We start from the raw sequence: 126612 nt of genomic DNA on the forward strand, positions 1-126612 counted from the left end.
AAGTTCTACAAACCATGAGCAAATTTCTCAGCCCCATCTATGCCTCAGTTTCCACGTGTATGTATGGGAGAAATAATAGAATTTAACACAGATGGTTACTATGGTGATGATGATAAGAGTTTGGCTCATGGGAACTCTGCATTGTTCATTTTTGTCACTATTGTTTCTGGGTTACAGACGGAAAAGCTGATGCCCAGAGAGATTCGTCAACTTGCCGGACATCGCATAGCTAATGAGCAATAGAATGGACAGGAGAGGAGCGGGGAGGCTGGGAGGGGCTTTATGAACATGGAGAAGCCACTCTGGGGCCCACGTGGTCAGCTTCTGCTCTGCTTGGTCGGTGCCTGGGGTCATGCCAGGTATTAAATGCTTAATATCACCCTGCTACTCCTGTTTATATAATGTTGTTTTGTGGCTTTAATATTTACATAAATGGTATCATACTAAGAGTTTACTTCTGAAAGTATATTTTCTTTTCTTATTTTTTTTGATTGTGCTGGGTCTTAGTTGCAGCATGTGTGATCTATTTCCCTGATCAGGGATTGAACCTGGCCCCTGCATGGGAAGCAGGGAGTCTTAGCCACTGGACCATTAGGGAAGTCCCTGAGAGTTTCTTTTCTCATTCAACAGTATATTTTTAAGACCTCTTTGAAAAGTGAAAATGTTAGTTGCTCAGTCGTGTCCAACTCTTTGTGACCCCATGGTGTGTATAGCCTACCAGACTCCTCTGTTCATGGAATTCTCCAGGCAAGAATACTAGAGTGGGTAGCCATTCTCTTCTTCAAGGGATTGTCAATGACCCAGGGATCGAACCTGGGTTTCCTGCATTACAGGCTAGCCCTTTACTATCTGAGCCACCAGGGAAGCCCTAAGACCTCTTTCAGTTCAGTTCAGTTCAGTTCAGTCGCTCAGTCGTGTCCGAATCTTTCTGACCCCATGAATCGCAGCACGCCAGGCCTCCCTGTCCATCACCAACTCCAGGAGCTCACTCAAACTCAGGTCCATCGAGTCGGTGATGCCATCCAGCCATCTCATCCTCTGTCATCCCCTTCTCCTCTTGCCCCCAATCCCTCCCAGCATCAGAGTCTTTTCCAATGAGTCAACTCTTCGCATGAGGTGGCCAAAGTACTGGAGTTTCAGCTTTAGCATCATTCTTTCCAAAGAAATCCCAGGGCTGATCTCCTTCAGAATGGACTGGTTGGATCTCCTTGCAGGCCAAGGCACTCTCAAGAGTCTTCTCCAACACCACAGTTCAAAAGCATCAGTTCTTCGGTGCTCAGCTTTCTTCACAGTCCAACTCTCACATCCATACATAACCACTGGAAAAACCATAGCCTTGACTAGATGGACCTTTGTTGGCAAAGTAATGTCTCTGCTTTTCAATATGCTATCTAGGTTGGTCATAACTTTCCTTCCAAGGAGCAAGCATCTTTTAATTTCATGGCTGCAATCACCATCTGCAGTGATTTTGGAGCCCCCCAGAATGAAGTCTGACACTGTTTCCACTGTTTCCCATCTAGTTCCCATGAAGTGATGGGACCAGACGCCTTGATCTTCATTTTCTGAATGTTGAGCTTTAAGCCAACTTTTTCACTCTCCTCTTTCACTTTCATCAAGAGGCTTTTTAGTTCCTCTTCACTTTCTGCCATAAGCATGGTGTCATCTGCATATCTGAGGTTATTAATATTTCTCCCAGCAATCTTGATTCCAGCTTGTGCTTCTTCCAGCCCAGTGTTTCTCATGATGTACTCTGCATAGAAGTTAAATAAGCAGGGTGACAATATGCAGCCTTGATGTACTCCTTTTCCTATTTGGAACCAGTCTGTTGTTCCATGTCCAGTTCTAACTGTTGCTTCCTGGCCTGCATGTAGGTTCTCAAGAGGCAGGTCAGGTGGTCTGGTATACCCATCTCTTTCAAAATTTCCCACAGTTTATTGTGATCCACACAGTCAAAGGCTTTGGCATAGTCAATAAAGCAGAAGTAGATGTTTTTCTGGAACTCTCTTGCTTTTTCCATGATCCAGTGGATGTTGGCAATTTGATCTCTGGTTCCTCTGCCTTTTCTAAAACCAGCTTGAACATCAGGGAGTTCACGGGTCACGTATTGCTGAAGCCTGGCTTGGAGAATTTCGAGCATTACTTTACTAGCGTGTGGGATGAGTGCAATTGTGCGGTAGTTTGAATGTTCTTTGGCGTTGCCTTTCTTTGGGATTGGAATAAAAACTGGCTATTCATTTTTATTGCTCACTGGTATTCCTTTATGGGGATATGTCACAGTTTATTATACTCACTCACCCGCTGACTCCTATTCTGTCGGTTCCACCTTTGGCCTACTATGTGTGAAGCTGCCACACCTACTCTTACCTGTGTGGGAGCTGCTCTAGGGTGCATATCTGGAAGGGGGATTGCTGGTCACAGGTTGCATGCCTTTCAAATGCCAAACAGCAGTATACGAAAGTTCTGTTTCCCACTTCCTCACCAACAATAATACCACCGTCACATATGGCGGTAAGTATGTGCCAAGCACCTTTTTCAACAGTTAACCTTTAGTGACTCAAGTAACCTTACTAAGAAACTTTAAGTTAAAGATAGTTATCCGCATTTGACAGAGAAATGGAGGCACAGAGAGGGGACGTAACTAGCCTCAAATCACCCAGCTAGAAATAGCAGAGCATGGTACAAACCCAGATGAGCTGGTCTCAGAGCCTGGGCTGTTAACCACTCTTCTATGACTTGGTGCCTTTGATTTCCAAACTGTTGCCAGTCCACAGCTGGGAAATGTCTCTGGCGTTTCACCTGCGCTGCCTGCTTTGGAGGGCTCTTGAGGATGTTGCCATCCATTTGTTGGCTAGTCAGGCATCCTCTTTGGAAAAATGCCTCTCTATAGACTTGGCTGCCCCTGAAATTCTGATCTTCAAATCAAATTTTCCTGGAAACCAGCACTCCAGGCAGGGCCTGGCACAGAACAGATGCTTGGTAAAAATGTACCAACTGGCAGGGTCTCTCACCTGCCCTTCCTCCCAGAAGCTTGATGCTAAAACCTTCTGCTTGGATTACTGGCTGCTCACCTGCGTTTTGGGCAGCTCCCCGTCCCCAGAGCCATTTCCTCCTCTGTGATCCGACTCTGCCTCCCTGACTGCATCTCCCGCAACTCCCCCTCTGCTTGTTTCTCATGAATCCCACGGGCCATCGTCCTAACCTTCCTATCAGCTGGCTTTGCTCCCACCTCAGGGCCTTTCCATGTGCTAGCCCCTCTGCCTAGAATACTCTCCCAGTGGTGCTTCCATCTCATCCTTGTAGCCTTGGCTCAAATGCTGCCTCCTCAGAAAGGCTTTCCTGACTCCTTGTGTAGAGGAGACAGAAGCACAAAGGGATTAAGCACAAGTGTAACAATTACACAGCTGGAGTATTGGTACGATTTTAAAATCATGTTATCTTGCTATGTGCCTTTATTTCCAATTTTTTCCTAAAATGGTAATGTATTCCCTACATGAGTTTTTTAAACCAAATTTAAAATGAATTAAGAGTCAATTTCAAAAGAATTTCTGGGGCTCTACTTCCCAATTCTCCTGGCTCAATACTTTAGCAGGGTTGAAATAAGATCCTTGCATTTTACAACCTCCAGGATTTCCTTTTTCCCCAACCCTACTCCCCTCCCTTTCCACTTAACTATTATCTGCCCTTGGCTCTGAATCATGAACCTGAAAGGAAAGCCTCAGATCCCAAAGTCCATCTGCTAAACAACCTCCCCTCCCTTGCGGATGTTTCTGATCTGCAAATTGGGGATAATAAAAGCACTTATTCACAGAATAGTTGTGAGGATTCAGCGTCTTGGTGCTTAAAAAAGTATCTAGCAGAAGGAAGGTTACTACTGTGTAGAAATCACACTATGAAATGAGTTTGGAATCAGACAAACCCTGGATTAAAGCCTGGCATGCTGTGTGACCTCAGACAACTCACTTGATGTCTCTGAGCTTCGTTCTCCCCATCTGTGAAATAAAGATTTAAAAATCCATCAGTTCAGTTCCGTCGCTCATTCGTGTCCAACTCTTTATAGTAAGTCCATTAGAACGCCTTTTGCTGGAAAGAAGTCAATAAAACTCAAACTGGCTTAACCAGAACAGGCTATCCTGCCTCCCCTCACTGGGCGTCCAGCTCAGATCAGCTGTAGGACAGAGGTAGTTCTAGCGACCTAATGGTATCACCAAGGGCCCACGTTCTTTAGGTCTCTGTACTCTGCTGTCCACAATGTTGGTTCTCCTTGTCATCGCAGAATGACTGCCAAGAGCTCTCAGAACCGCAGGCGTTCTCTTTCATGTCCAGTAGGAAAACAGGGTCACTTCCAGACCCTCTCCTGAAAGACTGAGGAAGAACTTCCTAAGAAGCCTCTGGCAATTATCTCCTCACTTCCCCTTGGCCAGACCTAGGTCACGTGGTGGTAATGGTGGTTTAGTAGCTAAGTTGAGTCCAACTCTTGCAACCTCACGGGCTATAGCTCTTCTGTCCATGGGATTCTCCAGGCAAGGATCCTGGAGTGGGTTGCCATTTCCTCCTCCAGGGGATCTTCCTGACCCAGGGATCGAACCCACATCTCCTGTGTCTCCTGCACTGGCAGGTGGATTCTTGACCCCTGTGCCAGCTGGGAAGCCCCATCCTATGTCATTACTGCATGGCAAAAAGTTAATGCCCAGTCTGTGCTGATAACGCTTTTGGGGTGGTCTTTTCCCCTCCTCAGTAGATGTGGTCCAAGTGAGGGAGACTCCATTTTGACTCCAAGAGTGGATGCATCATCCTCACCTGGAGTTTTGCACCCCTCCAGCCAACGTGATTGGTTCAGGGAAAGCATGTGATCCAAAGTGAACCAATGACAGGCAGCTCGAGAACTTTGCCAGTGTTGCCAGGGAGAAGGGTGCTCTCCTCTCCCTGGGATCACGAGCTGGGAGGACAGAAGCTGAAGACGTCTTGGTCACCTCATGGGAAGAGCCTGCCTCAGAATGAAGCCAACAGAAGGAAAAGCAGAGATGGAGGATGAAGGGAGGCAGAGACATGTTGACATCATCGAGCTCCTGAATACAGCTGTGCCTGGACCCATGATAGCCCTGGACTTTTCCTTATGTGGCATTAAAAGAGAATTTAAAAATTCTCTTTTAAACTAGTTTGAGGCTCTGTTACTTGCAGGGATGAGTGTGGAGTCCAGCCCAGTCCAGCTGACGTGGGGAGTGAGAAAAGGAGATAGTCCTCTGAGGCCAGGACCATACCGGCCTGAATTATCTTAGTCTCCTGAGAACTATTCTGTGTTTACAGTAAACAGACATATCCTCACACACAGAGGAGTACGTTTCACACAAATGGAATCACTGTATATTTTCAGTTCAAACACCGCTTCCTTCAAGAGGCCTTCCATGGCCATGCCCCCTAAGTAGTCCTGTCTCCTTCTCACTCTCTTGCATCATAGTAATTTTCATTACCTAAATGAACTTATTCTTTGCTTGTGAACTCTATCTCTTCTTCCAGAGTTTCTTCTCTACAAGGGCAGGGATTTTTCTCTGCTGTGTTCCTAGTGCTTTGAACAAAGGGGTGAAGTATTTGATACTTGTTGAATAAATATCATTCTATAGTTGGCTTGTTTGTTTTCACTGAGTGCAAGCATCTCTCCAGGGTAATAGATATGGATCAGTCTTGATCTTTGAGATGAACCCATGAAATTCTGTTGATTGGGTGGGGGCCATGTTTGTTTCCCGATCCTGTTGAATGACTGTAAGTGAAATAAATGGCCAGATGAACCAGAGGATGCATGAGTCAGAACTTCCTCCCCTGCAACAGAATCAGGCAGGGGGAAGGCGAACTGACCCAGCTTTTACCAGGCTGATTCACGGGGAGAGGAGCTGAGTAAGCAAGGTTAACTTTGTGTTCTCGCAAAAATCTCCCAGGCAAAAAACAGTCTTCAGACACAAAAGGTGAGGACAAGCAAATAACGCATTGATTGCCTCTGCAGTGGAGGGTGGAGCTGTTCATTAAGACCCACACCCCCAAATGGAATTAACTTGAAAAAATTTTTTTCTGGTTACAAAAGTAGTATTGGCTTATTAATATTAAAATTTTTTCCCCAAGCAATACAGGAAAGCATGAAGAAGGGTGTGGGAAACAGTTACAATTTCAGAGCCATTTTTAAACTATCTCCTAGATTTTTTTCAGTGCCTAGAAATATGTTTGGACCCTAAAGTTCGTTTGCGCTATTTTTATTTTTTTATTAAGCAGTAACAGCGAAGGCTTTTTGAGTACTGGCAGTGCTCCTGCTAGTTGCATTCTGTGTTTGACTTCATTTTATCCTCACAATGGTTCTGTGTGATAAGGACTATTATGATGACAAGCACTCACATAAGCACTAACTCTGGGAGACAGTGAGGGACAGGGAGGCCTGGAGAGCTTCCGCCCATGGGGTTACAAAGAGTTGGACACAACTTAGCAACTGAACAGCAACAACCTTACAAATGGGGAAACTGAGACCTAGAGAGGTTGAGTGAGTTAGCCAAAGTCACACAGCTATAGGTAGTCAAGCTGAGATTCAGACACAGATAGCCTGGCTTCAAGGCCCATAATCTTAACCAAGGCAGCATACAGGCCCTTTCCTAACTTAATATCCATAGCTGTGAGTCATCACTTAAAGCACCTGCATTTACTCTTCTATTAATGGATAATTGGGATGTTTCTACCTTTCTCCTGCTAGGAAACAGAGACGAATTTCCCTTTTGGTCTTTAAATGAGGTTAAAAACAAAACCAAAAAAGTTTGTGGTTAGATGTTACCACAACCAGTATTTCCAACCCAGGAGAACCAGCGAAGAGCAGAGCAGCATTACTTGCGACTAGTTGCTCCATTAGGTATACATATATCATCTGGGGTGTATGTGTGCGTGTGTGTGTGTGTGAGATACGTTTATTTAAGAAGCATATACTTGGCATGGTTCTAAGACTTCATAAATATCAGTCCATTTCATCTAAAAATAATACTCTAGTCTAAAAATATACAGTATAATACAGTATGTTGAGGGAAACTGAGGCACAGGGAGGGTAACTTGCCCAAGGTGATAGATGTAATAAGTGGCAGTGCTGGGGTCTAGACCCTGGAAATTTGGCTCCAGCATCTAGTTTCTTAACTCCTATTCTTAGTAGCCTCTGGTTCTACCCACTAGCCCAAATGAGCCAACCAGCCCTGGGATCCTCAAAGCAAGCCTGCATTTAGGCAGGAACCACAGGCAGCAAAGTGAATTTTTTGTTGTTGTTGTCTTTTAAATTGCATCCAGCTCAGAGTTCTTAGGTCCTAAGTCCCCACAGGCTCTGCTGTGTTCCACGCTCAGGTCCCAAAGTGAAGTCTGGACAGCAGCCTGTCTGTGTCCATATCTGGAGGCTCTGGGGAGACTCCATGTCTGGGCTCATTTAGGCTGCTGGCAGAATTCAGTTCCTTGCGGTTGTAGGAATGAGGTCCTAATTTCCTTGCTTATTGGTTGTGGAGGTTATTTTCTCTGCAGCCAGATGTCTCCTATATTCCTTGCCCCATGGTCTCTTCAAACTGTTATTTAATGTGGCTAGCTTAACTGTCCCATAGATTTGTCTTGAATAAGAATCAAAGGGACAGGGAAACCCCTTAGAAGCAGGTGCGTGGTTGGGACCTGTCTTTTGTTTCAGTGCTGGTTGGGGGCCCCATGCTGATGTGAGGTGTCTCTCTCTGGAAGGAGCTGGATCGTGTCTGGTGGGTCAAGAAAGCGGAGACTTGGGACTTCCTTGTGGTCCAGTAGTTAAGACTCCACACTCTCAATGCAAGGGGCTGGGGTACGATCCCTCGCTGGGGAACTAGATCCTACATATCACAACTAAAGAGTTCTCATGTCGCAACAACAGCAAAAGAATTGAAGATCCCACATGCTGCGACTAAGACCTGGCACGGCCAAATAAATGAATGCATAAACAAAATGTTTCTTATAAAAAGAAGGGGAAGACTTCCCCAAACCAGCCCACTGAGCCTGACCCATCACACTCCTTGGGGATGTATGAGGGGAGGCTTAAAGACTACTTGGAAAAAAAGAAAGATTAAAGAGAGTTTTCTTGGAGAGAAGTTTTCGTGCTACTGTGTGCCTAACACATAGTAGGTGCTTAATCCACATGTAATGACTTATACTGGCACTATTCTCGGCACCGGAGCTTCTGAGAATCCAAAGGAGACGATAGATAATAAGGAAGCAAACTTTTAAAAGAAACAATATTATGTCCAGTGAAAGAAGCCAGACACAAAAATGACACATATATGATTCTACTTGTATGAAACATTCAGGATAGTTAAACCATAGAGACAGCAAGTAGATTAGTTTCTACTGCTAGGGGATAGGGGGAGGAAAGAATGACTGTTAACAGGCACAGGGTTCCTTGTTGGGGTGATGGAAACAATTAGGAATCAGGCCTTAGTGATGGTAGTACAACATAATAAATATATTAAAAGCCACTGAATTGTATGCTTTTGAATGCTAAAGTTTATGTTATATGAATTACATCTTAACACTATTTTAAAAATATTTTAAAAAGAGAAAAAGAGGATAATTTCACATGGTGATATGCGCATTGAAAGATAAAGTAAAATGTGCAGCAGATAGTAGCTGATTGGGGCAACTGGGCAAAGTGGTTCCTGAAGGCCCCCTGAGGAAGTGACATTTGTTTTTGTTTTGGCCATGCCACATGGCATGCAGGATCTTAGTTTTTGGGACAGGGATTGAATCCCAGCCTCCTGCATTGGAAATGTGGAGTGTTAACCACTGGATTGCCGGGGAAGTCCCCAAAATAACTTTTGTGATGAAACCTGAATTATGACTAAGAGGCTCTATATAAATATTAACAAGTAGGTATTAATAGATGAAGGCTCAGCAAGTGCAAAGATCCTGAGTTTGGGGGATGACCTTGGCACATTCAAAGAACTGAAGTCCATAGAGTTGGGGTGCAGAGGAAAAGACACAAGAGATCAGAGACCTCTGCAGGGGCAGAAAGCAGACCAAACTAGGCACTGTAGCTAACTAAGAAGATTTGGGGTTTAGCTCACAGTACGATGGGGAGCCAGGGATAGTTTTGAGCAAAAGAGAAACATGATCAGACAAATGCTTAACACGGACCACTTAGGGAACTTCCCTGGACTCCATGCTCCCAATACAGAGGACCTAGGTTTGATTTCCTGGTCAGGGAACTAGATCCCACAGGCCGAAACTAAGAGTTTGCACGCAGCAACTAAAGAGTCTTAGTGCCACAACTAAGACCTGGCACAGCCAAATAAATTAAAAAAAAAAATTTTTAAAAAAGGACCACTTGGACTGCCACATACAGTAAATAACAGGTGAGTGAAAGCAGAGGCATAAACTGTAAGCGAAGCCCTTTGACACCGCGCTGTGACTGGGAACATTTAGTAACTGCCAGTCATCTTTCATAAACTAGAAACATGCCAACTTGCCATATTTATTTAAAAACAGGAAGTCAAGGCCATGGTTATTTGATATTTCCGTCTGTGACGCTGCCTCACCTCCCCATTCTATGAGTCATCAAGCTCTGACATTGCTTCCTCCCCAACCCGTCTCCCGCTCACCTTTGTATCCTTTTCGCTGTCCCCGCTTTGAGACCTGGTCTCAGACGGAAACACTGGTTTCCAGGCTGCCCCCAAGCAGACCTTTTTTCCCTTTCTCCTTTTAAAAAGATCCTACTTTTTTTTTTTTTTTTTCTCATTTCATGCCATATATCATTTGCAGGCAAAAGTTATTAAAATAATAATAAGTTAGGAAGATGGGGGGGCATACCCAAGGTACACAATGCAGAGACAATCATTACCAAAACAGCACTGTCGTGTTTAATGCGCCTATCCTTTTTTATTTTTAGACTTTATTTGATCATGGTTATACATGCACCTGAATGGAAGTATCAAATTTCCTAAAAAACAGAAGTCCTCACTTCATTTCTCCCTCCCATTTTCCTTTCCCCAAAGGCAACGACTCTGACTACTTCTGGTTAAATTTTTAAATATTCAATTTCATCTCTCTAAATAACATGTTCCTACTGATTGCCACTTCTAAACTGTGCAGTTTTCAGAGTAATCTGCTTGAAACTTCCCTCGTAGTATAATCCACTGGCTAAGACTCTGAGCTCTGAATGCACGGGACCTGGGTTCGATCCCTGGTCGAGGAACTAGATGCCACATGCCACATCTAAGACCTAGGGCAGTCAAAGAAAGAAAGAAATATATATATTTTTTAAATAATCTGCTTTCCCACTCTTGGACATGAGGGCTCTGTTCTCCTTCCTCCTCTAAAGTTGGCCCATATGTTTACACCCTTCCCACTCCCCCATCCTCTCAGGATAGGGGTATGGTAATTTCGGTGGGACCAATGGTTACTATTTACATAACTGTGACTATGTATACTATCATGTGAATTGAATCGCCAGTCTATGTCTGACGCAGGATGCAGCATGCTTGGGGCTGGTGCATGGGGATGACCCAGAAAGATGTTATGGGGAGGGAGGTGGGAGGGGGGTTCATGTACGGGAATGCATGTAAGAATTAAAGATTTTAAAATTTAAAAAATAAAAAAATAAAAAAAATAAAAAATTAAAATTAAAAAAAAAAAAACTGTGACTATGTAGATACCATTCATCATTGGTAAACTATGATGTCCTTTAGCTTCCCCACCCCGCTCTGCCCCCCGAAGTGTTCTGTGTTTTTTTTTTAAGTTGATTATCATCTTGTTCTCCACTCCCACCCCAAGCTGACTTCATTTTCTCAGTATTTCTTATCAATTCAACTCCAAGTTCTTTGCCAATGGTCCAAGCATCCTCCCAGCTCCTTCCAATACATCAGAAATTCTACGTGTTCACCTTTGTAAAGAAATCTCCCTGGAGCCTTCAGACTTGCAGAGTCTGGACCAGTTACCCTCTCTGGGGCACATGTCATCCTCAGATGTCCCTTCATCATCATCTGAGAATTACGTCTGTTTCTCCCACGTGCTGGGTTTGTTTCCTGGGTTCTGTGTCTTGTTCTTCCTCGTCTGACCACACACACACACCTATGCAAGCATACACACACCCTTTTTGGTGTAGCACAGCCTCCAGTAACTCCCTGAGAAAGGGCGTGTGGGAAGTAGAAAATTTTCACCTTCCCATAACTGAAAGTGATTTTATTTGTTCTGCTCCCGTGATGATTGTTTGGCTGGGTAGAGAATTCTAGGTTGGAAGTCATTTTCACTCAGATTTTTGAAGGCATCAATCCACTGCCTTCTTATGTCTGGAATTTTGAGGAGAAGTCCAAAAGCATTCTGCTTTTGTTACTTTAAACGTGACCCGTTTCCCCTTCTCTTTGCAAGTCCGTTCTTGGTATTTCGAAATTTCACAGTGATGTTCCTTGATGTGGACCTATTTTTATTCAGTGTGCTAGGCACTCAGTAAACATTTTCAATTGGGAAACCCATGTCCTTTCATTCTGGAGAATTTTTGTGAATTATTTTATTGATGATTTCTCTCCTTGTTTCTCTTCTTTCTTAATAAAAATGACTATGTTTCTGATGTGGAATTTTTTTAGACTGGCCCCCTAAACAATTTCTCGTTTTTCTCCTATTGTCTATCTTTGTCTTTTTGTTCTACTTTCTGAGACAAACCCTCACATTTATCTTCTGTTCCTGTTGTTAATTTTTTAATATCTCTGCTTTTCGTTTCCAAGAAGCCCTCAAAATATCCCCACTTTTAATGGCATTTTTTTCTTGCTTCAGGGTAACTCTCTGAAAAGTTGTTTTGCAGTTTTTGTTAGGGTTTTTTTTTCCCCCCCTTCCTGTATTGTCTCTATTTCCTCTAGTTACTTTTCTCTGTTTGCTATGGTCTCAAATTTTCATTTAAGAGGGTGTTCTCAGGTGTCTGATATTTCTTGATTTTCTGATCATATTTAAGACTAGGGGACCAAGAAGCTGATCATTGTACATGTTGGGAAGTGGGCTGTTGACATTGAACTGGGCCATTTGTTGGGATTCTCCTGATATTAAAACATATTTAGGTGATGACAGAAACTAACACAATATTCTAAAGCAGCTATGATCCAATAAAAGCAAATAAATAAAAATGTATTTAGGTGATTCCTCTGAGTCTAGCCAGATTTTTCTGGAGAAGACTCTTCCAGTGTCCTACCTGGAGTGGAAGGGCCTGGGGAAGACCGGTGCATATGATTTGCCTGGCCCCTGATCTGAGCCATGGGGCCGGCCCTGCTGATGTGGTGAAGGACTGGGAAGGGTATCTTCAGCATGCAGGTCCCAAAAGACGCCTCCCAAAGATTCCATGTTAAATTCCTGGAACCTGTGAATGTTACCTCATTGTGAAAAAGGGTCTTTGCAACTATGATTAAGTTGACTTTAAAAAAAAAAAAAAACATAGACCATATATATATTTTTAATGTGGACCATTTTTAAAGTATTTACTGAATTTGTCACAATATTACTTCTGTTTTATGTTTTGTTTATTGGCCTCAAGGCATGTAGGCTCTTAGCTCCCAGTTTTTCACTATAGCATCTGTGGGCTAGTACTGTAACCTTGGGCTTTTTGCTTAGTTGAGTCTGACTCTTTGTGATCCTATAGACTACACCTTGCTAGGCTCCTCTGTCTATGGAATTTCCTAGGCAAGAAAATTGCTGTGGATTGCCATTTCCTCCCCTAGGAGATCTCCTGGATCCAGGGATCTGTCCTGGGTCTATCCACGTCTCCTTCATTGCAAGCGGATTCTTTACTGCTGAGTCACCGGCCCTGACCAGGGATCAAACTGGTAACCCCAGATTGGAAGATGAAGTCTTAACCACTGGACCACCAGGGAAGTGATAGTTGTGGTGTACACGGGTGGGCCCCATGTGCCATCACAAATGTCCTTCAAAGAGACAGGCAGATGGAGATGAGGAGCTTGGAGGAGAAAACAGAGTGAAGACGGAGCAGAAAGGGATAGGGCCACAAGCCGAGGAGTGCTGACAGGCACCAAAAGCTGGGAGAGGCGAGGGCTGGACTCTCTCCCAGAGCCTCTGGGAGAGGATGGCCCTGCCAACACTTTGATTTCAGCCTTTTGGCCTCCAGAACTGTAAGAGGATATACTTCTATTGTTTGAAGCCACACAGTTCATGGTAATTTGTTACAGCACTCCCAGGAAATTAAGACACAAGATTTCACTTAATCCTCTTGCTTTCAATATAGTACCTCTGCCCTAAAATGTGCTGGGGTCCCCACCCCCAGACCCTCTGTTTTACTGCCCCCAAAGAAGAAACTGCCAGGCTTTTGCTGAAGCAGGTGCCCAGTCACCTAGAGTTGGGTAGGGGCTAGGAGGATCTGCAAATTTGACTGCTTCTTAAACAGACTTCTGGGCGATTTCTTTGATTTCCCAGCCTCCACCCTGAGGCCCACTCCCCTGCCCATTCAATTTTACTTTCAGAGTTACCTGGTGCCACCAACTCATGACCCTTTGGGAGGAATTTCTAGGGGTAAATCAGGTTGGCCTTGACTTTTCCCAATGCTGCCTGACGATTGGGTTTTCTCAATTCTGCTGATTAATCTACGTACTTTCTCTTCTCCAAAATGTTCTCACTCTTGTCTCCTCTTCTGTTCTCCAGTCCTTAAGGGTCAAAACAAACAAACCAACCCTTTATTGTCAAGCTAGAGGAGTCAAGGGGTATAGCAAAAGTAGGAATCCAGCGGCTTCCCTGGTGGTGCAGGGGCTAAAACTCCAAGTTCCCAGTGCAGGGGCCCAAGTTCCATCCCTGGTTAGGAGAGTAGATCCTGCATGCTGCAGCTGAAGATCTCACACGCCAAAACATCCTGCGTGCAGCAAGTAAGAAAGACCTAGTGCCGCCAAAAAAAAAAAAAAAGCAGAAGTCTGCGCTTAGTTGGCCCTTTTTCCCCAAGTCTCAGTGGGTTAACGTCCAGATGCTGCTCTGAACACCTGCTGAAATCCCACTTCCTCCTTCCTTAGAGATCCAAGCCTGACTCATCTCTCTGTTCCCCATGCCAAGAGTGGGGCCTGCCACATGGTAAGCACAGGGATTTTTTTTTTAAAAAACAGGATCATCCCCAGCATTTGTTACCAAGTGTGATTATCGTAAGAAATTCTGGAAGGGGATGTCTAAGTTTCCCCAGGTACAGAAGTGGAGAACTAAGATTGGGAAAACAAAGAAGTCAGTATAGGTATGTTGTCTGTCAATTACAGCTCAGTTAAAAAAAAATACATATGTATTTTTTAAAGTCTATAGGGAGAACATCAACAGTCTTAATTTTAGGACTCTGAAATCAACATGGTTGTAAACTTCACAGACACAGAAAACAAATATGTGGTTACCGATGGGGGAAGGAAGGAGGGATAAATTAGGAAATAAACAGATACACGCCACTGAATATAAATAGATAAGCAACAAGGATTTACTCTATAGCACAGGAAACTGCCCCAGGTGGCACTAATAGTAAAGAACCTGCCTGCCAATGCAGGAGACCTGGGTTTGATCCCTGGATTGGGAAGATCCCCTGGAGAAGGGTATGGCAACCCCCTCCAGTATTCTTGCCTGGAGAATCCCAAGGACCAGAGGAGGCTGGCGGGCTACAGTCCATAGTGTCACAAAGAGTCCGACACAACTGAAGTGACTTACCATGCATGCACAGGGAACTATATTGAATATCCTATAATTACCTATCAATTCAGTTCAGTCGCTCAGTCGTGTCTGATGCTTTGCAACCCCATGGACTGCAGCACACCAGGCTTCCCAGTCCATCACCAAGTCCTGGAGCTTGCTCAAACTCATGTCCATTGAGTCAGTGATGCCATCCAACCATCTCATCCTCTGTCGTCCCCTTTGCCTGTCTTCAGTCTTTCCCAACATCGGGGTCTTTTCAAATGAGTCAGTTCTTCACATCAGGTGGCCAAAGTATTGGAGCTTCAGCTTCAGCATCAGTCCTTCCAATGAATATTTAGGACTGATTTCCTTTAGGATGGACTGGTTTGATCTTCTTGAAGTCCAAGGGACTCTCAAGAATCTTCTCCAACACCACAGTTCAAAAGCATCAATTCTTCGGTGCTCAGCTTTCTTTATAGTCCAACTCTCACATCCATACATGGCTACTGGAAAAACCATTCCTTTGACTAGACAGACCTTTGTTGACAAAGAAATGTCTCTGATTTTTAATATGCTGTCTAGGTTGGTCATAGCTCTTCTTCCAAGGAGCAAGCGTGTTTTAATTTCATGGCTGCAGTCACCATCTGCAGTGATTTTGGAGCCCAAAAAAACTGTCTCCACTGTTTCCCCATTTATTTGCCATGAAGTGATAAGACCAGATGCATGATCTTAGATTTCTGAATGTTCAGTTTTAAACTAACTTTTTCACTCTCCTGTTTCACTTTCATCAAGAGGCTCTATAGTTCTTTACTTTCTGCTCTAAGGGTGGTATCATCTGCATATCTGAGGTTATTGATATTTCTCCGGGCAGTCTTGATTCCAGCTTGTGCTTCATCCAGCCCAGCATTTTGCATGATGTACTCTGCAGTTAAGTTAAGCGTGGTGACAATATACAGCCTTGATGTACTCCTTTCCCAATTTGGAACCAGTCTGTTGTTCCATATCCGGTTCTGTTGCTTCTTGACCTGCATACAGATTTCTCAGGAGGCAGGTCAGGTGGTCTGGTATTCCCATCTCTTTAAGAATTTTCCACAGTTTGCTGTGATCCACACAGTCAAAGGCTTTGGCGTAGTCAATAAAGCAGAAGCAGATGTTTTTCTGGGATTCTCTTGCTTTTTCTATGATCCAATGGATGTTGGCAATTTGATCTCTGATTCCTCTGCCTTTTCTAAATCCAGCTTGAATATCTGGAAGTTCTCGGTTCACATACTGTTGAAGCCTGACTTGGAGAGTTTTGAGCATTACTTTACTAGCGTGTGGGATAAGAGCAATTGTGCGGTAGTTTGAGCATTCTTTGGCATTGCCTTTCTTTGGAATTGGAATGAAAACTGACCTTTTCCAGTCCTGTAGCCACTGCTGAGTTCTCCAAATTTGCTGGCATATTGAGTGCAGCACTTTCACAGCATCATCTTCTAATAACCTATAATGAAGAATAATCTGAAAAAATACATATAACTGAATCACTTTGCTGTATACCTGAAACTAACACAATACTGTGTATCAAGGACACTTCAAATATGATTGTATACGTGTTCAGAGTCCCATTTATAAGTTGCATTTTAAAAGTATATAATTTTTATTAAACTAGGAAGAAAGGTATTTGGGGCATTGTCTATTATACAGAATGTTAATGTTTATGAAAGGTATTCTTTCATTTCTTATGTATTGAAAACCTTCTTAGATCTAAAAACCTAATTAAATGTATATAGAATTTAAATAATATGAATTACTATAGGCACATCAATATTTTTACTCTGAAAGCAAAAAATAAATTTTATTGTTTCTCTCTGTACTTCACAAAAATTATTCATGAATTAGGCAATGAACTAAATCTCTGTGAAGCCATAAAAGCAGAACATGTTTAGTATATACTACTGGGTATAATAAAATTAGAAATGAATAATGAAAGTTACTCAGTAAGGACAAAATTCTAAAATACCTCCTTGAGTAAGTCTTGTCTCAAAGAAGAAACCACAAAGAGAATCATGGGTCAAAACTCATGTGATATCCTCAAAGCAGGTTTTCAAAACAGAGTAAACTCCTGGACATTTATATCATCCAAGAATAAATACGTAAACACACACACACAGAGTCTCCCTTGGTATCCTTAGGGGGACTGGCTCTAGGATCCTCACGAATACCAAAATCCATAGATTCTCAAGTCCCTTGCGTAGCATGATATCGCATCTGCACATAACCAAGGACACCCTTGGCATACCTTAAATCATCTCTAGATTACTTTAATACCTAGCACAATATATTAAATAAACAGTAGGTACATACTTTCCAGTGCACAACAAATTCAAGTTTTGCTTTTGCAACTTTCTGGAATCTTTCTTTTCGATATTTTTGAGCTGCAGTTGGTTGAATCCGAGGAGGCAGAACCCAAGATATGAAGGTGGGCTGGCTCTGGGTGCCTGTGTGTATTCTAGTGGGTCACCACTGTGGGCAGCTTAATCCCACTGGAGGATTCTGGGACACTAGAATATAACCTCAGATTTGTCTTACCCGAGGGGCAAAGGAGTGAGGGTGTTTATCCTCCAACTCTTTCCATTCACTGGTTGAGGGCTGCTCTGGGACCATCAGCTGCCCGGCACAGCTGGATTGAGTTGTGTCGAGAGGAAGCCATTAGGCTGCAGAAGGCCTCTCCAAGATGTTACGAGCAGGCACCGGCAGAGTCTGAGAAGAGTTGGGGAGAGCCAAGCAGAAATTCAGGTTCCCAGGCTCCAGCCCAAGATCCAGTGGTCCATGACAGAACTGGAATCTGTACCTTTTCACCACATCTTAAGCATACCTGTTGCACCTGACTTTACTGAATTCTACAAGCTCAGTGTTTTCATTTGTGCCTGGTAACTCTAGTGCTTACTAAATGCTAAGTGGCCAGGGCCAGATTAAAACACTGATGTCAGCAGGCTTTAAGAAATTATCCACAACTCTCTCCCCAGTGTGTAAATGAATGTGAAATAATACCAAATAGTTAAAAAAAAAAAAATTACAGGGAAAGCCAACACAGAACTTAATTTTCCATGGCATGGTAGGCAGAATAATACTTCCCAAAGATGTCCGCTTGCTAATTCCTGGCCCCCTGTGAATGTATTATGTCACATGACAAGGGGCAATTAAGGTGGTTAAATCTGTTAACCTGGAGATGGGGAGATCCTTCCAGATTATCTGGGTGGACTCAATGTAAACACAAAAGGAGAGCGGGCAGCAGAGCCAGAGTCAGAGATGAAGTGGCGACCGCGGCATCGTGGGGCATCTTTTTGTTTGTTCTTTGGCTGCATCTCATGGCATGAAGGATCTTAATTCCCCGACCTGGGATGGAATCTGCACCCCCTGAGTTGGAAGCACAGACTACTGGACAGCCAGGGAAATCCCCCCCTGACACTTCTAACCCACAGAGTTATAATAAATCTGTGCTGTTTGCAGAAACTTCCTTACAGTAAATCCCTTAATGAATATTTCCTATTTTTTCTGCTTCTCTGATTGAAACTCAGCTGATAACCATTTGGTGGTAATCACTTTGATTTCCTTTCTTTGACCAAAAAAAAAAACCTTTTCCCTGGTACCTCAGTTTCGTTGACAGCATCAGCATTTTCTAAACTCTGGGAACAGAGTGATGAGTGCGACTTCAGGTTTCCACATGTGTGAAATTGGGTAGCATGAGTGTACTTCATGGGGTTATTGACTGGATTAAATAAATCACTGAGCATAACGCACTGGGAATAATGCCTGGTACAGAGTAGGTGTTCAAGAAATGTTAGGAGAGCTAGAGGTCAGAAGAAAGACGGGAGAGACTACAAACAATAAATGCCGGAGAAGGTGTGGGGAAAAGGGACCCCTCTTACACTGTCGGTGGGGGTGCAGACTAGTAGAGCCACTCTGGAGAACAGTGCAGAGATTCCTTACAAAACTGGAAATAGAATTGCCTTATCACCCAGCAATCCCACTGCTGGGCATACACACCAAGGAAACCAGAACTGAAAGAGACACGTGTACCCCAAAGTTCACCACAGCACTGTTTACAATACCTAGGACGCAGAAGCAACCAAGAAGTCCATCGGCGGACAAATGGATGAGAAAGTTGTGGTACATATACGCAATGGAATATTACTCAGCCATTAAAAAGAACGCATTTGAGTCAGTTCTAAGGAGGTGGATGATACTGGAGCCTATTATACAGAGTGAAGTAAGCCAGAAAGAAAAACACCACTACTGTATATTGACACATATATATGGAATTTAGAAGGATGGTCACGATGACCCTATATGTGAGACAGCAAAAGAGACACAGATATAAAGAACAGACTTTTGGACTCTGGGAGAAGGTGAGGGTGAGATGATTTGACAGAACAGCATTGAAACATGAATATTACCATATGTAAAACAGATGACCAGTTCAAGTTCGATGCATGAAACAGGGCCCCCAAAGCTGGTGCTCTGGGACAACTCAGAGGGATGGGATGGGGAGGGAGGTGGGAGGGGGGTTTGGAATGGGGAGACACATGTGCCCCCATGGCTGATTCATGTCAATGTATGGCAAAAACCACCACAATATTGTAGAGTAATTAGCCTCCAATTAAAATTAATTTATTAATTAAAGAGATAGTCCAGGGAGTACACACACACACACACACACACACACACACACACAAACTCAGGAAGAAAGGAAGGAAGGGAGGGAGGGAAGAAGGGGGAAAAATACCTGATGGCTATGAGTGTCTCAGAAACACGTTTAAGACTAGACCAGGGTGGGACTTCCCTTGCGGTCCAATGTTTAAGACTCAGTACCTCCAGTGGGGTGGGCAGAGGTTTGGTCCTTGCTAGGGGAACTAGGATCCCACATACCATGATGCATGGCTGGAAAAAAATAAAAATAAAAACTAGACCGGGGTTGACAGCCCACAGCAGACCAGATTCCAGACTGCCAGCTGTTTTTATATGGTCTGTGACTTAAGAATGGTTTCTATATTTTTAAAATATACTTTTAAATAATTTAATCAGTTAATTAATTTGGTGGTGCTGGATCTTCCTTGCTTTGTGGACTCCTCTCTAGTTGTGGCGGGCAGGGATTCCTCTCTAGTTGCAGTTCCCAGACTTACTGCGGCGGCTTCTCTTGCTGAGGATCACAGGCTCTAGAGTATTCAGCCTGCAGTAGTTACAGCACACGGGCCCAGGAGTTGCGGCTCCCAGGTTCAAGAGTGCGGGGTTAGTAGTTGCCATATGCAAGCTCAGTTGCTCTGGGGTATGTGGGATCATGCCAGATAAGGGATCGTGTCTCCTGCATTGGCAGGCAGATTCTTTACCTCTCAGCTACCAGAGAAGCCTGCTTTCTACATTTTTAAATGGTAGGAAAAAATAGTAAGAATAGTTCATGACATGTGAAAGTCACAAGAAATTCAAATTTCAGTATCTATAGAGTTTTGCTGGAACATAGCCATGCCTATTTAAACTGGAGATCGCTGCTTTCCCACTGTGATGGCAGGGTTGAGTTGTTGCCACAAAGCAGAATGCCCACAAAGCTTAAAACATTTACTGTCTGGTTCTTTAGCCAAAAAAGTTTGCTGACCCCTGCTTTAGACTGGTCAGGGAGGGCCTCCCTGAGGAGGTGACATTTGAGCTGAGACCTAAATAGCCAAGAAAGAGGAAGATTAGGGGTAAGAGGGCACAGAGAACCAAGGCAAGAGTTTTCTCCCCGATCTTACAACATTCCAAAGAGGGGCTCTGTCCAAAACTAGGACCTTGCAGCTCTGAGGGTGTTGGGCGGGTCTCAGGGTTATGAAACCAACAGTTGGAGTGGAAAGCCAGGGCTGCCTGACCCCAGAGCCTGCCCTCGCTCTGCTAACATGGGACAGGAAACCAGAATTACGTGCTGAAAGGCTTTATTTACCTTCCTGAGGGCAGTGACCGGAGATTTTAGATTCATTCCCAGGAACTGTGAGAAGCACCTGGGATTGGCCCACAGTCCTGAGAACGGCCTCCCAGTTGGCAGTAGGTCCGTGACTGGCACGAAGCCTGGATCTGGCCCTGATAGCAGGGCCTGTGGCAAGAGCAGTGGGTGGCATGGTGACTATTGGGTTGGCCCAAAAGTTCATTCAGGCTTTTCCGTAAGATGTTACAGGAAAAAACAAAAACAGGCAGCCCTCGATGAGTTCAGAGCCCTGTGTTCATTGTGACGGGCCCACAGCCTGCAGCCTGATGCAAAGAAACCTACCTCCAGCCCTCGGGAGCCCAAATCCCACCAGGTGGGGTTTTCTGGGGCTAGAAGAAAAGTGACAGCCTTGAGGTCTCAGCTAATAAATGTGACTCAGAGAGATCACCGGCTCAATGGACATGAGGTTGAGCAGGTTGGCTCCGGGAGTTGGTGATGGACAGGGAAGCCTGGCGTGCTGCAGCCCATGGGGCTGCAAAGAGTCGGACAGGACTCAGCGACTGAAATGAGCTGAGCTGAACTGATCTGAATCCCAGCTCAGTATTTGCTAGCTGTGTGACTTTAGGCAATTAGCTTGATGTCTCTGTGCTTTGCTGATAATACATGCCTGAAAGAAAAGAAAGGAATCGAGGAAACGATAGTCCAGCACCACACCCACAGGAAGGACAGCAAACGTCGGCTGATCATGAGCCCATTCTCTCAGTCAGCTCAGACAACAAGCGTCAAGAGAGCTTAAATCCTTTCGGCAGAGAATTTGAGCCAGATAGATAGATCTTTTCTCCACCCAGTTCAAGTGCCAAAAACTTGACATCATCCTTGACTCCTTTCTTTCTCCGAAGTCCATCCGCAAATCCTGCCTTCAATACCCACCCACAGCCCAATCATTCCTGCCATACCCACGGTATCACCTTAGTTTAAAGCGCCACCAGCTCTCGCCCAGATTATTGCAAAGGCCTCCTGGTTGAGATCGTCCACCCTTCCCCCCCTTCCCCGCCCCTGACTCTCCACAGCACTCCTCTTTTCAAATCCCTTCTGACAAACTTTATTTTTGGAGTATGGTTGATTTACAATGTTGTGTTAGTTTCAGGTGTACAGCAAAGTGAATCAATTCTACGTGTACATGTATCCACTCTTCTTTTCAAATCATCTATTTATTTGGCTGTGTTGGGCTCAGTAGTTGCAGCGTGGGCTTAGTTGCTCTGAGGCATGTGGAATCTTACTTCCCCAATCAGGGACTGAACCTGCATCCTCTGTACAAGGCGGATTCTTAACCACTAGACTACTAGGAAAGTCGCTCCACTCTTTTTTTTTTAAGATTCTTCTGGTGGCTCAGAGGTTAAAGCGTCTGCCTCTAATGCGGGAGACCCGGGTTCAATCCCTGGGTCGGGAAGATCCCCTGGAGAAGGAAATGGTAACCCACTCCAGTATTCTTGCCTAGAGAATCCCATGGACAGAGAAGCCTGGTAAGCTATAGTCCACAGGGTCACAAAGAGTTGGACATGACTGAGCGACTTCACTTTCACTCTTCACTTTTCCTCTACAGGCTGTTATCGAATATCTATGCAGCTAGTTCTTACTAGTTATCTATTTTACAAATAGTTGTGTATATATGTCAATTCCAATCTCCTAATTTATCCCTCCCCTACTTATCCCCTGGTAACCGTAAGTTTGTTTTCATCACCTGTGACTCTACTTCTGTCTTGTAAATAACTTCATTTGTATCTTTTTTTAAAGATTCCACATATAAGTGATATTACGTTTGGTTTTCTCTCTCTGACTTCACTCACTATGACAATCTGTGTTGCTGCAAATGGCATCACTTTGTGCTTTTATAGCTGAGTAACCCTGATGCTCAGAAAGATTGAAGGCGGGAGAAGAAGGGGACGACAGAGGATGAGATGGTTGGATGGCATCACCGACTCAATAGACATGAGTTTGAGTAAACTCCGGAAGCTGGTGATGGGCAGGAAGGCCTTGTGTGGTACAGTCTATGGGGTCGCAAAGAGTCAGACACGACTGAGCGACTGAACTGAACTGAATACTCCATTGTGTATATATATGTACCATGTCTTCTTTATCCATTCCTCCACTGATGGACATTTAGTTTGTTTCTATGTCCTGGTTATTGTAAATAATAAGTGAACATCGGGTGCATGCATCTTTTCGGAACTGTGGTTTTCTCTGGGTATATGACCAGGAATGGCTGTGTCATACAGTAGTTCTATTTTTAGTATAGTGGGTGTACCAATTTACATTCCCATGAAGAGAGTAAGAGGGTTCCCTTTTCTCCGCACTGTCTCCAACATTTATTGTTTGTAGATTTTTTGATGATGGCCATTTTTATAGCACATGGTAACGCCTCACTGTAGTTTTGATTTGCTTTTCTCTAATCTTTAATTCATTCCAATCCCCAAAAAAGGAAATGCCAAAGAATGCTCAAACTACCACACAATTGCACTCATCTCACACACTATTGAAGTAATGCTCAAAATTCTCTAAGCCAGGCTTCAGCAATACGTGAACCGTGAACTTCCAGATGTTCAAGCTGGTTTTAGAAAAGGCAGAGGAACCAGAGATCAAATTGCCAACATCCACTGGATCATGGAAAAAGCAAGAGAGTTCCAGAAAAACATCTATTTCTGCTTTATTGACTATGCCAAAGTCTTTGACTGTGTGGATCACAATAAACTGTGGAAAATTCTGAGAGAGATGGGAATACAGACCACCTGACCTGCCTCATGAGAAACCTATATGCAGGTCAGGAAGCAACAGTTAGAACTGGACATGGAACAACAGACTGGTTCCAAATGGGAAAAGGAGTACGTCAAAGCTGTATATTGTCACCCTGCTTATTTAACTTATACACAGAGTACATCATGAGAAACACTGGACTGGAAGAAGAAGCACAAGCTGGAATTAAGATTGCCAGGAGAAATATCAATAAGCTCAGATATGCAGATGACACCACCCTTATGACAGAAAGTGAAGAGGAACTAAAAAGCCTCTTGATGAAAGTGAAAGAGGAGAATGAAACAGTTGGCTTAAAGCTCAACATTCAGAAAACGAAGATCATGGCATCCGGTCCCATCACTTCATGGGAAATAGATGGGGAAACAGTGGAAATAGTGTCAGACTTTATTTTGGGGGGCTCCAAAATCACTGCAGATGGTGACTGCAGCCATGAAATTAAAAGATGCTTACTCCTTGAAAGGAAAGTTATGACCAACCTAGATAGCATATTGAAAAGCAGAGACATTACTTTGCCGACTAAGGTCCATCTAGTCAAGGCTATGGTTTTTCCAGTGGTCATGTATGGATGTGAGAGTTGGACTGTGAAGAAAGCTGAGCACCGAAGAATTGATGCTTTTGAACTGTGGTGTTGGAGAAGACTCTTGAGAGTCCCTTGGACTGCAAGGAGATCCAACCAGTCCATCCTAAAGGAGATCAGTCCTGGGTGTTCATTGGAAGGACTGATGCTGAAGCTGAAACTCCAATACTTTGGCCACCTCATGTGAAGAGTTGACTCATTGGAAAAGACCCTGATGCTGGGAGAGATTGGGGGCAGGAGGAGAAGGGGATGACAGAGGATGAGATGGCTGGATGGCATCACTGACTCGATGGACATGAGTTTGGGTAAACTCCAGGAGTGGATGATGGACAGGGAGGCCTGGTGTGCTACGATTCATGGGGTCACAAAGAGTCGGAGAGGACTGAGCAACTGAACTGAACTGAACCTTTAATGATGTTGAACATGCACTTTTTGGTCATCCGTATGTTTTCTTTTGGCCATCTTTATGTCCTGAATATTTATTAGAAGGACTAATGATGAAGCTGAAGCTCCAATGCTTTGGCCACCTGATGCGAAGAACCGACTCTTTGGAAAACACCCATATGCTGGGAAAGACTGAAGCAGGAAAAGGGGGCGACAGAGGATGAAATGGTTGGATAGCATCACTGACTTAATGGACATGAGTTTGAACAAACTCTGGGAGATGGTGAAGGACAGGGAAGCCTGGCATGCTGCAGTCCATTGGGTTGCAGAGTCAGACATGACAAATAGACTGAACAACAACGTCTCCGTTAGAACTTCTGCCCATTTTTTGATTTGGTTATGTGTTTTGCTTTTTTTTTTAAAATATTAAGCTGCATAAGCCATTTGTATATTTTGGAGATTAATCCCTGGTTGGTTGCTTCATTTGCAAATATTTTCTCCTATTCTGAGAATGAAATTAGAACACTCTTTAACACCATACCCAAAAATAAACTCAAAATGGATTATTTGTTCATTTTTAAATTAAATTAAATTACTTTTGGCTACGCCAATACATGTGGGATCTTAGTTCCCTGAGCAGGGATCAAACTCTCGGCCCCTGCATTGGAAGTGCAGAGTCATAACCACTGGAGGATCAGGGAAGTCTCAAGGTCATCTTTCTCTCTAGTTGCTACTTTATGCCAGGTACTAGTCTAGGTACTTAAAAGAGAACAAAACTTTGCCATTCAGAAGTTTATGTTCTCATGGAGAGAAGAACAATAACTGAACATTTAAGTAAAACATATAATATGTTCAGGGTTATGGAGGAGAAGAATGCAGAGAAGGGAAGAGCACTTGGATTTTAGACAGGTTGGTCAGGGAAGGCATATTGGACAAGAGAAAGGTAAACAGAAAGTGGGAAAGGTGGGTGTCAAGAAGCAAGTAGGAGCTGAGTATTCTTTCTTAAAAGGCTTTATTGATTTGGCTGCACCAGGTCTCAGCTGCAGCATGTGGGACGCAGCTCTCTCACCAGGGCTGGAACCCCAGCTGCCCGCGGTGAGAGCGCAGTCTTAGCCACTGGGCCCCCAGGGAAGTCCCAGGGCTGAGGATTCTTGACCAAGGGCCTGGCCAGTGCAGAGGTACAATTGATCCTGGTGTGTTTCAGGTGCCCCCAAGGAAGTCACTGTGACCACAGCGGAAAATGTGAGTAGGAGGGAGGGGACTGACCTCACAAGGCAGAGGGGGCAGGGTTGAGTCCTGGAGCTTCTCCACCTTTTTTTTCCCTCTGACTGAGACTGGAAGCCAGGGTACCTGGCTTAAGCAGGGCAGTGACTGAAGTTTAAAAGGTTCACTGGGGCCTCTGTTGTGTGTGTTTAGTTCCTCCGCTGTGGGAAAAGCTTAAGGAAGAATAGCAGAGTCAGAAAAAGGGTTTAAACAGCTATCACAGCTGCCGAGCTACGATGGTTTCCACCAGGGAGGGAAGTAGCCGCAGAGCTGGCATCAAAGCCAAAGGCCTCACAAGAAGGTACCAGCTCTCCAGGTGGGGGCCTTCCTACCCCTCCAACTTCACTTTGTTCTTTCCTGTTTCCCCAACCCCACAGATCACTGCTAACTGTGGTTTCCCAAGGACAAAAGAACAGAAAAAAAAAAAAAAAAACAAAACCAAGGGGGGCCTTGGAAATAAACTTTATTCTCCTTTCATTCTGCCTGGTGTCTGGAAATTCTTTAATAACCCACACAGACCAGGACACTAACCACGCGCCTGCATGCTCAGTCCTGTCTGACCCTTCGCGACCCTCATGGACTGTAGCTCACCAGCCTCCTCTGTCCATGGGATTCTCCAGGCAAGAATATTGCCCTTTCCTTCTCCAGGTGATATTCCCCACCCAGTGATCAAACCTGTGTCTCTTGTGTCTCCTGCATTGGCAGGCGGATTCTTTATCACTGAGCCACCTGGAACCACGTATAGGCGTCTGATTATTTGTTGAGACAATGAACAAATGAATGGAGGATTCATTCTTAAGATCATCATCCTCTATTTTAAAGATAGGAATACAGTCAGAACTCAATATATGTTTACAGATAGAATACTGCACAATTCTGCAAAACCCAGGTGGCTAGTCCTCTTTTGGGCTGGGGAAAACTGAGACTGGGGGGGTATACCCGTGGGGTCCCTCTGCTAAGCTTACTCTAGAAGCTTCCGTCCCACTTTAACTATGGTCAATTCCTGGACACCGGGAGGAAAGGGCGCGCTTTCAGGATGAGTCACAGTCAACTCAGGAGTTTCCCCAAAACGTCCCAACCCTGTGGAAGGGAACAGCCGGAACTTCGCAGGGCCAGAGGGGCCAAAAGAAGTGCGGCCACACACCCTGAAAGTTCCCCGGGGTCCTCCCACGCGCATCCTCCCACCCTCCGGCCATAGAGACGAAGGGACAGAAATGCCGGCCTCGCGCAGCCGAGACTCCGCCCCGCTGCCGGTCGGCCCGCCCGCGCCTCCAGCGGAAGCCGGAAGCAAAAGCGGGCCCTGCTAGCCCCGCGCTCGGTGGTCTCGGAGGCTCCGCGGGATTGGGGAGAAGATGGCGGAAGAGGAGTGAGTGGGCTTTTTTTCCTGGGCGGCTGAGGCGGCAGGGCTGGGCCCGGTCGGGTGACAGCGAGCCCTTCAGGCCGCCCTCCGGCCCCAGAAGGCGGAGCTCCTCGCGCCGGTTGGCCGGGACTGACCGTGCTGGCGCCTGCGAGCCGGGGGAGGGGCGGGCCTGGGCCGCGCAGCCCCCTTGAGGTTGGACCCTCTGGCTAGGTATCGGCCGTTGGTCGTAGATCTCGGAAGCTGCCTTGCGGAAACCGCAGCCCAGATTTCACTTTCCCATTTTTCGGTCATCTGCTGATTACGCAGCGCTCCGCCGCCTCCAGAAAGTCCTCCCCCCCCTCCCCCTTACGTAGCCAGTCCCCTCCTCCGTTGTAACGATCATGTTTTCTTGTTTCCTTCAATGAAATCCATTTATTCATTAAACTGGTGGCCATCTACTGTCGATCAGGCCCTGGTCACATGGTAGAGAGGGAGACCGACCCGGAGCCCTTCTCAAGGAGCTTTCGTTCTAGTGGAAAGAGAAGACCGTAAATAGACAAGATAATTTCAGTGTTCTGAAGGAAGCGGAATGGTACTGGGGTGGAGGAGGCTTCTCAGGAGCAGGTGACGTGCCGGATGAAGCCTTAGAGGCCAAAAGGAGGAATAGGAGAGGGAAGACAGGTGCAAGAAAGAGCTTAGTGCCTTTTGACACTAAGGACAGAAAAAAAGGAAGGCTGGAGTGTAGAGAGCAAGGGAGCTGGCCGTGTAAGATAAAGGGAGTGAGGTGTCTCCGTCCTTCAGTTGCCTCAGGAAGGACCACTCTTAGTCTTTTCTGCATACCTGCCCGGCACAGTCTGCTGCATGTTATAGAAGCCCGTCTTCGTGGAAGGAGTGTATGAAAATTAACAAGGAACCAAACCAACAGTTGAAATTTTACTCCCTCGCCTGACAACTTTTCTATATGTCTTTTAGCCTAGGGTCATTTCGTTCAGTTAGCTTACTTACTGACCATCTTGGCTGTCACAGACACTAAACTGGGCCTCAGCAGCACAAAGGAAAAGAGGTGGTATGGCTCAGTGATTTCAAGTTTGGATTCAAATTTGGCTTGATTCTGCCACCGACTTACTGAGATACTAGCCACATTAAGCCAGCAGGCGTAACAAAAGGGTCTCTGAGCCTGTTATTCACAGGTAAAAAAGAGAAAGTAGCAGTGTCCACCTCAGGCTTGTTATGCGTGTTAAATGCAGGTTTGTATGTTACCTGGTCCCCAGAATGAGGCTGTACTCAAAAAACATCAGTTGTTACAATCACAGCTGCAATGGTTATTATGTCATTATCACACTAGTTTACAATCCCAACACAATGTGAGGAGATAGCTGTGAGGAACATAGTGGTGGGGTGGAGTGGGGGTGTTACAGAGGGGATTATTTTGGGGCCATTGAACTGAGGTTGTAAAGCAGGGTAGGGCATTCAGACTTAATCAACAATTGAGTAAAATCTGTGGCTTCTTGCACATTCGATCTAAGGAAAAGAATGTAAACTGGAGAAGTAAAGGTGGTTAGTAAATGATGTTCGAACTTGGAATGTGATGAGACTCCAGTTTGCCTCCCTTTGTGCTGTGCTCAGTCCTTAAATCCCCGTTAAGGCAGCATTTGGTTCTACACTGGCCCTGACTCCCCCTTGTCCCTGACCTCTAAGTGGTTGTGTTCAGTGCACCTGAGGCCACCTGTACCCTCGTGCAGCAGCAGGCAGGAATCTTCCTAACCAGTTTCTCTCCAAGGCTTGCCTCTTGGTTGCAAGCCTTGTGAATGCCGTAGAGCTCCAGGCCAAAGTTCTCTTTCTGGTTTGTGTATGTGTTGATAACTCAGGGCCCTCTTTCCTTTGTCTAATTCAGCTGCTTTTTATGTTCTCCAACAGGTTCCCCAACACAACTCATGAAGGTTTCAATGTCACCCTGCACACCACCCTGGTGGTCACTACGAAACTGGTGCTCCCGACCCCTGCCAAGCCCATCCTCCCGGTGCAGACAGGGGAGCAAGCTCAGCAGGAAGAGCAGTCAAGCGGCATGACCATTTTCTTCAGCCTCCTCGTCCTAGGTGAATGCAGGTCTTCGGGGAATGTTCTCGGAAACACCATCCCCTGGCATTTTGAGCGTCTGTGTGTGCTATCTGTATGGTCAAACCCGGGTCAGCTACTGTTGACTTTGTCAAGTCTGCCTCTCATTTGACTTTCAGTTCATACACGGAGGGTCACTGATCAGTTCATGATGCTATAACTGTTTCGTCTCATAGTCCTCTTTCTTTATAAAATCATTGAGCTTAGTCATTCTGAAGAACGTCTTTATCATAGATGTCCTTTGAAACAAAGACAGAGAATTCTTGATCTGGAAAGAACCTTGAACATCTTCTAGTTCAGTGTATTTCAGATTCTGCTCATGAGTCTCTGTGTGTGTCTGTGTGACGGTGTGGCTGGGGGTCGGGGGTCACACGGCAAAGCATCTGACTTTCTGACCAGAGCTGCGTTTTGTCTCTTGTGTCCATTCAGCTTCCATGTAAACGTTCACTTAGTTAAGAGTTTTGCTGTGAGTGGAAGACCAGACCCCCTCGTGTTCGCACACTATTTTCTTTAACCTCTGTTGTTCCCGATAACTGTGGTCATGGCTTTTGCCATGTCTGTGTACCGCCTGTGCCGCTGTTTGCTGCTACTGCTAAGTCGCTACAGTCGTGTCCGACTGTGCGACCCCGGAGATGTCAGCCCACCAGACTCCCCTGCCCCTGGGATTCTCCAGGCAAGAACACTGGAGTGGGTTGCCATTTCCTTCTCCAATACAGGAAAGTGGAAAGTGAAAGTGAAATCGCTCTGTCGTGTCCGACTCTTTGCAACCCCATGGACTGTAGTCCACCAGGCTCCTCCATTCATGGGATTTTCCAGGCAAGAGTACTGGAGTGGGGTGCCATTGCCTTCTCTGTGCCGCTGTTTACTCACGTGATATTTTTCTTTAAAGAGATTCACTCTCTCAAACTTAAGATCTCATTTTATTCAACCTCCTTATTTCACAGGTGAAGAAATTTAGGCCCATAGAGTTTAAGTTAATTGACAGATCTGTTTTAGGGGAGACTAGAGGCTAATTTTCAGGTTGCCAGACATCGGTCAGGAAGTTTAGATAAAAGGCAATTTGTTAGCTGCCTTGCAGACACTATGGACAGTAGACAAGTGTCTTAGACCAGAAAACCCAGTTAAAACTGCACAACCACTTTGGATCAGCTAAGAAAGAAATAACTTCGAGTAGGATTCTCCAAACTTGTTTGTAAAGTGAAGTTGGCACGTTTACATTTTATGCTCCTCTTTAATTATATTGAGTCATATTTCTAGTTAGATCTTTTCAGAAGAATGGAAGGTACAAAAAATATAAGAGTGCAGAGTATTTCTCTGATGGCAATTAGGATTGTTTTTGGTTTATTTTTTCGCAGAAAAGTGTAACTTCTTTCACATTTATATTTAGACTGTTAAGTAATTTTACTACATAATTTTATTTAATTTAAAATCTCAGAACTCATCCTTGTCTTTTATAGGTTTTTAAAAACTCTTCTTTTTTGCCATGCAGTGTGGTTTGTGGGATCTTAATTCCTGACCAAGGATCAAACCCAAGCCCTTGGCATCACTGCAGAGTCTTCTCCACTGGATTGCCAGGGAATTCCCATATAGTTTTAAAAAAGCTTTTTCCCAAAAAAGTACACAAACCACAAGTGCACGGTGTCCGTTTAGATTGGATATGCCCAAGTAATTTTTTACTCTGTTAAGGTGATTCTGCTTCTCAGGGATTACTTCAACAATCAAGGACTCTTGTTTTCTTTTTTCCCCCTTTTGTTATAGTACTTGAATACTAAGAAGAAAAGCAGTTGTTTTCTTGACCAAGAAGTCTTTAGTACCGAATCCTTAATCCTGAGGGAGTATTGTTCGTCTGTTTACACTGTTGTCAGCATGATATGTTAGGGGATATAAAAGGCAAGCCTTGGGAAAAAAAAGTTCCGTTTTGTGATCACCTTTTTCACTGGAGAGTGAGAAATAAGACGTTCAAAGTAACTTTCAGGGTGTGGAGCATCTCGGATTAGCTTGTGCCAGCGATCACAAAGCAGGTTTTTATGATGTGCTTTTTAATCCAGATAAAATGCTGCCCAGTGTTTGTACATCTTTGAGGCCAAAAAGGGCTGAGCTGTATTTAGCAGTGCTGCGTATTTCTCTTGCATTGTCTTCTCTACAAACCCATCATAAGCCTCTGACATTGGTCAGGTGGTTTCTGTTTCCCCTAATCAGTTGACGATTTGGTATCTTCACTTTGCACGGGTAGATTAGCATGTGTTAGCGGAATGGAATGCTTTCTATGTAAATTTGAAGGGAGGTTTTCCCTCTCTTGTATATCAGCAAATTATTACGTATCTTGTATATTTATTCCTGATTATATGTCCACACAATGTAAATCTGATAAGGAAAAAAAATGTCTATTAATAGATAACTAGCCAGATCACTTAATGCATAGACTAGTGAATTGAGGGAAACAGTCCGTCAGTTATTCTAGACTTCAGGAGTTCTAACCTGGAACAGATTTACCGCTTTTGTTTACTATTGTAGTCAAATCAAATGAGATTGTGACTTGTGTGTGCAAAGGATGCCAAAATTCTAATTTTGACTTCAAGAAGTTTGAGGTCAGTTGACCTACCCTTGTCCTTTGCTGATCTTTGACTCCACAGTGACAGTGGTGAGTCACTGTTACTGATGTACACTAGAGTTAACTATTAGCATCATTCGACACATTTTATGGGCCATAAAATTTAATGGAGTTGTTAAAATTGACATGTCTTATGTTTCAATGTATTTTCCATAATTAAAACTTCAGGCATGAAAAATTGGAAATACAGGAATTTGTGGTGCTCATACCATCCATATCACACAGAAGGTTTTGTCCCTCCTTGCTCTGTATTTTCTCAAGTGTACTTGAAAATGTGTGCTCGGATGTGTATGTATACATATGTACATTCATAAGCACACAGGCAGCGATAGGCACATACTGTCCGGAGTTTGTTTTAACGTAAGAGGAGTCCTATAGCTCGGCTTTTCTTCTCACAGAATGGCTTGGAGATCTTTCCATGTTAGTGCTTTTTGCATATAACTTTCCTTGTTTTTTTTTTTTTAAGACAAAAATCTGTGTGTGTGTAGTAAAATAGACATCAAGTTTACCATTTCGAAGTATATGATTTAGTGGCATTCATTACATTCACAGTAATGTAATCTGAATCTGGGCAGCCATCACCATGATCTAGTTCTGGAACATTTTCGGCACCCCTGAAGGAAACCCAGTTCCTGTTAAAAGCAGCCACTCCCCATTCTGCCTCCCCGCAGTCTCTGGTAAACACTGTTCTGCTGTCTCTAGGAATTTGCCTGCTAAGGGTATTTCATACAAATGGGACCATGCAGTGTGGGCCTTTTATGTCTGGCTTCTTTCATGTAACACAATGTCTTCAGGGTTCATCCGTGTTGTGGCGTGTGTCAGAATCCCCTTCCTTTCTATGACTGAATAATCGTCCTCGTGTTTATCCATTCATCAGCTGATGGGCATTTGGATTGTTTCCACCTTTTGGCTATTGTGAATAGTGCTGCTATGAACACTTTTGTTCAAGTTCTTATGTGGGCATATTAAAACCCATTTCTCTTGGATATATGTACTTAGGAATGGGATTGCTGGGTTGAGTGGTTACTCTGTGAGGAGCTTTCTCGGAAACTGCTGAACTTTCCCGCCGTAGCTGCGGGCTCTGGTTGCTCTCTATCCTTGTTACCATCCTAAAGGCTGTGAAGTTGTGTCTCATTGTAGTTTTGATTTGCATTTTTCTAATGATTAACGAAGATGAGTACCTTTTCATGTGCTTATTGACCATTTGCATATCTTCTTTAGAGAAATGTCTAAAATATCTTTTGCCCATTTTAAAAAAGTGTGTTGTCTTTTTGTTCTTCTTTATATACTGTGGACACTAGACCCTTATCAGACATATGACCAACAAATATTTTCTGACATTCTGTGGGTTGTCTTTGCAGATCTCCTCTTTATCTCTGAAGACCATTCTGCGGCATTGCTCGTCCTTACATGCCGCTCTCTCTGCTGATAGACAGCTTCTCTTTCGCTCTTGTTTTGGGGTGGGGGTGCTGCACCAGGTCTTAGTTGCTGCATGCTGCAGGACCTCCGTTCCCCGACCAGGGATGGAGCCCAGCCCCCTGCATTGCATGTGCAGAGTCTCCATCATTGGACCACCAAGGGAGTCCCTCTTTTCCTCTGTAGCTTCAGATAGTTATCTGATTTACGAGCAGAAGCTTTTAAATTTTGTCATCCAGATTGGTGCAAAGAAAGAGCAGCAACTGATTCAACTCCTTAGATCTATATATTTCTGTCTACTTATGTGCTCGTGTGTCTACATTTTTATACAGTAGGCATTCTCACTGGTTCCATGTTGAGCTTATGCATTGGAACTTCTTTCTTGCTCTTAGTATTTAATGGAGGACTTTTCTAACTAGGCTAAATATTTATAATGAAATCACACCACAGATTGATAGTTTAAAGCACAGAATGAAAGGAGGACACAATTTCCATATTTACAGCTGTTTCCTTTCTCTGGCCACCTGGTGCTTTCTGGTGGGACTAAAGATAACCTAATTTGTCAGCGTGGGCTCTGAGGGTGGCCCGTTCACAGTCATGCAGATTGTTTGAACATTTCCTTTTACAAAAAAAGGCAACTCATTTATTTTTAATACTATAATACTCTGATGAGATGGCATACCACCCAGGTGCCTAGTAAAAGAAAATGCACAGTAATACTTGGGCCTTGAAATTACATTCAGGAGTTATTTATGTGAAAGTGTGCTTTTTTTGGTCTGAAAAACCTATTCCTTTCTAACAATTTTACATCTTTTTGGATCTTTTCTTTCATGACAACACCCCTGTGAGGAAAGTCAGACATTATTCTCATTTTCCTGGTTGAGGATGAAGGCCTCCAGTAGTGGGTGGTGGGTGCCAAGGATTAAGGGGACAGGGTTGGACTTGAGCTTGGGCCAGTGACACCCAGCGGTGGTGTGACCTCGCTCAGCCTCAGCTTTCTTATCTTTAATCAAAGGAGGCAGAGGTGATGCCAGCTCATTCAGAGGGGGTGTTGATGGTCAGCTGAGAGAGCACTTGGGAAGTGCTCAGGGCCTCCCCTGGCTCATGGGGAGCCCTCAACCGGTGGAAGTCCCAGTACCCAGCTGGGAAGCAGGCACCCCATCTCTAGGTCTCTGTGTTCTTATCACCAGATTAGGATTAACTTTGTCCTGTTTGTAAAACACCCTGACTTCCTTCTGTGTTGAAAGAGGACACGTCACAAGGCTGCAAAATACTTGCTGTCAACATATATTCTGTTGTAGCTGTCTTTGCATAAAACTGATTGAGTTCATTGACTTCTTCCTCACTGTTGAGGATCATTTCTCAGAATAAGGGAAATTTGAATAATTTTAAATGGTTGTATGAGATTTAATCACTCAGAAGAAAGATAGGTGTCTGTTGCTCTTTCAACAACTGGAAAGCAGCAGCTAGTTCAAGCGTGTAAAGAAATAATGTAAAATGTAGTGAAGTACCTCCAGATTCAGAAACAAGAAGTTGAAAAGACAGCTGAAGTTTACTGTGTCACTGCCAGTTGTCCGTTTCCCTGGCGGCCTCCCAGAAATAACTGCTGCCTTGGGCTTGGTGTTTCCATTCAAAGTTGGGTTGTTTTAACAGTGTCTTATTTTTTCCCACAGCTATCTGCATCATATTGGTGCATTTACTGATCCGATACAGATTACATTTCTTGCCAGAGAGTGTTGCTGTGGTCTCATTAGGTAAGTGCTTAATGGCGATCCTATACTTAAAGCAGTAACAGTACCATTTTTTGAGTGCCTCCCAAGTGCTCCTAAGCACACGAGATGTGGTTTACACCTGAGCTCATTTCATCTTCTCTGCCAACTGCCGTGAGGGTGTTGTGATTCTGTTTTACACATGAGTATACCGGGGGCTCAGAGAGTAGTGATGACCTCCTAAAAGTCACATGGAAGCCCCACTATATGCTCAAGAGCCCTTTCTACTTCTGAAACCAGGGCACATCCAAGGCTCTCATCAGTTTATTATGTTGTGGTTACTTTATTTCTAGTTTCCAGTAGCCTGCTGCTGATATCTGTGTCTTATCACCACTGCTTTATAAGTTAATTTTATGTATATATTTCTACATGACAGGCTTCCCAGTTGGCACAGTGATAAAGAATCTGCCTGCCAGTGCAGCAGACACCAGAGACATGGGTTCAATCCCTGGATTGGGAAGATCCCCTGGAGTAGGAAATAGCAACCCACTCTAGTATTCTTGCCTGGGAAATTCCATGGACAGAGGAGCCTGGCGGGTTACAGGCCGTGGGGTCCCAAAGAGGTGGACACGACTGAGCATCTGAATACACCTGCACACACAGTTGTATGCGCTTTATAAGCTTTCTTTGCCTTGTAGATCTGGTTTAGTATATTCAGAAATTCTTTCCCGATGCAGCATTGCTTTAGGTTAGGTTTGGAAATAAACATGCACACTGTTCACTCTAAGGCCTGCTGCTAGGCTGTGCTGTCACTCCACTGAGGCGAGTAAGTGACACGTAATTCATAGAATCACTGAATTTTACAGCCAGAAGAGATCCTCACTTTAAGGTTTAACGTTAGTCGCATCTAAAGTCGTCAGAGGGCATTCCCTTCTACCTCACTTACATTTCCCTCTTTTGTTTCCTGTGGCAACTTGTTGAAAGGTAATTAGCCTCAATTTAGAGTGTGTGAATCAGTGTAATAACAGTTGAGCTCACATGTGAGTTCATTGAAGTGTTTAAGAAGGAAGAAGGAAGAAGGAGCGGCCTCACTCTTCAGTAAGTGTTAAAGTCAAGATGTGGGTGGGGAGGCTTCAGTTCAGTTCAGTCGCTCAGTTGTGTCCCACTCTTTGCGACCCCATGAATCGCAGCACACCAGGCCTCCCTGTCCATCACCATCTCCCGGAGTTCACTCAAACTCACGTCCATCGAGTCGGTGATGCCATCCAGCCATCTCATCCTCTGTTGTCCCCTTCTCCTTCTGCCCCCAATCCCTCCCAGCATCAGAGTCTTTTCCAATGAGTCAACTCTTCGCGTGAGATGGCCAAAGTACTGGAGTTTCCGCTTTAGCATCATTCCTTCCAAAGAACACCCAGGGCTGATCTCCTTTAGAATGGACTGGTTGGATCTCAGGCTTACAGGATAGTAAATAGGGTTTCACTAAGGTTAGCTAAAGGTTAGTAGTCAGCTTACTACGTTGTCATTACTTTCACTCATTTCCACTTGCCTACTGATGATATTTAATACTGCCTTATCACCTTTAGTTCTCTATAAGTTAATTTTCCTTGCCTTAGATCTGGTTTAGAATCCACCTGCAATGTGGGAGACCTGGGTTCAATCCCTGGGTTGGGAAGATCCCTGGAGGAGGGCATGGTGACCCACTCCAGTATTCTTACCTGGAGAATCCCCATGGACAGAGGAGCCTGGCAGGCTACAGCCCATGGGGTTGCAAAGAGTTGGACAGGACTGAGCGACTAAGCATAGCACAGCACAGGTTAACTTTAGAAATGAATGATCAAGGACTCCCTGATGGTCCAGTGGTTAAAGATTTTGCCTTCCAGTAAAGGGATGCGAGTTTGTTCCCTGGTCAGGGAGCTGAGGAGCCCACATGCCTTGAGGCCAAAAAACCAAAACGAAACAGAAGCAATATTGTAACAAATTCAGTAAAGACTTTAAAAATGGCCCACATCACGAATATCTCTAAATAAACTGAATGACCAGACTCTGTCCATTCTTCCCCTGCCAGCAGTCCCACAACTCTGGTTCAGCCCTTCCGTTGTCTTCCCTGGACTTCATGGTACCTTCAGTGCCAGGTTCTGGGCTGTGAGCTTTCACAGTGTCATCTCATTTAAGCCCCATAGCCCCAGGTGATGTCATATTTTAAGGAAGAGGTACCACTAGAAAGTTTTGATCTTCAGTAAAGAGTTAGAAACAGGTTTTACTCAGAGAGTTCCTGTTCTGTATTGAACAGGCTCTTTATATGCACATCCTGGCAGATTCTAACTTAGCTAACAAGAGCCTTCGAGCTCTAAGAAGAGGAAGATCATTCATTAACATTCCTTTCCTGATATTGGGCATGTTGAAAATAACCTATTTAGCTAATACCTGTTATTCTTGGGCATCCAGTAAAGACTTAAAAAACCACTCAAGGAAGTTACAGTTTTGTGGTCAGTTTACATAGTTTCTTACGAATAAGAACCATAGTCGCCGTGTATCTGGCATGGTGCACGTGGCAGTTAAAGTGGTGGTTCGTATGGTTTGGTTTGGGATGTCAGGGTCCTGACTTTTGAATGTTTGAGTGACCGGGGATTGTTGAGCACCGGCACTTGTAAGAGGACTTCGAGAGGTGGTGTTAGGGGCCTGCCGAGAGCCACCCCCCTGCCCTGGAAACAGAGTCCTCGTTTTGAGCCTAGTGTCTTGCCACAGTACACTTAAGGAAGGTAGGCCCCTCCGAGTCAAGATTGGGCTTTGCCATCATGAAAATTGTGTTATCTTCTACCAGTGATTGTCTGAGAGGGGTGGAGGCAGTGGACAGTGTGAGACCCAGTTCTGGCCAGTGAGATCGAAGGGAAATAGGCCGGGGTGATGAGTTTTGGAAAACTTTTTTCTCTCTGGTAAAAAGAAATTTCTCCTTCCTTCGATACTGCTGTATGAAGATATGATGTCTGGAGCACTGGCAGCCATCTTGCAGTCATCGTGGCTCAAAGACAAAGCCAGAATGCTAGGGCTTGCCAAGGGGACAGATGGAAAACCTGGATTCTCAACTGCACTGTTGTTCTGTTGAATTGATAGCCCTGAAACCACCTATCTCAGAGCTGCCTGTTATATGAGATAATAAACATCTGTTGTTTAAGCCATTTTTAGTCAGGTGTTCTTTTACTTGCAGAGGAAAACATCTTAACTGATACAGGACTCTTTCCATTCTGTGGACAATATCAATTCAAAAAGGGTCAAAGAACACAAATTGGCGGGGGTGTGGTTGCACACCCATTGGCTCAGGGCACGAGCAGAGCTACAGGCAGTGCCAGCATCAGACTCCACTGGATCAAGTCTCCTGGACTTTCTCCGTTTCTCAACAGTGCTTCCCTTGTTTAGGCTTCCCCGTCAGGCTCTCTCCAGCTTCAGGCTCACTCTCCTTGCAGTGGCAGTCACAGTGGGCGAGGTGCCCTGCTCTCCTCCCAGGTCCCACCAGAAGCTGTAAGAGGAGCTCACCAGATGGCCACCCAGAACCGGCCATGAAGTGGAGTGATGGTGGGGGCCAGCCAAGGCTGTTCGGCGGCGGAGTTTACGTCTCCACTGATGCTGCACAGATAACTGTAGCTAGAAGAGCCAGGTCTCAGGTGGAAAGCCCATCTTTCTTACTTTCAGTACTGGTGTTCTAACTCAGGTGATTGGGATGCTCAAAGCGCTTCTGGGGATCCTGCTGGGGTCCAGAAAGTAGTTTTTGTTATATTAGAGGACATTTGGATAGAATTTAGGGATGCTGACAAAGCTTTCAAAATAGTCCTGTAATTCATAAAGCTATGTAGATGAGAGGAAAATTGTTTTCTACTGGAGCAAAGTGTAACAAAAGAATTTCCAATTTTTGTGCCAAAACAGCTGCCAAAGAAAATGAGGTTTTCATTCTCTCAGGGATACGTTTTCCTAGCCTACTTCTTCTAACCAGAAGTTACTTTTTAGTCCATAGTCATTTAGAGATATTGTTGACCTTTTGTGTTAAGCATTCAGAGCTGAAACTGTTGGTATGGACAAGGACTGTCCAGAGACCTCTGGTGGTCCAGTGGCTAAGACTCTGGGCTCCCAATGCAAGGGGCCTGGATCCAGTCCCTGGTCAGGGCACTGGATCCCACGTGCCGCAACTAAGACCTGGTGCAGGCAAAGAAATAGATTTTAAAATATTAAAGAAGAAAAAAAAGAGAAAAGGACTATCTATATTCTAAACAGCACATTTCTACTCTTCTATTTTGTTATATTTTCAAGTGAATCCTGAGACTTTCATTCTTTATAAAAACATAATATCAGCATAAAGTTCTGAAGATATTTCCTTGACCCTTGTTCACAGCTTTCAGATACTTTCTATATTGAGGGGATTCTGTAGTTTGGGCCTTTTTAAGTAAATTTTTTGGGGCACATTTAAATAGCTATACCAAAAAAGAAAAATCCTTTTTTTTTTTTTTTTTTTGACAACCAGCTCCTCTTATCATGCCTCTTTCTCTCCAAACTATGGTTGGAAGTACACATATCCAGCAGATGACTTGACTTGGTTTGAGTTGATACCATTTTTTGTGTTCCTTACTTTTTCCTGTTCTTTCCACATATTAGTAAAGTTCACATATTTACTTTTATATTTGGGACTGAAATTGATAAAGAGTGAAAATAAATAATTATCCTGTCCACTGTTCTGATAACTATAGCAGAAACAGGAGTAGATTTTTTTTCTTAGTTATACTTTACTGTAGAGTGAGGAAAGGCCAGAAAAGGTTTAAGAGTGGAAATTTGACTACATGTTCCAGGGTTTAGCCTAAATACTGCTGCTGCTGCTAAGTCGCTTCAGTCATGTCTGACTCTGTGCAACCCCATAGACGGCAGCCCACCAGGCTCCGCCATCCCTGCGATTCTCCAGGCAAGAATACTGGAGTCGGTTGCCATTTCCTTCTCCAATGCATGAAAGTGAAAAGGGAAAGTAAAATCGCTCAGTCGCATCCGGCTCATTACAATCCCGTGGACTGCAGCCCACCAGGCTCCTCCATCCTTGGGATTTTCCAGGCAAGAGTACTGGAGTGGGGTGCCATTCCTTTCTCCGAGCCTAAATGCTACTGACACACAAATCAGGTTTTAACTTGTAACTGATTTGATTGAATCATTGAGTAAATAGAAATACACAAATGTGCTTCCTTGTCACAGTCTTCTTAACTTTATGCTTTTAGTTATGTTAGCTCCTTTAGTTATGTTAAGACTGTAATTTTTTAAGAGTAGGGCTCTTTTTGTCTATGGAAGATTTCAGTGGAAGTTGAAAAAATATCACTCAGTTCCTGCGTTGTTGACCCTGAGTAATTCTGAAAATAGCATATACAGTGATTGTAGTTCTAATTTTACTTAAGGTTTTTTTGCGGGGGGAGGGGGAGGATAAACAGTCTTTATTTCACCAGCAAATAAATTCAGGTCATCTCAGGTTTAGTAACCAAACGGATCATAAAAAAAACATGTTTGCCCTCAGATTTTTTAAATTGTAAAATTTGAAAAAAAGGGGATTGTAGACATATATATATATACACATAGGCCTTAGAAATTTATATAAGTACAAATGTATAAATAGATAGCTTTGTTGTTTAGTCACTAAGTCTTGTCTAACTGTTTGAGACCCCATGGAGTATTGCCCGCTAGACTCCTCTGTCCATGGGCTTTCCCAGGCAAGAATATTGGAGTGGGTTGCTATTTCCTTTTCCATCTAACTTTACTTAAGTTCTAAAAAAAGTTTTGTTTTTTTAAAGAAAACTTAAAGCAAGAATCCCGACTGTAACTGTTATCAGCTTTAATGGGAGTTTGACGGTGATGCAGCTTGAACTGTCCCGTGGGTAAACTCTGCCTGAACCTTAGATACTTTGATTTATGTTAGAGAAAGAACAGGCGTTCATTTGTTGGCATTAAAGTAGCTGTCTTAGAGGTAAGAGGCCAAAATTGGTTGTCAAATTGACAAAATGATCGCATTAGAGTCTCAAGATTTTCCAGGCTGTTGCATTCCAAGAAGACTTTTAACCTCTATGTTTCTGGAAACATGGATCAGAGGTGACAGTTTATTCTTGGAGCGCCTTGTTGCTCTTTCACTGCCATTAGCGCAGTGGAATACTTGCCCTTCTGCCTGGACTCCTGCTCCTAGTTTCCTGACCATCTTTTCTTGGCTCAGCATTTTTTCCGTCTTGAAGTTACATTTTACACTTAAATCTTTCAGATATGTCAGAATAGTGAAGTAGTCTCAACTTTAGAAGAGAAAGGTGGCTAAAGGATTGCATTTTGCAACTTGCTTTTCTGGGCTGACTTCTAGACATTTCCTCTTTGATCACATACATGCTCTCAGTGGGTTAGAGAGGAATAATGTTCCACTGAAGAAGTGCCTTTAAATATATGTGTGCACAGGGCTTCCCTGGTGGCTCAGTGGTAAAAAAAAAAACCCCACCTGCCAGTGCAGGAGACATGAGTTCCATCCCTGGTCTGGGAAGAGCCCCCAGAGGCAGCTAAGCCCCTGTGCCCCAGCTACTGAGCGGGTACTCTAGAGCCCGGGAGCCATGACTGCCGAGCCCACTTGCCACAACCCCTGAAGCCTGCGTGCCCTAGAGCCCGTGCCCTGCGACAGGAGAAGCCACCGCAATGCAAAGCCTGCGCCCCGCAACTGGAGAGTAGCCCTCGCTTGTTACAACTAGGAGAGCAAATCTAGGCGCAGCAACAAAGACTCAGCACAGCCAAAAACAAACAAGACCTGTATCAACAGCACTTCCCCAGAAACCAGACAGACGGCCCTGAGGCCCCGACTCTCCTCTCTCTGGCGAGTCTCTGTCTTTCAGAATACTATCTTTGGAGTAGCTATTTTAGTATAGGTGGCAGCATCAAGGACAGGAATTTCAAAATTAACCTTATTATAAGATAAGTAGTTCTATGATTATAGCTGACAAAATGTGCTAACAGTATTTTAAAAAATCGTTTGTGGTTAAAAACATATTGCCTCAGTAATTGTATTAGTTTCCACTCGTTTATGTAGTGGCCAGACCTGTCTCTTCATGGTGATCAGCCTCAGTCACCCCTGCCAGTGTGGGAGGTTCCCAGGCCTGCTGGTCTGTAGGCACAAAGAGCCCAAACTGATGAGGCAGTTTCTGAGGTTAACTCTTACTGTGTGAACCCTGGTAGCCACGTGCCCTTCTGGGAGCCAGGTCCTTTCAACACACCGAGCCTAAAGTTTCAGGCTAAGGGAAGTAGAAACCCTCCAAGTGGGAATCTCCACTCCGAAGGGAGTCCCTGAGAGTGGTGTCGGGTGGTGCTCCCGCTGTGCGCTGGACCCACGCTTGCCTGCTGGGTTTGTAACCCCCTGTAGTGGCTTAAGAAGCACAGTACATCTTAGAGGAGGGCTCCATTCCTCACAGACGTCATCTCCAAGCTGGTGCCTCAGGTTCATCTTGAAGAGGCCGCTGGCCACTCCAGCTGGTAGCTTTGGGATAGGACCGTGTGACGTCCACGGCCGCAGCCCACTTCTGCACCTCCTTTGTCACAGAGCGAGTCTCTTGGTTTGACGTGTGGTTGTGCAGTACCCCAGTACTTGTGCCTTGTGGACCCACACGAGTTTGGTCTTTAATGTCATCTTAAAGTGGGTTGTTCCTGGGCCTGTCTGGCCTCATAACTCAGTAGATGTGGCATCCCAGCTTGTGAAGGATGGTTCTGGCTGTGTGGGCACTTGATGCCCCATACTTAGGGGCTCTGTCTCTGCCACGGCCCAAGAACATGCCAGGAGCTGTTGGGGTTCTTTCCCCTTGGGGGTTTTCCGAGGGGTGTATGGTTCTCTTCTGCATGTGGCGTGACCTTGCTCTAGAACCCCAGGGATCTCTGCTGAGAGACCCTCCCCTGGGGGCTTGCCAGCCTTCCTTTCTAGCAGATACTTCGGTCCCTTGGAGTCAGCCGGATGGTATGGCGGAAGCGGCAGAGCTGCTGGAGCTGCGGCCGGTGGTTGTTGCCTCACTCAAAACCATCGGCCCCTTAAACACCAGTGAATGGGTGGGAGTAGTTTTCTCAAGTGTGGGGTGTGTTGCCTCCAAAACCTGGGGGAGGCCTCCCAAGCACTGTGCTTCTTTATTAGAGTAGAAGTTACTGACCTTGTCCTTTACTTGGAGGCAGCGTCTTGGTGTGCTCCAGGCCACTTGATCCCCGAAAACTTCCCAGATGGGCAGGCCCCCAAAAGTCTCCATCCTCTGAAGTATCTGTGTCTTACCAAGACAGCTCCTTGCCACGTTGTGCTTATCAGATTAGCATGAGGTCAGTAGTGGGCCAGTGTGTTGTCCTGAACACCTGAATGGTCTGTGTCCATGGGGGCTGTATTATGACAGGAAGCAGGAGTTAGCCTAAGGCCTCGTTTGGGGGCATCTGTGTAATCTTGAAGTAGCCTGGGAACTCTGTATTCCAGCAGGGTGGTGGGGCCACTTCTGGAAGGTTCTGGAAGGTCCACAGGAACCTGCAGGTTAAAGGTGCTTGTGAGCATCTCCAGGCTCCCCAACCCACACGTCTGACCCCACTTCTCTCGTATCGGAGCCCTGCTCCGAGAAGGTGTGGGAGGTGTGTCTTCCTGAGTCCACCTTTCTCTGAAGGTCTGCCACTCTTGCGGTTCAGACTTGCCCGGTCTTCAGCTCTGGAGACCGTCCGACTGCAGGAGATGAGGGTCGATGTCAGTGCCCTTTGACTCTCACCCTTTGCTTGAGGTTGGTGATTGTTTCAGCCTTTCGTGTTCTCTTTTCAAAGAGCATCAGTGGCACTCAGCAACAACCGCAATTCCTCTTTTTGTCTTTGTTTTTTGGCTGCTCTGCAGCGTGTGGGATCTCAGATCCCCATCCAGGGATGAAACCTGTGCCCCCTGCATTGGAAGTGTGGAGTCTTAACCACTGGACCACCGGGGAAGTCCCACTGCTTTTCTTACAGTTATTGTTTCAGCCATAACCTCTTTAACACTAGAGATGTGACATGAGCCCCTGCCTCCTGCAGCAGCCATGACCCAGTCCACCACAAGTGAGAGTCTCAGCAGTGGCCCTGCCACCCTCGGTGAGGGGCGAGCAGGGTTCTGCCTCCAGTGTTGGGGCCCTTTGCTGGGCAGCTGTGGAGGGGTCCAACTCCAGAATCCCGTTCTTTGAGTGTGCTTCCCGCGACCGCCCCACTCCAAGAACTGGTGGTCTCAGGTGGCTCCCTAAATGCAGAATCTGAGATGGGCTTGGGGACAGGTCATGCATTGCGGGGTGCTCTTTAGGAGTAAGTCTGTAAGGAGGGAGTCAACCAGGGAGCGCGCCAGACGGTGGGTGTGACCTCAGCGTAGCCCTCGCCTGGCCTCGGTACACGGCTCTGGGGCAAGTCTGCCCGGGAGCCTCTGTCTTTCCTTCAGGCAAAGGGGTGGGATTTCTCTGCCCCCATCAGGTGGTCAGTGGCTGTGAGTGAGTGTGGGGCGGGCACAGCTTCCAAGATGAGGTGCCTCGCGGCAGCTAAGGGCAGTTGTCTGGACAAGGGGACAGCTGTGAGCCCTTAGGAGCCGCACAGCTGGGCCCAGTGCAGGGGACTGGGCTGGCCCCATGGCCCGGGGTTTACCATGGTAAGCTCTTTACGACATTTAAAACGCCTGGACGCTTGACCCAGCAACCCCTTTTTCAGGGGTTTTGCCTGTGGATACCCTTACACATGGGAAGCGATGTGTTTGCTCAGATGGGAATGGCAGTGAGAGCGAAGCCTGGAAGACGCCTGTGTGTCCATTCCGAGGGGCGGATCACTGGATGGCACAGTGGAAGGCGCTGCAGCCACTGAAAACGCAGAAAGCCTGAGGAAGCTCTGTGTGTTGATATGAGTAGTCTCTAAGAGGTAGTGGTAAGTTAAAAAAGTTGATACCGTACTACCATTTAACTTAAAATTTGTGTCACACGTGAATGCCTGTGCACGTATATGATTTGGTTTGATTTTTAAATTCTGTTTCTTTCTGGCTGTGCTGGGTCTCTCTTGCTGCACAGGCGTTTCTCTCCTTGTGGCAAGTGCGGCACTGTCCTCTAGTTGCGGGGCTTGGGCTTCTCACTGCCGTGGCCTCTTGTTCCGGAACACGGGCTCCAGGGCACGCGGGCTTCAGTAGTTGCGGCACGTGGGCCCAGTCGTTGCATCTCCTGGACACAGAGCACAGGCCCAGTGGGTGTGACGCACAGGCTCAGTTGCTCCATGTGTGTGGGATCTTCCTGGATCAGGGATCAAACCTGTGCCTCCTGCATTGGCAGGTGGATATTTTTTTTAACCACTGAGCAACTAGGGAAGCCTCTCGCATGTATATGGTTTTAAATGTACAGACACTCAGCAGAAATGTATAGTATAACCAAGAAACTGGTAACATTGGTGGCCTCCAAAAAGGAGAAAAGAAGCCAGGATAGGACAGAGACTTGTTTTCACTGCAGACTCTCTTGGAGCTTTCAAGTTTTAAAACAAGTCTAGACCTGCTTTTTACTAGCTGGGTGGTGCTGGTCCTTGGCCTTTGGTTTCCTTTTCTGTAAAATGCATGTGACAGTGCCTTTACTTCATAGGACTGATGATACTAAACAGGGCAAGGCGTAGAAATCGCTTAGTCTAATGCCTACGTGCTAAGTAGTCAGTAACTGTTACGTGCTGTTATTAATATTATTATCATTTATGTTATTATGGTCTATTACCTTGTAGGGTAATGGTGAGAATGAGCTGAAGTAATATACATTGTACACTGTAGGACAGTGCCTAACACCGCAGTGTGTGTGTGTTTCTTTTTAACACAATGCAAATAAATACGTGTGTGTGCATATATATACATACATACATTCCTGCTTTTTTAAGGGAACTGGGATCATGTCCTACATCCTGTTTCGTAACCTGATTGTTGTACTTCATATATTTTAAGCATTTTCCGATAATGCTCATATTCAAGAGTACTTGTGGTCTACAGTGGTGATGGCAGAGCAGCAGTGCACCCTGGGAGAGAGAAGGAGGGGTGTTAGTCTGTGGCAGCAGGGCAGGTGGGCTGCCGTGGTGCGGTCTACCCGTGTCTCAGCCTCAGGAGGTGGTAGAATGCACCTGGGAGCCAGCGTCCACTGTTACTCGCTGGCCCTGAGCTGTCAGAAAAGCTGGGTGAACTCTCTGAGCCTTCCTGCCTGAAGCATTCTCTCGAGGATGAAAAATGACTTAAAGTGGAGACTTCCATGGTGGTCCAGTGGCTAAGACTCTGCACTCACTGTGCAGGGGCCTGGGTTCGATCCCTGGCCAGGGGGCTAGATCCTGTATGCCACAGCCAAGATTGAAGATCCTGCATGCTGCTTCTAAGGCCTGGTGTAGCCAAATAATTTTTTTTTTTTTTAAGGATAATTTAAAGCAACAAAACCTGGGAGAAGGGGCTCAACAAATAATTATGAATTGTTCCTGATCCTTTGAATTAATCTAGTGGTATCCATAATCAGGTGTATGTATGAAGATTCATTGGGGCAAAAGGAGATATTAGAACTTACGTTTCTATTTAACTTGAATCTCTTTCACAGTCTCTACTTTTGGTGTTATTTTATTTATTTATTTTTGGCTGCACTGCACAGCTTGTGAGATCTTAGTTTCCCAGACCAGGGGTTGAACCTGGGCCCTCGGCAGTGAAAGCGCAGAGTCCTAACCACTGGGCTGCCACGGAATTCCTGTGTTATTTTAAAATACAGTGATGAAGTAGCACTTTTTTAGTAATCTTCCTTCCTTATTCTCAGTTGTGTCCGACTCTTTGCAACCCCCATGGACTGTAGCCTACCAGGCTCCTCCCTCCATGGGATTCTCCAGGCAAGAGAACTGGAGTGAGTTGCCATTTCCTTCTCCAGGGGATCTTCCCGACCCAGGGATTGAACCCAGGTCTCCCGCATTCCAGGCAGACGCTTTAACCTCTGAGCCACCAGGGAAGCCCTTTTTAGTAATAATAAAAATTTGTAACTTGGAGATGCATGCTCAAATTCTTTTTACTGATAGGGATGTACAAAATTGCAGCTAGGGTTTATTTCTAGTGTGTCTGGTTGTGTGATATAAATTAATTTCTTCTGTATACTAGATTGATTTGACCTAACTTTGAACCTCAATCTCAAAAGGTAAAGGAGGAGTTGGCCAATTTGATGCTACACTGTAGTTAAATCCTAGGACACTTCAAAGGATTACTCGTGTAATAGTATTAGTAGTAATAATAACATCATACTATATTTTACAAAGCTTCCAGTTCCTCATAAATAGTAATACAGAAACAAGCTTAGGCATTGGAATAATCACTGATTCTCAGATGTGCTTGCTTCATGTGTAATTACAAAAGCATTTGTTGTAAGTATTAAAGTTTGGCATACATTTACAAGGGAAAAAGAAAGTTGAGGTTTTAATAGCAACAACAACAACAAAAAACACTAGTTTTGAAAATCAAGTCTGAAATCATGGAAAAAGGATCAGTTTCCCTTGTAATCAGGAACAGTTGCTGGGTGCAGAATGCGCTGTAAATGCAAAATGAAGCCTTAAAAGTACAGTTTCTCACCTGTCTTATTGGCAGAAGAGTCCAATGATTTTCCAGGGCTGGTGAGGATGCTTTGGAGCAGGGGTTTAAATTCTTATAACCACTTTGGAGGATAGTTTGGCAACAGTTTCAGAGATAAAAATGCTCATGCCATTCGTTGTCTCTGGATCTGCCCTAGGGAAATAAATACTCACAAAGAGCCGTGTATATGCACGCTCACTGCAGCTGTTAATGGTCAGCAGCTGGAGATAGCCATCATGGGAGGAAACTTTCAAAAAATACAGGGGGAGGGATAAATTAGAAGATTGGGATTAACACACACTACTATAAATGAAGTGAATAGCCAACAAGGACCTGCCGTATAGCCTAGGAAACTATACTCAGTATTTTATAATAACCTGTAAGGGAAAAGAATCTGAAAAACAATATATATGTGTATAACTGAATCATGTGCTATACACCTGAAAATAACGACATTGTATATCAACTCTGCTTCCATAAAATTAAAAAAAATTTAAAGTAGAATTTACATACCATAAATTTCAAAGTGTACAGTTCAGTGCTTTTAAGTATATCCACAGGGTTGCACAACCTCACTACTATCTTCCTTCATTCCAAAACATTTTTATCCCCTCAAAAAGATACTCTCTGAGGCTTCCCTGGTGCCTCAGTGGTGAAGAGTCTGCCTGCCAGTGCAGGAGGCACGGGTTCAATCCCTGATCTGAAGAGATCCCACATGCCCCAGAGCAGCTAAGCCCGTGCCCCACTGCTGTTGAGCCTGCGCTCTGGAGCTCGGGAGACACAGGTGCTGAGCCCCTACTCCACAGTAGGAGAAGCCACTGCAGTGAGAGGCCCATGCAGCAGCAAACACCCAACCCAGCCGACAAGAAATACGTTTATTAAAAAAAAACTCCCTACACATCAGCAGCCACTCCTCATCTTCCCCTTGCCTTGTCCCCTGGCAACCGCTAACCTCCCTCCTATCTCTACATTTGTCTGTTCTAGACATTTCATATGAATTGGAACCGTGGGAATTATAGGTATTAGAATCTGGCTTTTGGGGGGTGGGGAAGGGGTAATCATTTTATGAGAGATAGTTCACCATACAAGTTACTCATCAAATGTAACCTGTATTTAAATGTAACCTTTAAACCCTATAAAAGTTCAGGGATTTAGCATAATATATTCACAGAGTTGTGCAACCATTACAGCAATTTTAGGACATTGCTTCATCCCCAAAAGAAATCCCATACCCTTTAGCTGTCATCCCTAATACTGTCCAGGAAAACATTTCTGTCTCTGTAGATATGCCTGTTCTGAATATTTCATATAAGGTGTCTCTTGTGTCTGGCTTCTTTTGCTTGGCATGTTTTCAGGACTCATCCACATCGCAGCATGCATCGGTGGTTTATTCCTCTGTGTCGCCAGATAACATTCCATTTGTGGATGTACTACATCTTGTGTATCCACTCATCAGTTGGTGGACATTTGGGTGGTTCCCCGCTTTGGGCTAAGAATGCTGTTAGGAACATCCAAGTTTTCTGTTCTCTAGGGTGGAATTGCTGGGTCATATGGTAACTTTGACTCTTTGAGGAATTGCCAAACTTGTCTATAGCAATTGTGCCGTTTTTACATGCCCACCATCGATATATCAATATTAAGTGTCCCAATTTCTCTACATCCTTGCCGACACTTGTTATTTTTCCATTTTTTAAACAATGCTAGCCATCCTAGTCGGTATGAACTGACGAATCACTGTGGTTTTCATTTGCATCTCCCTGATGACTAACGATGTGAGGTGTCTTTCCTTGTGCTTATTGGCCATTTGTGTACCTTCTTTGGAGAAGTGTCTATTCAGCCTCTGGCATGTTTATGCTATGCTGTAGAGCTGTTAAAAAGGAATGAGGCAGATCTGTGTGTAGTAACCCCTGATCCTAACACTTAGCAAAATAGCAAATAACAGAAAGATACAGTACATTTTATATAAATACTCACAGGTGTGCCTTGTGTGTACAGATACACACACACTGTAGAGCTGTGTGGTTAATATAAATATGTAAGAGGGTGGAGAAAGGGTCTGCTGGAATATTCCCCAGACTTATCAAGACAGTTGGTTACCTTGGAACGGGAGACAGAGAGCTAGACGGGGTGGGATTTCTTTCTTTTTTCTTATTTATAATGTCTTACAAAGGATTCATAAACTATCTGGTTAATAAAAAAAATTTGTGTGTAAACTCCTTAAAATATATACACAATTTAAAAAGATAAGAAAAAGGAAGCAACTGGGGAACTCTGAGAAAGATTAGAATAGGTGCTTTCATACCACGTGGCAAGTGAGTACCTGATTGGAAGTGGAGGTGATAGTTGCTCGGTCGTGTCCTCCGACTCTTTGTGACTCCATGGACTGTAGCCCGCCCGGCCCCTCTGTCCAGGATTCTCCAGGCGAGAACACTGGAGGGGGTTGCCGTCCCCTCCTCCAGGGGATCTTTCCGACCCAGGGACTGAGCCCAGGTTCCCTGCATCACAGGCAGATTCTTTCCTGTCTGAGCCACCAGGGAAGCCCCTAGGAATGTATGGTTACTGTCCTGAAAATGTCATTGATCATTATTCCCTTTATAGCGCAAATCGATCAGATTTTCTCTTACTCCATTTGATCAAAAGTTTTATTGTTGTTTTATTAATATATAACAATGTGCGAATAGTACAGAGATTTATAAACTTAAAATGAACTTATTTCTTCTCTTCGCCTCAGACCCCTCCTTCCCCATGACAGTTAGCATTTGTGCAGCTTCTTCTCCTAATAAAACTGTGTTCTTATATTTTCTCCTCACCCCCACCCAATAAGGTACGTTTCTTCAGCTCTCTGTTGTTGATGGAGAGAAGCTTCTTCCTCTAGGAAAAAGAAAAGTCTTTCTTATTTATTTTTTGGCCACAAGGCATATGGGATCTTAGTTCCCTGTCCACGGATCCACCTTGCATTGGAAGCGTGGAGTCCTAACCACTGGGCCACAAGGGAGGTCTTTAAGTGTCTGAGACGGTGGTCTTCAGCCTTACTTTGTATCCCCTGTACCAGAGATGGTGGTATGGCAGGTCCCAAATTCTACTCAGATGTCTTTACTTTATAAAAATTTCCCCTGCTGATTCTATTCTGATGTGCCTAAGGGGTCAAGAATCATTTATCTAGTGAGGGACAGAGCAGTCATAAGTTGTACCTGTGACGCTTCTTCGAGAATTGGTTTTGGTGGGTTCTTTATGAGAGAGCAGTGAGCCTGTCAGCTTTGTGGAGACATGCCCGAACTTAGATGGTCTGTTTTATTCCAGGAATTTCACAGAACCTTTCCTTTAGGTTATTTTCAGCATCAGGACTCTATCTCTAACCAAGTACTCTACATGGCACTGCCATCTGAGCCTGAGAACGTGATCTTTAATTCCTTTGTGAAAATGATAGGAGTAAGCAGTAACAGGGCAAATTTAGCTTTCTGCCATTTTACATTGAAAATGAGTGGATAAAGCAAAAATGAGCAGTGTTAAGTCTTCCATGCCAGGCAAACTACCCTTTGCTTTTGTTTTATAAAGCTTTTTTTGCCTCTCTCCGCCCTCTCCTCCCCACCCCCAGATTTTTGTAGACTTTGTTATGGGAGGTTTGCCTGAGATGCAGGTGGGAAACTCATATGATTCGTAAAACGCCACACTATTCATAAAACTCCATTCTTATGTTTTCAGACACAAAACTTGCAGAAATTCATAAAAGCCACTGAGAGATGTAATAGTAATCAGTTTCTTTAGAATAATAAGCTCAAGAAGTCTTTCTTATAGCTTTAGTTTTTTGTTAATCTTTACATTTTCTCTTCTAGGTATTCTCATGGGAGCAGTTATAAAAATTATAGAGTTTAAAAAACTGGCAAATTGGAAGGTAGGTTTACCCAACTGTTCTTTTTTTTAACATAAGTACAATTTTGATTGGTTCTTAGTTTTAGTGACAGTGAAGGTTATGGTGGCCTTCTTATCATTACTTGACTGTCTATGAAGTTTATATTGTCCCACTGATTTTAGTAGGTTAGGGTTGATATCTTTACATCTGAGTTTTCTGAAAAAGCATAAATCTCTGTTTTGAGTTAAGAAGCATTCAATGCCATGTTTTGTTATTTGTGTGCATTTTCACAATCTTAAGATTACCTTGCTGTATGCTCGTCACTCAATCATGTCTGACTCTTTGTGACCCCATGGACTATAGCCCGCAAGGCTTCTCTGTCCATAGAATTCTCCAGGCAAGAATACTGGAATGGGTGACCATTCCCTTCTCCAGAGGATCTTCCCAGCCCAGGGGTCGAACCCAGGCCTCTTGCATGGCAGGCGGGTTCTTTACTGTCTGAGCGCCAGCTGAACCGCCATCTGAGCTTCCAGCAGAGCTGCCAGCAAAGCCCTTGCCGTATAGAGCCCTCTAACCAGCGTTAAATGCTGAACAGTGTTTGTTTCTCCTGATTCTATTCTAACGACTGCAGCTAAGGAGACTTAGCTGTCCAGCGCTGTAGACCTTAGAGAATGCTCTGCTCACCAGCTCCTGTCATCCTCATGACGGCCGTGGAGTTGGATGGACCTCACATTATCTCCATCTTCACAGGTGAAGAAGGTGACCTCCGGGGGTCGGGACGTGTCCGGCGTCGCAGAGCTGGAGAGCAGTGCAGCCGGCCCTTGCGTCCAGGCCCCCTGGTCTGCGTGCTCTGTGTTTTCTCCTCCACACCACGCTGCCATCACTCTGTGGATGTTCATACCCTTCCCTTCCCTCGGGGTCATTAGCACATGACCATCGTCTGTGGGCCATGGACTGACTGAAACTTGAGTAGGAAGCTTAGCAAAACTGGTTTTGTGAAGGGAAAGAAGGTCCATTTCAAAATATTTAAAGAATTGTATGATAAAAATATACATTTGAGCCCCCCCTACCTTGAGCCAGCTCCTAGGTGTGAAGATAAATTTACTTGTGGAACTATAGAGTATAAAATTTGCAAAATGAGCCTCATAATCTGAGGGAAAATGCAGTTTGAAACTGTTATAAATAATAGTATCCTGTAATAATCTATAATGGAAAAGAATGTGAAAAATAATATATATACATATATATGTAAAATTGAGTCAATTTACATCAGAATCAAACACAATATTGTACATCAACTATACTTCAATAAGAAAGAGAAAGGCTACATTTATAAAATAATAATAGTATTCAGGACATATTGTATGTGTTAAACGAATTCCCAGTATATGTATTGAGTTCGGAATATTTCTAGAACTCCCCTCCGCCTGGGAAGGGACTGGGCAGGCCCTGCTGGAGCGCATTGTGTATAAAGCTTGGCCTTCCTGCAGCTGGTTCACTTTAACCTCCTCACAGTGGCGCGTTCTCGGGCAGGGAGCACAGACCGTACACCCTTTCTCTGCTCTTAACCCTGGATAGAGCCTGATGTGTAATACCACCCCCGACACATTTTGTTTGATTTAAAATCAGTTGATCAAAATTGGAATCAATTTAAAACCAGTTTTAAAAAATCATTAGTTTTCTTTTAAATATTATTAATCTATATAAAATTCTAGAAATTTCATGTAAAAATGTGAATTTCTGGCGTCTCTGGAGGAAGCGGAAACTCTTTCAGTCCCGGGCCCACCCTCTCCCCGCTGAGTGCAACTGCTCCCTAGGGACTGTGCGGTAGCCCAGGGAAGTCTGTGAGGGAGTGGGCCTGCTCTGAGCAGGACGAGGAGAAGAGTTATCTTTGAATTTTCTATGCTTCAGAGTTATTAAATATATTTTTCAGTGGGGGTTGGTTTTCAAGTTAAAGAATAGTAATGCATTTAATAGTATAGACAAGTGAACCACATTCAGGCAGCCAGTGCTTGACCTCAGAAAAGGGTGAGGTTGTTAGGCTAAGGCAGTAGGGCAGGCTCTCCAGAGGAGCCGGTGCTTGTGGAAAGCCACAGTAGGAAGCAGGGCCTGTTTGGAAACCTGGTGCCGGGGGGGGGGGGGGGGGGGGGGGGGGGGGGAGGGAAGAACAGTGATGGAGCGGTGTTTTCTTCCCATGTGGTTCTGTTTCCAAACTCTCCTGCTGGCGGGCCTTCTACCTTTGTTGTCATATGCTTAATATATTTCTTTTTAGGAACATAGCATAGTTGTCTGTGATAAGCAGAGAAAAGGCAGGGCTGTTTTAAACATGAGTGGGGTTTACCCTCCCTCTGAGTGAATTGTTTTAGGGCTTTTACCTTTTCCCTGGAGGAATTCCAATTTGTGGACTTGATTTTGAGAATGTTCTTTTTGAATTGAAATGTTTTCTATATTAAAATTAATTTACTTTCCTTAGTAGAATGAAGAGCCTACTGCTGTACATTTGGAAGCAGTTCATTCCGCTGTTTATTTTTCTGGGCACCTTTAAAAATCATTTGTTCTACATTTTTACACATAGGTTTTCTTTTGAGGTCTTTGTTTGTTTGTTTTGTCACTGCTTTTGTTTGCTTTTATCATCAGGTGGCGATTTAAACTTTGTATGTTTCCACTGGGCCAGGTTCCAAGAGAAGAATGACTTTGGCTCTTCACTGATGGATTTATTTCTTAATCCCATGCCTCTGAAAATACCCATTTTATGTTTACAGGAGGAAGAAATGTTTCGTCCAAATATGTTTTTCCTCCTCTTGCTTCCACCTATTATATTTGAGTCAGGATATTCGTTGCACAAGGTAAGACTTGGGCACGCATTAGTGCTTTTGGTCTGGGTGACTCCCTGTGTTTCCTTAGAAGCTTGGGTGTTAATTTAGCAGCGGTGGCTCTGTGTGAACAGCCTGGGATATGAGGTGGAAGCTGGACCATCATGCCTGACTTGTGAAGAGGAGCAGACACGATCAGTGGGCTGCTTTCGTGGTTTCAGGCAGTGTGGCTTACTAGTGCTTTCCTTAGAGGGGTCCTTTGCTTAGAGGTGACCAAAGTGATCTTTTTAGAAATATGTGTTTATTTGGCTGCGCCAGCCCTTAGTTGCTGCACGCGGGATTGTCATTGTGGCACATGGGTCTCTCGTGACGGTGCACGGGCTTCTTTCTAGTTGACGCTCAGTAGTTGCAGCACAAAGACTTAGTTACCCTGAGGTCTATGGGATCTTGGCTCCCCGAGCAGGGATCGAACCCACATCCCCTGCATTGGAAGGTGTATTTCTATACACTGGACCACCAGAAAAGTCTCCCAAAGTGATTTTAATGCACGTGGCTGTTATACTGACTCCTCTTGGAGGTAGAATGACCCATGTTAAAAAGTCAGACTGTGTCCTGCGATGATAGGACGGGTGCCCCGGGCCTGCTGATTCTCTCCCACTCCTGTTTCTCCCTCTCTCCCTCCTTGGGCCCACCCACCCTTCAGACACCCGACTTAAGCCCCCCGACTTAAGCCCCGTCCCCGTTCCTTCCCAGCCCCTCCCTGGCCCTGCTTCTCCTCTCCAGAGGAGAGCGCTACCTTCCCCCGAGGCTTCCAGCTCCTTCTGGCCCATCGCTGACTCCCACAGTTACTCTGCCCATTCTTGGCTCCTGACCCTGCAGCGCAGCGTCTGGCCCTGCCCGGTTCTCTGCTTTGGTCTGACATTTCTGGTCTCTGTCCTCGAGCTTCCGTGGGGCTCTTTCTGCCTGGGCAGGAGCTTCTCACTTTGTGTACCCTAGGCTTTTCTTTGTGAGTTCTTTTAAAATATTCGTGTATTTAAGTTTTGAAATAAGAAGGTGATTCAACTTAAAATACTAGTGTACAACAGTTATTTTGTAAATGTGATTTTTAAAAAATTTGAGGGTTGGAAGGACTTGAGGTTTGGCCTGTCCTTGGAGAGGGGAAGAGCCTGGATTTTGGACCCAGAGACCCGTGTCTAGTCATGTGCTGCCCTCTATGGGTTCCTTTTGAGTAGTGCCTGTGTGCTAAGTTGCTTCAGTCGTATCCGACTGCGACTCTGTGGACTGTAGCCCGCCAGGCTCCTCTGTCCATGGGATTCTCCAGGCAAGAATACTGGAGTGGGTTGTCATCCTGGAGATATCCAGGAGATAATCCTAACCCAGAGATCAAGCCCACGGCTCCTGCGGCTCCTGCACTGCCGGTGGATTCTTTGCTGCTGAGCCACAGGGGATGCCCCGTTTTGAGTAGAGTAGAAATTTTAAAATAACAAACAAAAAGATCCCCAAAACCCTACCTCCTAGGTTGCTTTGAGATTTACATTAGATGAAAGAATGTCAGCAACTCACCACTCACCACATTAAATAATTGGTAGTGCTTCTTGTATTATCTGTTATAACCTGACTGACTATTTGGAGAAGGAAATGGCAACCCAGTCCCGTATTCTTCCCTGGGAAATCCTATAGACAGAGGAGCCTGGCGAGCTTCAATCCAGGAAATCAAAAAGAATCAGAGCCTCTAGGCAATGTTATTATCAATAAGAATTTAATAGGGGATACATTTATGCATACAGCTGTTTCCCTTCGTTCAGCAGAGACTAACACAACATTGTAAAGCAATTATACTCCAATTAAAAATAAAAATTAAATAATGTTTATAACATAATAAACTTGAGAATTAAATTTGTCATGAGAGTTTTGGTAAAAACATACAAATTAAATCTTTAGTTTTCCTCCTGAATAGTAAAGCAGAATTAAGATGTTCAGTACAGATTTTTTTAGTTACCATTTTACTGTGTATTAACCAAAAGAAAAAAAATCCTATATCTTATAAAACTGACGTCAGATAATTGTTAGAAAAACAAGCAAGAAAGATTTGAAGGTCAGTGTCTTTTACTGTTTAATTTTGTGGACAAATCTTGGAAGAACTGAGAGCAGAATGTGAGAATACTTCACAACAGTAGTGAAGAAAGCAGTGTGCATATTATGTTCTTTTTAGTGTGCTGCTCGGTGTGTGGGATTTTAGTTTCCTGACCAGGGATTGAACCTGAGCCCTCGGCAGTGAGACATGGAGTCCTAACCGCTGAACTGGAACTCCCGAAAATGATTGTTTGATTTAAAAACATGACACTGGTTATTATATTAGCACATGTAAAGTTTTTATCTTCTAATTTTTTTGGAGTAGAGGGAAATAAACTTACTCAGAATTTGAGGAAAATAGTTTCTTGAGAGAAAAATTCTTTGAAGCTGACTTTCCAGCAGAAAATGTGACAGTTTATGTGAAAGGGACTAATGTGAGTTGAAAGTGAATTTAGAGACTTCTGTCCACTGCCTGCACTTTTCCCTAAAGAACAGGAAGCTGACTTTGTTTTATTTTAATATTGCTGTATTTGCCGGTGTGAATTTGGGTTTGGACTAAAAATCTCCATACAGTTATCATCGGTTGATATGCATTAGGTAGGCAGCTATTTAGTATCATATAAAGAATAGAACATTAATTATATCAGAAAGAAGCAGATGAATTTGCCTTATGTAGCAAAGGGAAGTTTTTATAGTGGGGTAAATTGAATTTTGTTAAATTTTCAATATCCAGATTAATATTAGCCAACTACATAAGTTATAGCAGAATTAGATCCTTGTAAACAGACAAAAGTGTTAGTCGCTCAGTCATGTCTGACTTTTTGCAGCCACATGGACAGTAACCCACCAGGCTTCTCTGTCCCCATGGACCATAGCATGCCAGGCTCCTCTGTCCATGGAATTCTCCAGGCAAGAATACTGGATTGGGTACCCATTCCCTTCTCCAGAGGATCTTCCTGACCCAGGGATCGAACCTGGGTCTCCTGCCTTGCAGGTGGATTCTTTACCATCTGAGCCACCAGGGAAGCACCAGGAAAAGACCCTGATGCTGGGAAAGATTAAGGACAAGAGGAGAAGGGGGTGACACAAGATGAAATGGTTGGATGACATCATCGACTCAATGGACATGAATTTGAGCAAACTCCGGAAGATAGTGAAGGACAGGGAAGCCTGGGTGCTGCAGTCCATGGGGTCGCAGAGTTAGACATGACTTAGCAACTAAACACGCACAAACAGACCAAGAGTTAGTGTAATCTGCTCTTTAAAAAAAGACAAAAAACAAACAGCTCTTTGCAAAGAAAAACTCATAGGTGAAAGTCTTTTGTTTAGGAAAGAGCCCAATCATTGTGTTTGCCTTAAGTTATTTTAAAGTTCTTTGTGTGCTAAAGATTGATATGCCAAAGTAATTGAATGTCATATCGTGGGCAGCCAAATCAAAATTGCAAAAAATGAAGCAAAGATACTTCCTGAAGGAGATAGGCTTAGTGGGCTCTCCGTGTGGCGTGAGGACAGTCTGTTGAAGTTAGATTTAAAGTATCAGTCCAGCCGTTAGCACTCGGTGCTGTCACTGCCAAGGACCAGGCTCAGTCCCCCGCCAGAGAACTAAGAGCCCACAAGCTGAATGATGTGGCCAGAAAAAAAGTATCAGTTCCTTTTGTCTGTGGCTTGACAATTTCTGACTAAAAAAAAAAAAAAGAAGGGATTCCTTGCTCAGGCCCACAGTCAAAGGCCATCAAGATTCCCTGGCCTTGTCCCTAAGTAGAGTCCACAGGATTCTAATAAACAGCTTGTTTTTCTTAACTTTAATGGATATGTGAAAGATGTTACTACTGCTTGGACTCAGTTATCTTGTCTTAAATGCTGTAAAGTATAGATGGGAATATATTCGTCATATTTATTTCACTCTATTTCACTAATGCTGCTGCTGCTGCTGCTAAGTCGCTTCAGTCGTGTCCGACTCTGTGCGACCCCATAGACAGCAGCTCACCAGGCTCCCCTGTCCCTGGGATTCTCCAGGCAAAAATACTGGAGTGGGCTGCCATTTCCTTCTCCAGTGCATGAAAGTGAAAAGTGAAAGTGAAGTCGCTCAGTCGTGTCCAACTCTCAGCGACCCCGTGGACTGCAGCCCACCCGGCTCCTCCGTCCGTGGGATTTTCCAGGCAAGAGTGCTGGAGTGGGGTGCCAGTGCCTTCTGCGATTTCACTAATAGAATGGAATAAAATTGCTTAAAAGACGTGGACAGCAGAAAGGAGTTTCTGATAGTATAACCTGTTATCTTGATATTCTTTATAGTAATGTATCTCTTCTTAATTAATTGAAAAAATTATCGTTATATAGACTTTGGACTTTGATCAGACATGAAACACAGTTAATTCCTTCAGTACCTGTTCACTGGGCATCATCCATCTGATAGGCATATGCCAGTGACTGTGTCGTACCGGAGCGGATGTGGTCGTTGTCCCCCGCCCCCCGAGCCTGCAGCCTAGTGGGCAGGACAGATAGTAGTCAGGTAATGACGTAAGTAAATGTCACATTTCAGTCGCATCAAGTGCTACCAGGAGAAGAGGCATTGTGCATCGAGAACATAGGCTGCGATCTGACTTGGCAGAGGGATCAGAGAAGGCTTCCCTCAGGGAAAGTAAAAAATGTCCTGAAGTCTTTGGATGATGAAAGTTCACTAGGCAGAGGGGAAGGGTGGTCCAAGCCCAGAGAGTATGACGATGTATTTGAAGAACAAAAAGCTCCCAGTGAGGAGACTTCCTGGTGGCCCAGGGGCTCAGATCCTGAGCTCCCAGCTCAGGGGGCCCAGGTTCCGTACCTTGGTCAGAGAACTAGATCCCACATGCTGCAACTAAAGATCCTGCGTGCCTCAACGGAGATCTAAGATCCCGTGTGTGGCAGCTAAGACCTGGCACAGCCAGATCGAAAAAATTAGGAAAAAAAAGGTACCAGTGTGACTGGAAACCCAGAGAACACAGGGGAAGTTGGAGACTCTGAAGGGGTCGAACCATCCAGGCTTTGTTTACGTTTTATGTGTGTTTTCAGTGGAAATGGGGGTCAGAATGAAGGCAGCACTGTCAGATTTATCCTTTGCAAAGATCGTTCTGGAAGCCTTTGAAGAGCAGAGGGCAAGGCCAGGGATGGTTGAGACTTATTATAGACAGAAGCTGTGCAGTAGTCCAGGGGAGAGATGATGGTCGCTGGCAGGGGCAGTGGAGACAAGCAGAGAGACGTGAGTGACGTGGGGAAGGCAGATGCCGCGGGACTGACTGCACTGCAGGTGGGGGTGAGGGAGGGAGCCCAGGTTTCCAGCTTGCCCACCCCTCGAGGTGACGGTGCCCTTTACAGAGATTCAAGCATATAAGGAGGGCCAGTTGTGGGGTCCATGACTTCACTGAGCCTTTCTAATCATTTCTCTCATCTCTGCTCTTTCAAACAGGGTAATTTCTTTCAAAATATTGGTTCCATCACCCTATTTGCTGTTTTTGGAACAGCAATTTCCGCTTTTGTAGTAGGTGGAGGAATTTACTTTCTGGGTCAGGTAAGGAAAATATCTTTGAAAAACCTTGAAAACCTTACATTCTTAGAGCTCATGCAGGGAAGTGGGGTAGGGACACCTGATGGGGCCTGGGTTTCCAGTCGCAGTAAATGCTCTCCTGCCAAGAAATCCAGAGTCAAACTGGCACAGTAAAGGCATGCTCAAGTGGTTTCTCAGCGTCCTCGGGAAGCTTTGCTGTCTGGGATTGAGTGAATCTTCTCCATAATCCCCCAAAGTATTTGATTATATTTGCAAACCAATATTGTCTTAATTGGAATACCTAAAAATAAAACAGAATATATACCATCAAGGTCTTCAAATTATAACAATATCAATTATGTTATCAGACTGAAGCAAAGTTAAATTTCTGTTTCTTTAATAAAAATTTGCATTTTAAAAATCAAAAATGGTTGTGAATGTGTTCACTCCATTCCAAACTGTCCTGTAGAATTATTTTCCCTGGATGCTCCACCATTCCTAAAGCAGTTCTCAGTGTCATCAGTTGAGTGCTTTGTATCTTGAGTTCAGATTAATTTGAACTAATTCTGACCTGCCTAGGAAGGTAGTGTCTGTGACTTTGCCTTGTTCACATCTATGGCACGTCCCAGTTCTTTCCAGCACGGTCAGCTGTAGAAAGTTCATCGGCCCCAGTTCTGCGAATGCAGCTTGAGGCTCAGGCCTTGGGCTGACTGCAGATTTCTTCTATGTGTGTCAGATGTGTTTGCTTCTTTTGATGGCTCCGTCTGATTCTCACCTTTACCGCTGCCTCGATGGCACCAGAATAAATCTGTCTGTCACGCAGCCTTCATTGCTCAGCTTCCAGCATCAGAGGGGAATAAACTTTAGAGAAGAAAACTAGTTAATTTTGCTTGACAAATGTAGCATTCTCTGTCATACTTTTGACGTATGATGATCAGATGCATGCCTAAACTAAAATTTAGGAGTTTTCTGTATTTTTCAAGTGGTTTGGGGACGGAAGATTAATGTCCTTATTAGTCTGTAATAAAATACTAATGGACATTTTAATCTTCTTGGCTGTTCTCCAGGGGTTTTTTTTGTGTGTGTCTGTGTGTTTGTGTGTTTTATTTTACAGGCTGATGTAATCTCTAAACTCAACATGACAGACAGGTAAACCTTTCATCCTGTAACACCCGTGTGGCTATACTTTTTTACTGGGGAAAGTTTTCTCCGTATTGATTCCTGACTTCTCTATTGTGTCTCATGGTTTGGCTGATGATTTCTGCTGTAGAATCTATTCTGAATTAATGTGTATCTCCAAAATGAATCAAATCTATCTTGAAGAATTTTGAAGATCTCCAGTCAGAGAGTTGCTGATGGGAATGATTTAGTTTCCGCTTTCAAGGGAATAACTCTTGGGTCGTTAACTGGCCCCCTCACACACACACACACACACACACACACACACACACACACTGCAGGCTACACATTTGTCCTTTTATTATTAAAGATCGCCTGCAGCTCATTTCTAAAGCTTTTCAGTGGTCATAATGGAAACTTGTCTCCTTGACAGGTTGGGGATGGAGTCAGGGGTGAGGTGTCAGCCTTTACTCTGGGATTCCCACTAAGGGAGCGGGGAGGGGGTGGTGGAAGCCAACAGGGCCGGGGCCTCTTGTGGGCACACTCCCCGGGCTGAAGCTACTCCGTTGGACACTCAGAGCTGCTGCCTAGGAGCCCAATCCAGGAATTTCCATAATCGGCTTAGCAGGAGGCAACCTAGGCAGTTGTCTCTTGGAAGGTACCAGATCTAGTGCTAAAAAAGTACACACACAGAGTGTGACCTGGTTTCCCCTCGCTGAGACAGCCAGTGAGTCTGCAGCCCATCTCTGTTTCTCTGCCAAGAACACTGGTTTCTGTCCTCTGGCCTGGCTGGGGCGCTTGGAAGTCGGACCCAGTGCTCAGCCCTGGGGTCCCTTTCACTGGACCGGCGGGAGCTTACAGCCTTTACTGCAGCACCTTGGAGCCCTTTTCGTGAGAAATGTGCCTTCAGTAACATCAAGTCCAATCTTGTTTTCTCTACAAGGACATAGATTTCAAAGCTTTTGTTGTAAGATAGTCTCGATACATAAACAAGTAGAGAAAGATGCATTCTTGATTCACAGGGAGCCGGAAGCAGAGCAGAACTGACGGTCTGTATTTTGTAGGTATTTTGCAACTGAAAAGAAACGCTCAAAACCCAGTGGCTGTGAAGGCAGATGTCACGGCATTCAGTCCTTCAGCCTGTTTAGGGACAGCTAATTAGAGATACAAAAGAATGCTTGATAAATCCTTGTGAAATTGAATGGAACCGGTGGATGGGATGTTCAGGAAGCAAGGAGTAAAAGAACTGGCCCTTAGACAAGCAGGGTAAGACCCAGGTGGTGTTTCTCTCTGGGCAGACACTTCCTTTCCTGTTAGAAAGTGACTGTCTCACAGATTGTGGGGGTGGGAGGGGGTGTCCTCTGGGGGAAATCAGCCAGCAGTTGTAAACCACACAGCTGCAGGGCCTGGCGGAACCCTTCACAGAAGGAAGCTGGCCAGGTGTGTGTCTAGAGCTGGTGGTGGTGGTGAACCAGGGAGCCCACTCTGGCCGAAGGGAACCGCCACCTCTTAGCTGCAAATGGTAATTACTGTGTAGAAATGTGGGCCCAGAATGACCAGATACCTAATTGTTTAATTCAGAAGAGGCCAAGTTTCTAGATTCTAATAGGGAATATTTCCAGTTTTAAATGTTGACGACTTAATCCAGTTTAAAACACCATGCAGGTCAAGCATGGACCTCTGCACTGTAGAAAACATGAAAATAACTTTGTTGCACAGATTTTACTTTATGGGTGTTTCTACCAGAAAGCTAGTTCCCTCGTAGATACACGCTGTATTATTTCACCACCCCGGTCCATTTTCTTTCTGTTTTGTGAAGCTTGCTATCTTCAGGGACGACAGACTCAAGAAACGCATTGTTCAGTTGAACTTCCGGCTCCTGGCCTTTGACAGACTGGGTCGTAAGGTGTGAAGTGGAGCAGCTGAGGACAAGGTTCAGTGGCCGCTGAGGCAGAGCCCTCTGTGATCCAGACAGCTCGTAGTTCAGCCTTTCCGTGCTCTCTGTCAGAAACACTGTGCCCTAGTTTAGATTCACAACCAAAGCCACGTGTGCTGTTTGTGCCGAGTGCGTCGCCCCTGACTTCTTAGAGGAATGTCAGACACATGGGAAGGGGAGGCACGGCGCGCACACGACCCCCTGGATTCCGCAGTCACTGTTTAGCTAGATTTGCTCTAACACAGGTCCTGCCACCTCTCCATCCCTCTGTCGATTCATCAGTCCATCTTCTCATTCCCGCTCTTGGATTTCCAGGTCAGGATGCCATGGGGACTGTTAGAAAGAGCAGCAGTCAGTCCTCTTTAGTGCCACTGAAACCCAGCACGAACTCATTTTAGCAAAAAAAAAAAAAGGAGTTTGTTGACTCACAGAACTGAAGTGTCCCCAGAGTCACAGCTTCCTGCACGATAGCCTCTGGGGACCTGGTGTCCGGAACCCCTCCTCTCACTGTCTTGGCTCAGCCTTTCCCTGGTCAGCCTCACCATGGGCGTGCTCACCCCGCTTGGCAGCACCAGTGGCTCCGGGCTCACAGTGCCCCTCACTTCAGCTACCCCTGCCAGAAGGGCCAGCCTGATGCCCAGTGACCTGTTAAAATGCCTGGTGACGGTCCTCTGACCAGGCCTGGATCCCCTGCCTACTCCTCACACCCCATACAACTCCGCAGCTGGAGAGTGGAGGGGGCCAGGCTCCACAAAGGAAAATTGAAGGTCACTGGATCTGGGGCTGCGGTGCTCCCTGAGAGGCATGAGGAGGGGCCGGCCGAGCCACACAAAGTCAGTGCCTGACGCACGACCCGCCATGGCTCCCAGGTCCCCATCCCACTTCAGGATGTACTTTGCTTTTTTAAAATTTTGGCTGCAACTCACTGCTTTCAGAATCTTAGTTCCCCAACCAGGGATTGAACTCAGGCCTCTTCAGTGAAATGGAAGCGTCCTAACCACTGGACCACCAAGAAAGTCCCCAGGATGTATTTTTTAGACACTCGTCTTCCTTCAAGGCCCCTTTTATGTGCTATGGGTGAGGAGAGTGGGACTAAAGGAGAGAATCTCAGTGGGTTCCAGAGCGAGGGCCTCAAGGCCAGCCACCAGCAGGTCACAGCCTCCCGGGTTGGTGGAATCCCCTCTCCCTCCCTCCCACCTGCCTGCCTTCCCCAAATAGCAGCACTGACCCTGAGAACACCCATGACTAAAACATGGTACCCACCGCCTGGGCGCTCCCGGTGGGGCGAGAGGTAAGGTCACAGCTCACAAAGTGCATGACCGTCTGTGGGGACAGGGCAAGTCTGCGAACTGCAGTCTGAGCTGAGAGTGTCCCAGGGCACTGTCATGAAAACCAGAAGGCCAGGTTATTGATTTATGAAGAGCTCTGGAGCTGGCCAGGCAGCCAGGAGTCCCCTCCTCCAGCACTCCTCTCCCTGAGCTCAGAGCTGGATGATCATGGAAGCTGCTGGGGACATCCAGGGAACAGCACGCCATGGTTCCCAGGCCAAGTAGCCCCTCTTCCCTCCCAGAAGGGAGGATGGGAAGTGGGTGGATGGGCTCCGGCTTACGTCTCTACCTGAGACTTGCTGCATGACAGCTGCAGGAAAACAGTGCCAGGTGTGGCCTTTGGAGGGAATCGAAGGCTCGCAAGAACTCTCAGGGTAAAAAGACAAATGGGTGTGAGGATGATCGTCCCAATTCCTTAGGCAGCCCCCAGGGGTGACCTGGCCTGCCTCCCTCCCAGCCTCCACATCTCCAGCCACTCTGGTTCACTACACTGCTGCCAGGCTCCCTGTTTTGGCTCTCAGGCAACCAAGCTTGCTCTGCCTCCACGGGGGCTTACTCTGGTCGCTGCCCCCAGTGCCTTGGCTTGGCCACCTGCTTCTTGTCACGTAGGCCCTTGTTTCAGTGACCCTCATCTCTTCAGAGAGGCCTTTCCTGACCGCCCGATCTAAGTGGTCCCCACCCACACCGTCCTGCCACGTTCCTCTCTCGTCACCCTGACTTTCTGGGTAGCACTGGCCGTTTCCTGAGCTGGTCTCGGCCTCTGGGCATCGCTGTGGCCAGCGCAGTGGGTGAGGTCCCCCGCTGCGAGTCAGCTGGCCTGCGTTTGGATCCTGCTGGGCAGGTTCCTTAAGCTCACTGTCCCTTAGTTTTCTCCTGTGTAAGCGGGGCAGTGTGAGGTGCAGACCGGCTTCACGCGGTTGCTGTGTGGACTATTGAGTCACTATCTGTAAGGCGCTTAGAACAGTGCCTGGACATGGTAAGTGCCACATACGTATTCGCTGCTGTTATTATTAGCCTCAGCGCTTGAAACATACGAGGCGATTAACGCATGTGTGTTGGAGGAATTCGGCCTTCACGGGTGCTGGGGTGAGCGCACTGGCCTGGAGAGAGGCAGCCCTGGTTTTGATGTCTGCCACCCAAGCTGCCCAGCCCCTGGAGCACGCCGGAGGTGCTGCTGACTTCCAGCACTCCTTAGATGTTGCAAATCTGAGTGGAGGCTGGCAGCAGTCACAGATGGCACTCTGGTGGCCTGGTGACAAGGGGCAGACCACAGGTCAGACCCAGGAGCACATGGGCCCTTTGGGCATCACGGCTCCAGCTGCCCTGACCCAGAAGGCTGGAATGTCCGTCATGTATTTAAGCAGAAGCCTTCCCTCCGTCACTGCTCAAGATGAAGTCTTGGTACTTGCGGTGGAAAACCAGGCCATTCCTAGCAGCTCCTTGTAGAGTGGGCCTTTCACTGCTCCACCCACAGTGTCAAATCAGCAGGTATTTTAAGTGGAAAGCAAGACACCATCTTCTGTAGCTCTTCAGCTGCAGGGTGTCCTATTAACGTTACACTAAATAGTCTTTGACTTTGTTTCACCCTCTGGACCAGGGGTCAAGCATTACAGAGTTGCCCCTTCCTTTTCTCTTCCTGACAGTTTTGCGTTTGGCTCCCTGATTTCTGCTGTTGACCCAGTGGCCACTATTGCTATTTTCAACGCCCTTCATGTGGACCCAGTGCTCAACATGCTGGTGTTTGGAGAGAGCATTCTCAATGACGCAGTCTCCATTGTCCTGACCAAGTAAGTGTGCTTTCCTCAAGCGACGGAACTAAAGGGCCTCATATCAGACGCAGATATCCCCATGCAGCTGCACGTACAGCTGCTCGTCCTGTGGGTGATTGGTTCACCGCTTGTCCATCCTTCTGTCCCGACAAACCTTGATGTGCCTCAGGAATATTGTCAAGGCCCAGGGTGATTAGAGGAGAATCCGCCCTGTAGGACCTACCTCTTAGCAGTGCTTTTATTTATTTAGGCTGGGCCACACAGCATGGGGGATCTTAGCTCCCCGACCAGGGATTGAACCCGTGCCTTCTGCATTGAAAGCACAGAGTCTGAACCACTGGACTGCCAGGGAAGTCCTTAGCAGTGCTTTTAAATTAAGTCCAGCTTGTCATCAACATCCCCGGGGTGCTTATTAAAGGTCGCATTGCCAGGCGGCACCCTCAGAGCTCCTGATTCAGTAGGTCTGGGGTGAGTCCCCGGAGGAGAGCTGAGCAGCCAGTTGAGGGATCAGTATTTGGACAGGATTATTCCAGACGAAAGCAGTCAGCAGAAGCCCTGTTCTCCCACTTGTGAGCCAGTTCAGGGCACCCTCCTTTTTGCCACCGTAAGATAAGGTAATGATACTGATGGACATCCTGGCTTAAGCTGCTCTAGTGTGAAGGCTGCTTTGGAAACTGCGGGTCTTTTTCAGTTGCTCATTGGTATTACTGCCCATGTTGACAGCAGCTGAGAAATTAAAGGTGTGTCATGAAATGTCAGGAAGTCACTGTGCGTACTTCCCTGGTGGTCCAGTGGCTGAGACTCCTTGCTTCCAAGGCAGGAGGCCTGGGTTCAGTCCCTGGTCAAGGGAACTAGATCCCACATGCGCTAACTAAAGATTCTGGATGCCGCGCCTAAGACCCAGCACAGCCGAATAAATAATAATAAATATTTTTTTTAAGTCCTTGGGCAAAGGAAGTGAGTCTGAGTACATCTCAGATGCATTTCTTGGATGCAGGGCTGTCTCCTTGCCCTTGCACTCTGCAGCTGTGGTGTTTGTTAACAGGTCCTGCCAGGAGGGCCCGACAGTTCTGCCAGAAAACAGCAAAGGCACAGACAGAGCAGCCGTCAGAGCGGGCGTCAGAGACGAGTGAGGAGCGTTCGAGGGGCCGCTGTGTGTTCTGTTAGAGTAGCATCTCCTTTCTCTGATTTTGGACTTGCTTTCTTTGCTGTGGGATTCCTTGCAAAGCATAACCACTCTGGTTTTCTTAAAAGCCCCGTTATAGACTACATTCACAATTATTGTGTTGGAATAAAAGAATATTTTTTAGTGGAAAGAGCCCAGATCTTGGAGTCAGACTGACCTGGGTTCCAGTGATGGCTACTCATAGCTATTTGACCCTGGGTCAGCTCTTTCACCTCTTTGAGCCACTGGTGTCTCAATATTAAAGTGAGGGTGATAATGCCTCAGCGTAGGATTTGATTTGGGAGGTGACTAGGTAAATACACTATGTGAAAAGCATCTGCCATTAGGGGACTTCCCTGGTGGTCCAGTGGTTAAGAGTCTGCCTTCCAACACAGGGGATGCGGGTTTGATTCCTGATTGGGGGAACTAAGGTCCCACATAACACAGGGTAACAAAGCCTATGTGCCCACACACCACCGCTAGAGAGAAGCTTAAGACCCAATGCAGCCATAAATAAATAAATAAATATTTTTTAAAAACAGAAGCATTTGCCGTCAGCTAATGTGAGACCCTTTCATCTTCTCCTCCTGTCCCCCAGCTGCTGTTTCTTATTTGTCCCTTTTTGTCCTCCTTTTGCAGGAAGAACTTAGCAAATGTTGTTTAATTGAAAGAGGGGCTCACCAGACCTTAAAACAAAAATATATGTATATATTCTAAAGTAATACAAACATTCTGCATATAAAGTTTAGAAAACTCCAAAAGGAAGAAGAAAAAAGAAAAGAAAACAATACATGTGTTGTAACTCCCAAGAGATAATTACAGTTGACGGTTTGGTAGATGTATACATGTATTTTCAGATGTATACATGTATTTTATTTAGATGGAAATATACTGTATTGTAACATTTCCATTGAGCAGAGTTGATAAAATAGTCTTCTATAACATCATTTTATCAGTTGTAGAGTGTTCCTTCTATGGATTTACCGTGCTCTCTTTGACCAGTTCCCTGTTGTTGGCTTTTTTACGTTTCTCTTAAAACTTTTTATAGCTTTATTAGGAGAGCATCATATATCATGCTGTAAGACCTTTAAAAAATAATCTGATGGCAGTCATTTTTTTTTTGGAAACTGCTTTGGAAACTTCTTAGCTTTCGGGTCTTCCTTTGATCTGGTGTCCTGGCTGTGCATTTGAACATTGTGATAAAGGGTTTTGCTGAGGGGCTTCCCTGGTCTGGTAGGTAAGGATCCACCTTCCCGTGCAGGACACGTGGGTTCGATCCCTGGTCAGGGAACCAAGATCCCACATACTAAGGAGCACGCGCACCGCAGCAGAGAGCCCGCGTGCCACAGCTGAGACCTGACGCAGCCATGAATGAGTCACTTTTTATAAAAAAAGAATTTTGCCTAAATTGGAGGTGACGTCAGGAGTTATTTTTATAGATTAGGAGCTAAATTCAACTGATTTATCTCTGATTTTTTTTTCCCTAGATCTCTTGATTTCCTAAATCTTAGTTCTGAGCTTTTCCAGGTCTCTTGGCCACAAAAAAAGGCCAAAGCATAGGAGATACTTTCTTTTTTTAAATGAGAAAGGATGGAGTTACTGTAACTAGCCACACATTCTTTCTGGAAAAGTACTTTTGAAGGCCAGGATCACCTCTGATGACAGTTCCCAAAATTGGATCCGTGGGCCACGTGCATTTTCCAGCCTTCACCTCCTCTAATGCTGGTACACAGGCTGGGGCGGGCGTCACTGACCTAAGTCAGCCTCTCTCACTCAGATCGGTTATCCTGTGAGCCTGTTGGCATTTTCAGGTAGAAGAGAGAGGTAGGGGAGAGGGGGGGCGTGGCAGGCCTGCCTTGTGTTTGCCGTATAGGAAGGAGGAGGTGTCAGCTTTCCTTGGTTACAGGGAAGAATCACATCTTGGTTTTCAGTGTATGCTTCATAAATGACTGTTTTCAAAGCGATCTGATGATCATCCGTTTATCTTTGTAACTGAAGATGTTAATGAACTACCCCCTTTTTTTAATGTTTTCACTTTCATAAATGCCAGAAAAGCTAAGTATCTTCTGTTTTCTTCGTTAAGCTTCATTAAATTATTTTTAGCTTTGATTTGTTGCTGTGACAGTCTATTCTTGAAATAATTGCTGTAGAAACCTTTTGTTGTCTCCAGCTGCAGCTAAAGCTCATGAAAGGGATCCTGAATCAGTATTATTGTTTGTTCTTTAAGGTGAGAAACATGGCCTAAAGAAAAATAAAATGCACAAAGTCTCCAGGCCAGAAGAGGTCTGAATCCTCCCTTCATTCATCCTGAGTTCAGGAACCACTGGCCTTGGCCCGGGGTCTGCTGTTAACCATTGTTGTGCCCTCACCCATTAGCCTCTGTCTTTGGACCTCAGCCTCCTTTGCGTGAAAGGAAAGCAGTGACGCCAGCCAGCGTCCTAGCCGTGGTCATGAAATGGGGTGAGGGCGGGACGCTACTCAGGTCATCCGCGGGTCCATTTGAGGGCTGGAGGTGCCCTTTGCTTTCAAGACCACTTTCCCAATAAGAACCCTGTTGGTTCCCAGTGTTCCCCTGGGTGGGATGTTAACCCATGATCTGCTAGTAAAGAACAGCAATGGGGGCGATTGGAGTGAGTTTGGAAAACATTTATGTGAGAAAAGTTAGTTTTCTTTTTTTCAGGACTTTTTAAAACCTTTACTATGTTATATTGCACTGTGAATCAGCACAAAAGGCTGAGGTTATCTGACCAAGCCATCCTTTTTGGCTGTACCACACAGCTTGTGGGATTTTAGTTCCCTGATCAGGGGTCGAGCCCTAGGCCCTCAGCAGTGAGGGCCCGGAGTCCTGGCCACTGGGCCGCCAGGGAATTCCTGAGATGATCCTGCTTTAAAGGCATACCAGTGTGGGGCTTCCTTAGTGGCTCAGTGGTAAAGAAAGTGCCGCCAGTGCAGGAGACACAGGTTCAATCCATGGTCTGGGAGGCCGTGCGCCCCAGAGCCTGTGTTCCGCACTGGAAGGCCGCCCCAGCTCGGTGCAGCTAGAGAAGAGCCCCACAGCAGCGAAGACCCAGCACAGCCAAACAAAGAACTGCCCCCCACCAAAAAATTATACCAGCTCGGGACTTCCCTGGGGGTCCAGGGGTCAAGAATCCGCCTGCCAGTGCGGAGGACACGGGTTCAGTCCCTGGTCCGGGAAGATCGCCCATGCTGCAGGGCAGCTCAAGCCCATGCACCACAACTACTGAAGCCCACTCACCCTAGAGCCCAGGCTCTACAGCAAGAGAAGCCACGCAGTGAGAAGCCTGCACACCACAACTAGAGAGGAGTCCCTGCTCACACGGCCAAAAATAAATAAATAAAAATTTAAAAAAAAAAAAAAACCTTAAAAAAACCGATACCAGTTCATGAAACACTGATTAATGAGGCCGAATGTTACTCTAGACAAGTCTTTGTTTTGTTTACTGATTCAGCAAAAGTTTGTTGAGTACCTTCTGTGTCCTGGGTTCTGCCCTAGGCCCTGGACATACGGCAGCGAGTAAGGTGGGTGCAGGCGGGGTCCTCATGGGAGGATTCACTAGTTCTGAGTGCTGTGCAGGGGAAGTTAGGCACCAGGAGAGCCTGTAAGTGGGCCGGCCTGTGTGAAGGTAGATGTCCCTGAGGGAGGGTCACTGACTGGGTTCTGAGAAGAAACTGCAGTCGGCTGGAGCCCAAAGAATGGCAGGTGACCTGCAGGGAGGTGGCGGTGGGGACCAGCCTGAATAGGAGATGGGTGAGAGGTGTGGTGGGAGGATCAGGGTCAGACTGGGTTTCCTCTTAAACACAGCAGGAAACTGAGGATGGGGTTTGACGGGGCTGATAACCTGATCGGGGCTTCCCAGGAAGCTCACCAGGAAAGAATCCCTCTGCAGTGCAGGAGACCAGGTTCTATCCCTGGGTCAGGAAGATCCCCTGGAGAACAGAATGGCAATCACTCCAGTGTTCTTGCCTGGAATCCCATGGACAGAGAGGAGCGTGGTGGGCTACAGTCCTTGGGGTTGTAAAGAGTGGGACTTGACTGATGACTGACACACAGAGTAACCTGATCAGATATGCATTTTCAAGGGATCATTCAGGCCCCTGAGTGCTGGGTTCTCCTAGAAAGAGCAGGGTGTTTATATGCAAAGATCGGAGAGGCAGAAGCCCTGGCCTGGAGGAGGATAGCGGAGGGAGGGAGAGAAGTGGATGGATTTGAGAGGTGTAATCAGCAGGAGGAAGATACTTAAGGAGAATAAATATTTTAATGGTAAAATGGTTTTACCTTTGGGGATGAAACCAACAATTGCATTAACGGCTGCTGACATTTTACTTTGCTGTCTAACAGTGAGAGGAAAGTCCTTTCCATTCTTCCTTCTAATGCCTTCCAATCCTCACTCTGGGCCTTACCCACAGACATGTCTTCTTGAGGCGGCTCCATTCTCATGGCTTCATGCCGCAGCCTCAGTTTCAGATGTGCATCTTACAGGAGCCCCACTCCCCCACCCCCACTCCATCCTGAAAACACTCCCCGTGACTCCTCCGGGCCTTCCGGATAAAAGACTGGCTCCTTAGCTGGGTTTATCAACAGCCTTTCACAGTCTCGCCCTGCCTGCTGCTCTGGCCTCACCTCTTAACATTGTCCTCCCCATGGACCCCTCCCCCCACATCCTGTTCCTGTGTTTTATCCGCAGTCATCTGTGTGATTGCAACGTGCTGCTGGGCTTCCCTGGTGGCTCAGACGGTAATGAATCTGCCTGCAACACAAGAGACCTGGGTTCGATTCCTGGGTCGGTAAGATTCCCCTGGAGGAGGGCACGGCAACCCACTCCAGTATTCTTGCTGGGAGCATCCCATGGACAGAGGAGCCTGACGGGCTACAGTCCTTGGGGGTCGCGGAGTCGGACACAGCTGAGAGACTAGGCATAGCGCAGCACTTGTGTGCTGCTAGTACCTGGAGGCGCCGTGCCTCCGCGCATGCCATCCCCTCTGCCCTGAGTGCGTTCCCTCGTTTCATCACCTGGCTAGCTCTTCTTTAGCCTAAGCCGAAACCCAGCCTGTGTGCCATAAAGAGCCTGCTTCTACCCCCACCTGTCTGAGTTGGATGCCTCCACGTGTTTCCTCTGCTCTTTCCTGATGTTGACTGAAAATGATGCACAGCCTGAGAGTTGCGAGTTCAGTTTTATTTGGAGCAAAATGAGGACTGCAGCCTGGGAGACGGCACCTCAGCCAGCTCTAAGAAACTGCTCCAAAGAGGTAGTGGAAGGAAAAAACTCAAAAGAGAGGCGTGGGGGGAAGGTCAGCTGATGTGATTTTGGTGAAGGGAGCACTCAGTGCAGTCAAGCACTTACTTGACAAAAGGTTTTCTGCTAGTCACGAGGAGCTGATGTCATCAGGAAGGGATTTAGTGCTCTAGATACGAGGAGATGCAAGGATTGGGACCATGCAGTCAGTTCCTGTAAATAACTATCTGAAGACCTGTTCCACCAGTTTCCCTGGAGCACAGAGTGCACTCTCCACCCTGAAGTCCCTGCAGGGGATGTGTGTTGACGGCCAGCAGTACAGGGCTCAGTCCGCACAGAGGCATATGGCAAAGGCCCTTGGCAAGCGCCCGCTTGTCGTTGGCACGGAGATGGCCCTAGTTCCCGTCTGTGTGTGCGTGTGTCTGTGTCGTCTCACTTTGGGCCATGCTGGGTATTAGTTTGTATTCATGGGATCTCTCCTGCAGCGTGAGAACTCTTAGTTGAATCTAGTTCCCTGACCAGGGATCAAACTCGCGTTCCCTGCATTGGGAGCTTGGAGTCTTAGCCACTGATCCACTAGGAAAGTGCCCCCATCTGTTTTTCTCCCTTGTTAGACTACAGGACTCGCTTAGGGCAGGGACCTGCTCTCATCTCCGGACCCCTAGAAACTAACACAGTGCCTAGAACAAAGCAGGTGAACAAGTAAATGTTTGGCTAACAGGTTGAATGATTGAATGAATGAATGAGAAATTAAGCAAGAAGTTAAGTTTTGAGTCCTAAGATAATTTCTGATAACTTTGTCTATAACATTTTAACTTCTTTGTGTTTTTTTCTTTTATTTCCTAGCACAGCTGAAGGTTTAACAAGAAAAAATATGTCAGATGTCAGTGGGTGGCAGACGTTTTTACAAGCCCTTGGCTACTTCCTCAAAATGTTCTTTGGCTCCGCGGCACTCGGCACCCTCACTGGCTTAATATCTGCATTGATATCCTTTTAATATGATGAACACGCGTGGCCAGAACGATTATTCCTAATTACATCCATCTCTCATCATTTTCTCCAGTTCCTTAAGGGGGACCAGTGGTAGTCTAAAGTCATATTTAAGGAGGATTTTTATGCTTAGTTTTGGTTTGAAGAGCACTTTAAACTCAAAGGATTTTAAAATTTAACCTGTGAAATGTAGCATGTCACTTTTCAAAGCTTAAAAAACATGTACACGGTTGAATATCAGGTCTGATTTTAGGGTCTTCTCAGTTCCCAGAGTATGAACACCACATTCAGATGAATTTCATTTTCTGCTGTCTCACTTTTCACATTAAGAAAATTGGAAATTAATTTCCTTTGAAAATGTCAAATTGAGCAAATCTCTACCCCACTGAAAGTATTTATTTGGATGAATCAGGAAAGAGGCTTTCAAAATGAGCTCCATCTAAGTTATTCGCACTGATTTTGTGGCTTAACGACCCATAAGCTCTTCCAGCCAGAGAAACAAAGAAACTTGTTAAGGCCGCTGACACCTTTATTGCTGTAGAAAATGCCATGTTTAAGACAGGAACAGGCACCAGACCATTTCTGTGTGCGCCTGAGCAAGGGAGATGGCCACCTGGCCTTCTCCACGAGCAGTCTGTCTAGCAGACGGCCAGAAGGGCTGCTTCTGCCTCAGACAGGCACGCGTGTCTGCCGTCCTGTTGAATTTTCTCTTCAGTTCCTACGTCCAGAAGTCTCAAGGTGGTGTTGAGTCAACTGACAGCTTCTCATATTGTACCAATAAACAGAATGGAAAAGAAGACTTTTTCCAGTTCAGTATTTTCCTCTGCATTTCTCTCTTTCTTTAGAAGGGTAGAGGAGGGGGGAGAGCCTCTGCCTTAATGAAGGCCTGCGGACGACAGAAGCGCACGTAGAAGACTCTCCTTTCACAGGAGCATGGGTCTGTAGAGGTCCAGGGACAGGAGAGAAGGTCCTGTAGTAGCGCACTGATCCCCACGCTTCTGGAAACCGCGCAGTGACCTCGTTTGATGGAGGAGGAGGCGTGGAAGGGGGATGCGGCCCTGGAAGTGGGCTGGCAGGGTGGGCTGTGCTCAGGCGTCTGCCGGCCCAGCTCTGCCCCCACTGCTCCCGGGCCCTCCAGGTCAGCGTTTCCAAGTGAATTGACCTGGGTGGTTTTAATGCTCCCCGTTGCCTGTCTCAGGAATTTACATCTTTCAGTATTTTGTCAGATTCCCTTCCTTAAAACAAGAGTCCTCCCTACAGAGGAAAAAGTCCGTAATGACGCATTTTTCGCTCGTTCCCTTGGCTGTTCCCACATCTTTGTACCCAGTGTTCACCCTTTCTGTTTGGAAGGCCGTGGGTCTGTGGCTTCTCTAGCTCACCCATAAGGGTCCTCGGGTTCTCCTCCTTGACGGCTGTCGTTCACGTGCTGAAGCACGTTGACTTGAGGAAGACGCCTTCCTTGGAGTTCGGCATGATGATCATCTTTGCCTACCTTCCATATGGGCTCGCAGAAGGGACCTCACTGTCGGGTAAGTGACGGGGAGTGTCGACACCCGGGGTGGGCAGCACGATGTCCTGCCTGGTGAGAGAGCTGCTGTCACTTGGGTCACTCCCAGTCACACGGCTGAGAGCCCGAGCTCAGAAGAGCCCAGGCAGTGAACAGGGCGCCCTGGACCTCTAGGGCGCGTCTGGATTTAGGCCTGGCTGGGTGCAGGGACTTAGGGTTCCCCCGGCTGCCTTTTTCTCTTTACCATCCGTAGCAGAGACCAAAATATGTCTTCCAAGGTTGCCTCTTTCTCAAAGCAGGCCCTCTGCAAGGCCTTCCCTCGGAGCATGGGGTCTGACTGCCAAGGGCAGTCACCGGGCACCGTCCCCCACTGATCTGCATTCTTTCACTATGCCTTTGCCTTTTCCAGAATATAAATGTCATATGAGGGGAATCATGTAGTATGTAGTCTTTTGTGACTTATTTTTTTCAGCTATCATAATGTTCTTGAGAGACACCACATTTTTGCTGTATCCATAGTTTATACATTCTTACTGAGCTGTTTTTTCCATTCACCATCCAAAGGACATTTGGGGTTTTCCAGATTTTGACTGTTAATGTGTATATGTCCATTAATCTTGGATAAACACGTAGAAGTAAAGCTGCCTGGTTTTACGGTAGGTGTATTCTCTACTTTATCAGAAACTGTGAGGTGTTTTACAGAGCCATTTTGCATTCCCACCAGAGTGTATGGAAGAGTTTCAGCTGCTTCACATCCTCACCAACACTTTAGTTTAATTTGGAAAGCTAGCCATGTTGATACAGGTATGTGGCAGTTTGATTTTGATGTGCCTCGACAGTTTGCCTCCTGTTCCTCTCGGGGTTTCTTGAACTTCATGGGTTTATAGTTTATGTAAAGTCTATGGCTTTTATCAAATGTAGTACATGGCTGTTGGCTTCTTGAAATTTTTTCCGTTCCTCCTCTGCTGTTGAACAGAATCCTCTTTCCTTTGGGTCGCTGTCTGGTGTCATACATGGGTTCTCTGTGAGAAGGTCTTGCCAAGGAGGAAGGAGAGAGAGAGGACTCTGGCCGTTTTCGCTGGAGAAGCTTATGAACCTCAGGGTCTCGTTTGTTTTGAACCCCAAGCCAGTTCTCTTGGATAACTCCATCCCAGCCTCTGCCGTCCCATGCCTCTCTTATCTTTTGGCTCTTAAATGAACACTACCTGTGAGTCACTTGGCCCTAGTGACTGTGTTTACATGGGTTTTTCTAAATCGTGTCCCACCCTCCTTGAGGGGAACACTGAGTACCTGTTGGCAAACATACATTTCATGCGTCCTTTGGAAATTTGTGATTAAAACAAGGGGATGTTTTTCTTGTCCTTTCTTCAGAGAGGCAGTGTTTTCTGTTTGTAGGGGTTTCGTTTCCTTAGGAACTTCTGCTCTGCACGCTAATGGGGCCAAAGAGAGCCCATGCAAGCCAAGAACATGCTCGTTCACCTCTGAGTAACAGGCTGGCTCTGCCCACACTCTGTGGGTGGGATGTTTGTCACGCAGGGTTTTCAGAGAAGAGGGGCTCGGCCTGTTACTGTAAAAGTAGCAGTGGAAAGGGTGACTTCAGTGCTGCCCCCCCCCCGCCCCCCGCACCTTTCTCTTTGTGCTCTGCTTTTCCTGTCGCTGAGGTCACCAGGCCCACCAAACGGCACACGCCCCCTGTGTAAGTCTGTGTGTTCAGAACACAGCACCAGACAGACCTGGTTGGAATGCTGCCCCTACCTCTCATTAGCTGTGTGATCTCAGACAGCAGGCAGGAAGTGGACATGAGAATACAGGTGCCCCCCGGACCTCCCTGGTGGCGCAGGAGGTAAGAATCCGCCTGCTAACTCAGGACCCGGGTTCAGTCCCTGGTCCAGGAAGATTCCGCACGCCTCAGAGCAGCTAAGCCTGTGTGCCACAGGGACTGAACCCGAGCTCTAGAACCTGTGAGCTGCAAGCTGCTGAGCTCGAGTTCCACAACTACTGAAGCCCGGATGCTCTAGGGCCTGTGAGCTGCAGCTGCTGAAGCCTGAGCACTGGGAGCCTGTGCACGCAGCAAGGAGTCGTCCCCGCTCCCTGCAAGCAGAGAGAACCCGAGCGAAGGAGCGGAGACCCAGTGCAGCCATGGATCAGTACCTTTCTAAAAAGAAATGATGTGAAAAAGAGAAATCAGAGTAACGTAATAGAGCAGCAGGGGGGCAGGAGCATCCTGAGGCGGGAGGTCAGGAAGCTGTCCTCGAAGTGGTGCCGTGGGGCTGAGACCCACATGGCAAGAGGGAGCTGGCTGCCAGGGAGGCCACAGGAGGCGCCAGGGAAGGCAGGGTCCGCAGCAGATGCTGAGGGACCCAGGTGGGGGGCGGAGGGGAGCTGAACTCGGTCCAGGAAGAGCAGGAAGACGGGCTGGGCCAAGGGGGCAAAGGCCCCGACCCGCACAGGGTTCTTAGACCTGGAAATGAGTTGGGATTCTGTTATACAGGCAGAGCTAAGTGTTGAACGACTTTTTAAAAACCACTGTGCTAGGAGTCCATGCCATATCTGTAATACGACCCTGTTTATTACTTTTTAGAGATGGATAAACTCTACAACAGCGCTATGCAGTAAGAGAGCTGGCAGTCTGCACGTCCAGCTGTTACTAGTAGTTGCCTGTGGGCCGGCGGTGTGAATGGAGAGTCTGCTTTACTGTTTACCTCTGAGTCCAGATGTTACAGTGCAGTATGTTTCTGATTGGGTCGTTAGCAAAACTGGCTAGGGCTTGACTCGGCCGTAGCCTTCGAGAAGCGCAGTGTGTTCGCCCGCAGTAAAGGTCAATGCAGTAGAAATTACACACGGTGCTCTTTCAGCTTCTGCCTCTTGGACTTGAATCCCTGTATTCCTCAATTACAGTCGAAGCCATGGGTTTAACTGAGACTAGAAATGGATTTCCTCCCGCCTCCCTCTCTCCTTCCCTTCTGTGAGGCTGATCATTTGCTGCACTGCGGTCCACTTCCTTAAATGCTGCCTTCTGAAAGAAATGAACATGTCGGAATTCTTCATTCCAGGTCATGTTTTAAGTTCTCAGGTCTTTTATCTCCAGGACAGAGACTGCTGGCACCATCTTCCCCTTCAGTATCTTTGAGCAGCTGCAGTGGGTGAGGGTTTTCTGGGTGGTGACCTCATCCAGGCTTAGAGAGGGTGTGTGAGCTGACCCTGGGGCTTTGGCACCCACTGCTGACCCTGACTCTCCGTCAGCCCCCAGAACTTGGGAGTTCCCCTGACTCCAGACTGGATTGGCATGGGTCATGCATGGCTGGCTGTCCACTCTTTTCTTGGCCAGAGAGCCCATTTCTATATGGTCCAAATTCGGCCCCCAAATGGGGTTTATCTGTTCAGAAAGTTTTAAACATTGGAGTTAGTTGCTGTCATTAAAAGTTGGACGATTTCTGGGGTTTCCTGGAGGTCCGGTGGTTAGGACCCAGTGTTTTCACTGCAGGGGTGTGGGTTTCAATACCTGGTTGGAGAACTAGATCCACAGGCTGTATGGTGCAGCCCAAGAAGGAAGACGCTGGAAGGTTTCCTAAGAAGCAGATTTCTGGCATCTCTCAAAAACCAGAAGGAAAGGAAGACTGGTCGGCACTCGGCCCCCACCCACAGAGCTGCTGTCATCCCTTTGCGGATGGGCCTGTGCCTTCTCTCCACACGTGCCGCACACCCACTTACTGTTTTTATCTTTGTTTTTATTGTCTGGCCCCTGAATTAGGGTTTCCAACCCCTGGCCTAGTGCACCAGACTCATGCGGCCAGCCTGACCCCTTCTGCACTGAGCCTGTCTCCTAGTTTCCCAGGGGGCAGTGGCCTCAGTCCCAAGGGAGCTTCCACATTTCGCTGTCGGATCTGACTTCCTGGAGCCTTGGACTTTCTGCAAAGTGAAAGTATTAGTCGCTCAGTTCAGTTCAGTTGCTCAGTCTTGTCCTACTCTTTGCCACCCCATGAACCGCAGCACGCCAGGCCTCACCTGTCCATCACCAACTGCTGGAGTCTACCCAAACCCATCTCTATTGAGTCGGTGATGCCATCCAACCATCTCATCCTCTGTCGTCCCTTTCTCCTCCTGCCCTCAATCTTTCCCAGCATCAGGGTCTTTTCCAATGAGTCAGCTCTTCACATCAGGTGGCCAAAGTATTGGAGTTTCAGCTTCAACATCAGTCCTTCCAATGAACACCCAGGACTGATCTCCTTTAGGATGGACTGGTTGGATCTCCTTGCAGTCCAAGGGACTCTCAAGAGTCTTCTCCAACACCACAGTCCAAAAGCGTCAGTTCTTTGGCGCTCAGCTTTCTTTATAGTCCAACTCTCACATCCGTACATGACCACTGGAAAACCATAGCCTTGACTAGACAGACCTTTGTTGGCAAAGTAATGTCTCTGCTTTTTGATATGCTGTCGAGGTTGGTCATAACTTTCCTTCCAAGAAGTAAGTGTCTTTTAATTTCATGGCTGCAGTCACCATCTGCAGTGATTTTTGAGCCCCAAAAAGTAAATTGTCACTGTTTCCACTGTTTCCCCATCTATTAGTCGCTCAGTTGTCTCCAACTCTACAATCCCATGGACTGTAGCTCACCAGGCTCCTCTGTCCATGGAATTCTCCAGGCAAGAATACTGGAGTGGGTAGTCATTCCCTTTTCCAGGGGATCTTCCTGATCCATGGATCAGATCTGGGTCTCCTGCACTGCAGGCAGACTCTCTACCATCTGAGCCACCAGGGAAGCCTGAGTCGGGGGCTTTCTGGAGTGGCTATTTAATGTCAGGCCTCCCAAGGGCTGTGACAACCTTTGTCTGTGGGCAGAATGACAATATGGGCAGAAGCCCACTCCTGTCACAATTTACGTGGTTGAGATTCACAGCTTACATGGTTCAGGCTCCTCTGGGGTTGACTTTTCGTTCAGGGTAAGAACCCCCAAGTCTCAGCTTTGCAGTGAATTTGCAATGAACCCTTCTTGAAGCTGGCGAGCGAAACAAAGCCCTTTGAGAGCCCAGACCAGAACCATGTAGCACTGGATTGTGCTGAAGAAAAAGAGGCCCTTGGGAGCAGCTCCACAGAACGGAAGTGAGCTGTGCCATCTGCCTCCCCAGTCCCGCGGCTCTGGGCTGTCCCTCTGTCACCTCACATTGCCTGTGGCGTCCATGGTTTGGGTGCAGAGTCAGGAAGAAGGTCTCCAGGTGGTCGCCTGCAGGAACTTACCAAGAGGAGCAGATGAATCGAGGGGATAGTCAGAGGTTTGAGGTCGTGTTTTATCTAGTGGAGCAGAGGCAGAATGGTTCCTGACTGCCAGAGGCTCGTCGCTGCTCTGAAGTCGCCTGTAAGGAAGTCTGCTGCCCTCTCCTCCTCCTTCTCCAAGCTCATCAGATGTGGCTCATGGGCAACGTTGCTGGAATTTCCCAGCCCGGCCTCCTTTTGGAGCAAAAAGGAAAAAGCAGACAAGAATGTGCTGTTTTCCTAAAAGGGCCAGGGGATTAAATGTTCCAGCTTGTGCTGTCTCTCCGGCCTGTAAATACCTTTTCGATGCCACAAAGAGTGGGGTTTTCCTATATTTTGTAAAGTATCATTTATATATCAGGCTTACCAGTTGAAACATCTCTAGTGCGGTTCCGTGTTTTTCAGTTATTTTTAACTGGAAAGTTAGCTGGTAATCTGTTTCTACAAAATGGCAGAAGTGAGTTTAAGTTTTTGCATATAGACTTTGATTTGGAATTCATGTACCTTGGCAGCTTGTTTTAAGGCTTTGTAAAAATCTCAGCTTCTTTACATGAAATAAAGATCTCTTTGCTGCTGCTTCACCAAGAAAACACGGAGAGGAAACCCTGTGTTAAGTGGCTTCAGCAGTGATTAGGGCAGTGGACAAAAGCTGAAACTCACATGCTAAGAGCACAAGAAAAGTTGCAGATGCTCATGGAGACCATTAAAGAAAAAACACGTCACTTAGAAAAAAAAAGAAAAACATCTTTCTTTTGATATATAAGGTTGACTCATGGTGACTGTGGGAAAACTAAAAATTACAGTGCGACAAGGACTGCCCTGGTAGTCAGTGGTTAAGAATCTGCCTTGCAGTGCGGGAGACCTGGGTTCGATCCCTGATTGGGGAAGTTACATCCCACGTGCCACTAAGCACCTGAGCCCGTGCACCACAAGTACTGAGCCTGCATGATGCACTGACAGTACTAGGGCCACAGCTAAGACCCGATGCAGCCAAATAAATACATGCTTTTTAAAAAATTAAAGTACAGCAATGTAAAAATCCACCCATTCTTTATACCCAGATTCTTATGTCCCCTTTCTGCCCCCAAGAATGATACCTGCCCCCCTTCTATCCACTGATGACGATGATGGCTCACACCTGCTCTGCCCTGGTCTCGTGAGGGGCACTTGACATGGCTTCTCTTCATTACCCTCCTAAGAGTTCCTTGGGCAGGTACTGTTAGTCCCACTGTACAGTAAACACTGAGGCTTGGGGAGGGGAAGAAACTTGACCCAAGGTCACCTAGCTGGTAATGAAGCTGCCAGAGAGCTGGGCCCGTAACATTTCTCTGGGAAGCCTCAGGTATTACTTCGCCTCTTTCCTGAAGCACCTAATGCTAGAGGCCGCGGGGACTGTAGGAAGCATGAGACGGGATTTGCGTGTCACGTGGAGGTGCCTGTCTGCTCTGCTCATGGCTGTGCGCTTCGCCCCTCTGTCCTGCTGCAGGCATCATGGCCATCCTCTTCTCCGGCATCGTGATGTCTCACTACACGCACCACAACCTGTCCCCGGTCACCCAGATCCTCATGCAGCAAACCCTGCGGACCGTGGCCTTCTTGTGCGGTGAGTTCGGCCTCTGCGGTCCCGTGGGGGCCTCCCAGAGCTGCTGTCCTCCCTCTGTTCTAGGAGTCCTTTGAGATCTTCCCTGGCAGAAGAGGCAGCAGAAGCCCTCAGGGCCAGATACCGCACTGCCTTATCTTTCATTAGTTCCTCTGGCTTTCACATTCCATAAAGAGTTCTAATATGTAACAGGTGGAACTTTTGATTCCTGTAACTTTAAAACCAAAAATAATGAGAACTGCTATAATTACGAACATTTGAGACGCGTACATTTACAATATGTGAAAGCGACATTTCCAAAAATCTGTTCCTTGGAACTGAGATTGATGAGTTCAGTGAAAAAAAGACTCCATGGGGCTTCCGCGGTGGTCCAGTGGTTAAGACCCCATGCTTCCACTACACGGGACGAGGTTCGATCCCTGGTCGGGGAAGTTCCACGTGCTTCGAGGTACAGCCAAAAAATGAAAAAAAAAGAGTCTGGGAAATCCTGGGGTAAATAAAGTTTAACAGGGACTTCCCTAGTGGCTCAGTCCACCTTCCAGTGCAGGGGACTTGGGTGAGATCCCTGGTCGAGGAACTAAGATCTTCACGTCGCCCAGCAGCTCAGTCGATACACCGCAACTAGAGAGTTCGTGCACCGCAACTCAGGATCCTGCACGATGCAGTGAGGAGCTCACGTGCCACAGCTGAGACTTGACACAGCCAGAGAAATAAATACATAAATAAGTATTTTGAAAAAATAAGTTTAACAAGTTTCCGAACTGTGAGACTTTCCAGCTAACATGCATTGTGAATTTCTGAGAGAGAGAGCATTTCCCAAAATGTCCCAAGCAGAGCATTTCCCAAAATGTCCCAAGCATTTAAGTGTCTTGAAGGACATGTTGGGCTGATCCTGCATTAGAGGAGGCGGTCAGGGCCACACTGACGTTTCTCTCCAGCAGTCTCAGTGTGGCACCAAACTCTGATGAAACCTGGACCCCCCACCAGCCCCCGCCAAGTTTATACCTGGGAGTGAAGGCCCCCAAGTGACTCCCTTGCTTATCATCGTCAGCACCACCTCTGGCATTTCTATGGGCCGTCTCATATCCAAGCGGTAATTCCACAGTCACGGGCTAGGGGTCAGGGGCAAGCTGTGCAGAGACTTCATTCCACAGACAGGGAGGCTCAGGTCCAATGGCTTGAGCACTGTCTCGTAGCTAAGAAGTGAGTCTGGAAGCTGGTCTGTCCCTTCCTAGCCCAGCGGGTATTGTTTGCACAGCATCTTTCTCGGAAAGTCATGGCCAACAACTCTGAGTCTCACCACAAAGAAATGTAAAGCAAAACATCCGTCAGATTCTATTTTGAACCCATCAGATTTTAAATTTGGTGATTCCCCATTTCTGGCATGAATGTATAGAAAATAGGCCCTGTTGATGGGCATGTACGTTGTTGCCATCTTTTTAGGAGAGTCATTTGCAGCATCAGTCAGAATTTCAGAGGCACACATTCTTTGGACCCAGTGGTTCTACCATCAGGAATTTAGCTTGTGCACAGGGGTGTTTGCAGTTGCTTTTTCTTTGGGGAAGGTCGAGGGAGGTGCGCCCAGGAGTATGGGATCCTAGTTCCCAATCAGGCATGGAACCTGAGCCCCTGCATTTGAAGCATGGAGTCAACCATGGTCTGGCAGGGAAGTCCCTGTTGTAGACTAGAATTTCTGAATACTAGAAATAGAATCAATCTAAATATCCATCACAGATTCATTTTTAACTATGACTTATCCACATAATTGTATTCATGCTACCGGAGAACAGCATTACCTAGATTGGAACGTTTTCTAAATGAGCTGATTTCAAAAGGTGACCAAAATATTTGATAAGAAAAACATTCAAGCAGGAGAAGGATATGTATACTGTCCAGCTTGTAGACTTGTTCGAAAGGGATACACATTTGAAGAAGGAAAAAAAAAGACACCATTGCTAAAATGTTTTAAAACAGCCTTGATGTTTTATGATGTTCAGCTTTTAAAATAGAGTCTTTGTCTCCCTGGCTCCAGCGCTCTTCTGGAGGATGTCACAATCTAAGCAGGGAGCCTAGTGCTACAAATTTATAAGGTGCTTTTTCTTAGGGTACACAAGTGGCTGCTTGTACGGCAAGAGTAAATGTCAGCTTCTCTTGGATTTGTGGAGGGGAGCCAAGAGTTGAAACATATCTCTTCCTGCAAATCCTGCAGGGTGTAAGCCTTCTAAACTTGTGGTGGCATTAAATATGTGAAGTCAGTGGGCTTTGTCCGCTCTAGCAAAGAAGTTGACAAAGGGCCCTTTCACACTGGTCATGTGGTGTCTGCAGCCACTTTGCTCTGAATTTCTGCCAGTTTGCCGCAGTCAGGATCCTTGCGAATCACAGTGTTCAGCAAATGGACAGATTCATATATTTATCCTTGTCCCCGGGTGGGAAAGTATTTATTTGCATGGGTATTTGACAGCTGGCTCATTAAATTAAGAGATTCTGAATAGGAAGCACATGTTGCTTGTTGTGATAGAAAAAAAAATGAGAGACTCAAAGGACAAGCTTGACCAAGATTTTCCAGCAAATAAGCAAAGTGTTACACTGGATTCTGATTGACATCTGAAATGTGTGTTTGCATAGCGAGCCCATCCTGTCTTGGGAGAAAATAGTCGAGGCTGAATGATCCGTTCTTTGGTTTGTTTCAGAAACCTGTGTGTTTGCATTTCTTGGCCTGTCCATTTTTAGTTTCCCTCACAAGTTTGAAATTTCCTTTGTCATCTGGTGCATAGTAAGTATTTTCCTTGTTTTTTATTTAATGACTTATTTGTAGATCAATAACCACATATTGTAGATTCATTTATGTAACTGTTAACTGGTCATAGTCAACAGCTACATAGACAACCTCTGTTGCAAGTTTCTTTTCGTTAAAAAATCATAAACATACAATAAATGGGAAAGGGTGAAATCAAATAAATATCCCAAGAAAAGAATTTTTGCTTGGTTTTTAATTTTACGTGACCTGTTGCATTGTATAGTTGCTAAGTCGTGTCAGACTCTTTGCAACCCCACGGACTGTAGCTTGCCAGGCTCTTCTGTCCATGGAATTTCCCAGGCAAGAACTGGAGTGGGCTGCCATTTCCTTCTCCAGGGGCTTTTTCTGAACCAGGGATCAAAGCTGGGTCTCCTGCATTGGCAGGCGATTCTTTACCATCTGAGCCACCAGGGAAGCCCTGAATTGTTAGTCTTCTTCAGAAATTATCACTTCTTTTGGGTCTTCCCTGATAGCCCAGCGGTTAAGACTGCATGCTCCCACTGCAGGGGGCACGGGTTTGATCCCTGGTTGGGGAACTGAGATCCCACGTGCTGGGGGTGTGGGACACATGTGTGCACACATACACAAATGCCAGTTTTTAATGTTCGATGGCAAAAGCAGACTTCAGAATCGAATGTGTAATTGATTATGACCATGTAAAAGCAGTATCTTAGAAAAAAAATCTGTAAGAAAATACACCAAATATTCACAATGGTTGGCAAACTGGGGATGATTTTCTTTTCACATTTTTTTGGATGATTGTAATGAATATACCAAATTCTTACTATGGTTTCCTTCTAATGTGTCCATTTATAAGAGTGACTTTGGACACTTGTTCAAGGTAAAGATTCCAGGGCCCTTCCGTCCTCTGGAGATTCATCCTGAGGCATCATCATCCCCAGTGATTCTTACCATCAAGTAGACTTGGGAAAGTGTTATAACTGGACAGGAGAGGGGTGCTGGCAGTAGAAAACGAATTAAGATATGCCTTTAAGAGAGGAAAACGGAAGTTTAGTGATTTGAATTAAAATCAGATTTGGGAAACGGGAGAAAAACAAATGTTTCAGCATTTGAAAGAAAGGTCCAGCTCGCTCAGGCATCTGATGAAGTGGCGTGAGTGGGGAGCATTCAGGCCTCTCGCCTCGTGCCCCAGGCCCCTCGCCTGTGGCCCCCTGTGTCTCTGCTCTCTCCGTGTGAACCCAGGGTCCTCCTGCTGAGTCATACTCCCGGCCCAAATTGGGTCTCTGTGTTGTCTTTTAGATCCTGTTAAGATACTTGTAAAGCATACCTTGTTGAGTTACTGTAATTCATCCTGAGTTAACTTTTATTACCAAGTCCACTTAACAAGACACAGCTATTGAGAGGCAGGCTTTTTTTTTTTTTTTAAATCACCGTCACCTACCATGTACAGACCATGAGGCCTTCTTCCTGTTTGGCATATGGGGAACCTGAGGCATAGAGGATAAGGAGCCCGCGGAAGAAAGATGTTTTTCTTTTTGCAGTCTGGGAGCTTCTGCCTTAGTCAGCATGACCTTGTGGCTTTTGTTATTGTTATCTGTCCTCCAGACGCAGGACAAGAGAACAGGAGCCCAAGTCTTTTACAGCAAGTCTGATAGCCTGTAATGTGGTCACTGGGTAGAAGAGGCCAGTTTAGTCACACCTGGAACACAGACCTGGGGGTGGAGGACTCGCCCTCAGAGGGTGAAACAGGGACATGGCGAGCTCAGCCATGGGCCAGGAGGGAAAGAAAAACGAAGGGGGTGCCTGGGATGGTGACTCAGTTTCCCCCCAGCACCTGGTCAGTCTGGCCCTGCCGCCCCTGGAGGCGGCCTGTGCCACTCAGATGGAACACCTTAGGCTCACTCAGCGGTCAAGGGCGTGGGCACAGGGGACTGAGCCAGGCTTGGGGGACCTGGCTCCACCACTTTCTGCCTGTGTCAGCTTGGACCAGTCACTTCATACTTAACCTCTCTGTCTCGGTTTCCTTGTCTCTAAAACAGAGACAGTAATACCTACCTCGTAAGACCTTCGGAAGGATGGAAATTGAACGAGATAATGCATATAAAATGCTTAGAACATTGTCTGGCATATAAGTGTTAGGTGATTGGGGGCAATTAATGTTAACTTGACTTTCCAGGACACACAGTCCAAAGCACCCTCAATTCACGCTGGTTAAAAGGACAAACTTAGACTCCCCATAATATAGCTTATGGCTATATTGTTCTGTTCAAGTTAGTGGTAGTGAGAACCAGGATGAAGAGAAGAAAAGATAATTAATAAGTAGTTCTAAAAAGCCACTTAGATAAGATTTGGACTTAACATAATGCTATATTTTGTTAAAATTGACCTGCCTTTGGAGATGGCTAGGATCTGGCAGGGTGTATGTGACCTCCTGTTAGAACCTACCTGCATATTCCTTGTGCTCAGTGAGCAGCATTTACGGGCATGGGTAGGCCATCTTCCCTCCTTTCCCTGAGGAGTGGGGCCCCGATGGGAGAGGCAGGAACACCTTGTCTGTCTCCCCAGAGCTAGCCCATCCCACAGCCAGGCACCTTCAGAGGAGCCAGGTGGCCCTTAAATGAATTCCTCTTGGTGTTGCTGAAGCCGACATTGATACCTTGTTAGTCCTCTCTTTCTCACAGTAGACACATAACATCCAGAGCTTTAATCCTTGCCACACGTAGAAACTGGCATCCCTGCGTCTCTGCCTAGCACCGAGTTCATGTCTTTGATGACAAAGGGATGCTGCCTTTATCACGGGGGTGTTAGCAGGTGTGTTCACCTCGATAAGTTTGAAGAACCGGAGGTTTCCATGTAAGACTTCGTCTGTTGCTGTTGGCAGGTGCTTGTGCTGTTTGGCAGAGCCGTGAACATTTTCCCCCTCTCCTACCTCCTGAATTTCTTCCGTGATCATAAAATCACCCCGAAGATGATGTTCATCATGTGGTTCAGTGGTAAGTCCAATCTCAAGTGAGCCGTGGAGGAGACCATGTCATTAAGGCACAAACTGGCCTTTTGGAGAGTGGACATAGCTGTCCCCAGAGCCCTTCCAAACTGAGGGGGCCTCATCAGCCCTCAAAATCCACACAAGACCCTTCACTGGCCGAGCCCTTCTCCACAGCGCCACCAGCAGGGGAGTGTGTCTGCTCCACAGATGGGGAGACCCAGATCTAAGGGCAGAGGGCTTGCTGGACATCAAGCAGCCTGGGGGCAGGGCCCCCACCACCCCCTGTTCCGAGGGGCCCCGGGGGGCAGGGCTGGGGTTTGCCCACCCCCCTGTCCCAGGGGCAGCAGCATAGGCTGTGCATGGCGTCGCTCTGCCTGCATGCTGTCCAGGCTGAAGGGACAAGGGGCTCAAATACTTTGAAGTTAACTTTATTATTTATGTATTTATGTTTTGACCACACTGGGTCTTTGTTGCTGCTCACGGGCTTTCTCTAGTTGCGGCGTGAGGGCTTCTCATTATGGTGGTGTCTCTTGTTGCTGAGCACAGGCTTTAGGCCTGGCATGTAGGATCTTCCAGGACCTGGGATCATAACTCAGGTCTCCTGCATTGGCAGGCGGATTCTTAACCACTGAACCACCCAGGAAGTCTAGGAGCTCAAAATTAAAAGGTTAAAGTTCAAACCTTTTTGTACTACAGGCTAGATTTGGATTTTTTTTTTATTCAGTCACTAAGTTCTGATAATTTATTTGACCATTTCAGCCACCATTCAGTCTCATTCTCCTTTAGTAAAGGATGGATAAATAAATCTTTGGCTCCTAAAGCACTGGATCTGTAGACACTTTTTAATTTACTTATTTCTTTGTGGGTTCAGAGTATAGCAATATGCTTTATAGGCTGTTTTCTGTCCAACAGCATATCTGTACATTTTTTGAAGATTTCTTTTTCAAAAGATCTTGTTTAAAGTATGTGTGTGTGTGTGTGTGTGGAGGACATGCAGGTAGTTGTGTATTTATGTGTAGATAGTGAAGGATACTTTTTTCTTAAATCTTTTTTGCCAGTGAGGGGAAAAAAAAATTGTAAGGGAGTTAATTGATCCAAGGTCTTCAAAATCCCCCCATTAAAAAAATCTAAGAAATGTAAGAGGCATTTTCCAGTTATGTGAGCTCTTTGGGGGTAGGGACGGGTGGAGAGAGACCTCTAGGGGATGTGGGGGTGGTTTAAACTGGGAGGCATTCTGGTTCTAGGCATTCTGAGGCCGTCCAGACCTTCTCAGTCTGGGGCTCCTTCCTCCCCAGCCTGTGGTGGCTGAGGCTCCCCGCTTCCCCTCTTCCCTGGGCTCCTTCCTCTCCCAGGGGTCTCCCCTCTTCCTGCACCAGCACCTCAGTTACATTGACCCCCGCCAGGACTCTGTCTCAGACCCGCCTCATCTCTTGAGCCCTCACAAGCCCACCTGTCCTGTGGTCTCAAATTGCCACCCTCCCCAAGCTGGTTCCTCTGACCCGGCCTTTCCTCTGATCCAGACCACAGTGTCTACATCCTCCTTGGGTGTCATGGAGCCCTTGTGAGCTCATTGTCTAGGACTGAACCTACCTTCCTGCCCAGCCTGCTTGTTTACCAGCAGCCCCCTTTCTTCCACAGGAGACAATAACTTGTTTTATAGCAGAGGTGTGGCTCCCTCGGTTTGCTGTGTGCACATGCTGTTCTGTGCCAAGGTGCTTCATCCTCAGCCACCGTCAGGGCAGGCCCTGCCGCGTCTGGTTCCTTGGCCCGGCCTGGGAGGCTGCGGGGACAGGCGGGGCCGGGCTGAGCCCAGGAGCCAGACTCCTGACCACGTGCCCGGCCCACTGGGCATCCTCCGGGCCCTTCCCTGGTCAGCCATACTTTCCCTCTCCTGGGACCTGCTGCTTCCACTCCCCGTGTCTCTCTGAGATCCACCCTTTGCTCCTCTCTGCTGTGTCCCCATGTCAGGTCCAGGCTGCAGCAGCTGGCCCAGATCGTGCTGTGATGCGCCAGCCACCCGTCTGGGTCAGATCCTGTCCCTGTGCTCCGCCCTCCCTCTCCTCCCCGCCCTGCTCCTTAGGGCCCTCACCCTCCCTTGAGTCCTTCTTTGGTGTCTCTGCTCCCAGTCACTGAGGGAGCTCCTGTTCCCTCTCAGGCACCAGGAACTTTCTAGTGAGAACTTGCCACTTCTCAGCGCATTCATGCCCCAGTCCAGCCAGCAGCCTCCTGGGGACCAAAGCAGGAAATCAGGGGGAGGCTCCCCCGCGGTTCCCTGCCCGGAGGCGCAGCATCCCTTGGGCCCAGCAGGCGCTAGATGGCATCCTGGGTTGTTGCCCGTAGGGCACGGGCCCTGGGAGGACATCTCCTTCGCAGCCCCGGGCCCTCTTCCATGTGCCGTGAGCGTGACAGGACCAGCTCTGAGGGCTTCCTGTGGGGCTCTGATGAGGTTGCGCACACGGAGCGCAGCGTCCCCCCCACCCCCCACAGCAGGGAGGGCTCGTCTGTACCAGCGTGAGTGCCAGGCGGGATGAATCCCCACCACGATGCACCTGGCGGCCGGGACAGGACCCCTCACCGGGCCCCGCCGCCCGCCCGCCGTGGGAAGCGGGGGCGGAGGGGAGCGTCTCCCAGGCCCCGTGTTTGTGCCCCATCTCCTGGCTGCCCCGCGCCGCACGGGCTGAGGCTGCGCGCTCCGGTGGGTGCGGGAGAGTGTCCAAGCGGCCGCGGTGCCAGGCTGGACCCAGAGCCCCCGAGAATCATGGCGCCCCCCGACCCTGTCCCTTCCCTGTCGCCCAGGCCTGCGGGGCGCCATCCCCTACGCCCTGAGCCTCCACCTGGACCTGGAGCCCATGGAGAAGCGGCAGCTCATCGGCACCACCACCATTGTCATCGTGCTCTTCACCATCCTGCTGCTGGGCGGCAGCACCATGCCACTCATCCGCCTCGTGGACATCGAGGGCGCCAAGGCGCGCCGCAGGGGCCGCAAGGACGTCAACCTCAGCAAGACCGAGAAGATGGTCAGTGCCGGGCGGGCCAGGTGGCGACGGCGGGGGTGGGAACGCGGGGGCGAGACACGCTCTCAGGGTGCACGTGCGCGCATGGCACACACACACTCGAGCTGTGTACACATCAGCTTCCCAAGCCAAGGAGGAGGTTGGACTCAGGGTCTGAAACCTGGCTCTTTGGGGTGGATTGTCTGCCAGCCTCATGGAAACCCCGCAGGTGGTGATGTGTAGGTTGCAGCCAGACGTGAACCCCGTCTCAGGGCCTCCCAGTAGCGCCCCCCCTCCACCCCTGCCAGTAACCACCCCACCCCCTCGGCCAGGACTGGAGGGTGGTTGCAAGGTCACTAAATGACAAAATCACCTCACTCCCCAGCATTTAGTAGAGCCTCCTGTTGGGGCGTGAGAAGAGAAAGGCTCTCACAGTGGTTGGGAGGATCAGATGAGCAGGCACTCTGCCCAGGACAGGAGAGGTCCTGATTTGGGGCTGGGGGTGCTCAGGGCAAATTGCAATGAGCCCAAGGCCCCCGGACCCCTGCTCGCCCCTGCCTCCTCCAAGCCCCTGTGCCTGGAATCACTGAGGTGGTGTCTCTCCTGCCTGTGTTTCCCTCAGCCTGGGTGCAGAGCCCTGGTGCGGGGTTTGGGGGGAGTTGGGCCTTCCTGCACCGCCCTCTGCTCTGCACACACATTTCCAGAAACGCAGCATTTTCTAGTTCGCTTATCCCAGGCCGTCAGTAACTTGACTTAGTCATGGAAGGCACAGAAGTCCTCAGCCAGAAGATGGGGAAACGATGTGCCCACTTGCCACTTAACAAAAGTCCAGTCCAGTCTGGGGGAACCTTGGTCTCCAGGCTCTGCCCAGGGCCTCTACAGCCAGGGCTGTGCCCGGCAGCACCTTCAGGTGACCTCGGGCTCGTGAGTGCCCCGCGCTCTCAGCAGCCCTTCGCCCCCACCCCCTCCACCACTGTCTTGTCTGCTTTTAACCAAAGCCTACGTGTAGGTTCTCAGACCTTTCAGCGGGGGTCATAATTGGTGGAGGGCTCCAGGGTCTTGCGGGTCTGGGGCGGGGGCCCAAAGAATTTGCATTTCTAACCCATTGCTAGGAACTGCAGCCGCATTTGGCCAAGCCCAGCTCAAATAGAACCAGGATGTGTGCTCAGAGGGGAAGCAGCTGTCTCGAGGGGCTTGTTTCCTGCGGTGCCTATGCTTTGCTTGGCCTGCCTCGAGTCTCCCTGATAACCTGCAGGAAGCAGGTGGTCACCATTCGTGAGCCCCACTTTGCAGATGAGAGCACTGAGGCACACATAGACTAGAGCACAGCTGAGGTCCCACAGACTCTTAACCACACTTGCCACCGCAAGTCTTCAAGGTGGGGGTTCCTGGACCAGCCGCATCAGCGGGAGCTCATTAGAAATGCAAACTCTTGGGTCCCGTCCTAGCCCTGCTGAGTCAGGAGCTGCAGGAGGGCCTAGTGGGCGCTGTGTTCTAGGCTGCCGAAGTTCCAGGCGACTCTGGCGGTGGCCCCAGTGTGAGAAGCACTGCGCCCTCCCTCTCTCCCACCTCCTATGCCTGGGGGGCACTGTGCTTGGGGGCAACGGTGCAAAACTGCCTTTGGTGGCCCCTGCAGAGGGTCGGTGGTCCTGCGCCTCCCTCTCCAGGTCCAATCAGGATTGTTCCTTCTGCCCTCTCTCCACTTGACCAGCAAACTCCCCACAGTGGGCCACTGCAGGCAAAAAGCAACAAAAGCCACCTCCTTGTTCAGTTCACTGGTACAGAGACAGCCCAGAACGGCTCCCTGTCCTGACTGCACACGGCAAGCAGCCAGAGAACTTACAGGCTGAGCCCCAGCCCCGAGCTGCCGACTTAGTCACCATCTGACTTCCCCGGGTGTCCACCGTGTTCCTGCACACCTTCCCGCCGCCCTTCGCGCTCCCAGGAGGCCCATGGCTGCTGCAGTTAGGGCTGGAGGCCCAGGGGTCCGGGGCGCAGGCCTGCGAGCTAGGCTGGGTGGTGTGCGGGCTTCCCAGCAGGGTCAGCTGACGCCTCCTGGGCTGCCTCCGCTCCCCCCGCAGGGCAACACCGTTGAGTCGGAGCACTTGTCGGAGCTCACAGAGGAGGAGTACGAGGCCCACTACATCAGACGGCAGGACCTCAAAGGTTTCCTGTGGCTGGACGCCAAGTACCTGAACCCTTTCTTCACGCGGCGGCTGACCCAGGAGGTGGGACGCAGGCCAGGGACGGGAGCAGGGTGGGCAAGAAGGCTGGGTGGGTTGGGGGTGTCCTCCCACTCAGCTTTTTCTCCTTCCCAGGCTTGAGGGCTGGATAGGCTTGTGGGGCTGGGCATCTGCTGTCTCTCCTCTGCTGCCTTACTTAGTGCTAGTTTAATAATAATAGGCTTGTTGACAGTTTGGTTTCCCTGGATGATAGATTTGGTATATTGATCAGCTTCCGAACCTGGCTGAGGAATCTCAGCCCTGCCGTGGCCCGAGGCTCAGGGCTCCCGCACCATCCACCCCTCCGGGCACCACTGGCCTCTGGGTGACCGGGAGTGATGCCCGTTTGGGCCAGCTTGGGTCTGCTCTGCTGAAACGGTCACCTGCCCGTGCAGGCCGGGGCTGGGGTTGCCCCTGCGGCGGCTCCGCTCTGGTACTGAGCCCTGCCTTCCTCCTGCAGCGTCAGGGTGCCTTCAGCACGTGAGCGCTCAGTGGGAGCCAGGCGTTCTCCATGATGGCGTCATTTCCGGGAGCGCGGTGCGCGGGTGGTGGGCTGCCCCACCAGCCCACGCGGCAGACACAGTGAGCTGTCTCACTTGATAGCCAGGGAGGCTGAGGCCCAGAAAGGTGGAGTCCCCGTCCTAGGGTCACACAGCCAGTGCGGGGCAGAGCTGAGAGCAGAGCCCAGGTGTCTGATTGCGGAGGCCAGGGTTTTTTTTTTAACATCGCGCCATCCTGCCGCCTCCTCCTGTTATGAGTGAGACCCTTAACCTCCTGCCCACAGAGAAAAATCTCAGCCTGCCCTTAGTCAGTTAACACTTTGAAGTTGCCCGTGCGTCCTGCCTGCCGTCTCCTCCCACAAGGCACAAAGCAGCTGTCCCTCCCTGCCTTGCCCCTGAGCCTGACCCTGACCCACTGACAAGGGCTTGCCCTGAGCCTGACCCTGACCCACTGACAAGGGCTTGCCCTGAGCCTGACCCTGACCCACTGACAAGGGCTTGCCCCTGAGCCTGACCCTGACCCACTGACAAGGGCTTGCCCCTGAGCCTGAGCCTGACCCTGACCCACTGACAAGGGCTTGCCCTGAGCCTGACCCTGACCCACTGACAAGGGCTTGCCCCTGAGCCTGAGCCTGAGCCTGACCCACTGACAAGGGCTTGCCCCTGAGCCTGAGCCTGACCCACTGACAAGGGCTTGCCCCTGAGCCTGAGCCTGAGCCTGACCCACTGACAAGGGCTTGCCCCGTCTCCCGCCCCAGGATCTCCACCACGGGCGCATCCAGATGAAAACGCTGACGAACAAGTGGTATGAAGAGGTGCGCCAGGGCCCCTCGGGCTCGGAGGACGACGAGCAGGAGCTGCTGTGACCGAGTGATGCCCAGGACGCCCGGGACGGACCCCCACAAGGCGCGCGCACGGGCAGCTCTCCGCTCTTCAGGGCGGACAGAAGGAGGGTGACACCCGGGCCAGGGTCGTCCCAGCCCAGGACTCCGCAGACCCTGGGGGCCGGCCGGCTGCCCTGCAGTGCCCCCTCCCCGCTCCTTACTGGGCCTGACCGCAGACCGGAGGGCCCGCGTGCAGGTAGATCTTTGCTGCTGAGGTGCCCGAGAGCGCGGTGCGCAGTCGCCGCGGTCCCTGGCCGCTGCCTTCATCACGGAGCCCTTCTCTGCCGGGTGGGCGTCGGGACCCACGGGGCCGCAAGCCGGCCGCCACTTGCCTGCTCCTCATCACGGTGCCGCTGGCTTCCTCAGCAGCAGTTCTCATCCAAGCGGCAGGCTCAGGACCCTCGGACCCTCGCCCACCCCTTCGTGATGTTGCTTGAGCTCCGTGAGAAAGAGAAACCAAGAGGCCTTTTTTGTTTTACCTCCGACTGGCACCTCACAGGCTGTCTCCCCGGGCGGCAGGCGGCTCCCGCCTTCTCTGGGAATGCTGTGAATGTTTACACTGGAACCGCGCGGGCGCAGCCCCTGGAGCCCTGTTGGAAGCTGCAGCCCTGGTTTGGGGGGGTGAGTGAGCCTCTCTGCGGGGTCAGAGCGCCCTCTGGAGGGGAAACCTGGAGGCGCGGGGTTTATGCGGGCTAGCAAGCAGCTGCTGTCTGAATTGAGTTTAAATTCATGCTCTTTGACGGAGCAGTGAGAGCCTAGCAGTACCTCCCTTACCTGATTCCTCATTCAGTGGTCGTTGTTTGCCCAGGCCCCTTTCCCTGGGCTCCGCCCGCCGTTCACCCGCTGCGCCGTCAGCTCATCAGCATCTCTTCTTTCCTGCTCCCTGTTCTCTGCCGTCTTGGGTCCTCCCTGCAGCCCCTCCCGGGACTCCCGTAGCCGGGAGCTGGGTACATCCGCTCCTCACCCGGACTTACTCGGCCCTTCCACGTGCTCGCTCGCTCGCTCTCACACACACAGAACCGTGGTCCAGTTCCTGGGCCATCTCAAGGGGTGAGCTGCCCATCATGACCAGATGACTGGAGTTACTGACTTGGCGGCGTCCACTCGCCTCACCGGCCCTTGAACACTTCTCTCTACCTGCTTGCTCTGTGCATCCCCAGGCCAACGGCAATTTCTGTATGTGGCTCAGGGTCCCAGCTGGAGCCTCGGAACTCGGCACCCCCTGGGGTGGTGTAATTCATCACGAGCCCATCCCTGGCTCTGCTGGGGACCCGGTGGGCTGGCGTGGATCTTGGGCTGGCAGCAGAGCTGTCTCCATCTTTTCCGCCCCAGGCAGGGTGGCTCAGGGTGTGAGGAGGGACGGACCTCAGGGCCTTTAAGGACTCACGTGCCCTGCGTGCAAGGCCGGACCCCTGCCTTCACCCCTTCCCTTTCCCCAAAGTATAGGTGTGAAGCCAGGCAGGCAGCCCGTGGCTTCCTTTTTGTGCATGAAAAGTAAATCTGTACTTGATTGCTAAAAGGTGACCACTTCCTTTTGTCACGTCCCACGTTAACCTCATAATTTGAGCCAAATAGGATGATTTTACTTCACCTAATCTCCCCACTGGAAGATTAATGCCAGGCTTGATTCTGGTCTCCATCATTTCCGGTTTCTTTTTAGTGGAAAACTAAAAGATCAAGCGGAGGAGACCTTTGTCCATTCGTAGGGTTGGGGGAGGGCAGCAGGGCTCAGAGACCGGATTGTCCTCTCATTCTTCAGTTCATCAGTAACTTGCTCCCCCCACCCGCCTTGAAATTCAGTCAGATCTTAAGGTGTAGGTTACATTGTAAATTCAATAGCCTGCCAGAAAATATTTTTTGGCTGTGAGTTCATAGATAATGGAAATAGGTTCTTCTCAGTTCATTGTGCCCTTGTCACCAGGTCTCACCTGGCCTCCCAGTTGTAGCTGAGACCTGAGAAGGACGTTAAGTAGAGAAGCACGTGAGGGGCTTGGTGGAAGGTCTCTGGGGTTTGGCTGTGTGGAGGTGCTTGCCGAGGAACCTTTCCTAGTCTGGTCGGCACCAGCCTGGGCCTTCCGTGAGCCTCTGCTGCCCTCTGCTGGCCGAGTCGAGGTTTTGCAGTGTGGGAGAGCAGCCCGCCAGGATGCAGGGAACCCGTGTTCCTCAGCTGCTGCCCGTTCACCTTTGCATAGGCCAGAGCCGGTGGAGAGGTTTTTCTGGTGGACTTCTTTCAGCTGTCATTGCCTGAGAATCAAAAACTGTTGTCTACCTTTACCGTTCCTGGGGCTTCCCTGGTGGCTCAGCTGGTAACGAATCCACCTGCAATGGGGGAGACCTGGGTTCGATCCCTGGGTTGGGAAGATCTGTTGGAGAGAGGAACAGGCTACCCACTCCAGTATTCTGGCCTGGAGAATTCCATGGACTGTATGTATAGTATAGTCCATGGGGTCGAAAAGAGTCAGACACAACTGAGCGACTTTGACTTTGTCTTTCCCGTTCCTAATAGTCTGTTGTTTGGGGCAGTAAATGCCTAGAAGATTTTTTTAAAGCCCAGCATAACTATAACTTCCTACCTACTTCCTTTCAGGTCCAGGCCATGGGACAGGAGATCTATAGGACACAGAGAAGGTAATGACTTTAGAGAGAGGTGAGGGCTGCAGTGCGTGAGTGCCTCTGGGGAAGGTAGTCCGCCAGTGAGCTCTGAGGACAGGCTGTCTTGGGGAGTCCTGCAGCAGTAAGCCCACACCCGAAGGCCCCTTGAGCAGCCCTGTGGTTGTAGGACCCCTGGGAACAACCGTACTTGGAGGTTTGGGGCGTGAGGCCTTCCAGGGGAAGAAGCTGGCTTTTCCTGGGCCCCCAGAGGTCAAGTTTGGGCTGGGCTGGCGCAAAGCCAGGCGGAAGGTGGCTCAGTCCCGTCATCTGGGGCTCAGACCCTCGGCCCAGGGACCGGCCAAAGGGCCCCCCACCCCCAGGCAAGCCACCTCTTCAGACTAGGGTGCTGGTGGGGCCCTGGCAGCCCCTGCCCCCGCCGCCCCCCGCCAGGTCGACCTCATTTGCCTGCAGACTCCTTGTGTGCAGTGGCAAGTGGAAAAATCGCTGAGTGGGGCGCCTTTTCCTTGCAGCCTGCGTCAGAGGTGGCCTTGTGGGGTCTCAGGTCCACACGCCCCCAGGGGCCCACACATTTGGCAGAGCCCAAAGCGGGCAGGCCACAGTCAGGATCGTTCTGCTTTATTGAGAAGAGCCAGGGTGGGGTGGGCTGGGGGCGGTGCAAGGCACAGGCCTGGCTGAGGGTGGGTCTGGCCTTGGAGCTGGTCCCCAAGTCTGGCGTGAGGAGGACTCTCAGCAGTGGCTGGCCGTCAGTTAGACTTTAAATGCCAAAAAGAGCACCTTCTCGGCTTCCCTGTTCACTGGCTCCAGGACGCAGACATGTGTGTCTCCTGCTGGGTGGTGGGTAGGAAACCAAATCTGAAAGGTTCCCGATGGAGCAGCCAGGATTATTAAACAGCTGTTGTACCGGGAGCCCGGTCTCCAAAGCCCCAGACAATATGTGTCAAATGGAAACACCGCAGTCAGAGCGAAGGCTGAGGAGGAACAGGCAGCTCCCTGCTGCTCAGGCTCCCGCCGTCTCTCTCACAAGTGGAGCCAGACCTGTAGGGACTTCCACCGTCTTGCCCTGTGCGACAGGCGAAGGCAGACTTTCTAATGGCCCCGGCCCACCCCACGTCACCGATGCTCACCCCAGATGACATGGTCCCTAATCCTGGCGGGAAACAGAACGCGTGGTGCTTCCTACCCAGAAGCAGGACTTCTCCCAGCTGCTCTGCGGGAGCGTCCCGGCTTCTGGGGGAGAAAGCTGAGTGGTTGGAAAACAGCCACGGGCCCCTGAGTCCTCGGGGCTGATGGGGAGCGTGCAGCTTGGTGGTTGGAAGGGAAAGGCTGCCTGCCGGCGCTGCGGGCCCGTCCAAAGAGCTGGCCAGCCACGCGTGAGAGCAGCTTCTCTGGGCCCAGCCCTGCTTTGTGGAGCTGAGAAGGCGCCTTACTCGCTGGGCCTCCTCGAGGTGTGTGGCTGTGTGTGTGAACGTGTGTGTTAACGTGTGTGTGCTCAGCCATGTCCGATTCTTTGCCACCCCATGGACTGTAGCCTCCAGGGTTCCTCTGTCCATGGAATTTCCCACGCAAGAATGCTGGAGTGGGGTGCCATTTCCTCCTCCAGGGGATCTTCCCACCCATGGGTCAAACCTGCGTCTCATGAGTCTCCTACGTTTGCCAGGCGGATTCTTTGCCACTGCGCCACCTGGGAATGTAGAACGTTTTCTCCAGTACAGCTCCTGCAAAACTTGGTGTGTTCAAGGTTAATCAGAATCTTGTATTTTTTTGAGTGGTTTTCTTTGTAAAAATGAAGGATTTTTAAAGCACTCTGTTTTGCTAGGACCGTGGGGAGGCCAGCCTTGTTCCTCTGTCCTCCCCCAGGCACTCCCTGTCCTGGTCTCTGAGGAATGATTTGCTGCTCTTGGTGGGGCTGCGGGTTGGGGAGGGGGAGTCAGAGGTGGAGGGGCCTGCGGCTGCTGCGCTGGAGCCACTGCCTCGTCTCATTGGGCTCTTTAAGAGTTTAGAAGTAGATGGAAAACAGTAATGTCACTGGATGCTTCTTTAGAAATAAAGACAAAAGCTGCTGAACCTGAACCACTGTCTGTGTTTGTGTTCCGTGGCTTTGCAAAGGCAGGGGTCGTGCGTCCCTAGGCCCAGCTCTGCCGATGTGGCTCGGCTCTCTAGGCCAGAGGTGGGTGCAGAACGTGGGGGGTGATGGGCAGGAGCATGGGCTCTGGGGGCCCAATTCCTGCCTCTGTCTCTGTGGGGCTGCACCCCACCGGCCAACGAGCCTTGAGACCATCGCCCAGAGGCAGCAGCAGAGACACCAATGGTTTGCTGTGTGTGTGGGTCGCTCAGTCGTGTCCGATTCTTTGTGATCCCATGGCCTGTAGCCCACCAGGCTCCTCTGTCCATGGGGTTCTCCAGGCAAGAACACTGGAGTGGGTTGCCTATCCCTTCTCAAGAAGATCTTCCCAACCCAGGGATCGAACCCAGGTCTCCCACACTGCAGGCGGATTCTTTACCGTCTGAGCCACCAGGGAAGGTGTAATGGTTTGGCAGATGGAGGGATTGTACACAAGGGGTCGATACACAAGGTGGAGCGATACCCTACCGTATATATGGCAGCTGGTGGGCAGAACACAGCAGCGGCCTTCAGTACCCCAGGGAGGAGGCGGCTACCTTTTATAGGTGGGGGCGGGGTGGGGATTGATGACAGGTGGGCTCAGTTACCAGGATCTGATTAAGCCCTGTAACTAAGAGAACTGGACAGTCATGTGAGGGAAGCAGGGGCTGGTCGAACAGGAGATGTACCCAGAGCAAGAGAGCAACCATCTTGAGTGGCCTAAGCATAGAGTCTCTCTGTGGGAAGGGCTCAGGCCACGCCCAGCCTCCAGCCAGCCCACGAGTGCTTTCGCATGGATGCAAGGGACACATCCTCACCAGGGGCCCCTGGGGTTGCAGGCCAGCCCCTGGTGGGCCTTTGCCTGGCTGAAACCAGGCTCTGAGCCCACACGGCTGCAAGAGTTGGGTGGACGGTGGAGGCAATGTTTGCTCAGTGGGAAGTCTTGAGGCTCACTTGGCTTTTACCCTCTCATACTTCCAAAAGGCGTCCTAAGCTGCTTATGGTGACAGGCTGTGCGTGTGTGCTGACTCTTAGTGACGCGATAGACTGTAGCCCGTCAGGCCCCTCCGTCCATGGGATGCTCTAGGCAAGGAGACTGGAGTGAGTGGCCGTCTCCTTCTCCAGGGAATCTTCCTACCCTAGGGATGGAACCTGTGCTTCCTGAGTCTCCTGCACTGGCAGGCGGATTCTTTACCACTGAGCCATCTGGGAAGCCTTTGGTCACAGGTGCAAACAGAAAACACATGTGAGATAAACAAAACCAGGCGAGAGAACCTGTCCTGACCCGAGGACCAGCCTTCCGGCGGGAGGCCAAGACTGGACCTCTCGGGCCCCTCGACCCTGCGACGCCTCCCGCTGCTACCCCACCTCTCCCGCCCCTGGCCCCAAAGGAGGCTTCGGGGAAAGCATCTATCACATGCTCGCCCCTTCTGGTTCCTGGACTGCCAACCGTGTGGCCGATCAACGCCTGCCAGTGTCAGCGGGAAACTAGGTCGGGAGCAGGGTTGGGGGGAGCGCCCATGCCCCTCAGCTCCAGTCCCCCTGTGACAGAGACTGGGCTCAGAGAAGGGGTTCTCCCGCCTAGTGAAACTGCACGACGGTGATGCCAGTGGGCCCAGGAGCGGTGGGAACTCTGGCAGATAGGAAGCAGGCTCTTCCAAGGCCCCGGTGGCTGGGCGGAGGCTGGGAAGTGGAGTTTGCTGAGCCCAGTCAGCCTGGAACAGAGCACCAGAGTCAGGGTGAGGGGAGCCAGACTGGCACCCGGGGAAGCGGGTGTCGTCATTCACGTTTCAACCTTCTCATTGTCCAGGAAAGGCACTCGGGGTGACGCGGATGCTTTTGAACTGTGGTGTTGGGGAGGACTCTTGAGAGTCCCTTGGACTGCAAGAAGATCCAACTATGCAATCCTAAAGGAAATCAGTCCTGAATATTCATTGGAAGGACTGATACTGAAGCTGAAACTCCAATACTTTGGCCACCTGATGTGAAGAGCTGACTCATTGGAAAAGACCCTGATGCTGGGAAAGATTGAAGGCGGGAGGAGAAGGGGACGACAGAGGATGAGATGGTTGGATGGTGTCACCGACTCGATGGACATGAGTTTGAGCAAACTCTGGGAGTTGGTTATGGACAGGGCAGGCCTTGCCTGCTGGAGTCCATGGGGTCGCAAAGAGCCGGACACAACTGAGTGAACTGAACAAGGTGAAGGGGAGCAAGCAAGGGAAAAAGGGTTTTCCTTGAGAGGCTGGAAAGCTGCAGGGGAGGGTCACGCACAGAGCTGAAGGCCCCGTGACCAGCACAGGACACCCAGAGGAGCCGAGCGGAGGTAAAGCCGTTCCTGGTTGTTCCGCTGTCTCACCTGAGAAGGCTGAGCAACAGGCCTCTGACCCAGTCCTGGCAGGAGAGGAAAGCAACATCTTAGGGAATTTCCAGCTGTTGCCTCACACTTGAAAACAGTCACTCACAGCAGGGAAGCGCCCTCTTCCCACTGTCTGGCCTTTGTCTCCCATCCCGTGCGGATGCAGTGGACCTGCAGCGGCAACTCTAACACGAGGCACAGCCTTGCCCACCTGCTGAGCAGGAAGCCGGGCCGGTCCTTAACGCCTCTGTCCGACGAGGGGATTAACTGGTCCTAGAACTGACCTCCCTGCGGAGTTCGAGGCGGGAGACAGTACACGTTCTGATGCTGTTTGGGTTGGGTTTTACGTCATCTCACAGGGAGAGGACCCAGGGCTCTTTGGAGAAACCTTCAATTCCAGGACTTGGGCAGGAAATGTATAAGGTGAACCTGGAGCCCCATTATAACAGATGGTGAGGAAGCAAGTGGGGTTTCAGGGTCAGGTCAAAAGGACTCGGGAGCCAGCCTGAGGAGGTTCCCACTGAGCAAAGATGGGACTTGAAAGTCGATAACATTAATAATGGAGTGGGTTGAAATACTTAAGATATACTGAAATAAATGAGTTCAGAGTAATACTTTTTAAAAATCAGTCACTGGATTTAGAGGAGAGTGAATACATGTTATATGTTCAGCTGACTCCCTTCAGTGTTCTGAAGTGAAACTATCACAGCATTGTTAATCGGCTATACCCCAATACAAAATAAGTTTAAAAAGAATCACAGTCACCATTAGGGGATTCTAAGGCACCAGCTCATTATTCTAAGTAAAAATAAAGGGAAAGAAGTAAACATCTATCCTGTTTTTCTTAAACTATATCACTAGTAGCAAAATAGTTGATGAGGGAAGTTTCTTTTTAACTTTTGTTTAAGTCCTAGATTTATAGGAAGTTGCAAAAATAGTACAGAAAGGTTCCATGTACCCTGCAGCCAGTTTCTCTCAGAGGTGACCTCTTGCAGAGCTATAGGGGGATATCACAACCTGCATGGACCTTGCTCCAATTACATCAGTTTGACATGCTCTCCTGTGTGTGTGTGCCCATGTATTCAGTTTTATACAGTTTTGTCCCGGGTAGGGATTCACAGCACCGCAGAAAAGTTTCTTTTTATAGAAGTATTCCAGTTGCCAAACGATTAAGACTACAATTGGAATATCTCCATTTTGCAGTCTCCAGTTAAATAACCGATCTAAGTACTGAGTAACAGCCTTAAAGGCTATTCATATCCCAAAGGGACAGAACTCGACGCCATGTGCCTCCTGACAAAAAAAAGACAACATCTATGAAGTGTTCTTACAACAACAAAAAACCCAACCCACAAATGAGCAAGCCTCAAAAGTCAGCTACTGAAAAGAAAAAAAAAAAAGTCAGCTACCAGGTGATAGAGCACGTAGGATGAAGGACAAGACCACATGGTCATTGCAATTAACGCATAAGAAGTATGCGACAAAATCCAACACACCTTCACGGTAAAAAAAAAACTAGGAATGAAAGGAAACTATCTCAACATAATAAAAGTCATATACCAAAACACGCATGCCACAGCCAACTTCATGCTCAGTGCTGAAAGACTGAAAGTGTTTCCTCTAGAAGAGGCCAGGATGCCCTCTCTTCCCTCTTCTATTGAACATTGTGCCGATAATCTTAGCCAGAGCAGTTTGGCTGGAAAAAAATAAAAGGCATTCAAATTGGAAGGAAAGAAGTAAAATTATATCCGTTCTCAGATGACATGATCTTACATGTAGAAAACCCTAAAAATTTTACACACATACACACACCTGTTAGAACTAGTATAAGAATTAGTTGCAGGATGCAAAATCAACACATTATTCTCTATGATTCATGATTCTATACTCAAATCAAGAGCAATCTGAAGAGGAAATTACAAACACAATTCCACTTACAATAGCATCAAAAAGAATAAAAAATATTTAGGAGTAAATCTAACCAAGGCAGTGAAGAACGTGTACACCAAAAACTACAAAACATTGCTGAAAGAAATGGAAGAAGACACAAATTAAGGACATCCTGTGTTCACAAGTTGGAAGACTATCATTCAAAGTGTCCATATGATCCAAAACAATCTACTAATTCATTGTAATCCCTATCCAAACCCCAATGGCATTTTTGCACAGATGGGGAAAAAAGTTCCTAAAATTTAAATGGGATCTCAAGGGACCCCGATTAGCCAAAACGATCTTGAAGAACAACAGAAACTCTGGAGGGCTTATACTTCCTGATTTCAAAACACAATACATACAAAGCTACAGTAATCAAAACAGTGTGTTACTGGCATAGAGACACACACAGAGACCAACAGAACAGAGAGGCCGGAACGAAGCCCTTCCGCATGTGATCCGAAGATCTTCCACAAGGATGCCAAGACCACTCAGTGGGGGAAGGACCGTCTCCACAAACGGGTACCAGGAAGACTGGACATCCAAATGCAGACGAATGAAGCTAGACCCTTCCCTTACAGCATACACAAAACCGAAAATGGATTAAAGATCCAAATTTAGTTTTAGTCTGAAACTGAAAAACAGTTCCTAGAAGAAAACGGAAGTTTCGTGACGCTGGATTTGGCAGCAATTTCTTGGATTTAATGCCAAAAGCATAGGTAACAAAAGTAGCAGTGGAAAAGAGGGCCAAAGAGGGCCACAGCGGACTTTAAAACTTCTGCACCTTCAAAGGATGCCCCTTCTCTGCCGCTCAGGCAGTCTTACCCACCCCCTCTATGTCCCTGCCCCAACGTGAGAGTCTTGAGTCAGTTTCCCATCCTTCCACCTGCGTCAGCCTCCTTCGGGGGCTCCTCAAAGTCAGCGAGCTAAAGGCATTACCCAGGAGTCCTAACCTGGAGTCTCTCCAGGCGCGGGGTCTTCTCAGAAACAAAGTTCTCTTCTGCAGCTGAATCTTAGTCTCTCGTTCGTTCCTGGCACAGGCCGGCTCACCTGGCTGGGCGCCTGGCCTCACGCACTCACCCCTCTGTAGTCCAAGTGGAGATTTCCTGTTTTCCTTTGCCTTTTCACTTGACACACATCAGCTGGGCTTGCCCCATGCGCCTGGCTGAAAGCAGAGCCCTGGGGCCAGACAAGCCGTTGGGATTTAGCCGTGGCTGCAGCTTGGGTCCTGGTGTTGGTGACTGTGAGGCTGGACCTGGCTGGACCTGGCCAGAACAGGCCCTGTCCCCACATCCAAGCCCACCGTGGCGGGGATGGGCTGCCACGGGGGCTGGTTCCCTTCCCTGTTGCCACGGGAGCCGGAGGGCTTCAAGAGCGCCAAGCACGCCTTGGCAGAGTCACTCTCGCTGAAGAAAGGGAGCCGCAGCTCTCGCCTCTTCCCCGAGACCCAGGACCTGAGGCGGCTGCAGGTGTGGAGCGCCTTGTGGCCTGGAGGGGGAGCTAGTCCTGATGCTGACGGTCGTGGGGGCCGTGGCCCACTTGTCCCTGGGGGCGGTCCGTGACCAGCCGTTGCATGTGCCGCGCCACGTCTGCCCGGAGCGTCAGGCTTGCATCCTGGCTCGGCCCAGAGTGGGACTCCTGCCCCGGGGGCCGCCTGCACCACTGGCTGCATCTCCAGGAGGCCCAAGGGGTCCCAAGGCTGCCTCGAGGCCTCTGTCCCTTTCAACCCCCACTTCAGTCTCCTTATAAGGACCTGAGAGGTGTTGCCAGTGGAGACGTGCACGTCTGGAGACCTGGACCCAGCCCTCCCCCGTCTGGGACCCTGACCCTCTTTATTCATAAGCCCCAATCCTCCCTTGTGACCTTCTCTCACCCCTTATTGATGGCGCTGCAGAAGAAATGTTTATTTTTCTACTTTTGAACATGTTCAAATAAACAGAAAGGAATCGAAAAAGAAAAGATCCAACTGCCAATTTTCAGGAGGCTGAGAGAACAGAGGAACTTGATAGACAGCAGCAGGGGCTGCCTACAGCAGAATTTAGGCGCTGGCAAACTCTGAAGGACAAACAATCCAGTCTCTTCAACAAATACATTCCAAGAGGAATAATTTAAAAAAAAAAAGAACGAGAAGTGTCCCTCCGTGGGGACAGCCTTTAGGATAAAGGTGATTTAAAGATCTATCCACTGGAGTGTGAGACCTTATTGGGACCCCAGGGCAAGCAGTTTTTAAAGTGTGCAGTTAGGAGACAACTAGGCCTGGGAACACTGACTTGATATCTGTTGCTTAATTAAGGAATTGTTATAAAAATTTAAATACGGTCAGGGTATTAAGAGTCCTTGTCTTTTAGATACGCAAACTGAAATGTTCCGAAATGAAACAGATGTCTGGAATTTGCTTCCAAGGAATTTAGGAGTCGGGGAAGTGGATGGACAGGTGCAGAAAAAATCAGGTTGGCTGGAAGTTGTTAACCATTCAACGACTGAAGCCCTGGGTTCAGAGTACATGTGGCATCATTATTCAAGTCTGGCTTTCTTTGTAAATCAAGTTTTCTAAAATGAGCAAATGGAAAAAATAAAAATGTGGGTTTAAGCAAGAGAGTAGTTTATTTCTTGCATATAAAATCTGAAGGTAGGTGGGGCAGGCCAGGTAAGATGGTGGCTTCCTAAGTGTCAGGAAGCCAGCCCCTTCCAGCCACTTGCCATGCCCCCCATGCCTTGACCTTTGCCTCAGAGTCACACAGAGCTGCTCCATTCCAGCCAGCATGGTCAGGGTGGGAGGCACAAGCTTCTTTCTTTGAAGGACAAGTCTTAGAAGTCACAGCACTTTTCCATCCTATGGACCAGACCTAACCATATGACCGTGCTTGGTTGCAGGAGAGGCTGGGAAAGGCAGTCTTTATCCTGCTGGCCAGATGTCTAAACCTCCGGGTTTCTATTAGCAAGGGAGGGTGGGTGAGCCGCTACCAGAGTTTAACTGGCAGTGTCTGCCATGGCTCTATCCCTCTGAGCATGTGGGGTACCACAGGTCGGTGCTCAGAGCTGGCAACAAGGCTCATGGTAATGCTGTACAGCTGGTGGGCCTGGTGATGCTTAAATATGCTTGTCATTTACATATGCAAATCAAACAAGCTGCTCAGAGTCTCTGCTCCCCTTCAGATAGATACAGGAGCGTCAGGAGCGAGTGTCTGGCTTCCTTAGCTCTCCCAGGCTGGGTGTTCATCTCCAGGAAGCCAGGATGGCAGTGCCACTTCCTATGCTGTCGCTAAAATCAAACCCAGCACCTGGGCCTTCGTCTGGCCCAAGGCCTGGATATTTGTTCAGCCAGTGAGTGAGCTGGAGAGAACTGTTTAGTCTCTTCCTGGACAGCTGAGCAGCCTCATGGGGGCCAAGCCCCCAGAGTGGGCAGTATGGTGGCACAGACACCCCACCAGGGGATAAAGCCAGGACGTACCCAAACCACAGCTGCTTTTTACACTGCCCTGAAGATTTTTGCCATGTAGGTTAAGTCAACCTTCCTTATTTACTTATTATTTTTATTGAAGTTTAGTTGATTTGGCATGTTATATCAGTTTCTGGAAACTTCATTTTAAAAAGAAAGCTTAAATTGATTTTTAAAGTAATCACCTATCATTGCTATAATGGGTAAGTAGTATGGTCTGCCCTGAATAGAGGAGAACTGAAAACCCAAGATTCTGCTAAAGATTCTTGGCCCTGCTTTCTCTTTCTTAGAGATAAGCTAGCATTACACTGACCAGGATCCTCTTGAGGCATTTAAATGAATCAAACATTTTTAAATAGGATTGCTTTTTTTTTTTTAACACAATACCCTTCACTGTTATTTAATTCCTGTCTGTCACCACTAACAATCATCTCTGCTGGAATCTACAGTCCCACTCCTAGGAAGCATGGCTGAACTCTGCACACGTTGGTTCCCCCATCTGTAAGATGGGATTTAGGTTATCTTCCAGGAGGATTCAGACTATTACATGAGATCTCAAAAGTCTCAGCATATAAAATGCCTGGCTTGGCTTCCCTGGTGGCTCAGCGGTAAAGAATCCACCTGCCAATGCGGGGGACACGGGTTTGATCCCTGGCCCAGGAAGATCCCACGTGCCAGGGGACAACTCAGCTCCTGTACTGCAGAAACAGCCAACCCACCACAGCTACTGAAGCATGGGCACCGAGAGCCTGTGCTTGGCAAGAAGAGGAGCCAGTGCGATGAGACCGGCGCACCACCACTAGAGCAGCCCCGAACCACCACAGCGAGAGGAGGCCGCGCAGCAGAGGCCGCAGCAACCTGAACACATACACAAATCTTTTTGTTCTTTTTTTAAAGTCTGTCTCACAGAACAAGCACTCAAATGCTGGCTGTTATCATTTGTGAGTTTCATGGAGGAGAAAATGTGAGTCCTGTCACTAAAGAACAAAACATGGTTTGAGCAAAAAACAAACAAAAATAGCAAAAAAACAAACCCAAGCAACCCAAACTTCAGAGCGGCAGAGGGGAAGAGACATAAAAGCCCAAACACTTCATTAACAATGGAAGACACTTTATTATTATTTTTTAAAGCATCTCTCAACATTTCAACTCTTGGTAGAAATCAAATGCAAACATCTGCATTTTTAAATTAGCATCTATTTATCTCAATCACAGCAACCTCATACAATTAAGATACACACCGAGGAGGAGCACGGTCACAGCATTTCCTATTCCAACCCACGAACACAGTGTTTCCGTGATGATAACCCACGCTGGACTTTCTCTTCCAGAACAAGTGGGTTATTCCTGCTTCTGTCTGCTCTGTGAGTTACGTGGCATCACGGTTGGTTAAGAGTTAGTGTAGTGCTAGAGCAGTCTGAAAATGGAAAACTGGAAAAGTCAGGACTGGGAGAGGCACGGACACCTCTGAGATGTGAAAAGGAAGGAGGACATCAAAGATGGGTGCCCCCAGTGGGAGGGCCTTAGTAATCAAGTTGGTTGAAACTCAGCTTTATATACACATGGAATATCTACAAGTGATCTACTAGATATATATATATATAAAAGCCATAGAAGATTTTGAAAACCTTAAAATCTCTCAACTGAGTTGGAAGAACATCAGCAAATTCACAGTGGCCTCAGGATTCAGCCAGATGGAAATGTGCTCAGGAGCTGAATACCTCCTCCCATCACAAAACCCACTGCAGGTCAATCCCCGTAACATTCTGTACATCACCAACACTTATGGCTAAAATATATTATTAGTTCACACGGAAGCAGTTTTATTTTCAGATTCTTGCCCCGCTCCTCCTCTGTAACCCAAAAGGATAATCCGGGGTCAGTTAATTCACATAAGGAGTTTAAGGGGCCTTCGGGTTTGGAAGCGCTGAGGCTCGGCTAAGAATCTCAGGAGGCACCCGTCTGCTGGGCGCACGCCGACTCCTGCCCACCTCTAGTGCAAAAAGGTCATGTAGGTTACAGAGGAGTCCTGGAAACAGGTGAAGAGGAGAGGACTGAGGTGGAGGGGTGGTGGGGATCCAAACCCTCTTCCTTCTGAACTGAGACTCGAGGAGACTGCAGCGCAAGGCCCACACTCAGCAAGCGGTGAAGACCAGGCTGGAGGTCCGCAGGGTGAGGTTCCTGACTCGTCACTGGGTGGTCACAGTCTGCAGGCGCAGAGACCTCTCAGCCCGGACGAGCCCCCCGAGGTGCGCACTGGAGGTAGGTGTTGAGATTGGTTGCAGGGAAGACAGCGGCTCTCCACGAGCCCAGGGGACATCATCTCTGTTCCTTCTCCAAGCCTGCACGCTCCACTCGAACTTTGGGCGGTGGCGAGCAGAGGCAACAAGGTGGAAGGGCATGAGCCCCTCCCCTGGAAGACTAAAGAACCTGGGGCATCTTTATAAATAGCTACATCGGTAATGTTTTCACCACTTTGAAACACACGGCAAGTTGAATATTTATTTAAAAATAAATCTCAAAAATATCTATGTACAATACAGGAAGAGAAAGATGTGCAAACAACAGGAGGAGGGGGGAGGTCAGTGCCGCGGTGGAAGGTCCACACTGCAGAGCGTGAGGGCGAAGTTCACAGACCCCACGGCTGCGCTGAGCCGTGGAGGCAACAGCATGACATTCAGTGAATCCTGGGCTCAGGTCACCGTTGATGGGTAGAGGCAGGGAAGGCGGGGGGGGGGGGGGGGGGGGGGGGGGGGGGGGTGCCAGCCTGGTCCCGGTGTTTGGGGACGGCGGCGGAGGGATGAGCCAGTGGAGGAGGCCCGGTGTGGCAGGAGGGCTCATTTCACAAGCCAACAGGCCTCTAGCTCACCGCTCCAGGTGTGCATCTGGAAGCGACCCGGGGGGGGGGGGGGGGGGGGGGGGGCCTTCCCAATCCAAGTTGGCTTTGCCATGGGAGTGAGGGGTCGGCAAGAGTCCCAGAGATAGAAACCATCTTGAAGAAACAAGCCCACCACCCACCCCCCCCAAAAAAAAGAACAAGGAGTGGAGAGATTAGCCAAAAAGGATTCCCAACGGAAGCGCCACCCTCTCTCCTGCCAGACGACAAAGCAGCCATCAGTTGAAATAATCTGAGTCGGTAAGGGAACTCCCACGTGGGGTGGCCGGTCCCAGGATCTCCCAACACCCGCATGGTCAAGGGCAGGGCTCTGTTTCTGAGATCTATGCCTTAACACTGCTTCCCCGTGACACCAGAAAGGTCGGAGGTGTAGCCCTTGGAGCAGGGAGGCGCGGGGTGGCATCTATCTGTACACGAGATGGGAGAACTGGGTGGACTTGTAGTTCAGCTGGTTGTTGGGCATGAACTTGTGCAGCTCGCTCTTTTTGCAGCAGGGGTCGTAATGGTAGGCGCTGAGGCAGGCGTCGCAGGAGACTTTGGAACACTGGGTGCAGGTGTTGGCGGCCCCCGGTCGGTTGCAGAAGCCACAGCGGGAGGTGGCGGCGGCGGGTGGCTTGGACTTGGAGTGGAGGTGCAGCGGCCGCTCGAGGCCCTGAGTCTGGCCCGCGTACTTCTCCCGCAGGGCGGCCCCGTGGGCCAGGCTGTCGTGGCCGGAGGCTTTGCCGGGGAAGGCGCTGGGCTTGGCGGCCGGGGAGCAGGCCAGCTGGCTGTCGCAGCGCGAGCAGAGGGCGGCGCTGCAGGCCAGGCCGCAGTTCTGGCACTTGGAGAGGGCGGACTCTTTGGCGGGGGGCGAGCGCTTGTGGTAGCCGGGGTGGGCGTCGTTTCTCAGCAGCCAGACGTCGGGCCGCAGGGCGTCCTGCCTCCGGTAGGCAGCCCGGGGCTCCGCGTCCGTGTACAGATCCACGTCGTCCGGGCCAGGCAGGTAGGGGCCGCGGAGCAGGCCGAGCCCGTTGCTGGGAGCGGGGGCCGGCAGGTCGTCGGCGCCGCCGTGCGGGGAGCCGGCCACCGTCAGGAGCGAGGGCGGCGGGCGGACGATCTCGTCCTTGAACTCGTCCCCGGGCTCGGCGGCCGCCGGCTCCTTCCGCAGGCTCAGCGAGGTCTTCAGGGGAGGCTTCCGGCTCTCCCAGTAGCTGTCGTAGGTGTCCACCGACCGCGAGGGCTTGGTCACGCGGGGCTTGTAGTAGTCTTTGGCCGCCCGCTCGCTGGCCGACTTCTGCAGCACCACGCGCGCCATCGAGGCCGACAGCGGCTCGCGGGCCTCGGCGCGCCGCCGCAGGGCCTCTGCGCACCCCCGCGCGTCCTCCGCGCTGCCCCGGCGCTCGCTCACCACGTCCAGCTCCGTGTAGCCCTTGTCCTTGACCTGCGAGTGGATCTCCAGCATCTGCTCGCACTCCACCTTGGCCAGAAAAAGTTCGAAGGAAACCATCTTCACTTGCAGCGTCTCGACCAGCTCTTTGAGCCTGTAGGCGGTCCCCAGCTCGGGCACGTAGCCCATGTAGCTCAGGATGGCTCGGATGTCCTCCTCCAGTAACGTCGACTTGACGTAGTACACGAAGGGGCCGGTGTAGGTCTAGGGGAAGGGAGGGCAGAGGAGCAGAGTTGGGTTCTTCTCTCCCAGACACACCGCGGAGACTGTACCCGGGCGGGGCGCACCCAGTCTGCACACGGGCACGTGGGGAGCGGGGGTCGGGGCCATCTCAGGGCAGCAAGTGGAGGCTACTGCTCCCCAACAACTCAGCGCAGGGGTCTGAGGGAAATGACCCGGGGGGGGGTGGGGAGGGGGGGGGAGGGAGCAAAGCCACTGGCCTTCCACATGGGCTGCAGGGGCCCTGCTCCTTAGGGAGGTGCAGGGCAAACACTGATGGAGAAAGGGAATTGGGTCAGAGGCAGAAACACCCAGGAGCAATGCGAGTACCCTTTCTGGTATTTCGGTGAGACTCAGCCTGACCCGGGGGAAACTCTCCTGAGCCACCACCGCCTTTGGAATGATTCAGAACTCTCCGTCTCCAGTTCCTCCTCCCCCCTCATCCCTGTCTCCCTCTGGGGCAGCCTCCTCAAGGCCTCCACGCTGTCGACCTCCCATACAACCACCAGGAGTCATCTTCTCCAGTGGAAACCGGATCCCGGCCCTGCCTGCTTCCCTGCCCCCTTAGAATAAATTCCAGCCCCTACTCTGGGCTCCAAGGCCCTGTGTAACTGGGTGCTGCCCTCCTTTCCAACCTCACAGTTTCAGATGTGAGCTGCCAGGGGTGGGCAACCAGCGAAGAAGGCACTATGCACTATTGCCCACAAGGCCAGGTGGGCAATTCTGGTCCTCATCTCAGAGGCAGCCTGGAAGCCAGGAAGGCCCAAGCAGAGGAAAGAGATTACATGGTCACAAACCCTCTTCCCAAGATGGACAGCAAGGCACAAGAGGGGAGAGCAGCATGCAGGGCCCGTCCCCAGACCTTACCTTGATGCTTCTGAACTCCTTCTTCCAGGGGCAGAGGAAGAGGTTGATGCCCACCGTCTCAAGCACACTAAAGGCGCAGCGCAGGGCCCGCAGGCTGGAGGAGCGGAGCGAGCGCAGGGAGCTCTCCACCACCTCATAGAACTGGATCAGCCGGAATCGATGAAAGGGGTCCACCTTGTGCAGGCTGAGCAGGGTGGAGGCTGCCGCCCGCAGGGACTCATCACTGCTGGGGGTGGCATCCCCTTGGCCCTCGTGGAACTGCACATACTTCCGGAACAAGTCATCCTTGTATTTTGCATCCATTGAACTGGGCTTCCCCATCCAATCCGATCCAGGGACAGGGGCTACCTTATCTCCTCCATGGCTTCTGGCTTAGAGGCAGGGACACTGCCAGAAGCGTCATCATACTGCCTGCCTGGACCCGCAGAATGCTCTGGAAGGGGAAGACCGAGAAGCACGTCATTCCTCGAAATGGTCCACGTCCCATCTGGTGGCTGCCGAGGCCAAACCAGAAGCAGAGCCGGCCTGAGCTACACCAGGGCTTCAACACACTTACCGGACAGGAGTGGAAACAGGACGGGCAAGGTCCTTGATGCTGCTGGAAAGTAGGATTAGGGGCATCGAGCCTGGTTTCACAGGGGTGAGGGAGGGTTAAAAAGCCCCTGAGAAAGTGAGGGTTAGACCCAAAGCGGGAGGTGCTGGCAGGGAGTCAGGCCCCGGGCTAACACTATGAGTGCTTGCCACACGCCAGGTGCACACGCCTCCTAACTCATCCTGTCTTCAACAGCCCTAGGAGGTCAGTGGCATCATTACCCCCATTTCACATATGGGAAAACTGAGACACAGACACACTAAGAAACGCGCCCAAAGTTATAGGACTATCAGGAAGCAGGGCTGAGGTGAGCGCCCAGGCAGGCTGCTACAAAGTCCATGCCTTTCACTGCCACACCCCTTTCCTGAGGCCAGAAAGAAGCTGGCATGTGAACAGCAAGCAGGCTAGTGAGGCTGAAGCAGAGAGAGGAGGAGGGTCACAGGACACAAGGCTGCCCACACCAGCAGGATCCCAGCCCCTGGTCTCAACGAGTCAGACATTTCATTCAAAGAGCCCTGTGAAGCCCCTGAAGGGTTCAAAGCAAGGAGGATAGGAGCATGATCACACCTGTGATCATTAAAAAAAAAAGGCTACGTTGGCTGTTGACTCTTGGAGAGTCCCTTGATCTGCCTTTGTTTCTCTGCCGGGGGGGGGCGCGTGGGGCGTGGGGTGGTGGTTTTGGCCATGCCCTGTGGCTTCTGGGATATTCGTTCCCCGACAGGGATTGAACCTGTGCCCCCTAAAGTGGAGGCATAAGTCCTAAGCACTGGACCACAAGGGAATCCCACTCCACCTTTGTTTTTTACGGTTCCCTCTTGTGAGAGGACAGAACCTTCTAGGCTGGACGCACAGGATTCACACACTCTTGCCATCTTCCTGGCCACCTGTTAGTAGAGTAGGCACAGATCCATCAGTACTCTTGGCGCTACGGTGCCGCAGCACATCCGTATCCATCGAGGGATACTGCCGGGGCCGGGGCGGCAACATGGCCCACGGGGGTCACAGGCAGACCTCAAAGCTGGCCTGCCTGGGCGTGAACCCTGGGTCTGCTTCTCCAGGTTACGTGGGCCAAGTACTCAACTCAGTTTTCTCATCTGAAAAACGGGGTTAATAACTCTTACAGTCCAGAGCTGGCAGAAGGATTCTCTGCAGTCAGTACAGAAAGCTCTTCAGGGACTTCCCCAGTGTCCAGTGGTAAAGAACCTGCCCTCCAATGCCGGGAGTGAGGGTTCCATCCCTGGTCAGGGAACTGCGACCCCAGACGCCTCGGGGTAACCAGGGCAGCCTGTGCACCGCCACAAAGAGCCCGCACGCTGCAATGAAGCCCCAGTACAGCCAAGGGAAGGAAAGGAAAAGAATGCTCTCCAGAATGCCAGCTCAGAGTAGGCCCCACGAGGCACACCAGCAGACGTTCCCAGTGTCGGGAGGTGCAACACCTACCAAGCGTTCCCAGAGGTGAGATCAGAGTGAGGCAAACATCTCCCACTGGGGTGGGCATGTGCTTTCACACTCACCTGTCCTGCCCTTCCTGCCCACAAGCTCCGTGGGTGCAGAGACTGTGACCAAGTGACTGAGGAAAGGTCACAGTGCCAGGGCAGGGCACACGCTTCATAAAACCCTGCCGCTGTCTGAGCGGGTTGGGGGGGGGGGCGGTTCCTGTTGGCTGTGGGAGTTGTTGGGGGCGGGGGGTGGTTCCTGTTGGCTGTGGGAGATGGTGAGGGACCAAAAACAAGCTGCGGTGGGATGGGATGGACCTGCACAGTCCTCCAGCAGCTCTGAGTCCGGCTCAGAAGTCCTAGGTGCCCATCAGCCTGGCGACGATCAGGAAGTCCATAAAATCATGCAGGTGGTAATGGACATTCCTCTGGCTTCTCCAGTTTTGGGGAGACGCCCAGGGGGTAAGACATGCAGGAGAATTAGGGACACAGAGAGGTCACCTTCTCCCACCCACTGCCCTGCCAAGGAAGCCCAAGGCTCAGACCTGAACTGCACCCAGGTGAACAGTGCCACTTGGGATCAGATTCTCCCTCCTACCCAAGGTCGCTGTGGCCCTCAGAACAGCCATCCCTGCCCTTTAAGGTCCACCCACACAGGCCCTTCTGCCTGCTCCTCACGCTCATCAAGCCCATTTTGGCCGCAGGACCTCTGTACACGTTGTCCCTTCTGCATGTTCTTCCTGTCGCAGGCTCACTCTCATCATTCAGGTCTCAACTCAACCATCACTCCTCTGAGGCGCTCCCTGACCACCCCAGCTCAGCAAAGAGCACCTGCCTGGCCCTTGTCATCCCATCATCCTGGGGTAATCACCATCTGAAATCATCAACGTTGGGCATCCCGGGCAGGTCCAGTGGTTAAGATTCCACAGTTCACTGCAGGGGGCATGGGTTCGAACCCTAGTGGGGTAAGTTCTGCATGTTGCTGGGTGTGGCCAAAAAAAAAATACTCTGGGAAATTATCAACTTTATTCAATTACTATCTTCCTGTCTGTCTCCCCTCAATATCCAGTAAGCAGTCAACCCTGCAAAGGCAAGGACAGTATCTGTTTTGTTCACCATGATGCCTAACACAGCACCTGGCACACAGTAGGTATTTGATAAAACAGGCAAAACACATGATGCTAAGCACGTCAGCATTCACCATGCTTGCGTTTCTCGTTTAGCTCTCCTTAGAGTTCTGGAAGGCCAGCAGGAGAGGGAAGAAAGCAAGGCTCCATGACATGATCTGCCACAAGGTTATGTAAGCTCAGGGTTAGGAAAAGGAGGACCCCAGCTTCCAAGCCTGGCCTGAGGACTGGAAAGCTGTGTTCCTCCCGCCACCCCATGATTCCTGAGCTCAGTGATATTCAGGCCTCCATGGTGCCAGGCCCCAGGCTGGTGCAGTTGGGAGGACAGGGCGTAGGCAGGGGACAGGAGGGCACAGCGATTGAGAAGACAGAGCTCTGCCCTGAATTCTAGCTGAACAGGCTTACTGCTCAGTATCAAAGTATGTGTGTTCGCTTTAAAAATAAAACTGCATTGCAACCTGAGAGAAGACATCACTGTCCTTGCTAAAAAAAAAAAACCCATATGCGTTTACCATTTTTTTTTATTTATCCAAAAGAGGCTTCCATCCGGCCTCTGGCCCCAGGGACTGTTTTTTAGTACATCTGAGAACAATTTAGACAGAGCGACATCAAGCCTCCAAAACACTGTTATGATTTTTCTCCAAAGTCAGGCTTGAGCCAATAGAGACTGACTTTTTTTTTAAAAAACAGAGTCAGCCACCCTCAAGCTCAGCTCAGCGTCTGCTCAGCGCTGTAACCATACCACAGTCCCCACCCTTGTTTGTGGCTGGCAAACAAACAAACAAAAGGACTGCAAACAGCCCAGTTTGGTATTCAAAGTCCTAAAGTGAAGGGCAGGAAACACGTCTAAGGGGAAATTTGAACCAGCCTACACTGGTGAGGAAACAGGTGAAAGAAAATGCTACAAGACCCTGGAGGAAAGGCGAACAATGATCGTGGTCCTACTGTGCGCTAGGCCTCGGGCTGTCCACTTTGACTGCATCATCCAGTTTAATCCTCACAGTTCTACGAGGAGACCGAGGCTCTGCCACTAAACAACCTGCTCAACAGAGCCTGAAAAGGTCAGAGCTGGAATTGGAACCTGGGGTGGCCAGCCCCTGGCCTGGAATCTTCCTCCTTTACTTCATCATCTGTGGGTACCATGAGTGACATTCACCAAGAGGTCAGCACAGAAGGACCCTCTGCTAAGTGCCCCGTGAAAATCAATGAAATCCACTCGACAACTCCAAGGTTAAACAAGGAAAAACTGAGGCTCAGAGGGGCCAACTGGAGGAGGAAATGGCAACCCCCTCCAGTATTCCCACGGCCACAGAGAATCCCATGGCCAAAGGAGCCTGGCGGGCCATAGGCCATGGGCTCACAAAGAATCTGACACAACTGAGCGACTCAGCATGCACGCACAGAGGGGCCAAGTCACTCGCCCTAAGCCATAAGGACAAGGAGAAGGGGCTCAGGGATCTGAACCTGGGTCTGATGCCAAAACCCTGACTCAAGCTCTGAGCTGCACTGCTTTCAGGCACAGCCATCCAGCTGCTGGACAGCTCTTCTCAGAAGGGCTTGACTAAGTCAGACACCCTATGGCAGGGCCAGCAGAGCTGAGTTCTAAAAATTTCGGTGGCAGCAAGACTCCCGTCTTCTCACACGGAGCAGGACTGGAAGAGCACAGATCTCTCTATGACGTAAGCTCGAGGGCTGAGAGGGGAGGCTGACCAGCGCCTGGCCAGTGGTAAAGCAGCTGACATCATCCCTCCTGAATTCATTTTCTGAGAATACAGGCTGCATTGTAGCTGGTCATAGCTGATGTCTCTTCTGAGCACAGAGCCAGCAATTTATTCCTAGCACTCTGCAAGAACAACAAAAAACACGCTCTCTGCAAAAACAGCGTGGTTACAGGATACCAAGACAGCGCAGTGACAGAAGCCGTTAATTTCTCCAAGCAACCCAAGGACTGGAATGCCAAGACATGCCAGGCTGGTGACAGAATTAAAAAAAAAAAAAAAAAGCATGGTACCATGAACATCCCTAACAGAATCGGGTGGGTGTTCAGAGCCAAGAGACCTGGTCAGCACCTTCCTGCACCCACAATCTGGGCCCCCCTTTGAAGAGAGATATTGCAATCGGGGGTGGGGGGAGGGGTGGTGGTGGTATTTCAATTATTTTTTTAACATCTCAGAGGAAAGCTGGATCTGTTTAAAACCTCACTGAACAGAACTGAAATGATTCTGGATAGCAAAGGATGAGCTTGGCTTTACCTCAGCTGGCCCATTCAAGCAGAAACATTCCCCAAGCAGCATCTGAAGGCTTCCTCCTCCCTGCACAGGCAGAAGCTATTTTGGGCCCGGCACTGCCCCAGTCCACAGGTTTACAGATCCCTGGTCTAGCTTCAGGCCGCTCAGAGTTCCCTGGGCCTCCAAACAGCAGCAAGGGGAGTGCCCATCAACCCCCTCCACCTCCACACCCCACTCCTTGGCACTCATCCCCAAGCCCCTGAGACACATCCTAAGCAACCTTCCACTGGCAGTGAAAACACCAAAGGGTCCCCACACCCCAACCCAATCCCAGAGAGATTCAGAGAGAGGGCTTCCCGACCTCTGAAAATAGCCTCAGCCGATGCTGAAATTGGGCTTCCCCAGTGGCAGCTGCCGCTGGCAGAGGGGCTCTGGAGCAAGCAGGCTCCCCTCCCTGCAGCACACAGAAGCTGGCAACTGCTATTCCCAGTCTGGTAATTCTTACAGCCTCTAAGCGCCACATCAGTTGTGCAAAACACCCTAGTCCCAATCTCGGGCCCTCCCCAGGGCCCGAGGCCGAATAGACAGCAGCTATCATTTATTGGCGGGGGTGGGGGTGGGGGGCTTCCCTGGTGGCTCAGATGGTAAAGCATCCACCTGCAACGCAGGAGACCCGGGTTCCATCCCTGAGCTGGGAAGATCCACTGGAGGAGGGCATGGCAACCCACTCCAGTATCCTTGCCTGGAGAATCCTATGGACAGAGGAGCCTAGCGGGGCTACAGTCCTGTGGGGTCGCAGAGAGTCGGACACGACTGAAGCGACTGAGCACGCACGCATCATTTACTGGAAGGCTGCTGTATGCCAGATGCTGTGCTTCGTATGCATCTCCCTTCATCCCCATCCCGGGCCCGAGCAGACAGGTTCACTCCCCACTGAACTAACCAGCCAACTGAGACTCAGACGATGGAGTGACTTGTCCAAGGTCACATAATGAGTACAAACCCCGGTCTGCCACCGGAGCCCGAGCTGATGACCAACTGCGCGGTAACTGCCTGCGGCTGGAATCGGGGTGTTCTGCTGCTGCGGCCGTCGCCGAACAAGGGGTGCTCCTCCTGAGCTGCCCCGAGCCTCCCACCGCCGGTCTCCAAGAGGCTGCAAGGCAGCCCTCGCGGGGAGCCGGGATCCTGAGGAGCAGCCGGGGCCCCGGAGTGCCGGAAAGGCGGGTTCGCCCATCGCCCCCTCACCGGCCGCGAAGGGACCCCGCTCCCGAACCGGCCGAGCCCCGCCGAATCGGGCGCCCCCTCCGCCCAGGGAAGCCCCAGACGCCGTTTCCGCCCGCGGCCGAACCGCCCTTACCCCGGCACCGCCGCCGAGGACGCCCCGGCCGAGGTGAGCAGGAAGCAGCCGCGGCCGCCGCCGGAGCCGGGCCCGGCTGGGCTCTCGGAGCTCCGGCCGGCTGCGGGAGACAGAGACCAGTACCCTGGGGCCGCGGCGACCCGGAAGCACTCAGTCCGGAAGTGACGTCTCGAAGGCGGGCCCAAAGGGAGGCCAGGCCGCGGCTGCGCGCTGGGCCGGGGAGAGGCCCGCACTCGCCGGAGGCGGAGAAGAAGCCGGAGGCAGAAAGGTGAGCGAGAAGCGGCGGCGTCCCGCTTCGGAGCCTAAAGGCCCGCCGCCGCGGGGCTGGGGCTGGGACCCGGAAATAAACGGGCCGGAAGTGACGCACGCCCTCCGTCCCAGGATGGCGGCTGGCCGAGTTGTCATGGGAACCTGGCTGGAGCCTGGAGGTGGTAACTTGGAGCTGTGAGCTCAGATGGAGAAATTCGCGGCTTCCACCTCCCGGTCTTCCCCGTTATCCTTGCGATCTGACCATGAGCTCCTGACCGCGCCAGACTAGAAGCTGACAGTTGGATCCCTCACCCCCATTATGCAGGTGGAAATACGAAGGCTTAAAAAAAAGCAAATGAGATGCCCAGTGTCACGTGAGACTGAATCCAGCCTTGAGGGGACTTGCGGTGTTACAGGCTGTGTCTAAGAGGGGGTTCCAGTTTTGCCTTTACCACTTACGAGCAACATAACCTTGGAATAGTTACTTCTTTGAGCCTCGGCCTTTTCACCTATAAATGCAATAATAATAATATACTGCCTCCTGGGATTCAAGTGAGTATGGAAGCCACTTACTAAAAGTATTAAAGTAGTTACATTCAGTTCAGTTGCTCAATCGTGTCCCACTCTTTGCGACCCCATGGACTGCAGTACATCAGAGTTCTCTGTCCTTCACTGTCTCCTAGAGTTTGCTCAAATTCATGTCCATTGAGTCGGTGATGTCATCTAACCGTCTTATCCTCTGTCCTATCCTTCAATCCTTTCTTCTCCGCCTTCAATCTTTCCCAGCATCAGGGTCTTTTCCAGTGAGTCGGTTCTTCGCATCAGGTGGCCAAAGTTTGGAGCTTCAGCTTCAGCATCAGTCCTTCCAGTGAATATTCAGCTCTGATCTCCTTTAGGATGGACTGGTTGGATCTCCTTGCCAGTCCAAGGGACTCTCAAGAGTCTTCTCCAACCCCACAGTAGTTGCATTAGTGTAATAATCTCTAAATACACTGTTTTAAAAATCTGGTTAAGTTGGTAATTCCTTGGTGGTCCAGTGTTTAGGTCTCCACGCTTTCACTGCTGAGCGACTGCATCCAATGCCTGGTAAGGAACTTGAGACCCTGCAAGCTGCATGGCACAGCCAGAAAATAAATGAATAAATAATAAAATATAAAATAAAATCTGGGTAAGTCAAAGGAAATGACTTTCCTCAGCCCTCAAATTCCCTGAATGGAAACCAGCATTGAGGAAGACCAAGCCAAACACTGTCTCCTTGGCTTGTCACTTCACCAGACACCTGCACTGTAGACTACACTGGCATCAATTCTGGCGGCTTGTCACACTTCACTTCATGGGTTTGTCTTCCACCCATCACGTTGATGGTTTTCCCAGAGGTGGCTAGTGGTAAAGAACCCACCAACCAGTGCAGTGAGACTTAGGAGACTCGGATTTGATCCCTGTGTCAAGAAGATCCCTTGGAAGAGGAAATGGCATCCACTCAGTATTCTTGCGGAGAAGGCAATGGCACCCCACTCCGGTACTCTTGCCTGGAAAATCCCATGGACAGAGGAGTCTGGTAGGCTGCAGTCCATGGGGTTGCTAAGAGTCGAACACAACTGAGCGACTTCATTTTCACTTTTCACTTTCATGCACTGGAGAAGGAAATGGCAGCCCACTCCAGTGTTCTTGCCTGGAGAATCCCAGGGACGGGGGAGCCTGGTGGGCTGCCATCTATGGGGTCGCACAGAGTCGGACACGACTGAAGCGACTGAGCAGCAGCAGCAGCAACAGTCTTCTTGCCTGGAGAATGCCATGGACGGAGGAGCCTGGTGGGCTACAACCCATAGAGTTGCAAGGAGTCAGACAACTGAAGCTACTTAGCACACACACACACACCATGTTAACTGTGAACTTTGCTTTTGTGGTTCATCACTCGCTGAACCCTTAGTACTTGCAAAGTGTCCAGCACATACACAAGACTTTGTTGAACACATTCACCACTGAACCCCTCATTCTCTCTAACTCACCTCAGATATTTATTGAAGACTCAGGGCCCACAACATGCCAAGTTCTCTTTCTCCAGCATGGTCTTGGCTCTCTGTACCTACCATATTCTTCTACCACTTTGGCCTCTGTGCCCGTATATGCTGTTCACCGGGTATGAATGTTCTTCCTTTCCTCCCTTCCTTGTTTTCTTGACTTCCAGCCCCAACTGAGTCGTCATATCCTTTCTGAAGCTTTCTCTGCTTTCTTCAGGCAAAGACCCACCTTCCCCTGGTTTCCCACCCCACAAGAACATCTTTCATAATTTAAAAAGTTAAAAAACAATTTTTTGACCTTGACACGCGCCACGTGGGAATCTTAGTTCCCCAACCAGGGATAGAACCCTTGCCCTCTACATTGGAAGTGTAGAGTCTTAGCCCCTGGATTACCAGAGAAGTCCCCTGTGTTTCATAATACCTGTGTTTCCCATGAGCGCTGCACATGTCTGATCAGGAGCTGTCCAACAGGTGTTGTATGAGTGCAGGATTCCCTCTCTAGGCCTTGGTGTCCCCAGCTAAAGTCAGTGGGTCTTGTCTCAGGAGTCAGTGACATGGTGCCTGGAGAGCATTTGGAGAACCAACAACCTGCTATTCAGAGTAGCAGTCACTGTATTTATCTGTTGCTGTCTGAGCATCGCTTTCGATCGCTGTGCACCTCTGCTGTCACCAGCTCATGCTTAAGCTCCTGTCTTAATCACTCCTAAGGTGATGGTGTTTATAGGAAGCCCAGCTGAGAAAAACGGTCCCACCCAAACTCCGCCTTTGCAACAACGCAAAACTGTACTTTGGAAACCATTACAAGAGTGCATGAGGCTGTTAATAAGTCCCTTCCAGCTCTGTGGTTTTGTGACAGCCAAAAAGAAAACAAAAGTTTTAAGAAGGCTTTAGTGGTAGGAAACCCTGGTCACTGATTCTCGGTGACACTTTGTATCAGAAAAATACCAAAATCTCTGAAGGGAGACATATTTCTCATCTTGAAAGCAGGGCTGGAGGCCTGAGATTTCTCTGCTTGGTGACGTGTAATCGCAGGAGCATCCTTTGCAGATTTTATTACATAATGGTTAGCGGATTATGTAACAGTCATGTGACAGTGATCAGGCACCTCTACTTTCTAAAAGCCAGCAACATGAACCATCTACCTACTTCTTTCTATTTTTTAGCGTATTTTTTTAAATCACAAAAGTGCTGTATGAATTCTAATGACATAGGCATGTGCAGAACAAAAAATGAAAAAGGAAAGCAAGCCTGTGACCCACCAGTTTGATTTCCTGGAATCTACCAGAGAAAAAGCAGAAGTGCACACAAAGACCTGTTGCATTATTGTTTGTAACACAAAAACAAAACCCAGAAACTTTCTAAGTGCCCACCATTGGGGAATGGTGTAGCCACACTAATGACTACTATATATCACTTTAAAAGGGTGATGTAACCCTACATAACTCTGCAAGATATATTTTGGAAGGAAAAAAGAGAGCAATACCCTGAAGTGGAAAACACAACATCAACCAACACTATATATTTTCTAAGGGTGTGTATGTATGAAGCCAACTGGGGACAATAATGCAAATAGAGATCATGTTTTTCAAATCAGTCTACAAATACAAATTATATGATTTTTATGAATATCTTTCTCCCGTAGAAGTCAGTTAACTCTCTGAGGACAAAACTACTATGTCTGTTTTGCTTACAATTTTATTACTACTCCATGCCATGCTACACTACGCTGTACCCATCAGAGAGTTCAACAGCAACTGTTTTTAACTGAAATTTTCATCGAATGCCTACAATGTGCCAGGACTGATGTTAGATTTAAGGACATAGACCCAAGACAGACAGATACAGTGCTTGCCCTCAAAGAGTGTACCGTCTCCTTACCAGAAAGAGAAGATTAATAAGTTAGGAGTAAAGAAAGAAAGATGATGAAGTCCCTCAGTTGTGTCCGACTCTTTGCGACCCCATGGACTGTAGCCTAGCACGCTCCTCTGTCCATGGGATCTTCCAGGCAAGAGCACTGGAGTGGCCTTTCTGAACTGAAAACCAGTGATTCAGGAGAGAAGGTGATGAATGTTGTGAGAAGGACAAAGAGCTTAGAGAATGGAGAAGTGACGTCAGAGATGGCACACTGGGGACAGCCCCAAGGAGGAGGTGGCATGGGCTTTGGACATGTAAGGGTATCCAGCTTTCCTTCCAGCTGGAGGGAAGAAAGCAGTTAAAAGTGAGGACTGCTGAAATTCCACTGCCTACAAGCATATACAATGGGTGTAACTAGCTACTAGAGTACTATCGTCTCATACTACATAGTGCCAGAAATTAGAAGAACTGTCATACAACCTAGTACCTGGCCTGCAGTAGGCATGCAATAAATACTTCACTGAGAAAACAAATGTTGTTGAACCCCTACCATCTGCCAGCTGATTATCGCCAGTTTCCCAGCTGATCATGATCCGGCATTCAGGTTTCTGAGGAGAAGCTAGAGGTCCAGCTTTCTAAGTGAAATTTCTCAATTATAAACACCGTACGTAAACATACTTCCTAGGGACTTCCCTGGTGGGCCAGTGGTTAAGAACAGAATCTGCCTGCCAATGCGGGGAACACGGGTCCAATCCCTGGTATAGGAGGATTCCACGTGGCACGGGGTATCTGAGCCCATTCGCCACAACTACTGAAGCCTGCACACCCTAGGGCCTGTGCTCCACAACAAGAGAAACCCCAGCAAGCAGAAGCTTGTGGATCACCGTTAGAGAGTAGCCCCCACTTAAAAGAAAAAAAAAAAAATATATATATATATATATATATATATATATATATATACACTTCCTAGTTCTGCCAACAAAGGGTGCCTATGAGAAATGACACCACTGTAAAAAAAAAAAAAAAAAAAAAGGAATTCCCTGGAGTTTGAGTGGTTAGGACTCTGTGCTTCCACTGCAGGGACACAGGTTTGATCCCTGGTCAGGGAACTAAGATCCCGCATGCCACGTGGTGCAGCCAAAAAGAAATCAACAACAACAATAAAGTGGAAACAACCCAAGTGAAAGTGTTTAGTCAATAAATGTGTCTGACTCTTTGCAAGCCCGTGGACTGTAGCCTGCCAGGCTCCTCTGTCCACGGAATTCTCCAGGCAAGAATACTGGAGTGGGTAGCCATGTCCTTCTCCAGATCTTCCCGACCCAGGGATCGAACCCGGTTTCCCACATTGCAGTCTGAGCCACCAGGGAGGCCCCAAGTGTCTATCAACTTATGAGTGGATATACAAAACGTGGTATTTCCACACAATGGGATATTATTCAGCCATTAAAAAGGAATGAAGTTGTGATGAATGCTACACCATGAATTAACCTTGAAAACACTGTGCTAAGTGAAAGAAGCAAGTCACAGAGGGACAAACATTGTTTGATTCCACTTACCAGAAATGCCTATTATAGGCAAATTCAAAGAGACAGAAAGTAGAATAGACATTCCCAGGGGCAACCATAATATCTACTTTTCAGTTATAGTCATTATCAGATCTTGCTGGGTTAATGTTGTTTGTACTTCATTGCATGGCTTGATATAATACAAATTGCAAAATGCTGTGCAAAAGTGGTGAGCTGGTGGAGTGACTGATGCACAGCAATATTCTGGAAGCAGCCTTTTTATGTGGTCATCCTCCTGTGTCTTTCCTTTTTATAGCTGAATCATTCACTGCCCAGATTCCACCACCTCTCAGGGTACCTGACACACAGAAGTTATTAGTTAAATAGACATTTCACATGCCAGTGTCACTCATGTTAAAAGTCCTTGCAATCCAAGACTGTGTTCTTTTTTTTTTTTTCCAGTATTTTTTTCCTTTTTGGTTTTTATTTCCATCCTAAGTTGTTGCTGTTCAGTTGCTCAGTCCTGTCTGACTCTCTGTGACCCCATGAACTGCAGTATGTCAGAGCTCCCTGTCCCTCACTGTCTCCTGGAGTGCTCAAATGCATGTCCGTTGAGTCGGTGATGCCATCCAACCATCTCATCCTCTGTCATCTCCTGCCTTCAATGTTTCCCAGCATTAGGGTCTTTTTCAATGGGTCAGTTCTTCACATCAGATGGCCAAAGTATTGGAGCTTCAGCTTCAGCATCAGTCCTTCCACTGAATATTCAGGGTCGATTTCCTTTAGGATTGACTGGTTTGATCTCCTTGCTGTCCAAGGGACTCTCAAGAGTCTTCTCCAGCACCACAGTTCAAAAGCATCAATTCTCTGGTGCTCAGCCTTCTCTATGGTCCAGCTCTCACATCCATACATGACTACTGGAAACACTATAGTTTTGACTAGACAGACCTTTGTAGCAAAGTGATGTCTCTGCTTTTTAATACTCTGTCTAGGTTTGTCATAGCTTTTCTTCCAAGGAGCAAGCATCTTTAATTTCATGGCTGCGGTCACCATCCACAGTGATTTTGGAGCCTAAGAAAATAAAGTCTGTCACTGTTTCCATTTTTTTCCCCATCTATTTGCCATGAGTAAGCTATAAGGGATAGGAGTAGTCAACATTTAAGCAACTGGGAAGATTTAAGAACAAGGGAAGCCTTGTTCCACCTAGTTGGGCCAGGTGTGGCGAGCCTGTGAAATACTTGTTTGCCCCCTAGTGGTGCACGTGGGAATTCCTACCGCTTTCTGTTAGCAATTTGGCAGTCTTGAAGAACTGCTGACATTGAGATGAAATTACCTACCCCTAGATTAATAAATGTAGAAATGCATAATGGTGTAAGTTCTACCTACTTTAGATAAGCATAGTAATAAATACACTTACATGTGACCTGAGGTTGAGAGATAAGACTCGGAGAGCTACTTGATTTCAGGGCTAGGAACCACCTGTGCTAGACTCTCAGCTGCCTCGGTGGTGAAGAAGCCGCCTGCCAGCATAGGAGACTTAAGAGACACGGGTTTGATCTCTGGGTCAGGAAGATCTCCCGGAGTAGGAAAATGACAACCCACTCTAGTACTCTTGCCCGGAAAATCCCATGGACAGAGGAGCCTGGTGGACTATGGGGTCCCATGAGTCCATGGGGTCCCAAAGAGTCAGACACAAGTGAGCAACAACAACAGAAACATTGACTGGGGCGGGGTGTGGGGTATAATGTAGGCTGCTGCTGCTGCTAAGTCGCTTCAGTCGTGTCCGACTCTGTGCGACCCCATAGACAGCAGCCCACCAGGCTCCCCCGTCCCTGGGATTCTCCAGGCAAGAACACTGGAGTGGGTTGCCATTTCCTTCTCCAATGCAGGAAAGTGAAAAGTGAAAGTGAAGTCGCTCAGTCATGTCCAACTCTTATCGACCTCATGGACTGCAGCCCACCAGGCTCCTCCGTCCATGGGATTTTCCAGACAAGAGTACTGGAGTGGGGTGCCATTGCCTTCTCTGATAATGTAGGTTAATGGTTTGCAAAGTGCAGCCCCTACCAGCAGCACCCGCACCACCTGGAGAAAATGTTAGAAAGGCAGATCCTTGGGCCACGCTCTAGATTTACTGACCAGCTGAATTCGAAACTCTGGGTGGCCGCCCCCAGCAACTCTTATTTTCAGAATCTCCCCCCAGGTGACTGCGATGTACACTAGAGTTTGAGAGCAACTGGCACTCCTTTGTGGTTGTTTTTTACTTTTAAAAAATTTTAGCCCCACCCTGTGGCATATGGGCCTTTAGTTCCCCTTGGTCCCGCCGTATTAGAAGTTTAGCCACTGGATTGCTGGGGAAAATCCTGACTCCTGTGTTCCATCTGTGTTAAAAGGTGATTTAATACCTCCGTGCGTCTATTTGCGTGATTGTAAAATGCAAATTGGCTTCCCAGATAGCTCAGTGGTAAAGAATTCCCCTGCTGAGGC

The 126612-nt window shown here is 48.4% G+C and overlaps 2 protein-coding genes across 5 annotated transcripts; one reads left to right on the top strand and one right to left on the bottom strand.

Annotated features, from left to right (window-relative positions):
- Positions 1-26924: 26924 nt before the first annotated feature.
- On the top strand, positions 26925-98590 carry SLC9A8 (solute carrier family 9 member A8). Its single transcript, XM_012189330.5, has 16 exons — positions 26925-26973; positions 28864-29042; positions 34762-34842; positions 51229-51287; positions 54008-54091; positions 59571-59672; positions 60763-60797; positions 65675-65818; positions 73067-73205; positions 74634-74739; positions 81451-81567; positions 84255-84337; positions 87204-87315; positions 90105-90325; positions 92383-92529; positions 93782-98590. Exons 1-16 carry the CDS (start codon positions 26960-26962, stop codon positions 93887-93889), a joined length of 1731 nt encoding a protein of 576 aa, XP_012044720.1. The 5' UTR covers positions 26925-26959; the 3' UTR covers positions 93890-98590.
- An 8855-nt stretch (positions 98591-107445) lies between these two features.
- On the bottom strand, positions 107446-118633 carry SPATA2 (spermatogenesis associated 2). Of its 4 annotated transcripts, none has more exons than XM_015099931.4 (3): positions 118500-118633; positions 111760-112192; positions 107446-110877 (listed from the first exon to the last, which is right to left on the bottom strand). In XM_015099931.4, exons 2-3 carry the CDS (start codon positions 112078-112080, stop codon positions 109651-109653), a joined length of 1548 nt encoding a protein of 515 aa, XP_014955417.3. In that variant the 5' UTR covers positions 112081-112192; positions 118500-118633; the 3' UTR covers positions 107446-109650. The 4 variants fall into 4 exon arrangements, with proteins under 4 accessions (XP_014955417.3, XP_042086195.1, XP_060253809.1 ...); XM_042230261.2 differs by having other exon boundaries at positions 111760-116757; XM_060397826.1 differs by lacking the exon at positions 118500-118633 and adding an exon at positions 118086-118446.
- Between the last annotated feature and the right edge of the window lie 7979 nt (positions 118634-126612).

Source organism: Ovis aries, chromosome 13, assembly GCF_016772045.2.
Source record: "Ovis aries strain OAR_USU_Benz2616 breed Rambouillet chromosome 13, ARS-UI_Ramb_v3.0, whole genome shotgun sequence".
NCBI lineage: Eukaryota > Metazoa > Chordata > Mammalia > Artiodactyla > Bovidae > Ovis > Ovis aries.

What these genes read in the sequence shown, in the direction of transcription:
- SLC9A8 (XM_012189330.5), top strand. An exon ending in GAATTTACTTTCTGGGTCAG is followed by an intron (nt 59,673 to 60,762) that starts GTAAGGAAAATA and finishes TTTATTTTACAG; the next exon opens with GCTGATGTAATCTCTAAACT. An exon ending in GTTCATCATGTGGTTCAGTG is followed by an intron (nt 87,316 to 90,104) that starts GTAAGTCCAATC and finishes CCTGTCGCCCAG; the next exon opens with GCCTGCGGGGCGCCATCCCC.
- SPATA2 (XM_015099931.4), bottom strand. Translation starts at nt 112,080, where the DNA reads ATGGGGAAGCCCAGTTCAATGGATGCAAAATACAAGGATGACTTGTTC. An exon ending in AGGAGTTCAGAAGCATCAAG is followed by an intron (nt 110,878 to 111,759) that starts GTAAGGTCTGGG and finishes CCCTTCCCCTAG; the next exon opens with ACCTACACCGGCCCCTTCGT.